At 30.7% G+C, this 130,462-nt stretch overlaps 14 protein-coding genes and 1 non-coding gene across 41 annotated transcripts; 7 read left to right on the top strand and 8 right to left on the bottom strand.

Moving 5' to 3' along the window:
- Nucleotides 1-5,581: 5,581 nt before the first annotated feature.
- Nucleotides 5,582-9,297, bottom strand: LOC137808537 (glutamate receptor 3.6-like). Of its 3 annotated transcripts, none has more exons than XM_090299809.1 (7): nucleotides 9,143-9,297; nucleotides 8,704-8,978; nucleotides 7,252-8,600; nucleotides 6,884-7,161; nucleotides 6,762-6,793; nucleotides 6,192-6,598; nucleotides 5,582-6,113 (listed from the first exon to the last, which is right to left on the bottom strand). In XM_090299809.1, exons 2-7 carry the CDS (start codon nucleotides 8,966-8,968, stop codon nucleotides 5,673-5,675), a joined length of 2,772 nt encoding a protein of 923 aa, XP_090155935.1. In that variant the 5' UTR covers nucleotides 8,969-8,978; nucleotides 9,143-9,297; the 3' UTR covers nucleotides 5,582-5,672. The 3 variants fall into 3 exon arrangements, with proteins under 3 accessions (XP_090155935.1, XP_090155934.1, XP_090155933.1); XM_090299808.1 differs by having other exon boundaries at nucleotides 9,062-9,171; XM_090299807.1 differs by having other exon boundaries at nucleotides 8,704-9,167.
- Nucleotides 9,298-11,427: 2,130 nt separating this feature from the next.
- On the bottom strand, nucleotides 11,428-16,161 carry LOC137808536 (uncharacterized). Of its 2 annotated transcripts, none has more exons than XM_068609699.2 (4): nucleotides 15,634-16,161; nucleotides 13,147-13,929; nucleotides 11,995-12,042; nucleotides 11,428-11,925 (listed from the first exon to the last, which is right to left on the bottom strand). In XM_068609699.2, the coding sequence occupies exons 1-4, from the start codon at nucleotides 15,814-15,816 to the stop codon at nucleotides 11,626-11,628; spliced, it is 1,314 nt and encodes a 437-aa protein (XP_068465800.1). In that variant the 5' UTR covers nucleotides 15,817-16,161; the 3' UTR covers nucleotides 11,428-11,625. The 2 variants fall into 2 exon arrangements, with proteins under 2 accessions (XP_068465800.1, XP_090155932.1); XM_090299806.1 differs by having other exon boundaries at nucleotides 15,678-16,137.
- A 3,626-nt stretch (nucleotides 16,162-19,787) lies between these two features.
- LOC137805987 (amino acid transporter AVT3B) lies at nucleotides 19,788-21,328 on the bottom strand. Its single transcript, XM_068605862.2, has one exon. The coding sequence runs from the start codon at nucleotides 21,131-21,133 to the stop codon at nucleotides 19,892-19,894; it is 1,242 nt and encodes a 413-aa protein (XP_068461963.2). The 5' UTR covers nucleotides 21,134-21,328; the 3' UTR covers nucleotides 19,788-19,891.
- A 5,453-nt stretch (nucleotides 21,329-26,781) lies between these two features.
- Nucleotides 26,782-29,183, bottom strand: LOC137808534 (uncharacterized). Of its 5 annotated transcripts, XM_090299804.1 has the most exons (4): nucleotides 28,918-29,045; nucleotides 28,433-28,468; nucleotides 28,231-28,337; nucleotides 26,782-28,104 (listed from the first exon to the last, which is right to left on the bottom strand). In XM_090299804.1, the coding sequence occupies exon 4, from the start codon at nucleotides 27,628-27,630 to the stop codon at nucleotides 27,034-27,036; it is 597 nt and encodes a 198-aa protein (XP_090155930.1). In that variant the 5' UTR covers nucleotides 27,631-28,104; nucleotides 28,231-28,337; nucleotides 28,433-28,468; nucleotides 28,918-29,045; the 3' UTR covers nucleotides 26,782-27,033. The 5 variants fall into 5 exon arrangements, with proteins under 5 accessions (XP_090155930.1, XP_068465796.2, XP_068465798.2 ...); XM_068609695.2 differs by having other exon boundaries at nucleotides 26,782-28,337; nucleotides 28,918-29,183; XM_068609697.2 differs by having other exon boundaries at nucleotides 26,782-28,337; nucleotides 28,923-29,042.
- A 2,460-nt stretch (nucleotides 29,184-31,643) lies between these two features.
- On the top strand, nucleotides 31,644-31,769 carry LOC137808894 (small nucleolar RNA snoR86). The gene has a single exon (XR_011080767.1). It is a non-coding gene; the product is annotated as a small nucleolar RNA snoR86 (small nucleolar RNA).
- Nucleotides 31,770-37,556: 5,787 nt separating this feature from the next.
- Nucleotides 37,557-42,828, bottom strand: LOC137808532 (uncharacterized). Of its 2 annotated transcripts, none has more exons than XM_068609694.2 (6): nucleotides 42,299-42,828; nucleotides 41,341-41,554; nucleotides 40,900-40,976; nucleotides 39,147-40,760; nucleotides 38,866-39,034; nucleotides 37,557-38,318 (listed from the first exon to the last, which is right to left on the bottom strand). In XM_068609694.2, exons 2-6 carry the CDS (start codon nucleotides 41,420-41,422, stop codon nucleotides 37,714-37,716), a joined length of 2,547 nt encoding a protein of 848 aa, XP_068465795.1. In that variant the 5' UTR covers nucleotides 41,423-41,554; nucleotides 42,299-42,828; the 3' UTR covers nucleotides 37,557-37,713. The 2 variants fall into 2 exon arrangements, with proteins under 2 accessions (XP_068465795.1, XP_090155929.1); XM_090299803.1 differs by having other exon boundaries at nucleotides 39,147-40,793; nucleotides 42,299-42,692.
- A 4,334-nt stretch (nucleotides 42,829-47,162) lies between these two features.
- LOC137808530 (uncharacterized) lies at nucleotides 47,163-57,098 on the top strand. 2 transcript variants are annotated; one of them, XM_068609692.2, is made up of 24 exons: nucleotides 47,163-47,427; nucleotides 49,093-49,226; nucleotides 49,479-49,563; nucleotides 49,698-49,751; nucleotides 49,947-50,038; nucleotides 50,118-50,224; nucleotides 50,365-50,434; nucleotides 50,554-50,944; nucleotides 51,299-51,631; nucleotides 51,742-51,945; nucleotides 52,449-52,544; nucleotides 52,631-52,691; nucleotides 52,800-52,927; nucleotides 53,504-53,750; nucleotides 53,913-54,067; nucleotides 54,153-54,277; nucleotides 54,585-54,708; nucleotides 54,784-54,842; nucleotides 55,033-55,129; nucleotides 55,208-55,394; nucleotides 55,624-55,725; nucleotides 56,463-56,584; nucleotides 56,668-56,727; nucleotides 56,837-57,098. In XM_068609692.2, the coding sequence occupies exons 1-24, from the start codon at nucleotides 47,386-47,388 to the stop codon at nucleotides 56,936-56,938; spliced, it is 3,177 nt and encodes a 1,058-aa protein (XP_068465793.1). In that variant the 5' UTR covers nucleotides 47,163-47,385; the 3' UTR covers nucleotides 56,939-57,098. The 2 variants fall into 2 exon arrangements, with proteins under 2 accessions (XP_068465793.1, XP_068465792.1); XM_068609691.2 differs by having other exon boundaries at nucleotides 51,296-51,631.
- Nucleotides 57,099-57,469: 371 nt separating this feature from the next.
- On the bottom strand, nucleotides 57,470-59,062 carry LOC137808531 (high mobility group B protein 2). Its single transcript, XM_068609693.2, has 7 exons — nucleotides 58,680-59,062; nucleotides 58,467-58,568; nucleotides 58,319-58,376; nucleotides 58,178-58,222; nucleotides 57,987-58,067; nucleotides 57,833-57,904; nucleotides 57,470-57,753 (listed from the first exon to the last, which is right to left on the bottom strand). Exons 1-7 carry the CDS (start codon nucleotides 58,718-58,720, stop codon nucleotides 57,730-57,732), a joined length of 423 nt encoding a protein of 140 aa, XP_068465794.1. The 5' UTR covers nucleotides 58,721-59,062; the 3' UTR covers nucleotides 57,470-57,729.
- A 5,390-nt stretch (nucleotides 59,063-64,452) lies between these two features.
- LOC137808529 (tail-anchored protein insertion receptor WRB-like protein) lies at nucleotides 64,453-76,434 on the top strand. 6 transcript variants are annotated; one of them, XM_068609685.2, is made up of 10 exons: nucleotides 64,489-64,620; nucleotides 64,920-65,000; nucleotides 67,122-67,158; nucleotides 67,639-67,859; nucleotides 68,888-68,967; nucleotides 69,777-69,847; nucleotides 71,659-71,717; nucleotides 71,803-71,884; nucleotides 73,849-73,898; nucleotides 76,075-76,434. In XM_068609685.2, the coding sequence occupies exons 4-10, from the start codon at nucleotides 67,743-67,745 to the stop codon at nucleotides 76,147-76,149; spliced, it is 534 nt and encodes a 177-aa protein (XP_068465786.1). In that variant the 5' UTR covers nucleotides 64,489-64,620; nucleotides 64,920-65,000; nucleotides 67,122-67,158; nucleotides 67,639-67,742; the 3' UTR covers nucleotides 76,150-76,434. The 6 variants fall into 6 exon arrangements, with proteins under 6 accessions (XP_068465790.1, XP_068465788.1, XP_068465791.1 ...); XM_068609686.2 differs by having other exon boundaries at nucleotides 64,526-64,625; XM_068609689.1 differs by lacking the exon at nucleotides 64,920-65,000 and having other exon boundaries at nucleotides 64,453-64,620.
- A 1,613-nt stretch (nucleotides 76,435-78,047) lies between these two features.
- Nucleotides 78,048-79,963, top strand: LOC137808528 (RNA-binding (RRM/RBD/RNP motifs) family protein). 2 transcript variants are annotated; one of them, XM_068609683.2, is made up of 2 exons: nucleotides 78,048-78,291; nucleotides 79,024-79,963. In XM_068609683.2, the coding sequence occupies exons 1-2, from the start codon at nucleotides 78,275-78,277 to the stop codon at nucleotides 79,799-79,801; spliced, it is 795 nt and encodes a 264-aa protein (XP_068465784.1). In that variant the 5' UTR covers nucleotides 78,048-78,274; the 3' UTR covers nucleotides 79,802-79,963. The 2 variants fall into 2 exon arrangements, with proteins under 2 accessions (XP_068465784.1, XP_068465785.1); XM_068609684.2 differs by having other exon boundaries at nucleotides 78,097-78,291; nucleotides 79,113-79,963.
- A 6,026-nt stretch (nucleotides 79,964-85,989) lies between these two features.
- On the top strand, nucleotides 85,990-90,680 carry LOC137808527 (putative serine/threonine-protein kinase CST). Of its 2 annotated transcripts, none has more exons than XR_016519324.1 (6): nucleotides 85,990-86,292; nucleotides 86,376-86,722; nucleotides 88,461-88,596; nucleotides 88,682-88,824; nucleotides 89,414-89,515; nucleotides 89,934-90,680. XR_016519324.1 is itself a non-coding variant. In XM_068609682.2 (6 exons), the coding sequence occupies exons 1-6, from the start codon at nucleotides 86,235-86,237 to the stop codon at nucleotides 90,320-90,322; spliced, it is 1,197 nt and encodes a 398-aa protein (XP_068465783.1). In that variant the 5' UTR covers nucleotides 85,990-86,234; the 3' UTR covers nucleotides 90,323-90,680. The 2 variants fall into 2 exon arrangements, 1 of the variants encoding a protein (XP_068465783.1); XM_068609682.2 differs by having other exon boundaries at nucleotides 89,392-89,515.
- A 1,491-nt stretch (nucleotides 90,681-92,171) lies between these two features.
- Nucleotides 92,172-96,656, top strand: CPT1 (Undecaprenyl pyrophosphate synthetase family protein). Its single transcript, XM_068609671.1, has 4 exons — nucleotides 92,172-92,443; nucleotides 93,776-93,869; nucleotides 94,613-95,778; nucleotides 96,294-96,656. Exon 3 carries the CDS (start codon nucleotides 94,658-94,660, stop codon nucleotides 95,735-95,737), a length of 1,080 nt encoding a protein of 359 aa, XP_068465772.1. The 5' UTR covers nucleotides 92,172-92,443; nucleotides 93,776-93,869; nucleotides 94,613-94,657; the 3' UTR covers nucleotides 95,738-95,778; nucleotides 96,294-96,656.
- Nucleotides 96,657-99,224: 2,568 nt separating this feature from the next.
- LOC137808520 (pterocarpan synthase 1) lies at nucleotides 99,225-99,977 on the top strand. The gene has a single exon (XM_068609670.2). The coding sequence runs from the start codon at nucleotides 99,297-99,299 to the stop codon at nucleotides 99,852-99,854; it is 558 nt and encodes a 185-aa protein (XP_068465771.1). The 5' UTR covers nucleotides 99,225-99,296; the 3' UTR covers nucleotides 99,855-99,977.
- A 961-nt stretch (nucleotides 99,978-100,938) lies between these two features.
- Nucleotides 100,939-116,922, bottom strand: LOC137808519 (phosphoinositide phosphatase SAC6). Its single transcript, XM_068609669.1, has 21 exons — nucleotides 116,775-116,922; nucleotides 116,362-116,528; nucleotides 116,164-116,247; nucleotides 115,698-115,828; nucleotides 115,523-115,614; nucleotides 113,031-113,088; nucleotides 112,750-112,806; nucleotides 112,618-112,651; nucleotides 112,385-112,465; nucleotides 110,182-110,288; nucleotides 108,551-108,637; nucleotides 108,384-108,461; nucleotides 108,044-108,114; nucleotides 107,863-107,961; nucleotides 107,450-107,549; nucleotides 107,054-107,162; nucleotides 106,829-106,901; nucleotides 105,809-105,902; nucleotides 104,920-105,009; nucleotides 102,293-102,359; nucleotides 100,939-101,374 (listed from the first exon to the last, which is right to left on the bottom strand). The coding sequence occupies exons 2-21, from the start codon at nucleotides 116,507-116,509 to the stop codon at nucleotides 101,244-101,246; spliced, it is 1,791 nt and encodes a 596-aa protein (XP_068465770.1). The 5' UTR covers nucleotides 116,510-116,528; nucleotides 116,775-116,922; the 3' UTR covers nucleotides 100,939-101,243.
- A 3,801-nt stretch (nucleotides 116,923-120,723) lies between these two features.
- LOC137808518 (ubiquitin domain-containing protein DSK2a) lies at nucleotides 120,724-128,276 on the bottom strand. Of its 11 annotated transcripts, none has more exons than XR_011080717.2 (8): nucleotides 127,852-128,269; nucleotides 124,387-125,133; nucleotides 123,808-124,028; nucleotides 123,627-123,737; nucleotides 123,200-123,297; nucleotides 122,197-122,228; nucleotides 121,562-121,651; nucleotides 120,724-121,035 (listed from the first exon to the last, which is right to left on the bottom strand). XR_011080717.2 is itself a non-coding variant. In XM_068609665.2 (8 exons), exons 1-8 carry the CDS (start codon nucleotides 128,069-128,071, stop codon nucleotides 120,887-120,889), a joined length of 1,611 nt encoding a protein of 536 aa, XP_068465766.1. In that variant the 5' UTR covers nucleotides 128,072-128,276; the 3' UTR covers nucleotides 120,724-120,886. The 11 variants fall into 11 exon arrangements, 8 of the variants coding, with proteins under 8 accessions (XP_068465766.1, XP_068465762.1, XP_068465763.1 ...); XR_011080716.2 differs by having other exon boundaries at nucleotides 122,197-122,225; XR_011080718.2 differs by having other exon boundaries at nucleotides 122,197-122,225; nucleotides 123,808-124,022.
- Nucleotides 128,277-130,462: the final 2,186 nt, after the last annotated feature.

Here is a 130,462-nt window from a genome sequence, read left to right as displayed (position 1 = left end):
TTTATAAATTTTTATTAATAATAAAAATTACTTTAAATATCAATAATTTTTTTAGTTTATTTAGTCAAATACTAACTAATTATTATAGTCTCTAAAATTAATTTTTACTTAATTATTTTTTTTTAGTGTTGGGTAGTTTGAGAGAGACTATTAACGGTACATAGTTTGCTCTTGAAACTGTTTTTTGTTAGTAGGATATTTTTATTGTGGATAATTATCTTTTCTTGTGGAATGAATATGCACATACATTCTTCATATCACCTATTTCTTATTACTTCACCATACTCTGTTTATTTAATGAAGTTTGTTATATTTTGTAAGGCCATTCTTTTAAATGAGTAAGATGTGATGTAAACAATAATAATAAAATAAAATTAAAAAAAAAGTTTGTTAGCAACGAGAAGAAAATTAACATTTTTTAGTTAAAAACTAAGGTATCATAGTCTTCAAGAAATATATTAAAATGGAGTATTTCTTTAAATAGTTTTATACGTATTTATAAGAAACCAAATATTTATCAAGAGTGTTTAAAGAACTCAACTATCTATTATCTTTATCTGTATTGGATTTTGTTAGTTGAAAAGATATATATATATATATATATATATATATATATATATATATATGAATGAGATACGAAACATGACTTATTTAAATAAAAGAATATTAATAAAGCAAATAAGTGACTTGTCAGAAATCTGTGCTTCTGACGAAATATTATAGGTATTGATTAGCATTTTTGGAAATAATATAGAAGAGATTACACTAGCCTCGTTTTTGTGTGTGTAGAAAATATCCTCCTTCAAAAAACAGTAATTCTTTGTTGTGACAAAACTAACACTATAATTGAAGTCAAATAGAAAAAGTAATGTAAAAGATTCAATATCGTATGATAGGTGTGTTACAATCTCATTATGTTGTTTGGTAATAAGTTTAATTAGTGGGAACTGTGTTTCACACCCAAAAGTGGGAACTATGTGTTACACCAAAGAGAGAGTGCTACTCGTAATGGTGGTTGACATTGAAAAGAAAACATATATGATATTAAGATACATGCTGGTTTAACAATAATTTTAAAATATTCTAGTGGGTTTTTAAATAGTGTAAAGGATAAAAGACAAACAAATAAAAAAATTTATTGATCTGATTCGCGCTTAATAGTCTATGTTTTTATCGGATAAAATTATGATGGAATTTCGAGTTTTAAAGCGGACAATATCTCAGATGTGATGATTAACCATAGTGATGTTATTTCAACCAACATGACATCCGAACATTGTGTCATATGTGAGAATGTAAAAGTGGTTTCAAAGATAAACTCTCGTTCTCTTAGTTCTCGACTTGGACGTTTGTTCCGATACATCCAATAGTCTCACATCGTTAGAAGTCGATACCAAAGACACTTTAATTATACCTTCTGCACTTAATCCTTCGAGACGCCTTTTAAGGACAAAACCGTGATGGAGCTCTGAGTTCCAAAATGGACAATACCTCAAATGTGGTCATTGACCCTAGTGATGCTATCTCAACATATTTGATGTAATGTTCAAAAAGTTATAGCCAAAGATACAAGCGCAAAAAATGAAACATCACCTTGGTCTAGGGCAACGTGTCCCATCGTGACAACTTTTGGGTGAAACTTTAGCCGCCAAATTGACGTGGCCCCTCAAAACCATATAACACATCATTAGAGAGAAAAAATCATCATTAAAGTAGTTGGAGTTTTGTTCCTCTCATTATGACATGTAGCTATAATTATCATTTAATGGTAATAATTACCGCCTTAATTTGCATATCTCATACCAACGAGTATATAAGCTCAAATCGGCGAGCTTAGTAAATAGTTGCAAAGTCCAAGCTATGACTAGTCATGAAAATACAATATATTTATAAAAGCTCGACAAAGATACGAATAGAGTTAAAATTTAGAAATAAAGCCCCCCTAAAATTGAGTTTGTGAGCTTGCAAGCTTCTTGTGTAGTACCAAATACACAAATCATGGAGCAGTTAATATCCACCCACAATAATGAAAATTAACCACCTACAAAGGTTGCGTATCTCAGAGGTACCGAAAAGTAATTGACTATGTTGCTAGTAGAATCGATCACATATCCAATAATGGGTATCAATTGCTAAGATAATATATCGACCCAAAAGCCTAAATACCACCAATCCAGGAAGTATTCTTGCAGACTTCACTTTTTTCTAACTATCACTCATATACGTTAATACTCTTTATTAACGTGAGCATCAGAAAGTCTTATAAAGATGAACTACCAATCAACTTTCACCATTAAGTTCGACAACCTTTCACAAAAGAAGTCAATTAGCTCACACAACTCAAACATCTATATAGAAAGACTTCACCTCATATCAATAAAAACATTTATTAATAAAAATTAAAAAAAAATACACTAACACTAAGAACCCTTCTCTTAAAAAAGAAAAAGGAGATAAGACAATAAGAATTTTTATAAAGAATTATAATAATAGCAAAATCTCAAACAAATACTTAAAATGTATACTTTTCTGAGTGATTGGAATGTAAAATATATATTACATGCTTATTAAATAAGTTTTATTTTTGTCCAAAAGTCGTTGCATCTCATCTGTTAATAAGATGATGTGATTATTTATAATCATGATCGATGTAGTGTGATTAGATATTTTTAGTATTTAATTTAAAAATATCTCAAATGGTGTAGTTTTTTTGGTAATAGTGCATTGACTTAATTGACTTAATATTTTGATGTGAAGGTTTTAAAAGTTTATGTTTCTGGATAATTTCCACTTACAACAACTAACAACTAAGGGATAGTTGTCGTTATCCCATCAGAAAAGTGATATCATAAAAGTGACCATTGCATCTCTTATTATCCAACATATTTTTAATAAAAATAATAAAAAATACTTATTATTTTACACTGATATATTAAATATAATTTTATATTTTTAATATATAAAAATAAGTAAAAATTAAATGACATAAACTCAATTGAAAAATTAGAAAAATTTTGAACACTCATTACACACAAAAATTAATGAAAACTTAAGTAAAGTACCTAAATTTATAAAGGGTTTAAAACTTATATAAACTTACATATGTTATTAGCCAATCAATTTATTTGTAGTACAAGACATTCCAAAATCTTAGTTACAGCTTCAAAAAAAAAATCCAATTTTTTTTTTGTAAACTAATTTATATTTTGTACCCTAATCATGTCGTAGGTGGTTTGTACCTGTCCTAACATTTTTTACAAATATAGTGGTATGTCCCTGTTAATGTGGGGTGCCCTTTGGAAATTTGTTGGCAATTCCATTTCAATCTCATAGCATATTAATAAAATGGAAAAAATTATAAACAATTGTTTTTGCACTCAATTTTTGTATAATAGTTTTACACGAGAGAAATAAGAAATGAGAGAAAAATGTAATTAAGATTACGAAAGTGATATGGTGAATAGTGATTAAAAAAAGTAAATTACGAAGCAAATTGAAGGAAATTAAATCTTAACAGCTAAAAAAATCAATACAATTAGAAGATTTTGTTTCGTTGGATCACAGCAGGTATGAAAAATTAAAGACAGCAATTCGTGTGATTTACCTAACAAAATTATTCTTTTTGGTCCTTCCTTTTTAGTTGATGAATTCAAGTGGTAAACGATAAAAATTGAGGCAAGTGAATAAACATTGACCAATATTTTCTTGCATTTAATCATGCCATAGTTTTAAATACAATTCATTAATAAGCCTGAGTATCTTGTCGTGATCATCTATTAATTACAATCATGAATGCTTTCTAATTTGAGTGGTAGATAGATTAATTAGAGTAAATAATCATGAGAGTGGCTTCTAATTAGATGCAAAATGTTTGTGAATTCTCAAATGCCATGGAATTAATTGTCTTAGTGCTTTGGCAACTTGCCTACTAAATGCTTGAAGCACTAAACACTATTGAATAATATTATCTACCACATGGATAATCTTAGACTAATCTTAGGTAATTAATATAAATGAGAGCATGTTTTGCAAGAGTGTGTGATATCGTGGCCTAGTATTAATCTTAGATCATCCATTGTTGGAGTTGTTTTGTTGAAAAGTAAAATTTTCAGGAGATCAATTTTTCTTTTTCTCCATTGTATATAAATTTAAAATAATAAAAATAAAAACTTTCAAAAGTTATTTTTCAAGAAATAGTATAATAAAATATTAAAGTTACACTCAACAAAGCATCTCAAATTTGATATACAAATATAATTTGAAAATTTTTAACTGGGAAAAATGAATAAGATGAGAGTGTATGGCAGAAAAAAAAATGAAATATTAATATAGTTTAGGGTTTAGGAATAATTGTTTTGTGGAATAATTGATGTTATTATTAGATTGTTATATTGATATTTATTACGGAAGAGTTTTATATTGTATTCTTGGTTAAAGAAAAACACGTAATTGAACTCCTAAAAAAATATGAAAAGAAAAATATGAAAAATGATAGGTATTATATACAACTCTGATATGATGGATTATGGGTTTAGGGTTTATATATATATAAAAAAAATAAAAGATAAATTTATAATTAAATAATATAAAAAGTATATTAAAATAATAATAGAGTGTATAAAAATTTAGGATTATATATATATCATTCCTAAAAAAACTCAAAAAAAATTGATGTGATGATAGTTAAAAGAGAGGATATTTAATGAGTAAATATGTAAATGGGTCGAATAAAACGGTGATTCGTGACTTTGATTGGACAGTTTTGATGAAAAGTGGAGAAATTTGTTCGAAAGATAGAATCACGGTGGAAGAAGAAATTTATTTTCATTTCGTTGTGAAGGTGAGTATAACAACGTTTTTGTTTCATTGTTTCTATCCATGTTTTTGTTTTTTTAAACCCATGCATGTGTGTTCATAAAACCCATGTCTCTCTCTTTTTTTTTTTATGTGTATATGTTTATTGGTGTGTTGTGTACATTTAAGTGATGAGCTGCACTTATGTTAAAAGTCTTACTCATGAAATGACTTATATGTGAACAAACGAATTATTCTGTTATATCAAAATTTTAATCAAAAAATCTATTGGTCTAACATTTTTTTTTCATAAATCAATTTAAATATATATTTTCTATTTGATATTTGAATGTGACATCACTCAAAAAAAAATACATTTTACATCAGTTATAAAAGATATTTTACACAGGTTATATAAGATATTTTACACTAGTTTTATCACTAATGTAGGTGTGAGTGTTGTAAAATGTCAATTACATATAACATATGTAATTCCATATTACATCAGTTACTAAGGTTAACTGATGTAATATACCATACTAAAAAAAATATAATATATCAAATTCATAATAAAAAAAAATATTTTAAAAATGTACTACACTGGTATATTAAATCGGTTAAGTTATCCAACCAATATAATATGTAATAAATATAAAATTATACCGGTTATTGTTTAACCGACCTAAAATGTTTGTTAGCGTTTCTTTCACTAGTGATACTTAAATTATAAATAAAAGATTAACATAGTAGTGTAAAGAAGATTACTCACTCATTCCTTTAAGATTAGATGAGACAAATATTAATCCCACGCTTTCATTCCTTAGCTTATATTTTCAAAAATTAATAACATATCTATCTAGTTTTCCTTAGCCTTGGGTCTAATTTTGAATATGGACACTAACACTAGAGCCATCCAATTCTTCTTCATGCGCCACCCTTCCACTAGATCCCTTTTCGGTTCGTTTTCTCTCTAACACACTTTTGTCTTCCCCTTCTCTTTCATTCACAAAGGAAAGGAACGATCGAAGACGAGAGGATTGAGATGAGTGCTCCAAGTTAGTATTGGAGTGTCTGCTAAATCGGTAGGCCATCCTTGCAGCATAGCAAAGGAGAGCAATGAAGCATGCTATGCCACTGAGTAGGAACAGACCCCAAAAGCTTTTTAGCTCTAGACGGTCTATGCCTTGTTTTGCACCCTCTGAGCTGCATGCACTTCTTGTTAGCCATTTGTCATGAATTCTCTGAAGACCACCATTCTCTGAAAGTTTTAAGATGGCAGTGGACATGTCAATTGCTAGGGGAGAGTCTCTTGGGAAGGCCTGCAACAATTTAAGCATGCTCAATCTCTTAATGGTTTGGAGTTTGAAGAATGAAAATAAAAGTATAAAAGCACTCACAAAGCCCCATCCCATCTTGGTGAACTCTTGGCCAACAATACTGTATTCACATCTGGTAGCCAGGAAGAGTTCCATGTATGCACGTTCATCTATTATGGCAGTCACACCTCCATTAGCAGGGCCATCTTTCAAAGCCTTTTCATATTCTGATGGGGAGTTCAGAGGAACAAGCCTTGATCTGTGTATGTTTAGCTCCTCTGTCAGATAATTTTCAGCAAAGGAGCCACTCGGGAAACCAATCCGGTCATCGCTTGTTGCTAAGCTTTCAATTCCCTTAACTGAGGAAGAGAGCTGTTCCACAGTTAGGATGGAGGTGAGGCTTGCAATGTAGCTTGAGTTGAGTATCAAAACCACAAACAGCCATATGATCAGCACTAAGCGACCAAGGGTGCTCACAGTTTTCTCTCCTGAAAATAAATACTCATCTTAGAGAGATTAAGTTAAGAACAAAACTCAAATGTAGAAACAATCACTTTTGATTGGCTTAATATTCTATCATTTACTATCCTTGAAATTTTGTCAGAAATGCAAAACTAATTGCTGTTTGATCAACAAATTTCAACCACTTACGATGAGAAAAAAACAGGGTTGAAAAGCTAAACCTGCATAGAGAAACAATTCAGATGTCAGCAGCTGTTGAAGTTTGTATTCAGTATAAAAGAAAGAGCTTATTTTGGTGAATAATTAATTACCATAAAATGGTCACAAACTGCCTTCTAGCTGGGCCTCTGAATTCATCATTTAAGCGACGTTCCAAAATCCATACAACAGCTCCCACAACTAAGAAAAACATTCCTGTCACAAACCACATCATTGGAGTGAATGGTCTGAGGAAAGCCCAAGCACTGGATTTCATCTTCCTTATAGGTGCCACAACCACTAGCCCCGACTCAACATATGGCTGTGTAAAATCCACTATCTTTGTTCGGTTTGTGGTAATGGTAATGTCCCCCACAACAGCATCAAACTCCTACAAGCATATTAGAAGGAATTTCAGTACAAAAGTTAGAATAAGCTCATAGAAACTGGATAACCAATGAAAATGAATTGTAATATTCACCCCAATAGAGATCAAGTTGAGAAGTTTTGAATTTGATGGGTTGGTTTTACCATCTCCAAATGGAACAAACGTGTAAGGAACAGGATAAGGCACCAAGTGGAGAGCAGCAGTAAACACATCTATGCAATAACCACCAAACATCTCATTTCCCTCATTTCCCTCAGTTCTTGACACAAACTCATGGTAACTAATTCTAAGTGGCACCCCAATTCTCAAGTTTCTTCCAGTGTTGGAAAAAATCCACCCACGTGGGGTTTGAGTAGTTTGACCAGGCCAGATGACACTATATAGTCCTTCACTAGAAATGGAATGATTAGTAGCCTCCCCAGTGTGGAGGCCAGAAGTTTCAGACCAATAACCAATCCTCCTTATTCCACTGCCTATCACGTTAATCACTTCATATGATGAATGCACTAAGTTTCCATCTTCACCAAACATCATTTGGCCTGTTAGACCAGTTCTGTTCACCTCTAAAATCTGTTGAAGCAGCTTCCCACCATGAAGAAACACTCCCATAGTGTCAAGGTGAAGACTGTCCCCTCTTAATATGTTTAGACTTGAATCATTTGAAAATGACAAGGTTCCCCCACTTCTGAAAAACGCATCGAGTGCAGAAGCAAGCACCCAAACGGTATCATAGGCGTAAAAGCCAAAGGTGTTCAATGCGAAAGGACCCTCAACAGGATCCTTTTCCTTGCTCAGTTTGTTCCAACTAGAACTAAATTTTCTTTTGATTTCTGACTCAGGGGTGTACATGCGCAAGGTGATAACACCTTGAATGTCATTCATTGACTGAGTGGTGAACAATGATGGGTTTGAATCTAACAATGTAGAAAGCCAATCTGTGGCTATCCACACATAGCCACTTTCCATCATGCCAAGTGACCGAGCCACATTCAATACATCTAGACCAAAAGAAGGGTATATGTGAAGGACTATTACTGTTGATTCCATTAAAGCTATCTTAACTAATGCATTGTTTATTTCCTCCCGAGTAATGTTACCAGGCTTAAATGGTGCTTTGTGTGATATTTTACCACGTTTCTCTGCTAGCTTATCCCCTAAAGCAGACACCCCATTTCTTCCATGATCATCATCAATGTAAATGGCAATGACATCTCTCCATTGAAAGTGATCAACAATTTCTGCCACAGCAGTCATCTGATACAGATCACTCTGTGTTGTCCTAACAAAATATGGGAACTGCAGCGAAGTCAGCGTAGGGTCCGTTGCTGCAAATGAAAGGAGAGGCACTTGCATCTCATTTGCAATATGTGAAATCACATGAGCCATCACAGAGAACTGGGGACCAATTATGGCCACAGTGTCATTCTCCATCAATCTTAATGCTGCACAAATAAATCAACAATGTCTTTTAAGAACATGCATATTTTTGCTTAAAAAATGCAAAAGTGTCAAAATAAAAAACAAACGTGTTTGAGAAGGACGTACAGTCAACTATTCCTAGGAACCCAGCGGATAATTTTGTGTCCAACGTTAAAATCTTTAGCTTGGTTCCATTAAGAATAGTTGGATCTGAGTTTACATCATCCACTGCAGCTTCTATAGCAACTTTAGCCACTCTCCCAACTGTTGAATTGAAGGACAGAAGTGCTCCTACGTTAACAATTCTTGGTCTTCCATAAACACTGCTGATTCCCATTGAAGGAAAGCCATGGTAGAACATCACGAGGACAAGAAACCAAATCTTTCTCATGGTGTCTTCCCTGCAAGAACATAACAAAGGCATAAGTAGTAATTGTTGATTAATCAAACAGCTTGTGTACTCTTTTTAACTAACTACACTAACAATACTATTTTGTAAGATGTATATAGCAGATGATTCTCTAGGCTTGGAGTGAAATAGAAGAACACAAAAAGTGGCCCTCACACTTGCAAAGCTTCTATCTGTGTATGCCATGACAGTGATATAAGCAGCAATTTATATCATCTTCGACAGTAATGTTGTTCTATAACCACCTAAATTAAGTGGCCACTTTCACCACAATGTTGATAAAGTAATAGTAAATTAAATTACACTGTGATAATGCTATATTGAAGATATTTTTTTATATTCTTTATTTAGTTATCTAAGACTAATTTCCATAAAATAAAACTATTACACATCTTATAAAATTTTAGTAACAAAAGAAAAAAAAAAGAATGAAAAGGATATTTTGTGAAAGTCTTGTCCTTTGTAATGAATTTATTGAACAGGCAGTGTACTATGCATTTAAGACTACATGTAATGTTCAACCCAACTACCACATTTAAGATGTATAATGGTAAATTAAAAAGCTAACAATAAGAAGTACGAGTTAAATAAATTCATAATAGAGAACAAAATAAAATAGGACCAACTTATCTTATCTATTGGTTATTATCACTTTGTTATATAATCTATTCATATAATAAATAACTTCAAAATCTAATAAGAATTTAGAAAGAATGTAGTTTTAGATAAATAAATTTTTTAATAAAATAAAAAATAAACATTTATAGATTTTTTAATTTATTTAAAATTTATCTCCAAAATCTAAGAATGACAACCCTAGATCTTAGAGGATGTCCTTTATATCAGAGGTACCACTTTTAATTAAGTCCTGTTTACAAAATTTAAAACAATAATGTTGGAATCCAACCTTGTAATTAAAGTCTTTCAATGTGTTGCACAGTCTCAATAGTGGGTCAAGCCAATTACACTTTTTTACAACTAGATCAGTGCTTCTTTAATATATTAAGATTTTTTTTAAATATCTTATAGCAGATATTTTTTAATATATATATCAATTATGTCACACTATATTTAATAAAGATATCTTTAGTTAATGCTGCTCAACATTCCACCCTTGTCTTCTGAACCACGAATTGATTTAAAGAAGGTATATGAGATGTGAATTAATTATATTGTCTACAAATATTACACATTAATGAAAATACATGAATGAAAAATATGAAATTTGAGATAATTTATAAACTACGGTTGAATTTTATATATTAAGTAAATAAAGCTATGTATAACAAATATTTCCTTGTATATAGTTTAACTCTAAGAAAATTCTTACACAAAATTATATTTATAGATGTGTCAATTTAGGTTGAAATGAGTTAATCCTAATCTTTTTACTCTTATATTCATTGATGATCTAAGTTTTTGAATTGGATGAGATATAATATTTGGTACAATATATTTTATATAAGTCTCCAAAAAAAAACTCTATTATTTATTGAATCGTTCATCATTCTATTTGTAACATAATTATAAATTTATTTTAATTTAATTAGCTCACCCATTGTATGATTTATTCTACTATGATTATATTGAATATATAAGCAAATAATTATATAGGAATTAATAAAAATTCTTGGTAACATTAAGGTTATTGTACTACTGAATATATATATATATATATGTAACATTAAGGTTATTTAATTAGGTTGTCATGTTATGGCAGTGTTTTATAAAATGAAGAATTAATATGAATTTTACTCTTTCTTAATCTTATAAAAACTTTGATGATGATATTTTAAATTTTAATTTGAAATTGTTTTGGAGATTATACGTGGCATGACTCAGTTTTGTTTTCTGTTAATGGAAACAGTAACAACTATGTAAATATTGAGACCTAATAGAGATAAGATTGATGACAACTTCATACTTTTGATGACAATGTCAAATAATTATGATGTTTTAAATGAACAGGTTCCTTAATCTAGTTTAAGATTAGGTCAGAGCACTAAGTTTGTTTTAGTAAGTTAACTTAAAAGACCCACGTGTTTCACTAATCCATTTTCATCCACCACTCAAATATTATACAATTCTAACAAACATTACCACTTCCTCAACCTAATTCAAATAAAATTTATTTTCTTAATTTTTGTATCTCGATGACAAATTATTAGAGAATAATTTACTTTCATTAATAATTTAAAATATTTTATGCCAAAATTATTTGAATAAATTTTTTAAAAACCCTCTATTTGCTTATTTGAATCATAAAACTGGTTGAGTTGAATGAGTCTACAAGTTGGTACTACTAAAACAAATCAAAAAATTGGTAAAAACCAGTTCATAATAGTTTAAAAGAAAACATTTTTTGATTATTATTTATATATAATTTTAAATTTTCCTTAAGAAAAAAAAAGTAATTGGGGAGAAAGACTTGAGAGCTGAGATTGGATGAAATGATGATGTTGTAAATATACACACAAATTGTGTCAGATATCTCTGAATAAACAAAATTCTTTACTAATTTACATCTGTGTAGTTAATCCAATAAAAAAATAAATCTTATTAAATTTGCACAAACCAAAATGAAATTACATTGAATAGTGATTGATGAGGAAGAAGATCACTGTGAAACTCATTTTCCTTCACTTTCCAGGCTCCATTTTAAGATTGCTCATCCCAACACCCACATTCTCCACACCAGATTCATTTTCCATTTTCTTCAGCCATGGATGTTCCAGACACTTCTGTGCTGTTGGCCTTTTCTCAGGGGTGAAATCCAGAAGTGGTAAAACAAACTCTGAAAATTCATGAGCATCACTCTCTGAAAATTTATATCTTTCAACCAACAATTTGCTAAGTGGCCAAAACTTTAGTCTTCGAATTCTTTTCAGATCCCCATGTCTGTCAAAGAAATCCTTGGATTTTGCTCCAGCAATAGCAACCTGGAACATGCCACATTAGACTTTCCAAAATACCTATTTCAATAACATGCAGAGACAGACAATTTCTACCTTCCGTGGCATCTTTCCAAGGAGTTCCATCATCAGGGCAAGGTGATCCTGAAACCAACCCACATAGTTTAGCTATTCTACTTCTATAGTTGTGCAAGTCAAGCCAAAGAATAAGTATTTTCCACTTTTTTGCTGAATCAAAGAATAATTCCAATACCAGTAGTTATAGTTATGAAATGCTTACAAATAAAACGAAACAACAGCAGGGTTCATAATGGTGGCTATGATTCAATAGCAGTATAGCTCAACTGTTTCCATACATCAGTGATGGACAAGCATGAAACTCAATTTCTTCCATTACCAATAGAAACTCATTTCTTGGAAACAAATATACTCGTACATGAATAATCCATTGCACATGTTACTTCTTCTCTTACCCGTTGTGAAAGGATCATAAATACATATAAAAATTGTATGGTCATCTACTCATCAGTCGATCACACATCATAATTCATTTTGCTTTCGGTCATCAGGAACCAGCAGCAAAAGAAACAAAAAATAGTCATGGAATTTTATATATATATACACACACATACACATATATATGTATTATACATCAGTATCAAAACTATGTTCTAAAGTCAAATGAAAAATGCTTACTGTCACGAAGAACGTAGAAGTATGAGTTAAGTGTCAACTTGATGTCAAATAAACCAGTAATACAGGTAGCTTCAATGAATTCTGTGATTGAAGATCTTGTATTCATTTCTCATTATCTGTTTAAATCTACTCACATACACTACAATAAAGAAATCACTAAAGTGAATGCATCTATGAATATTAAAGATAAAAATCAATGCATCAATGTCGTTCTTTTTAGAAAAAATAGTTATCTAATACCATCTATTATTTCATTTCATTCAAAATCCTACCAAAGTTTCCTTTAGTCTGAACCCCTGTATAAGGGTTTTAAATTCTTCCATAAGCTTTTCCTTTCAACATATGGCCATACATATTTTTAATGAAACTCTCAAGATTCATAGCCCAAATTATTAAACAACAATATATGTACATACATATCTATTCATTGCATTAGTAGAAAGGAAATATAAGGTATAAAGTCTATGGCATAGCAATTATCATAAATACTACCATCCATTGATAAAAGACACGAAACATAAATTATAATAGGGTACATCAAAATCATCATACCTCATTCTCACTAAAACCTTGTCCAACTTTGGGCGTAAATAACATATCACCAGTGGCAAGCTCAAAAGCAATGCAAGCGAAAGACCACATGTCAACAGAGAAGGAATAGCCAGCCTCCAGTATTACTTCAGGAGCTCTGTACTGTCTTGTCTGAATTTCTTCTGCAAACTGCTTATCAGCCCAACAAGCATTTCCAAAATCCACCACCTTGCATCTCACGTCAATCCCATCAAGATTTCTCCCAGACTTTGGATCTTCATTTCCTCCTAGTAAAGCGTTTCTTCCAGAGATTTTAGCAACTGCCCTCCTAGCTCTTCTTTTCAATTTTTTCTCAATAAGACTAGTAACTCCACCATTTATGTTTCCCTCTGGCCTCTCTAATATTGGGCTGAGTTCAGATCTAACAGGGTCTTTGGCAGGATCAATGGTAGAAATCAGAAGAACATTTTCTGGTTTTAGGTCAGTGTGGATAATACCATGTTCTCTATGCAAATAATCCAAACCCAACAAAATGCAGTGGCAAATCTCCCTAACTTTATTCAATGGAAGGCCTTTGTACCGGTTATACTTGATTAGACGAAGCAAGCTATCCCCAAGAAACTCAAGCACCATGCAAAGGTGCTGGCCATTAGGACCTGCGTGCTTAAAGTGGTCAATCAACTGGACCACACATTTTGAATTAACATCAACGTCATTAGAAATGGATGCAAGAACATCAATTTCATGAAGGGCAGCCTGAACAAATTGGGCCGCACTTTTCTGGATCTTAAGAGCAACATATGCCTGAAAATCCAAATTAAAAATTAGAAAATAATTTAAAAAGAAAATACTTCTGCACCAAAATAATAAAAAACTCATCACTATCTGAGACAAAAATCAGGTGGAAGTTGGAACACAAGCAGACCTTTGAGGAAGATTTTTGAATTAAACAAGAATACATGAAAATTTAGATGAATAAAGGATAATGCTTGGATCTAGTTCATAGCAAGTGCCAAAGGGATTGTGCAAATGTGGAAACACCCCTCCTGGATATACAAAACAGTGTATAATGCTACATGCATTAAGCTTCTTTCTGTTTCTTCTTTCTATGGGTTTCCAATTCAATTTAAGCATTTAGCCAGACCCCACCATAAATAAGTGATTTAATGGTAGCAGAAGTTCTGGTTCCATAAACTTGTGAGTGTATCTATGATAGACTCACAAGTTAGTCTCAAACTTAAGTATTGAACTCCTCTAAAGTGTGGAGTGTACTTTACAGAATAAAGTATGAAGTTATAATCATTGATTGGGAAAATCAACAGTAAAGATTGAGATACAATATAAGCATGCCGCGAGTATAACAAAATATGAAACTGTTAAAAACTACTACACTAATTTGCCCGTCAACTGTTACTTTAGAGAGATCAAATCCGTCATAGCATTCAGCTTTGTTCAATTAGAAATGAAATTCAGAATAAAAGTGTTTCTACATGCAGCTCACCCCAAACAACAAAATTAATACACACTAATACAAGACGCTAGGTATTAGTGTTAAAAAGGAGCTTAACACATTTCCCAAATCAGTAAGAACCTAAAAAAACAAAGAGATGCAGAGACACAATTACTGCCTCTCTGCGAGCAGAGAAATCTATGTGTTCCAGGTGGTCACATTGTACGATGACGATCATCTGACCATGTTTGTCATCCCAAACATGCGAGGTCTGTTAGGTATTTCTGACACAAGTTGAAAAATACAAATACTAACAGAAGAAGGTGACACCGACAAGACTCTTCAACATATATAAATATATATATATATATATATATATATATACCCAATTTGATCCATTAAATGAAACGTTACCCTTAAGATATATATCCCAATTTGATCCATTCATTGAAATGTTACCCTTAAGACAGAAACCGACAACACAGATATACAAATTAGGCCGAATAACCAATGTTTCTACAGCACAAAGAAAAAAAATATCGGGATACAGAAAAACACCAGATAAAACATTTCACAAAAACCTCAAATTACATATTTAAACTCTCTCTTTTACTCACTCACAAATACACATTCCGAACCACAATGAATCAGCAAAATGAAAACCTTTTAACTCCTACGTAATTCAAAACAGACAAACATGATTAGTGCAACACGCAAAACAAGCACAGAATCCAACAACCGCCCTGCAGATTCAAAACTGATTGCTTTAACAACAACAGCAACAAAATCTTATCTCGGTATCTGAGGTTGACTACATGGATCACCTGATGCTACTCAGTTCGCTTAAAAACTAATTGCTCATAACGATTAACTGGGAGGAGGTTTCAACAACTTTCCACCTCAAAACACAAATCACAGGGCAAATCAATCTCAAAAGACAAAACTTGGTGTAATTCAAAAGAAACAACCCCTTTGGAAGGAAGGAACCAGAAAATGAACACAAGAAAAAGAAAGAAAAAGAATGAAAAATTAAAGAATGAGGATCAAACATAACATACAGATGTTGAAGTATCATAGGCAAGCCAAACTGTAGAAAACTGACCCCAACCCAGCTTCCTCTGCGCTATGAACCTGCCGCCGGCGAACTGATCGCCTACTCTGACGGCGTGGTACCCTCCTTTCCGGTAGGAGTCGAACCCCTCATCGTCCTCTTCAGACCCAGATGAAGAAGAACACGACATCCCCTCTGATCTATGAAAAAAATTCACCTTTTCCTTCAAAACAACACTCCCAAATGAACGAACCTTCTTCTTTCTCTGTTTTGACACACCCAAGGTTTGTTCCGCTGTTCTTTCTTTTTAGTTTTTGAATAAATCCCTTTTCTTTAACCCGAAATTTAAAGCTTTTGTTTCGGAGATGGGAGGGTGTGTGTGGCGTTCTCAAATCACGAATCTCTCTCTTCAACAATCCTCCACTTTTTTCTCTCTGTTTTTCTCTTTCGCTTCTTGCAATGTTCACTCACGATGTGTGCTCTGTGTGGGTCTTACATTTTCATACGGTTCGATTTTTTTTCTTTTTTTTTTCCCAAATTAACTGTTTCTTGCTTCTTTACGTTTATACCCTTTGGATTCTGTTTTTCGTATGAAGGGTGCAAGGGGTTTTTGGGAAGATACGTATTTTGGATGTTATTTTAGGTGGCGAGGGGTAATCAGGGTCCTGAAAAAGGGTTGTGAGTTGCTGCGCTTTCCTGCGTCACCCATCTGCCTCCTATCTTTATACTTTTACCCTTTTCCCTGCTTTTTCTTTTTCCTTCACACTTCTTTTTCACCATGTGCTCTTCATTCTTCGTCAACACCTTCTTTTAGCCTATGCAAATTCAATATTATACCACCCATTTTCTCATTACAATACATTATATATTCTCTTCTTACTTCATCACAATTTTTTTATATGAAACTTGACTTCTCATTTATACTTTGTCAGCACATAAAAAAAATTATTAGAAAAAAAAATTACAAATATATATGGAAAGATTATACTAAAACTTATTGATCCGGTCGGTCATCACAGTCGGTGACATCAACAACAGATAGCCACGTGGACTGTTCTTAGTGAAACACGTGGGCCAGGGAAGCAGATGAGTCATTGACTGCCGATGACCGACCGGATCACTTATATATTAACAAAAACTGATACACTGGTAGTATATAAAGAACTTTAAGAAAATACTAGATGGAAACCTATTATACCAATGTGAAAAATCTTAAACTTGATTTTTTCACAGTCATTAATACAAATGTTTCACGTATTACAAATTGTCACAGAAACACAACTTTACTTACCTTAAAGTTATATAGTTAACACTAAATACACTATTTATCAAAAATTTATTTCTATTATTAACTATTAATGTTGTTGTTATTAATTTTTGTTTTGATAATCCTTTTTAATATAATAGTTGTGACTTTAAATATGTAAAGAAATTAAATTTTAAACAAAAATGTGTTCCCAATGTTTGCAAAGTGCACTAAATATGTGACATTGCCAAAACTTGCCAATTTTAATGTGAAATCTTAAAGGTAGTTTTAAAAGCTACACAGCAGCATTGTTCAAGTCTTTAGTGACTTTGCCGTGCTTGGGAATTAATGGCTTTAGCTTAAAAGTTGAGCATGGATATAGTTTTGGTAAAGAATCTATGTTCATAGGAGTCACTTGATTTTTGAAGGGACATGCGATCATGTTTGCCAAAGAATCTTTGCATTTAATTTGATCAAGTAACTTAAGACAAAATTTGTTCTCAACTTTAAGGATAAATTGCATTCGCATGATAAATTAGTACAATCTTTTTATACAACAAGTGACAAGATAAGTAAAAGAAGTGTGAGGAAAAATGGCTAATGGGATGGAAATATAAAAAAAAAAAATCAATGTAAAAGTAATAATAATAATAATAATAATGAGTATGTAAATGATCAATATAAATAAAATAATTTCTTTAAATTATTTAAACAATTTTTTCATTTACTATTGGTAAGGAATTTTAAACTATAAAATATATTAAAATTAAAATTAATTAGAGGACCTTCTTAACTACTTTTTTTTTTATGAATTATCCTTGTTAGGATTGAAACTCAAACCAGTGGTGAAACAAACTACTAATAGTTGATGATACCTTTCTCCATATACTATTTATCAAATATATATATCTTTACAATTTTTTTCCAAAAAGATTAAAAATCTTATGGGGAGGAAATTTTCCAACGGTTAGTCGAGTTCTCCATAAGTTCATATTAGTCGTAAAAGAATTATAGATGTGTGACATTTATTCTTTCTATTTTATTTTCTATCCACTTGGATGGATAATAAAAATATTAAATTATTATTATTATTATTTATTTATTTAAAACAACATTGTTAAATTTTTAATATATTCTCTATTATTATTATTTCATTTATAATACCATATATAATTATTCTTATTGAAATTGAACTATAATCGTTTGAGATGGATTGAAAAAGGTAATGAGAGAGACGAATTTTGGTCGAATTAATCTTAAGGTTGTTTAGTTTTTTATGAAACACTAAATAAAGATCCTCTCGCAAAAGATTTGTTAAGCTCAATTTAATAAAAGTTAGTGAAATATTTTAAAAGTGTTTAGTAAGTAAAAGAGACTGAATGAGTACTTTTTTGATAATCAAGTTATATTTATAAACTTTTGGGTCTAGGTTAATATAAAAAAAATAGTCATTATTAGGTATGCACCATTTAGTCGGTTACATCAAAATTAGTTTTCAAGTGAATTAAGTCCTTCAAATTTGTCAAATAGTTTTGAAAAATAAGTGATATTACAAAAATATTTCTTCACCCTTATGTAACATTGTCATTCCAAACTGATATCATTTCAAAAGTGTTGGAAAGTCACATTGATTGTCCTTAATAGTTCATTACGTATATATTCGTTACTATCACTTAATATAAAAACAACATTATTCTCTAGATATAAGTTGTATGAAACTTCCATTCATGATGAAACTTTCTTTAAGATTTTCCATGTTAATCGTGACATGATCACGGTAAAAAAATCATTAAATAAAAATTAATTTTAAAAATAAAAAATAATTAATTATTATATTAACTAAGTTAGATATTAATTTAGAGAAAAAAAATTATTGATTAAATAAAAATTAATTTTAAAAATAAAAAATAATTAATTATTATATTAACTTAGATATTAATTTAGAGAAAAAAAATTATTGATTTATTTTGTGTTTATATAAGGTAAGTTTCATATTGCCTATCATATTGTCACGTTGCATCTCCAACACTTTCGGATTCATAACAACATGAAATCTTACAAAGTAAAATCTTTAACCCCCTCCATTCAGACTACGAAAGATGAAAACATCTTCTAAAAATTTTCCACAATTCATACGAACCAAATTTCCAAAATTTGATGGGAAATGAGAGAATAATGTTTAAGAGGTAGATCTGGCTCTGTCACCTTTGTTCGTAGCTCTCATCGTGCCTAGCTTGCGGGAGCATAGAAAAATAATACTTCTCAGTATGAATTAATTCAAAACAACTAAATACTATCAAAACTCATAATCATGTCTTGTTATCCAAATTATTGATTAGTGTCTATTTTTAATTTGTTCACTATTGCAGGTCAATCAATGAATTTAATTATATTTATTTTAAACTATTGTGTGAAGTCTATGAGTACAATTATCATTTAATGGAATTTTAATTTGTTATAATTGACCAATATATTAAGTTTTTAACTATTTCTTGTTTATGGACTTATATTTTAAATAATGCAAATATGTTGGTGTTTTTTTAATGAAACATAACATTAGGTTCGAAAGTACTTGACTATGATAGAAACATGTGGACAAAGTATTATGTCAATTGGCTACAACACTATATATATAATATATAAAGTAATATAATTTTACAATATTTAACTTTTATACTTTTAATTTGTTTTTACACTCTAAGATGATTTTAGCGAACAACATCATTTTGTAGTATTTAGATATTAATAGTAGGAAACCATTTCTTTATAAGTGTGCGTGTAATTTGACTTATAGTAAAACCTAATTACTTGTTTACATGAATGATTTATTTGATATTTGGTTAAAAAAACTTTAAGCTATTACTCATACGAACAACAATAACACATAATTATCGTTGTGTTTCATTTTAATAATAATTATTGCCAAAAATTATCATAAAAATTGGTCATCGTCGTCATATAAAATGATGATTTGTGCATGCAAAAATATATACAACTATTTGATGAAGAAGAGGTTTGATCAATCATTGCCAAAAATGTTGAATAAGGAAGAGCAGGTTCCTTTGACTGCAACAACCAACCCAAAAACCATAACTGCGACATCGGAAACCATACACTTCCAATCCATCTCTTCTTTGAAGACCGAATAGTGAAACATAGCTGGCAACACAAAGCTGAGAATAACACAGACGCTGCTACCAACCAGGGATAAAAAATCTGCGAAGTTAGGCACCAAAAGTGCCACCAAACTCACCCCCAACACCAACAACCACCTCAACCACAGGCAGTACCTAGACTCACACAACCGTCTCTCAACCACCTCGTACACTGGATTCATCATCAATGGAAAAGTGAAGAACAGGTTGATGCAAAGACCCAACTGCACCAAACCACTCACCAAACCCGGTCCAAGATTGGTAGTGATGATCCCTTGAGTTTCTTCACCAAAAGCAAAGTAACTTAAAGCAGCAAATGCTGCATACAACAGAGAAATGAGAAACATCCCCACACCCAAAACCCCACCAAATTTCTCCTTATCTTTGGCCTCTGATTCCAAGGGCAAAACCATTCCTATCCCTTCAAACGCATACACTGCCACCCCTAAACCGTAGAAAAACACCGACCAACCACCAAAGGCCTCCAGAGGAGGTCTATTCTTCATATACACGAACACTTCGTCCACCATCACCACACTCTTGGCTGCAATATCAACAACATCAGCGAAAATGCTCAAAGGAGCCAAAAGGGTCAAACTTGGGATAGCATTAAGGCCCAACTGAAAGGGAAAGCAACCCCATAAGAACAAGACCTTTGGCGTGAAACCCAGAAAAAGAGACCATCTTGAGCCGTCGCCGGCAAGATTGGCCAACGTGGTGGAAATGAAAATAAGGTAGCTGACGCAGAAACCGCAATGGGAAAACCCTATCATGACATCAACGAACAATTTGCCAAGAGGGCCTCCAATGGCATACCCCAAATCGCCAAAAGAGTTGAGATTGGGGAAGCCCTCGTTGGATTGAAGCTTCCGGCGAGTGCGCACAAGGAGCATCATGCAGTGGTAAGTGAGGAAGGCGACGAGGAAGAGCATGAGCAAACCCGTGATCCAACCCGTTTTCTTGAAGCAGTAAGGGAGACCAAGCACGCCAGAACCTACAATGGATATGAAGATGTTGGCGAAGGTCTTGAAATTTGAGGAGAGAGGGGGTGCCTTGGAGAGAAGAGGCGCGTCCTCTGGTGGGGTTTCAGCCTTTTGAAACACCATTGGGAGAATGAATGAAGGTGGCGGTTTCTGGAAATGGAGGGAGATGGGTGGAGAAGAAGAAGAAGAAGAAGAAGAAGAAGAAGAAGGAAGAACATGCAGAGGGTACGTGATTATTGTTGTGTAGGAAGGAGGTGTGGTTGTGACCTTAAGTCAAGGTTTGCAAATGCTGATATAGTAAATATATATATAAAATGAATTGTGGAATACTAATTAAGGTCGGAAAATGGGCATTCTCTGGTGTGCTATTCTCAGCTTCAGATTTGTTGGGTATAGAACACAAACAAAACACGCGTCACTCACCATTTAGGTTAACAAAACCAAAAGATAAAAAATGATCGATAGACCCACAATATTAAAAAAAATAAAAATGATTTTTTTACCACACATACTCCAACCTACACTCCAATAAATATTAATATTTTAATCATTTATAATTTTTTTAATTTTAAAAATTATTTTAACATTTTGCATTTTGATTATATTTTCATTAAAAAAAAATTTAATTACAAATATTAATATTTTGTAGTAGGTGTAAAGTGGAGCAGAATATCAAAATATCATCACCAAAAAAATTATAATTTGACAAGAGTTGTAAACTATGTACAACACTTATAATTTCTAAAATGTAAACACGAGAATATGAATCAATATTATATAATTCATGACAATAAAAATAAAATTTTATTTACACAAGTATATTTCATATTTTTTTAGCACAAAGATGTTTTTATGGTTGGTTAAAAAAGATTTATTATTTATTTTTATAATTATAATAAAAATTTATACAGTAAGTTTGAATTTTTAGAAAATTAATGTCTTTTTTTTTTAAAATTGTGTTAGAACTGTGTTAGAATTTTCAAAAATCCAACAAATATTTTTTTTAATTTGACTTTTCACCGATACGTGTTCTACGGGTATTAGTGTTCGATACATGTATCCAACACAAACATGTCATTTAAAAGGAGTGTTTGAGTCTCATAGGTTAATGTGATTGTTTTAATAAATAAATATAGATTAATTTATAATTAAATAACGTGGAAATTATTAAAATAATAGTATTGTAAATGTATTATCATTCAAATATTAAATAATAAAATTTGACATGTGCACTTAAATTTCACTTTACTTTTTCAGTTGATTTATTTCAAAGTATTTTATATTTTAAAATAAAAATGTCATATATTGATAGGTGAGTGTTTAGTAGAAGATAGGGTGTGTGTATATATCATCGTGTAATTAAATAACTGTGTTATTTAGAAGGAGAAAAAAGTTATAAGTATTAAGATATTAAGAGATAAGGATAATTGATAGGTGTTGGTGGGATGTCTAAAATTAATTGATGTATACACCTATCATTACTATGTTAAACTTGTTGCATTGTGTAGCAGTTGGTAATTGGTATGATAGGTATATCACAATGAATTGTTTAATTATTTTGAGTAATTTTTTTCATTTGTTTTAATAAAAAAATTAATAGTTCATAGAAAAAATCTATGGGTTTCAGTGACTTTGTGTTTCTGAAAACATAAAAACAGGGTCATTTTCAAACAAAGATAGATGCTGAGGAAATTCTTACCATGGCATAAATCCAATCATGAGCATGAATGAAACACAAAGAAAGGAAAACTAAGTTTTCTTTCTCTGATTGGATTTTATCTCCCCTTATTTGCATTAACATGACAAAAAAATATTTTGTTTGGTATACAAACCTCACCTATAATATTTGTTTGATTTATTCACTATTTGTTATTGGTGGTTTTGAATTTAATCTTGCTGTATAGGTTATTATTGTCAATAGTTATGGTTTTGCTTTATTATGCGCTGGATTATATTTTATCTTGTGCTGACTAAAGTGATATGGAACACTCAAATTATATTATGTAGATGCTGCAAAACCATCTGGTTTGTTAAGGGTCTACAAGAGTTTGACAGCAGATTAACAAACCAAATCTGTTATATTTACTGCATAATTATGCAATAATTGAAGCATAACCTTGTAGGGAGTATTGGAGTTGATGTCACAAGGGTCTACAAACACAAAGTAATCAAACAACCAATAGAGGTTGGAAGCATACTAATCTTGTTTTTAGTGTTGCAATACACTCCATAATTAAGCAGTTTTGTCATTACAAATTGTTGTATTATAGTGTTGGGAGAAATTCTATGTTTTGGATGCTTGTAGTGATTATGTGGATGTTAGTTAGATAAAGAGGTTGAAGGCTTTTGTATAAAGGTTGAGACTCCTGAAATGTTTCCTTTTAATTTAATTAATTTATTCTTTATTAAAAAAAATAGTTGGGTATGAATTGAATTTTTATTATAAGATCGATTATTTTTGTAATCTAATATCCTTTAAGTGGTATATTTAATTTTCATAAAATTGAAATTACAGTACATATATCACTAATTATATTTTATTGATTCAAAATTAAATTGTATTTGAATTAATATAATTATTCTATTTTTCTATTACATAATTAAGATAATAGCATGATGATTCAATATGAGCATATGAAAGTGTTGGATAATTCTAATGGAAATATTAAAAAAATTATTAAATAAAAAAATAATTTTAAAAATAAAAAATAATTAATTATTATATTAAAAAATCAAAAATAAAATTTAATTAATACTATTTTAAAAATTAAAAATATTATTAATATTTAACATAATTTCTATTATTAATAAATAAATTTTCAATTAATATATAATTATTTATCATCTTTTATTTAATAAATTATATACCAATTTATTAGTATGAGAAATTTTTGTATCTAAATGACATGCAAATACAATTTTTTTGTGTTCTTCCTCTACCAGAAACCATAGAGAGCTGGCATGACACCTCATGTTACTGCAAATTCTTACAATCACCATTACCTAGTTCTCTCCATTTCAAAAATTCAAAGCTGCAAACTGATGTAGAGTTTATTGCTACTAGTATCAACATTGGTGATTTGATGAGTTTTTTATAACCTTTTTAGGTTTGTTTTTAGTTGTAAGTGTATATAAAGAAAATTCAATTAAACTTTCTTGATTGAACACCCTTTTTCAAATAACGTAGTGTTTGAAATAAAGTTGTTATAACTCAACTTGCACAAGCTCACATTATAATAATGAGTGACTTATTGATATTAGATAAATGATGATGTAGACTTTATTTGATGTATTTTATTATGACAAAACCTAAGTACTATGATAAACTATAATTAGAGTTTAATCATATTAACTCGTTTATCAATTTCTGGATAATGAAAAAAAAAATTAATTAATAATAAAAAATAATATAAATGGGAATATTGGAGATACTCAAACCCGTATACAAAAACTTTATCCCAGTACGAGAATATTGGTATCAAAAAATTATATTAACATGCTTCTATTCCTGCATCTATCTCTGCTAGAAACAACATATTATGTACATACCAATTAGAGTGTTTCTTTTCTCAAAGTTTATATGTTTACATGCAATTCACAAAAGTCCTGAGGGTTTTCTGTCAGCTCACTTTCATCAAAAGTAGAGATTTTTCAGTTTATGCCTTAGTCAGCCTTTTTCTCAAAGTCTATATGTTTACATGCAATTCACAAAAGTCCTCAAGGTTTTCTGTCAACCCACTTTCATCAAAAGTAGAGATTTTTCAGTTTATGCCTCAGTCAACCATTTTCTTAAAGTCTATATGTTTACATGCAATTCACAAAAGTACTCACAAAAGTACTGAGGGTTTTCTGTCAGTCCACTTTCATCAAAAGCAGAGTTTTCTAGTTTATGCTTCAGTCAGTCATTTTCTCAAAGTCTATATGTTTACATGCAATTCACAAAAGTTTGGAGGGTTTTCTGTCAGCCCACTTTCATCAAAAACTGAAATTTTTCAGTTTATGTCTCAGTCAGCCTTTTGCATGTTCTCACATCCACATGTCAGTCATTAAAATATAAGTAGATGATGAAAACAAGTTTGTCAGTGAATTGAATTTAGACAGGAAGACAAATTAATACACCAATCAGAATATGAGAAATTTGTCTTAAGGAATTTAAAACTCAACCCATGCACATGCCTTGATTTGAGCAACAGTGAATTTTTTTTATCGAGTCTACCACTGTCTCATTAAAGATTACTCTATTCCTATGATCTTAAATTCCCCAGATAACAACTACCCAGATACACTTCACATGTTATTCCCCAGACTATTAGTGCCCATAATACCTATCTGTTCAAAGTGTTGATCAGTCCTATCTGAGTGTACAAAAGACCTACCAAATCATGCATCATGCATGAGTCAAATACCATACTTTAAAAACCACTTTTCATGTAAAGAAAAAGTGATTCACACACAAGCTTGTTTATTATTTCTCCAATTGTGTGACTTTAAAAGAATTAACAGAAGGTTGATGCAAAGGTTTTCTACTAACAAAAAAAACAATCATGACATACAAATCTCTTTTTTTTTTTTTACTTTAATAAGCATTTTAGTATTACTTCAGTTACTAAATTATTTTTATAATAGTTACCATCAGTTCTCACAATAATATTCAATAATATTCAAATATACTTGTACCTACACATAATATGTTACACATTTGATCGCTTATAACTAAAAGAGGTAATTAACTCACTACAATTTTTTCTAATCTTTTAAATTCCAAATACTTCATTTTTTTTTCAAATTATGAATGTCTTTTGTGAGCCTCATTTTGAATTGTTGCTTTTATTCCTTTATATAAAACTATGCTTATAGGTCATGTTATTCTTCTCTAGTATGTTTTACAACAATTAGTTTTATAAGTTGCTCAAATTATTAGTAATAGATATTTGATCTTTGACAAAAATATCCCCTTAGCCCAAACCTAGATCAACTCCTAAAGAAGATAAAATGGACAAACATTAATCACAATATTATTAAAAATGAATTAAAATATTCATCATCATTTAATTAAAAAAAATGAGAAATAAGTTAATTTGCACGAAAATACACAAGTATGTATAAAATGTTATTCATACATTTATTTTTATTAGTACTCATTGTACATCTTTACTATAACAATATGATACATAATAACAAACAATATTTTCAGATGTATATTCATTAATAACAAACAGTATGGATATTCATTAATATTCACAAGTTTTTTACCAAATCTTTTTTTTTCACCTTAAATTTAAATAAAACAAAAATATAAACAATTATTACGTTATAAAAATTTAAATATAAAATTGAAAAGAAAAATAAAAACCAAAATCATATTATAAACACAATATTAATATAAATTACAATAAACTAACATTATTAGGGAGATTTGAAACACTTAGATAAAAATAACATTATTTCAGTTAAAGAAGACTATTTTATCATTGTCATGATATAATTAATGATTTTCTTAAAATATGTGCATTATCATCTTAAACAACAGATAGTTATTGAAAATGAAAGAATAGCATTTGTAACAACTTAGTCATAAGTTCCTTCATTTAATGTCAGGAAAGTAATAATTTACCTATTCAGTGAGTAACAATTAAACTTTGAATGTCAAGATAATCCATATTTCAATATTAAAGCCGAAAAATGAAAAAAAAACAAAAACAAAAACTGTCAGACATTTCATTCACATAATTTGAACATAGAAAAAATAAACAGCATGACAGACTTTGAACTTGTTCAATTCAATGGATCCTCCTTATTTTAAATTCAAGCTTTCCTGTCAGTTAAAGTAGCACAACTTTGAACTGAAAGAAGTATTGCAAGCAACTAAATCTACATTTACATTTAATGAGTACAAATCCATTACAAAACCAAAATGAACAAAAAGATAAATTCCATATTGTAAAAAAGAAGCATCATGGTTCCTACCTCAGCTATCAACATCTATCACAGTAGCACATGGTCATTCCATTAATGTATGAATTTTATGACTGCACAGCTTTATTTTGTTTGATACAAGCCGGTGCCTTGAAATCTTGGCATTTCCACATTGACGTAGCCTCAATAGGCAAGGCTCTGGTAGTGGATGACTCAACTGTAAACAAATGCATACTATCAACAGCATTATTGCCTGTGTTCATTCCAGTCAATGGAGAACTTCTGGTTCTTATTTCTTCTTTTGGCAGTGCCTTATCTTTTGAGGTGCAAATGCTTAAGGGTAATTTTTTTAGCTTCACCCTTCCTCTCTTTTTACCTATGGGAGATGAATCTTCAAAGTTCTTTCCTTTTGATTGACTCGACTCTGCTTCCCCATTATCTATCTCTAATTGGCTTGGTCTATAACATTTGACCCCTCTCTTATCTTTCTTACTTGAGCTTACCTCTTGGATGGATCCTTCAGAATCAATCTTGCCAGCTACTGCATGCTCGTTGTTCAAAGATAAGCAATCATGTCCAACTGCCACACCAGATTCAGATCCCTCTGTCATTTCAAAACTTGAAGAGCTTCTTGGCTGCTTATGTTTACTACCTTTGGAGTCTGAATTTGGAGAATTCTTAGAGATTCTCGGAGAACTGTTCATGGCTCGATGTAACTTGCGAGCTAATTCTTCATCTGTCCTACAGTTTTCAATTGGCTGTTTTTTTTTGTACAACAGCTGAACTGGAAGATGCTTTTTTGACTTGTTCTTTTTCAGATTTCTTTCCTTGCTAGCCGCCTCCTCAGAAAAAGACGCAACCAAATCTAGAGCCCTCTTGGCTGCAGCTATTGCCCTTGCAGCTATTGCAGCTTTTTCTTCTGCTGCTACTCTTGCAGCCTCTGCAACTTTAGTTGCAGCAATTGCTGCCACTTTTGAGGCCTCCACAACCTCCTCCGGTGTAAGGTTAGGGTTATCTGAATGACAGCTTAACAAATGCTTCAGCCGGGCCTCAAATTCAGTTGAAAAAGATGAGGATGAGGGGGAAGCAACATCGGTTACACAAGAAGCAGCAACTGGAGATGGGGAGGCAGTAGCATCACTATCCGAACCCTGTTTCTTCAGTCCAGCAAGAAGACGCTTCCGAGGTGGTAAAAGAACATCAGCATCCAACTGGTTAACATCAGATGATTTCTCCATGCTCCCCCAGTAAATTCAAATTTAGGACTCAGAAAACAATGAATAAATCTTACATGAATTAAATACCTACTCCATTGACAATCACATAATTGCAACAATGATCAAATCTTTTCCAATTCCACATCACTCATGATATCAGGATTTATACAACCCCACAAGATCCCTAATAAAACCTACATAAAACATGAAACAATTCAAAAACTATCCAAACTGGTACCAATTTTTATTGTTAAGAACCTTCCATGAGAAGAAGAAATTAGACTCATACCCAACATCAAATTCTTCCATTTCAACACTTTGATTCCTATATAGAAAGAAAGGAAACAACAAATCAAACTCAGAACTAAAAGTACTACAAACAATTTTATTTGTCACAATTAGTTTATTTATGAAAAACTTCAAATACAACAGCAGCAAAACTCAATTTTCAAACATCATCAATCCCAACTATTCTATACCGAGAAACTCACAAACGAAGCATAATTCAGTAACATAATCATTCGATCCAGGACCTGAATTCTATGCATGCAGCACAATACAAGTTTTTTTTCCAGCACCCCAATTGCCAAAACAATTTGAATCAATCCACAAAACAATGAATCAAGAACAAAAAGCAATCCAAATCTGGATTCAGCATAATCATGCAAATCAATAGAATTTTCATACCCCATGAGTCAAATTCAACACCACAAATAAGAAGAAAGAAACCAGATGACAGTTGGGACCATTTAGAATAAAGAGAGTCATGTGTACCTGACCCTTTTGCGGAAGTTAAAGGCAAAGAGAGAAAGAGGGGGCAAAGGAAGATCCAGGATTAGGGTTTCAGAGAGAGAGAGAGGAAGAAGAGGTTGTGATGGTGAAGAAGAAAAATCCAAGGTATGTATAAAACCCAAGATCTTTCTATTTATAATAATAATAAAATTAATAAAATTAATAATTTTTATGTAAGAAAAGATGTGAAAGTAGAAATTTTGTTCATTATGATTGGAGATCCAACAAAAACAACAGTTAAGTTCACTGCTTTTCAAGTAACCTCGTATATCTTTTCATTTATAGTTGTCAAGTTGTATCAATGACAGCATTATAGTTGTTTTAAATCAGTTCAGAAAAAAACATGTTCTAAGCAAAAATGTAATAAATATACAAAACTTTATCTATAATCTCACATTCAATTCAGACATTTGTTAGTTATTTAGACTCACCCCAAAATAACACAAACATGTTCAACAAATTTTCTATTCATTTAATTGTAATCCATTATTGGTATAAATTAAATTGGTTTATTTTGAACAAAATTATCTTCCACTGTAATTATTTACTTGACTCAATTTATTAAATAATAAATTATAATGTTTTGATAATGTTAAAATTAACCTAATTTTATATAAATATTTTAAAATTTCACATTTATTTTTGAAGCTGTATTAAAATTAACTCTTAAAAGTTGAAACATTTAAAAAAAAATTCAATATTGATTATTTTATATGAAAAACTGTATAAAAATTATATTTCATCTTGGACTTCAATAATAACACCATGATAATTCCAAAGCCCATAAACACTGTCTCTTTTTCGGCTTATGGATTAATTGTCCAAAAGTTTATTCTATTGTAACATAATAGATCACATCTGAAAAGTTATATTCTCTAAAATATATTTAAAAAATCTTCCATCTTATCTATTTTTTTTATTTTTCTCTTAGATTTATTTATCAGATGATAATAATAGTAATGGTAATAAGAATAATTTCTTCATAAATTATGAGATTTTGTATAAAAGAACTATTAAGAAATATTGTTCAAACAGTCATTTTTTAAAAATATTAATGAAAGAAGAAGTAGTTTTTGGCTTCATGAATTAATTCATAACATGTTAATAATTTTAAATTGGCCCTTATCAGTAATTAGTACATAGTATTTAGTGACAATGTGTTATAATTTAGACATGTTATGGTAATAATTATTTAATTTAATGTGAAGAGTGACTTATTACATTTAAATGCATGCATCAAGTTAAATGTAAAGTGTTAGAACAAGTTAATCAATCAGAAAAATCTACTTCATCCATGTACAATAAATCCAATTTGAGTATTTTAAGAAAAATAAATAAACGAATATATAGACAAATAAAAAAACCCAACAGAAATCAACAGTGTATTAATTCATAATAACATACTGAATAAAGAAAAAATAAAAAAATAATTTATACTCTATACAATACAAAAAATAGTAGAGAAGATCTCAATTTTAAAAAAATACCTATATTATTTTTTACTTGTTTTTTCTTTATAAAATGAAAAGAAAAAAAAAACATGGGCAACAGTTGTAACAAACAGGAAGAATGGTTATGTGTCAGCCTTTCGGAATTATATACACATGACATCACTATATGATTTTATTTTTTCTTTAGTTTTTATTTTACTTTTACTATAGTTTAAATCTTAAATAAAGTACTATTGTTTCATTTCATTTCTACTTTTATTTCTTATTTATTGTTATATTTAATTTTTTTATTTATTGTAGATGAACTTACGGTATTGTATTGTATACTTTATTTAATTTATTAATATTATAATAAATGTAATATTCTAATTTTTTATCATTATTTTTTTTTTATAAAATATCCGTGCACACGGCTACATGGCTAGTTATAATATATTATGAGGATGTAAAAAGATGAAAAAATTGTATGAAGAACTTCAGAAAAGAACACAATCTAAATAGAGTTTAGATTTTTGTTTTTTTATAAAAGAGAATATTTAGTAATAATAATAAAAATAAAGAAAAAGATAGTGTAAATAACTACTGGAGAGTATATTCTTGCACCCAATAACTTTGACAAAAATGTATTTTTTTAATTTTTAAATAGGACTGCATATGAGTATGTAATTCAGAATGTAATTCTGCATTTGGATTTTGGAATCACTTTTTGGAATATATTTTTGAATTTTTTTTCTAAAATATATTATTATATTTTAGAATTTTTAATTCTATTTCATAATTTTATTTTTAAATAAAAAAATAGATTACAGATTTAATTTCCTGGAATATATTTTTCAATTTTAGAATAAAGAGTAATTATAGAATTTCAAAAAACTGTTAGAATGCAAGTTAGAATTAGTTGGGTGCAGGAAGCAAAACCACATATAAATAACTAAAACTATTGATTATTGGTGTTTGGGCCCAATGGAATATTAATAAGAACTAAAGCCCAATGAGCCATGGTGGGCGTAACATGAAACCCAAATCCTATAACAACCCTGGCCGCGCCGCAGTAGGAAATTAGGGTTTACCGTTCCATTTAGGTATCTATAAAAGGGAGGCACCACAAATCTCAATCATATCTTACTTCTGTTCCGTCTTCGAAATTGGGTTAGAGGCTTCTGCTGTTTGATTTCCAATTCTCATCAGTATGTAAGTATTGTAGTGTTTCTTATTCTATTATTTTCAAGTTTTTCCTGAAAAGAAAGCCAATTTGCAGAGCAAGTGCGTGTATTTTCTGAAATTGACGCAACTTGCATTGAAGGTTGGCGAAAACAATTGCGATTCTCCGTGCCTTTCAGATTCACTTTGTTTTGATTATGGCCTCGAACAAGTCGTTACACTTTCTGTATTTTATTGTTTCTATCGAGTTTTGTCACTGATCTATTGCAGTGTTTTTATTTTAGGATTTCATCGAAGCTAAGGATTTTGAAATAGAGGGTTTGAATTGACGAATGAATGAATTACTGAAACTCTAGAATTTTTTAAAGTTTATATTATGATTGTTCTTTACAGTGGAAAATACCGTCATCTATAAAGCAAATTGGTTTTTCATTGCCAAGATTGTGTCGGAAGATGACTAAATTCATTTTTTGTCCTTTATGCCGTTAAAATACATGAACCATACGTGTTCTTGTAGTATCATCGGGGATACATGCTATGTTTTAATTTTTGACATAATAATTTTGAAAAATAAAATGTCATGCTTTGTCTGGTTGGAACATTTTTTTTTTTTAATTTGTGATCAAAATATTGTTTTTATGATCAGAAAAGGCTGAAGCCTTTGAAGATGGTCACTATTTATGATTCCTCTTTTTTTCTTTTGATTAGAGCATGCAGCAGCTGGTGGCGTCCCGTTTCCGACACTCTAGGCTTCACAAACCCTAAACCTTAGAACAAAGAGATTATTTTTTAATCTATTAAAAAAGAATATATTGATTACAAATTTATAATCACATTCATGAACAAAAAATATTTGAATAACTTTCAGGAACAAAAAATATTCAATATCTAGTTACAAATTCACGAACTCAAAATATTAAAATAACTAATAACAAATTCATCCACTAAAAATATTCTAATAACTAATCATAAATTCGTCAACACTGAAGACTCAAATAACTATTCATAAATTTGTGAACACAAAATATTCAAATTACTAATCACGAATTAATGAACACAATATTCAAATTACTAATTGCTATTCACGAATTAATGAACACAAAATATTCAAATTATTGATCATAAATACTAAGATTCTGTTAATTTTCAATTATATGAACATTTTGTTTAGTACTAGACTAAAGCCAATTATTACAATTCTAAGCTTGATCTGTAGTAGAAGAAAGTTTTTTTTTAAGATTAAAATAGTTACTCAAAAAAATATCCTAGTTACTTCTTCAAGCAACTCAACCTCAATAATAATTTTTTATTTTATTTTGTTGGTTCAAACATTAAGACTAAATTAAAATTAGGGATGGCAAAGCGGGCCAGCCCGCCCCGCATTGGCCCGCCCCGCACTTGGCCCGCAAAAATGCGGGATGGGTTGGCCCGCCCCGCAAAGTTATTGCGGGCTAGAATTCTCAACCCGTCCCGCATAAGAACTGGTCCGCAGATTTGCGGGCCAGCCCGTGTTCTTTTTTTTTAAAAATTAAATATTTATTTTTTTACATTTTGTTATTAAAAAATTGTCAAATTAAACCTATATATTTGTTATTATCAAACCTAATTTTTTTTCCTTCCTTTTCAAATATAGTCAAACATCAAAACATTAAGATAAATATCAAATATCACTATTCTTCCACTTCCAAAACATTAAAAATACCTAATTCCAAAACATTAAACATAAACATTAATTCAAAAACATTAAACATAAACATTATTTACATTCTTCCATTTCAATAACATTTTTTTCATAATTATAATCTTCATGGATAACTTCTAAAATACCCTCTGCTTACTTCTCCTCCTCTAAATGGTGTCTTGCTCCTTTATCATGTTTGAAATTGATTTAATTGGCAGGACCCAGTTTAGGTTGCCCTGCTGCAACTAAGTGTCAATATTTTTTTCTTGCGGGTTTGCGGGCCAGCCCGCCCTGCCCCGCAACTGGCCCGCGCGGGTTGCGAGCTAATGCGGGTTAGCGGGTTGAAAAGGTCATCCCGCCCCGCGTTTTTTATCTGCGGGCCGCGGGCCGGCCCGCACGGCCCGCCCCACTTTGCCATCCCTAATTAAAATATAAAATTATGAGTTGGTTCTTATAATTGTTTCATTGAAATGAAATTGAAGATAAGTTTAATGTATGAAACTTGCTTCTATTGGAAGAAGTTTAAATGAGAGACTAAGCTAATGTTCCTTTGATTAATTAGAAAGGTTTAAGAAAGTTTCTATCAATTGGTGTCTTTGAGTTTCTTATCACATTAGTATATGGGAAATTGTTGTGGTATTTGAAATCTTTTAAGTGTTTGTTTTATTATCTTATAAGAACTTTAGCCAAAGTTTACAATGGAAAGAGCAAATTCAAAAATATGTTATAATTGGTAAACTATATATGTTCCAATTTCATCATTATGTTCCTAAAAATGTGATATATATGTTCCCTATGAAAAACTTACTAACATATATATTTGTGGTTTGATTCAATTTGGATTCGAATAGTTTCACCTACGGAAAGAGTCAACAGAATCCAAAACAATTTATCTTATTAATTATCAGAGTTTATTTTGGTTTTTAATTATTATTTTTGAATCCAATTAGTTTTGAATATTTGTATATACAACTATATACTACAAAGTGCAAATAAAGATTTTATTAGTTATTTGATTTGGAATAGTCAAAATCAAATTACTAAACGAACCACCATGATTACCCATATACTACAAGTAAAAATTAAAAGTCGTGAGTGTAAAGGTGGAGGGAAAATAAGCCCATAATCAATAAATTGATTCAACTTTATAATTTGAACGGTTTTTTAAAATTCACATTTTTTAAAAAAAAATTCTATTTGAAAACATCTAAATTTAAAAATACCTATTATTTATGCAAGGGACATAAAAAGCCCATTTCAATAATATTATAAATACAGAAAAAAGATATGTGAATAACACCAGGATCAAGAGTGTTACATCCCATCTTCTATTGTTGAAGGTACTCTCTTTAATCAAAAATCACTTTACATTGTGCAATTGAAAAAATAAAAAATAAAATAAAAATAAAATAAAATAAAAATATATATATATATATATATATATATTATTTTATCACTTTGGAAATTCAATATTCTAAATTTTATACTCTTTCATATTCTTTTTCTTTTAGTACACTTTCTTGCATATGTAGAGAATGAGAGATAGAATGAGATTGTTAAATGAAGGTTGTTAAATGAAGGTTGGGTGCACATTTTGTATAAATTCTAATTTTTATTTTATTAATGATATTTTGATTTTTTTATTATGTATATTAAGTACAGTCCAAAAATTTACCATTTTTAAAATACACAAAACTTCCAATACAATATCAATATGTTCAATAAAAAATAAAAAATCTCAACAAAATAATATATATATATATATATATTCATAACTAAATTTTGAAGTCTAATTTCCGGCCCTCCAAATTCCAATGTAATTTTATATATTAATTCAATTTGTAATAAATAAATAAATTCTACTAATTTTAATTTAACTAAAACTTAATCAAATATAAAACATGAATTTTATCTTTACTTCACTATTAATATTAAATTTAAATCTTAATGTTCTAACCAAATTATAAATTTTAATTACAATATTAATACTCAGACCCAGAAAGATGGAGAAGATACAATTCCTGTAACTTGTTTGATGAAATAATACTCAGACCCTAGTCCAAATCAATTAATCCTTTATCCATAAAAAAATTTATTATAATCTATGATATGCTTCCTACTAGCATAATAACTAAAATATATATGGATATTGATGTGATTCAATTAAAAAAAAATATAGTTAATTTTAGAGAAGATTCATCAAGCATAATATTCTACATTGTACAATTACATCTCTTAGGATTTGATAGGTTTTTTTTTTTTTTTTGAAATGTAATAACTCATATTTCTTTTTATCAAATTATTGAAAATATCTTGTACATATAATGTTTCCATTTTTCAATTATTAATTTTTAATGTTTATTAGTTCGTCTATTTATTTAATTTAGTATCTATTTATAAAAAGAAAGCTAATTTTAGAGAAAAAGATTTTATTCTATATATTTTTTTTTCTTTTATAATATATAAGATAAGATGGCAACATTATTGTAGCAATAAAGATATAGAATTGAGAGTGAAGTGGGTTTGACATATAACCACTCATCTTCACGTTGTGATAACAGAACATGAATTGATTCAGAAGTCTATTTCCATCAGAACACGGTCCAGTCAACAGTTTCACACATCAACTCCAACCTTAGGACATGTCACCTACAAATTACTGCCTATTGCAGAGACGCACATGCAACACTTTCTTTTTCAGATTAACTCGTCTTTTTCAAAACCCAAATATATGATCGGAACATTTGTTATAAAATAAATTTTAAGCTTAACTCAACCCCATAAATTGGTTCATAAGATTGAGATTGCACACATTTATATAATGAAATGTTTTTATCTCTAGTCGATGTGAGATTTTTATCAATATTGATACAACATAAACACAGATATAAAGATATATAAAATCTTCAAATAGCACACAAGATATAAAATCTTCAAAATGTAGCACACAAGATATAGATCTATATATTATATAAATTTAAAATATATAAATTAATAATAAAAATTTATGTTCACAAATTTTAGTTTTTTGGTAGAAATATGTTTTTCATAGCCGGTTTAAAAGGATTTATTCATAATAAAAATTTATACAATAAATTTGAATTTTTAAAAAATTAATGTATTTTTTCTTTTTTTAAAATTTTGTTAAAATTATCATAAATATAACAAATATTATTTGAATTTGACACTTCACCGATATGTGTCTTACTAGTATCCTATAAGTGTTAGTGTCTGTGAAATGTTAGTGTCTGATACATGTGTTCGATACAGACAAATCATTTAAGAAGCGTAACTCATGTTCATAGTTCCTATCACATGCTTAAGAAACCTAAAACACTTTTAGGTACACATGCCTCTCAAAAATGTTTACAAGTCAATATACGTCATCTGTTCAACCTTATTTTAATAAAAAAATATATTATATATTTTGCTTTATTTTATAGAGAAAAACAAGAGGCATGTGCATATTAATTCTATGCACATGAATTTATTTGTTTTAGTATGATGATTGGCATTTTTGGTTCTGAACGTGATTGAGGTATCATGGTTTTAGTCATAAGACTTAAACTCGAGATCTGTTATACCGGAATGGAACCCAAATCATCTTTATAAACTTAATGTGTATTCATAATGTAGATAGACCCCACTCAAATTTCTATCATAACTGCATTACTACATTACAATAATACAACACTGATGTATAACACGACATGTATAAATATGATTCATCCCTTTCTGGTTTTGCTCATAATAGCATTCTTGATTATAACATTATATACACCACAAATAAAGACAAGGAATGTCATAAAGTATGTAGGGACTTAGAGAGTAACTCATCTTCCACTCTCCCTTCTTATATTTGTTCTTAACTTTTGATAATGCATCTACAATTTGGTGTTCGACCTTTGATTCTGAACGAGAAATGTATCTATAAAAAGTTCTTCGATGTTTAAATAAGTTATTGATGTTCGATACAATAAATATTATAAGAATGATATACATTTTCTTAGTTGTTATACCTATTTATAAAATTTTGGTAGACTCTATTACTATTAAGTCACAATTAACATGCATACAGAGATTATCCTTAAACATTACGTAATTTTTCATCTTTTTTATCTTACCTAAACTCGTATTATCTTAACACAATTTTTTCGGAGAAGGTCGGTCGGTGGTACCAGAATGTTCTGGAACAATCTTAGCAGACATAAATTGTTAAATTAAATTATGAAACCAATTGACTTTCTGTTTTGAAACAACAACCTGCGTACCACTAGTGTACACTATGTACTCCCCTTGTATCACAAACATTCGCACAAAAATAAATATGCATCACATTCTAGCAGTGTTCTTTCTCAAATGTCTTGGTAGAAAGTAATTGTTCACTTTGGTTACTATGGGATAATCATGTGCTTTCCTTGATCCAATGTGAAGAGTAAGTTATCTTAACAAAGGGAAAAATGATACTTCACACACACACAACACCTACGAGAGCATATCCTTTGTGAATTCTTCAACCAAATCATCAGCGATTGTACATGCTGTCTCTCTTTCCAATGTATCAATCTCATCATTTGTTAGCCAAGACCAGGAATTTGATCCTAGATCTTGTGCCACAAAACTATCAAGTGAATAAAGAGACGTGTTAGAAGTTGGATGTAAAGAAACACGAACAATGTCCCATACTAACTTCAGTAGTTCCTTTCCACATGGTGGAGGCTGCAAGGAGGAATTGCTTAGTTTCCTTCTGAATCTAGATAATGTCAAAGGTGGTCCAAGAACAATGGAAAGGGCCTCATTTAACAAATCAAGCAAAACCTTGTGCTCTACCTTATTCTTGTTATCATCTTTTGTGGATCTTTCATCCTCCTTCACCAATTTCCTATGAGATTCTTCCACTTCTTCAAAAACTGAGTTGCCAATATACTTATCCCATGAACCAAAGTACATACCAGAGGCAACAAGCAGATCTCTTACATAAGATTCTGCTGGATCATCCAATTCAACTAATTCAGACTCAGTTGGCTCCTGCTTCGTAGTGAAATCATCAAAGCCGTCAGAATCAAGTTGACCCAGTTGCCTCTTTAGCTCTGTCAAATAAACAGACAGAGAGAACTGTCAACAAGAATTTGACATCTAAAAAAGCAATTAGATTGTAAGATACATGGAACTATATATATACATATTTCAATTGTTTACAAGTTTGTATAATTAATATGAACAACTTTTTACTAAGAAAATGGTCACCAAACAGAAGAAGCAAAGGATCTGCACTCTCTTCTTAATCTCTTTCTGTAAATACCAACTTAATGAATATATCGAAATTATTGTGTTTTACAAAATTTGTGAAGCTATATAGAAATTGATCTAAGCAAAGAATGCATTAAACGAGGATAATAGAAGGTCCGCAATTTGTAAAAATATTAACACATGACTTAGGTTTCTTATACATTTTCCATGACAGAAATTGTGTAGCCCTTGACTTATAACATAAAAGTATCTTGCAAGCAGGGCCACACTATCCATTTGAAGAACAGACTAAATGTTGTTTGTACATTTAACTATATATGCACATGCAACAAACAACAATGACAATATATTGACATCATCAAATTGAAAGATAAAACTGTTTCTCACCATTCAAACCAGAGCTGATATCTCTAAAAACCTTGGGAACAAAAATATCATCCAATGAAGATGCATCTGGAGTTGATGTTAGACTTGAATACCCAATCTGTCTCCAGTGTTCTTCATCAGCACAGCTGCACACAGATGCAGGACTAGGAGGTACCTCGGTGGAGTTCTCCTAAGGATCATATATGACACAAACTGATGATTAGATAATGATCATTTATGCAACATAATTGAAAACAAAGGTCATTGAGGAGAATGCTGAAAAATGTATATTGCAAACTTACATGTTTGTCACCACATTTCATGAGAATAGTTGGTCCACTCCTGACATCTCTCAAAATTGAACCACATTCACTGCCATGTGATTCTACTTTTGACTGAACCCTTCTGCCAAACAGCTTCCCTCTTAGACCAAGAGTATATTTGAAATTGGAAAGTTTTTCTTTAATATTAAATCCATCTTTCTTCTGTTTCTTAACACCCACGGGTCTTGCTTCAACAGTTTCAAGCTTCCTCTGAATAAGGGCACCCGTTAAAATGTGGCGGTCCTCCAAAAGAAGCCTTCCAAATGATGTTCCTGATGCAGGAGCAGACAAGGATCTTTCAAGGTTCCTAGGAGACAACTCCTTGTGGAACAATACATTGTCATCTAATTTATGTCTATAGGAACACGATTGTAATTCTTTTTTCTCTTTTAGAACTCCCCACTGGCTCTTGTCATTTGCACCCTTTACAGTATCTTGCTTTAGTCTAACTTTTCCATTGTCTAAATAACAAGCCACTTCAGGAATGTCCAAATTCAATTCATTTTTTACAGTATTTCTTAGCCTCTCTGACAAGAATCTCCTAGTATCTATGTTGAAAAATTCTGGGGAACTCGGTCCATTGAGCTGCATTTTACTTTTGTATGATCTTGTTGATTCTGAGCGGAGTAAATTAGGTTCAGCATCTCTGGTCGTTCTTTCTCTGACCACTTTAGCATCAGATAGTTTATCATTGAAAGATGACTCAATTCCACTACCTCTAATCCCTTGGAGTTCACACTTCAAGCGCTCTCTCACTTCCTCAAGAAAATCTTCTATACCTTTTCCCCCATGTAAAGTGCCTGATAAACTGATGCAATTCTCTTCATGGTTGCAATTGCAAATTCTTTCAGAACCAGGCTTCAAGATAACTATCTGAGTGGGAGAAGCGCATATATCTAATAATCTGCTTCTGGATTTCATCATTAAGGACTCCTCAAAGTCCCTACTTTTTGTTTTACTTCTTGATGGAAAGGATTCTTTTTTCTTAGATAAGATTGACTCCATCAGGTCCCCATTAGGTAGCTTTGTCTTAAATGAGTGGCTATCTGTCTTTGAACTCGCAATATGTTGCATGTTCTCCTTGCTCAGGTTCTCTTCTTGAGAAAGATTTCTCATAGAACCACTTATGATGTCAACAGCCTTCGGCCACTCCTCAAACCTTGCTGCTTGATACGCTTCAAATTCTTTCTTGAATTTTTGGAGTTCCTCTTCTTGAGGATGTTCCCTTGGCCTCGGCTCTCCAAAACTATGTACCCCTTCATCATCATCAATGATTTGATAAAATGAATCAAATTCCAAATGGCTAGAAGAATTCAAGTTTGAAGAACCCCTACCAACCCAACCTTTATTCATTTTCTTCTTTGAAATCTTCCTCTCCATATTTTCATGTGTGCTCTCATCCAGTGGAACTACAGATTTAGTGTCTAATGGTAATGGCATGGTGTCCATCCCCATCAACCTTGCCACAAGGCTAGGGGCATTATTTATGGCTCCTGATTGTTTGGAAAAATCCTCTCTGTTCTGTTTTTTCACTGAATCCACATTTGAGTAACTGATTTTCTTTGACCAGCCATCTTCTACTTGACAGGAGTACTGAAATTCACCAGAGTTCATTCCATTTAAGAACTGTAAGAAAAATATGATGTATGCATTGTGAATGAAACATGTTATGAAATGATGGTGGCGTCTTGAAACCCTTAGCATATAAAAGTATGTGTGAAACGAAAATTACTGGTAATTCTCCTTCTGCACAGTGGACCTGAGAGGTTTCTACTTGCAGCTGCATGTCATTTCCAGATGTTTCCAGATCTGCATGACACACAGTATGATAACAAATCAGAATATACCTAACTAGCTGAGGAGGAATAAAATAGAACTTAATAATAATAACAACAACAATAGTGATCATAATTAATAACAATACAATAAATCGAGTCTCAGCAACATATCTAACAAAATGCAACAAACTAATGAGCCCTGCTTCATACCAATTAACACAATAAACTTTAAAACATGACAAGGAAATAGTAAGTTGATGATATCCATTCTGGGAAAAGGATCCTTCGAGATTAGGGAACAAATGCTCAATTTAGCTTCCTTGAAGCTTTTGTAAGCAGAAAAGGCATATCGTGCAAGAGTGAAGTCTCTGTTCAATTTGTAAAATAATACTTACCATCGTTATTGTTCTTATGGGCATGAATTTTCTTGGCCATCCTACCCTGATTGAACTCGAACATGTGCAATAGGCCTCCCATGTAATCAAAGGGTCGTCTAGAACAATCTCATGTCCTCAATTTCAGGGTTCATATCTCAAACAATAAAAATTCAGGTTCTTTCCTCTCCCTCTATACGATGTGAAATGAACCAGCACTCTTCCTTTTCACACCCTGGATTGCCAGAAGTTAATGGGGTGTCAATTGAAGACAGTTTATTGTAGAAAAATCAGATCTTAAAATAAAATAAAATCGTTTAGCTGTAAGATCCAAGTTACTGTTGTTTCACAGAAATAACCAATCAGCTCCTTCATAGCAAAGCATATACAAAAACTGCACTTTTTGCATTTTGTGATTGAATGAGTAACCTTGCTAACATAAGGTCAAAAGCTTTTTAGATAGTATTGTATTGCATTCGATGTAGAACATAATACTGAAATCTAATCGATAATAACATAGTAATAGCGAAAGGAAAAGAAAACTGACCAATGTTTTTCCAGTTTTAGATGAACGATAGAATTTGAATATTGATATAAAATTATGAATTGGCTTATTACAAAAATTAGAAAACTTTGACTTTCATGCACACCCTGAATAGAAAGAAGAACCTTGGTCTTCTAAGCACCCCATAAATCAACAACTTCAGAATCCATTGACGGAAAAGCAAATCAGAGCAAAGAGAAAACCCAACCACAGGTTTCAGAGAAAATGTAGGAAAAGCAAGAACTACCAAAAACTCTAAACCTCAAAATTCCAGCACCAGTTAGAGCTTACAGTAAACAAAAATAAGATTGTCCCATCTAGTTTTATCAGAACCATACACATCGTACAGTACAAGTGATTCCTTCACTAAACACTTGAATGCACGTTTGGAAAAAGGTGAGAAACAGAGAACATGTCACATAAAAATACACATACCAATGAGAAGAACCAAAACAAACACCGCATCCACCAACTGACTTCAGCTGAGAACCAATTCTCGCGTTACAGAAACAAGAAAGTGGGTGTTCTTGAAAAGTATCAAAGCTTCAAACTTGATAACAAAATTGTAAAAGGTGGAACAAAACTGGCAAATTGTGGAGGGAGGGGGAGAGAGAGAAGTGTGTATGTATGTGTGTCATTGAAAAGTGTAAAATTCTGAACTGGGATTTTGTATTAAGAAAGAAAGAGAGCCAAGGATGAAAACTTGATTGGAAAAGTATTGATAATGAGTTAATGATGATGACGACAAAGGAAAAAGCTACAATATTGATAGTGTAGGAAAAGGGAACAAGGCCTCTAATTCCATTGCTGGAAGTGAATGAATGAAAGCGAAGGTTCCCTCTGCCATTTTATTTACTTAATTGCTTAATCATTCTCATATTTTCATTCTTTTTCTTTCTTTTTTCATAAATCTGCTGTCACTCTTGCTGTACCATAGAACACCCTTTTTTTTGTTTTGGTCTAGTGACTAGACTCATGGGTTTGTGTTGTTCTTAATTCCCATCACTTTTCTTGTGAATGTTGTGATTTCCATGTGGGTGGAATTTTTTTACCAAGTCACATTACTGAATTCAACAGTTAGATACAATAAATACAGTTATTATTAGAAGGGAAATGAAACCTCAGAAAGTCGTTGATTGAGGAAGTGAAATCAGTAAAAAAATGAACCCCAAGGACTTGGTTCCAACCCAAATTCGTACACTTTAAATTCTATTTCCTGCAAAATGGAAGATAATGGTCTTCAATGCCTATGACATAGGACGGTTACTTGGTAATAGAAGCCAAGTTCAGTATCAAATAAGAGGAAGCAGAGAGGTTTGTTTATGATTAAGCAAATGATTTTGTAGTTAAGCAAAAACTCTGCATAATCTTGGGGTAATAGAATAGTTGAATCCTTGTGAGCTAAGTAAAGAATGCTTAATGAGAGAAGTAAAAGAGTTGAAAGTCAAAGGGTGAAAAAGGTGTTAATGATGAAATATTATTGAGGATAGTTTTTCACATGAATTATAGTATTTTATATTATTATGGAATAAAAATGGCATGATATGATTGCAGTTTGAGATCACGTAACAACCAGCTCAGAGGTCTGTGGTTTTGCAGTTGTACGCGCACGACGCCTCCATTTGGCGCTAGATATCATGCCACTTTGGAATTTTGGTTTTATTTATTTGTCTTCTTCTCCTCTTAGTTCTCTTTCCTTTATCGTATGTTAAGTTTCACAATAATAATAAAAAACAACAACTGAAAATGCAAGAGAGAAAAAAAAGTCACATGGTACTATGAAAAATTGGGAGGGAAAGTAAAAGAATATTGGTGTTTAACTTCACATCACCAATTATTATTTTGTGCAAGTATAACATAATTGATTTTTATATTATTTTGATGATATTTTAATCGCTTGATTGTTATTTAGAGGATGGTATCACATTTTCTTTCCATTGGCTTTGCGATAGGAGTATATCACTAAAAAAAATCATCAAATAGAAACTAATTTTTAAAGACTAAAATAATTAGTTGTAATAGTAACTAAATTAAAGATCATTTTAGAAACTAAAAAAAATTTATTTCTAAATTAGTTTCTATTATTATTAAATAGTTTCTAAATTTGTATCTAATTAACTACCAAAGTTTTAACTACAAATGTAGAAACCATTTAACAATAATAATAGAAACTAATTTAGAAACTAAAAATTTATTTAGTTCCTAAAATGGTCTCTAATTTAGTCACTATAACAACTAATTATTTTTTGTCTCTAAAATTGATTTATATTTCATGATTTTTTTGTTTTCTTGTAGTGTATTATCCAGCGGAGTTTTGTTTGGACTTCTAATATTTTGTACATAAATTATTTAAGATTTTAAAAAGCAAATTCTTCCTCCACATCTATATTATTTACTATTTTATTGAAAAAATTAAATAATTCAAGCAAATTATTAAATAATTTATTAAATCAATCAATTCAAATACTAAAACAAAATCGACATTGTTTTATTTTATATTTTAAACAATTCACACTATTTCTTTTCTTTTATTACCAACATGTTTCTCACTATTAATATATTATGATAAATGATTTATTAAATAATTTTTGAAATAAATAAAACCATTTATTAAAATAATTATTAAATCATTCAATGAAATTGTTATACAATTTATTCAATAAATAGTTATATCATTCAATCAAACTATTACACAATTTACTATAATTTTTATTATTATTTTTATCAAATTTTGTGTTGCATATTTTCCACTTTGTGTAAATAAAAAAAGATATCGAACACAAAGAAGTTGAAGTCTTCCTTGAATGACACAATTTTATGCAAAAATAATACAAAAGTCATCATACACATGCATGACTTCTATGCATTATTTTTCACTAAAAGTATGTCAATAAGCACATCATTGATTAACAAATGAAATTCTGCTCAATAAGCACAACTTATTTGGTTCCATTTTCCATAACTGAAATTGTGTTTTTGACTAATAACTTCTTATATATATTGAAAGTAAAATCATCTTTAACGATGATGAGTTCTTATGCATGAAGTTGTTTTGTTTGTGGATTAATCAATTTTTAGGCTACTCAAAATGCTTTTAATTCTTAATTATTTCATCAGAGCACAATAAAAACGAGTTTCCATTTTTTAAGAAACTCTCATACACAGTTTTTATTGCCTATTTCCTTCACGTACAACAATTGAAGTATGTTTCCGTTCTGAGCACCAATCAATGAAAACTTGTTTTTGTCAAGGGCCCTTTCGTAAAAAAAAAACATAAATGTGTAAGGGGGTTCGAATAGCAATCAAGGGATGCCAGTAAACAGGATGGACATCAATGAATGGGGATTTCTTCCTATACCGCCATAATTTCTTCCTGCACCCCCATAATTTCTTCCTGCACTCCCATAATTTCAAAAATAAAAAATATCAATTCCGGATTCTACAATTGTATTTTAAATTATACAATCTGAAATTAAAAAAATACAATTTTAATTTCTGCGTTCTATAATCCAAGAAGTCTTTGGATTTTATATTCTAAAATTTAAAAAAAAATCAATAAAAAATATTAAAGAATAATTTAAATATTTACTTACACAGGATGCAAGAAGAGACGTAGGTAGTATAGGAAGAAATCCCCCAATTAATGAGAATTTTATTTTTATTATTATTGTGTAGCATTATGAACTAAACTCGTGGGTAAATGGTTGTTACAATACACGTGATTAAAGGTATCAATGTCAAATAGTTGTCTCCTGGTACACGTGATTAAAATTATCAATGTCACCATAAATAAAAGAATATCTGATAATAGATCTTGAATAGGAGACAACATTTATTATTAAATTAGGTTAAAAATAAGACTAAATATAAAAGAGATATAATGAAGATTTGTAGTATTCACCAGAGAATATATAAAAAGAGAAAAATAAATTATACAAAGTACATTTATTCTTAACTATATTAAATATTATAGGTTTGGAATCACCAATACTCTCGTATTAAACAATTAGGTTAGAAAAAAAAAAGATAATAAGAATGTGCTTTTTGGGTGGTGAGTTATGAAGCTCATACACTCCTCTTAAATGGCGTATTCGTGTTGGACACACGAATCGGGTACTGACATTCGTACGACAATCGTAGGATACATTAACATGTCCAATTTAAAAAATATTTTTAGATTTCTGACAATTTTAATACGATTTTAAAAATTATAAATATATTAATTTCTAAAAACTAAAACTTATTATATAAATTTTTATTATAATTAAAAGAAATAATGAACAAATTCTTTTGAACCAGCAATAAAAAATATATTTATATTCTAAAAAAATTAAAAAATATTTATACACATAAATCTTTATTATCAATTTATATAATTTATAATTATATAATATATAAATTTGTGTTATTATATTTTACATTTTAATAATTATACATATTTATATATTATACGTATTCGCATGTCCGAGTGAGATGTTTTTTAATAAATTTGTATCTGTGTTTTCCTTAACTTTGGTAATGTTGGTATGAATGAAGTGATTGATAGGTGATATAAAATGAAAAGTAATAATTTAAAGAAAATAAAGTTGGTAAAGATGAAAGTGGAGAGGGTGTCATAAGCAAAGTGGTTTTTGTGGTGCCACCTATCCCTCAATAATAATCTTACACTATTTTATTCTCACACGTGTTACTATCCAACTTGTCCACCTTGTTACAACAAATTCTTTAATTCTTAATTTTAACTGTGATTTTACTCCTATTTTTCTAACTACGATGAATCTTAAACATATGCTAAAAAATATTCTCTTTTAAAAAACCCCATTATTTTAATAATGCTTTGTTTCTTTTTTTCCTTTTAAATATTAAATTGTTACAAATATATTTAAAAAATTGAGTCAAATTTAATCATGACAAGCATTTAATTTTGTCTTAATTGATGATATATTGAAAACTCAACAGTAAATCGTTTCAAATTATAATTTTAGAAAGAGAAACAATCTTTTACTTATACCAAGGTCGACGAAGAAATTTTAAAAAATTGTAAATTGATATTTTTTATTAAGTCAACAGATAATTTTTTTTAAGATTGTAAAATGGTGTTTTCCAAGAAAAACTTTGAGGAAGTTATATATGATCTTGATGTAACAGCTTTAAAAAATAATATAATAAAAGGTAAATTTATGATTAAATGATGTAACAGATAATTAAATAATAATACTAGAAGTTATAGATAGAGGTAGAAAAAAAAATGATTTTGAATGTATTATGACTGTTTATTTAAGTATGTGTGAAATAACATTTTTCTTCTTTGTTTTGTGTTTTTTTTGTGTATAAAAGTGAGTCACTTGGTTGTGTCTGAGAAGCAAATGATGATGAGAAAGAGAAGAAAGTGAGAAAGTGCAAGCAACTGCTCCTTCTGAAAATATCAGTTATTACAAACCAAACTTTTCTTCTCTCTTTGTTTTCATTTTCCTTACAAACTCAATCTCTGATTCAGAGCTTCTCATCCTTCAAAATAAGAAATGTTTGTGAAGAAATTAGTAGAGAAAGCTTCCATCAAGAAGGTAACTCCTTTTCATATTCTTCTTTTTCTCTTCCTATCATCATCATCATCCAAATTCTTCACACATTCCTTAGTACTGAAACATCCATCACTTCTTTCTGCCAAGCTAAACTATGAGTTATTCACTCAAAGTTTCAACCATCACTCAGCATCATCATCAATTTTCTTTCGAATCGAGATTTCCTTTTCTTTCTTTTGCTTTTGAACTTAGATATTCGGTTTATATTATATTTTGAATTTCAAAAATTGAAGACTTCGATTGTAGCAATACAATTTAAAACATAAATTCGAGGATGCTATGGTTGTCATGCTGATATATTTTATACACCCTGGATATTGCTGCTAAATTTCGTTTTTATCCTTACGCTAAGAGTATTTTAATTCGTATTAAAATTCTATATGATGAGCATATGGTATACAAAAACTGGGTTTCTTAAATGTTTTTTTTTCATCATGTGATTAGTTTTTTTCTATCCAAATTTTTACCATATTCTGTTTCTGGTTTAAAATTTTTTCTGCAGAATCTCAAAAAAAGGAAAACGTTCTGGGTCGGTTGAGTTGTGTGTTTCAAAACCTGTTCATACGTATGGAAACAGACACAAACGTTTCATAGGGTGTAAATGTTTTCTGTGCATTACGTTTCAAAATAATAAGTTCATTTTAAGGATCAAATTGGATTTACCATATGACGATGAAATGTGATAACTTCACTTCCAAATTAAGTCTCAATTCCTCCACAGTAATAACTACACACCACAAAACTGAAATGAGTAATTTTAATAGTGACACAAAAGAGGGGGAACAGAAAATAAAAAGAAAAAGAAAAAGAAAAAGAAATATACATATATATATATATATATATGGATAGGATTATGGTCGGTGGTAATTGATGAGTGGGCCCATGTTTGAATGCGTTAATGTTGGTCAAGATCTGTTAACCCACTGCCACTAGAATCCAAGGTCCCATGGAAGTACACCGATTTTATTTCTGAAAATATTAAAATTCGAAAAATAAATCTTCAGACAATAATCTGTTTTAGTTCTGTTTTAAATTCATTTTAGTATGTGAGCTTAATTAGTTCCTATCATTTTACTAAGCTGTTTTATTTATTGATGCCATTTGTAGTAGAACTTAAATAAGATTTCGAAAATACTTTCAAGAACTAGAATTTTCTGAGTTAAGTTTAGGTATTAAAGTCACCGCGAGTGATTAAATTGAAGTATGTTTGTACATAGGCACTGTTAAAGTGACATATATATATATATATATATATATATATATATATATATATATATATAAGTGAATTATACTTTCAGAGTCTAATGTAATTGTTAAAAGGTGAAAATGGAAACAATCAGGCCTAAGGTATTGTTAGTTGTGAATATGATGAAATAGAAGGTGTTCTTTCTTCCAAGTTTGAGTCTGAGTTTAAAATTTTGAAAACTGCACACACAAAAGAGTACATAAACTTGCATGGTGCTTACTTTTAGAAGATGTCACGATCAATTACAATGCTTAAATTTCTGAGCTGTTTTTATTATATTGTACTAAAATAGTATGCAAATAACATTACTCTGGTATACATGAATGAAAACCAGCCACAGCCACAGCCACAGAAGGCAGCACTAAAAATATAGGCATTGAATTTTGTGAATTTCTTTGCAGACTGGTGGAAATTCATCGGATGGATTGAAAGCTAGTGATGTAGATCCACGGTTGGTATTTCATCATGGGGTGCCATCTGGTGGTACCAATTTCGCCTATGACACCATTCAGAGGATACTGGCTCTTTCTACAAAGTATGTTCCCCTCAACTACATGCATAATGATTCAAACTATGGGGTCATTATAGTGCATATCATGAATATATACTCTCATAGTTTTTACTTTCTGATCGATTTTGTGTTGCACTCCTTCCTATGTAACCATCTAAGTGGCAGAGAGATTAGTGTAAAAATCCTGGGAAGGGGACATACTATATGAACTTATAAGGTTGTTGAAATGGGTGAGTTTTCATGTTTGAAACTGATTTTGTTGAGTTTTTCAAAAAGGGATGGCCAGATTAAACTCTATGGAAAAGATAATGCTCAAGCCATGCTTGAATCCAGTGAAGCCCAGCCTAGCAAGTTTCTACAGGTTATGTGACAATTCCCTCGTCCTGTTGTGAAAAACGGGACAATTCCCTCGTACTGTTGTGAAAAATGTCCCTTTCTTTAGGAATGTCAAGTATGCCTGTGTACTAACTATGCTATTATATTTAATTGATGCAGTTCATCCAGAACCAAGGTGTCCTTATAAATGTTACTTCCAATGACCATATTGAGGCGAGTATACATATGGGGACTTGCTCACTTTTGTTGTTTTTTTCCATGTTGCCTATGAATTTAAGCTTGTTCCACTAATATCATTCGGAATGCTATTATTTTCTTTTCATTGAATGTGTCAATATACTTTTATTATCATGTTTAAGATCTCAGTTTATTCGGAAAATTGATTGTCCTGAGAAATTTTACATTTAGGTTTGGGACATAGACAAGAAATCGCTGTCTGATGTGTATATTGCTAAAGAAGAAATCACATGCTTTGTAGTCATTCAACATAGCCTCTATATGTAAGTAGTAATTATAATTCAGAACAAGCTATGAAGCAAAGCTGCGTAAGTTATGAGCTTGTATGTATCTGTGTTACAGGTACATCGGACATTCTAATGGTGATATTTCAGTTTTGATGCTTGATCAAGAACCATCATGGCGTTTGGTTAAAATGAAATACGTCATACCTCTCTCAGCTTCATATGGTGAGAAATATTTTGTAGCATTGTTTCTTTTTCCTTCGCATGTTACATGTAAATCTTAAACCCACCCACTTCCCTGGTCCCTTATTCCTCTCTTAAAGCACCTGGTTGTCAATTTAAGTTCCTTAATTATTTTTGTTTAGGTAACTCTGAAGTGTCTGATGATACTGTTGTGACGCACGTACTGCCTCAACCAGCAGCTGAAAGTAAGAGGTGATCTTCACAAACACAGCCATCCTTAGGATGTTTTTGTACAAACATTTTGGTTCATGTTTTTACTTGATCATTTATTTGTACACTCAAACTTATGTCTCTTATGTGTTCCATTGCAGGGTTCTCATAATCTTTAGAAATGGTCAAATGATATTATGGGATGTTCAGGAAAGTAGATCTATCTTAAGAACTGGTGGAAGTAAGTTGCAGCCACTGCATAATGAAACAAAAAAAGTGACTTCGGCATGTTGGGTGTGTCCATTTGGAAGTAAAGTGGCTATAGGGTACAACAACGGAGAGCTCTTCATTTGGAGAATCCCTTCTCTAAATATAGGAAATGTCTCAGCATCTGAATGTATTAATCAAAACACTCCATTTCTCAAACTTAACTTAGGATACAAGTCAGAAAAAATCTCCATAGGATCAATAAAATGGGTTTATGCTGGAGGAAAGGCTAGTCGATTATATGTTATGGGAGCTTCTGACTATGCATCTTCAAACTTGTTGCAGGTATTTGAATGCTTGTTCAAAGCATTTATAACAAAATATCTTGTCCTAGGACAAATTATTTGAACATTTCATCTTTCTTTATAATGAGATATTCCTAAGTGATGGCCCTTTCTAAAACAAGTAAAACTAGAGTTTACTGTTACCAGTTACAGGAACTTTGATTTTCAGAAGGCATACTCTGCCCTTTGTTCAATGAATTAGAGCTAGGTACAATTTTCTAAATTAACACACATACCACTTTTCACTATGAAGTTTTCTCATTTAACTAAATGAGATGTATAAGGAATTTGCTTCATCCTTTCCACTCCCTCTAGGTATATTTTAGATCTTGATACCACTTACATCATGAAGCAGGTAGTGTTGCTGAATGAGAATACAGAATCTCGCACAATTAAACTTGGACTTCATCTGTCTGAATGTTGTACCGACATGGAGATCATATCATTAACTTCAACTGAGCAAAGCAAGCATAAACAAGATTCTTTTATTTTGCTTGGGAAGTCAGGCCATCTATATATGTATGACGATAGTTTGATTGAGAAGTATCTGCTACAATGCCAATCTAATAAGTCCACACCTTCACTTCCAAGGGAAGTAATTGTGAAGTTACCACTGGCAGAAGCAAGCATCACAACAGCAAAATTTATCTCCAACAATTCTACTAATGTGTTTAATTCTGAAGATGAGGTAATACGGTTCTGAAACTATAAATTTTTCTCTACCATGTTCATTCTGTTTGCAATCCACCTTTTTTGTAAATGGCATTGATTTCGACCTTGTTTGTCTTTATCGCATAGTATTACACACAGCTGTTCAAAAACTATCCATTGTTTGTGCCTGTTGAAACAAATCAGAAGGATGGAATCATCCTAAGTTCGGCCAAATTTACAGGATTTTCCAAAGTTCAAAACTTGTACATAACTGGACACAGCAATGGAGCCATAACCTTCTGGGATGCTTCATGCCCCATTTTCACTCCGATTTTGCAATTGAAGCAACAGGTAATACTTTTATCAGTCACACCTACTCACCAGTTGCATTGAGTGGAAAGAAACAATTAGTCTGTACAACAAAATAATTCATACAAAAATGTTAGCTTTACTAACAACCTCCAGTGCACGCCATTTGCTTGCATAATATGCAAAATGCTCTTTGTGTCTTCTTTTGGGATACATTTCACTCTTTCCAAAAGAAGCTACGTTCATGAATGCAAACCATCAGCCAACTTATTTGTCTAGATAAGTTATTGAATTGGCTAATCATGCCAATGTTTTGTGTTGAAGTATTGGATTGATAAGGAAATTTCTGAATGTTCTGATAAATCCAGATAACCAAGTAAATGTTGAATAGCCAAGTATGTTATACATCAAAATATTATTAACTTTAAGCTCAAACAAGCTCTAGGTAGGGCTAAAGGCAATTTATTTTCTTTTCCATGTATTTAAAAATTTTACTTATTTATTTTCTGTGTTTCTTATTATTTGTTTCCTCAATCTCAATCCAGAGTGAAAATGACTGTTCATTGAGTGGTATACCGTTGACAGCATTATACTTTGATATCAATTCTCCAGTTCTTGCTTCTGGTGACCAAAGTGGAATGGTGAGGTTCCTTGCTCTGATAATTTCCTTCTCTCTCGCATCATTCCCGCCTGCCTATAATGTGTCTGACACAAACATGATTTACAGATTTGCATCTTTAGATTCAAACCTGAACCATATGCCACCAACAGCTTCATGTCTCTTACTGGTATGTTACACAGCACATACCTTTTGCTTGGTTATCATTTATCAGAAGGCTTGTATGATTCATATACTAATCAATACGGAGTTCCCTTTTTCATTCCTTCTTTTACAGGGGGTACAAAGAAAGGGACTGATCATATAATCCAAAGTGTGAAACATGTAAAGAGTACTGGTGCCATTTTATCAATGAACATAGATCCCAGTTCAATGCATCTTGCTGTTGGTTCTGATCAAGGACATGTAAGATAATTTTCTACTTTTTTTGGGTTTGGAAATGTGGTTTTAGCTTGCTAGTCCAAAAGTATTCAAAGAAATGAGTTAAAGGCACAAATTCCAAAAGCATATTTTAAAAGAAAAGGCCAGTTTTGCAGTTGTATTAAAAGAAATAGAAGTCCTCAATTTATAGGTCTGTAGATGAATACATTGGTCCTCAGCAAGGATATTCCCACAAGCATAATTGCCAGACTAACCACTCTAGCACTAATGCAACTAGAAGGGCTCCAACAAATACCAAAGATCATAGGACTGCATAAACAACTTCATTAAACAAATTTACCAATAATGAGGACCATTTAGCATAACCAAAAAAGGAGCATATTGTCTCTCCTTTGCGGAACTTTCTAGCAGATTTCTGTTCCTTGATCATATGTTTGGGTGGTAATTTCTAAATGTTTTGTTACTTCAGCTTTGACAAGATCAACAGATATTGCATGGGACTACCTATTTTGTGTTCCTTGTGTTTTGAGATTATAGTTGTTTATTGACTTTGCTAAGTAACTTTTATGCTGTAACGTTTATTGATCCAATTTGGTGCAGGTTTCAGTTTTTAACCTAGATGGGCCAACTTTGTTATACCAGAAACATATTACGAGTGAAATTTCTGCTGGTATCATCTCTCTGCAGTTCCTAACCTGCAGTTTACATGGTTTTGAAAAGAACATTTTAGCAGTTGGAACAAAAGATTCATCTGTTATGGCACTAGATAAAGAAAATGGAAACACACTAGGCACAGGAACTATTTCTCCTAAGAAGCCCTCTAAAGCTTTATTTATGAAGGTTTTGGGTAAGAGTTTGTGTGGTTTACGTAATTATCAATTATAAAAAATTAGTGATGTATAATTTTACAGATGCTCATTCTTTTAAGGATCAAAATTTCAACACTGTTATTGATTGATGTGAAAGAAATTACTGAAAATGGTAAAAGAAATGTTGTTGTGGTACACAGATGGACAAGGTGAACAGGTCACAGGATCAATTACAAAAGATGGATTAGACTTGAGTGAAAAGAACCATATTGACGATGCAACAACGAAGCAGCAGTACATTCTGCTTTGTTCTGAGAAAGCTTTATATGTCTATTCATTGGTGCATGCGATTCAGGTGAGATGCATGAATTCCTTACATCCATAATCAGGAGTCATGAATAACAAAAACATCAGCTGATGCTTGCAATGATGTATTCCAGGGAGTTAAGAAGGTGCTATACAAGAAAAAGTTTCATTCCTCTTCATGTTGCTGGGCATCAACATTTTACAGTCATTCTGATGTTGGCCTTATACTTATTTTCACTAGTGGAAAAGTAGAATTAAGGTGGTGCTTTTTCCCAGTCTGAACTTTATATGAGAACATATTTTGATGGTATAGAACATATGAAAAAACGTCATTTGTTAAAGTAACAACTCCACCGATTTTGAAGATAGTTTTTCATTGACAAGTTAAGAAAAACATATCATTTATCCAAAAACCAACAAATATGTTTCTTAGAATTTGGACTATTTCTGTATTTTTTCCGGGAGATATAAAGAACTTCAGTTATTCCTTGTTTTAAGTGCATGTCAAGTACTCTTTTTTCTCTTCGCTATAATAATTTAATACATAGACATATTTTATATGATAGGTCTTTGCCAGAGTTATCCCTGGTTGTGGAGACTTCAATTAGAGGTTTCAGTTACACTCCTCCAAAATCAAAGCCATTTTCTGAGAGCCAGATATGTTGTTCATCCAAAGGAGATCTTGTTTTGGTATGAGCATTGTTTTCTAACGGTACAAATCTCTTTAGAAGATTTATATTAAATAAGCTCTAGTTCCATTTACAGGTGAATGGTGACCAGGAAATTTTTGTTGTCTCATTGTTGGTCCAAAGGAATATTTTCAGGTATATAACTATATACAATATATGGCTCAAAAGTCAAGATGCCATAGTAAATCTTGTTATCTATCTCTTGCTCCTATACATATAGTACAGAGAAATACTTGGTTATGGATATTGAAATAATATTCCTCACAGCGAAGATGAAAAGTGGTAGTAGTATTAACCCTCATTTTTACATTTTGTTGACTTTTAGGCTTTTGGACTCTATTAGCTGCATCTACAGGAAAGGAATGATGTTTTCACAAGAAGAGCTTGTCCCTAGCCCAGTCATAAATAAGGAAAAGAAAAGGGTAAATAGTATATCTTAATAACTTCTTAAAACATATATGTGATTAAAGGTGTTTCATCTTCATTTTTGGTCTTCTCAGGGTATATTCAGCTCTGTCATCAAAGATTTTACTGGCAGTAAAGAAAAGCATGCTCCCATCTTGGAAACAGAAGAATCTAAAGAAACTATCCAGAAACTCTCAGCTATCTTTTCAACTGAAAATTTTCCATGTGATGCTGTTAATAATGATAATCTGACTGTTGATGAAGAGCTTGAATTAAATATAGGTACGGAATTTCCTTAGGTCTGAGCTACTCAATATTACATAGCCTACAACCACGAAACAGAAATTGTCTAATCATATTATGAAATAAGGCCTTTTCAATCATTGACTGTGCTAGTCAGAAAATACAAATGGTATATAAATCGACTGCTTCCTAAGGCAGTTCTCGTTTTTGTATCATATGGATAAATAAATAAGTTTGAAACAACCATTTTTTGGTGCTTTCTGTACAGATGACATTGACCTAGATGATCATGAAGAAAAACGAAAAGATCAAGGTATAATGGGAAGTTTTAACAAGAAGAAATTGCCTGGAAAGTTTGAGGCTCTAAAAGGTTAGTAACTTTACTTCTGTGAGACAATTAATTAATCATAGTCAAGAAGTTATGAACTAGTGGGATTGGAATGAAATAAGATAATAGGTGCTCATGTGATCACTCATTTTATCATTTGATTTGAGATGAGTGAAAAATATGCAATACCCTTCATTTAGCGTACATACTGTCCAAGAGTGCTCAGAATCTATCTTCTAGGTTGTTCTAGCCCGTGTATGGACACTGCATTTTCCCTGCATAAAAGGAAAAATGTTCTGTTTAGTACAAATGTCAGTGCTGAGACTTGAACTTGTAAAGTTGTAACCTCCTCCTTCCAACTACCCAAAACTATTACCACCAGCCCATTGACCTGCATAAACGAATAACATAATGGTGGCTGGAGTTCAAAGTTGGAAGTATGGGGTATACCTAAAATCATGACAGAATTTTATCAAAAATCTTTGCGTAGGGAAAAACTGTAAATGATTGATAATGAGAATAGTATATTACAAAAGGATTACACAGGGCCTTTACACAAACAAATTAACTATTCTACTAACGAACCTCTAACTAACAGGACAGAGTAGTTATCTTATATTAGATACTGCTTCTGTTCAAGTCTTCTAGATTTCCTTTTTACAACCAATTAACTCTGGTAAGCAAAAACTGCATTTTAATTTTTAATTGGTTGAAAGATTATCAAAAGTGCTTGCCTTAAATAATGCTGCTAGCTAAATTAGTTGAAGTTGAATATGCAGGAAGGTTAAAAGAGATGAAGGGCAAAATTCAGAAAACATCGGGTAAAGAAGAACAAGATGAGCAAGCGGGTGCAGTCGATCAAATTAAGAAGAAATATGGGTTTTCATATTCCAATTCCAATGTAAGCACATTTAATCATGTATTGCATGAAATCGTTATTTGTTCATTGGAACCGGGCTTCAATCTTTGAATCTGGCACTGCAGGAAACAGGCGTAGTTAAATTGGCACAAAGCAAGTTGCAGGAGAACATGAAAAAGTTGCAGGTATCTTTGATGAAAAAAAATAATTTGAGTTTGTAAGATTTTAGCCTACACAGTTACTCAGAACACATGTCAAATTTGTTTAATACATGTTATCTTAAAAATTTGACAGGGAATCAATCTCAGAACAACAGAAATGCAAGATGAAGCAAAATCCTTTTCATTATTGGCAAACCATGTACTGCGGACTGCTGAACAGGATAGACAAAATTAAGAGCATCTACTCCCTCATTGGACCAGAAATTCGAAGCACTATGAATTTGTAATTTTGGTCAGCTTTGTTGTGTATTTATAATTTGTCCAACGCTGTAAGAGTAAAATACTGAAGTTTTGGATTTATACCAAGGGTTTTACATAAAGAACAATTTCTACCATTTTTTTACTCTTAAATCATGAATCGATTTGTCATTACTCCACCACATAGCGAAGGGTCAAGTTAATCATAATCACTCATAACTCGATGTTACAAGAGGATGTTACAAGAGGCAAGTACGCATTTAGAGTTCAATAGCTTAATCAATTGTTAAAGAGTCAACCTTTCTTTCGAAGTTTAATAACATAATAGTTAAAACAAGGTAATTTCTTCCAGGCAAAAAAGATTAAAAATCGTTCGGAACGATCAAAATAAGAAGTTCAAATGAATCCCACTGGTGGGGTTGGAGATTACAGGTGATATCTATAAAGTAAGGTCAAATGAAGTATAGATTCTTGTATACCACTGAAGAATCAAAACGGACAGCAAAAAGACAAAATATTCAGATTGAAATTTCTTAGAAAAATTAAATTGAAATGTATCATAGCATTGACTTTAAGTACATAATCATGATACTGAACCCTAATTTCGATTGTGCACTAATCTAAATCTAAAGAGAACAAAATAAAAATTCCGAAACTAATTATCAGAGTGATGTGGTTGGGAACCTTCCTATCAAATACTAAACCCAACATCTATTCAAAATATTTTTTTTCCCACATCAACCTAAGCTCCATCACATGTAACAAATTTCACTCGTCATCCTCCTCGTCCTCCTACAGAACAGAAAACAAGAAGGATTAAATAATGATTAACCATGATCGCAAATCATAATTAATGATTAAATTATTCTACCTCATCTTCCTCCTCATCGTTAACTTCAGATTTTGACTTGTCAGACTCTTCTTCCTCTGAATGTTTCCCTTCCTAAACACCAAAATCACAACCATCAATTAGTTTACGTTAAAAATAATGAACAAAACAACAAACAAGATAACAATGTATTCACCAATTTCTTATTATAGGCTGAGATACTCTTCTCGTACTCTTCTTTCTTCTTCTCAGCCCTAGCAATGAAGGGAGCTTTCTCCTGAACCATTAAATTAAATTAGCATCAAACATATCACAAACAAATACAACTAAGCACAGCTATTTAGCCAAAAAAAATCAACAAAATGATATTCAAAAGTAAATACTCACGGCATCGGACAAAGACTTCCATCTATCACCGCCAGCTTTACCAACCTAAAATTAGTTACACCATAAAATACACATAAGAATCCAAAAAGATCAAAAAATATTGATCCATCTCTCGTAGAAACAGAGAACAAGAAAACTCACAACAGCCACAGATTTGTTGGTTGGATGTTCCTTCTTAAACTGCTCTCTGAACTCAGACCTAGAACAATCGAACAGACTTAAATTAATATCACAAACAAAAATACAAAAACTCACAACTATAACAAAATCAACAAAAAAAAATCCGTACATAAAAACGAAGAAAGCACTTGGAGGTCTCTTAGGTTTGTTAGGATCCTTGGCAGCTTTCTTCGATTGCTTCCTTCCAGCACCAGCGCCCTTGCGCTTCAACCTACACGCATCATAGCAAACACAAAATCACGACAACAGTACCAAACCTAAAACTCCAGATCGAAAAAAACCAGATCTCAATCGCAAGAAGAAACAATCAATAACACGATACCTGTTATCGGAAGCAGCAGTATCAGCTTTAACCTTCGGCATGGCAAAAGTCGGTGAAGAGAAGAAGACTCTGGATAGAGTGAGCGAAGAGCAGAAGGGTTTGAAAGAGAGAAAGGGAAAAGTGAGAGTGCGCGTTGTGCTGTGAGGATTGGGCGCGATAGAAGGGGATAAGAAGGGTTGTGGGGAGGGGCAGTGTAGAGAAAACGCAAGTGAAAATCGAATCGCGAAAAAATTGAAGTTGGGATTTTACGCGGGATTTCGACGATCTTTCGCCACGTCAGCGATCCGTGTGCTGCGAAATCATTCGCTGTTACCAACGCCTTCAAATCAATGTGTTTCCTCTGTGTGTGTGATTTGGGGATGAGCCTGCTTCCTTTCGAGTTTTAGCACTGTGCACTGTGTTTTGAGAATTTATTGGCACGCATCACTAATTTATTGGTATGACTCTTTTATCCTTGCAGGGGTCTCCGATATTACCAAGATGCCACGAGAATGAGAGTAACGCGCCACGTGAAGTTTGGGATCAGATATTTTGGGCTTCATAGGGGTATCTTTGTAAAATCATGTTTCTTACTTTTTCTTTTTTACTAATAAATTAATTATTGGATGATTAATGACTAATAGTTTGTATATTCTTAATTAATTTCAACTAAAATAAAAAATATCAATATTTAAAATAAGTAGTGATTAAATTTCAATTGTTATTTTAAATTAATGATCTGGTAACAGAATTTTGAATTGTTTAAAAAAATTAATGAGACTTTTACAAGATTAATTTTTTTTTAAAATAAAAATTTAAAAAAAAATAGTAGAAATACATGCAGAAAACATGTAGATGATATTTTGGTATATATAATAATAAAAATAATTAAAAGTGAGAGGGAATAGTTATAGGTAGATAGAGGCTATACAATTGTGTGTGAGGGAAGCATTATACTTTAATGATCTACTATCGGTTAGATCAGGTACAATGATAAAAGTACATGTGCATTCAAATTTAATTATTTTTTCTTTATTTATTATCATAAATTATAAATAAATATTTTTAATTATATGTTTATTTTATGGTAAATATTTTATATTCTGATGTAGTGTTATCTTTAATTACTGATCATTCATCTCTTAAAATATAAAATTTTAATTTTTATAATTAAATATACTAAAATGATATATTATAACTAATAAGATAGTAAAATATCTGGAAATATTTTCATTTAAGAAAAATAAGTCATAAAAATAAGAAAATTGTAAAAACAAATTAAAATAAAATACAATTTGTACCTACTCTGATTTGTGACATGTAATATAATCTTTGTAACACAAACACCACCTATGAACACTAATACACGCATATGAAAATACATATTATTTTTAAAATATAGAATATGAGGATACAACAAAAAAAATATTTTTATAACTGATTAAAAATAATTTATTTTTTATTTTTATAATCATAATAAAAATTTATACAATAAATTTAAATTTTTATAAAATTAATGTATTTTTTTTAAATTATTGTAGAACTAAATTATAATTATAAAAATTTTAATAAATATTTTTTAAATTAGACATGATATATATATCTAACACCAACACGTTATTTGAAATGAGTGTCTCAGATTCTTAACGTATATGATAACTATATTTTATATATCATAACTATATTTGTTTGGATTCACTAGTAAGAGTGTACAATTTATTTACATTTACGACAATTCGTTTAAAAATATCCCTGTAAAAAGCTAATCAAAGGTACAGATAATTTTTCAATTAAAATATTTTTTTAAATTACATCTAAAATATAAAATCATAACAAGTATCACATAAAATATCAGTGAAAATAGGACAAATTTCTTACTCAAAAATATAATTTTTAGAAACAGTGTCATCTTCTTCTTCCTCTCTATAATTTTTTTATACAATAACAAATTATTATTTTTCCAATAAGAGTTCCTCACAACAAAATCAATCCTCATTTATTACTCTTTTCTATATAAAAACAATACACAAATGGAGATAACCATAATATACTTAACTTTTTTAGTTAGTTTCTAACTACCAAAACATTAGATATCTTGATATTATCTTAATATTTAAAGTTCAAATTATATCTTTATTAAATAACAGACAGATCAATAAGCAATTTAATATATGAGATCTCACAACAAATATTTGCATTAATAATTTCATACTCAAAGGAATCTCACCATTAATAAATTTACAGAAATATTATATACTAAATTATTGAATATTAATATTTTTTACCCTCTATGATAATAAATAACTTATCATATATTTAATATTATTGAAAATTTGAAGATTTTAATATCAATGAGATTTGTCATCTATAATAATAATAATATATAATTAGATTTTATATACCCAAATTATCTTCTTCTTGTTTTAATGAACGGTTAATTACAAAAATACAAAAACAATATAATAAAAAAAAGGAGAAAAAAAATAAACTAATATTGACATCTAAAAAAATGTAACTAACTACAAATAATTTATAAATATTTAAAATATGTTACTTTATATAATTAAATTTGTTTTATTGAAACACAATTTCAATATAATATGTAATTAGTTATCTTAATTTATATATTAAATAAAATTACATAAATATAAACAGCGATAAATCCAATATATTTTTTATTTATAAACAAGTATAATAAATATATGTTATTGTTTTTAAAGAAGTTTATAAGATTACATGATGTAAATGAAATTTATTATTGATTGCAAATGTTGTATAAATGTAATACAATACAAATGTAAGTTTACAATTTCCTAAGTTAAAATATCTTTTTATTTTGTAGAAACTCTTTTTATGCATCAACCACCTAAAGATAAAGTGTGTAGACTTCCTAAAGTCCTGTAAAACCTCAAGGAGCACATAGGTACTGAAATCTCTTGGGTGATTTTCAGTTAAGTGGGTTTTTAATTGATTAAATTATGGATAAGTTGTGTTTTGTTATGAATTTATTTTAAATAGGTTATTAAATTATGGATAAGTTGTGTGTTTATTAGCATGATTTTATTTTAAATAAGTTATTAAATTATAGATAAGTTGTGTTTTGTTGACAATATTTTATTTTAAACAGGTTATCATGGTGATGTTATTTTAGTGTGAACACATGTTAAATAAATAAGTCATACTAGTATAGAATAACTTTCACATAAATTTTGGATGATTAAAATTATATTGAATGGGCACTACTTTAATTAGCACAAGATTATGATGAATTAAAGGCATTTGTAACACAATCTCAATGTAAAATAGAAACAACTGAAGTTGTGTATGAGTGTGAAAATTTTAGTTATACGAACACGATAATAATTTAATATTTCAGTTTTAAAAGAAAAAAATTGTCATACATATATGTACGAGCAAGATAAGGATTTTATAATTTAGCTAATAAATAGAATAATCATTGGCGTGTGAGAAAGGACATAATATAATCAAGGTGTATGATGGAAGGATGAAAAAAAACACAATGTCTTTTTTGAGTCACTTTGAGGTTCACGACCACGTTCAAACATACAAATTGGATATTATGTTAGTGTCAATTATCTTTCATCATAAGGAAGTTCTATTAAATGGATCAATAATAACAAAAACATGGATGCACATAAGAGTAATTGCACTTTCTAACAAGGCATTTGATTTACTTGTAAGGGACAAATTTAAATTTCCAAGGCTCTGTACATTGTGAATTTGCACCAAGGTTGTGCTGAGTAATAAGATTTGTAAACTAAAATCGTGTAAGCGTAACACGACCTTGGTATGCAGGAAAAACAATTGAAATTGTCATGTGTATGGACAACTTTTAGTTATTTTTGTTTTGTATTGAAGTTGAACCAACACAACTTCAATTAAACCCTAATCTCATGTTAATCAAAGTCGTGTATACTCAAAATTGTCACGTGTATGCACGAGTTTTTATTGTTTTTATTTTGTATTAAAATTAAACTCACACAACTTCAATTAAACTTTAATCTAATGCTAATCAAGTCGTGTATACTCAACACAATTTTGACCATCCAATTATTGTGCCAAATTTTTTTATTATAGTACAATTTTTCATTTGACTTTCACTCACATTGAAGTCAAGTCGTCCATCACCATTATAACTTTTTCCAAGACAAAATTGTATCATCAAACACAACTTACTCATGTTGATAAATATTATTTTTGCTCATTCTTGTAGTATTAAATGAAAGTGTATATTTTTAGTGTGGAAAAATCCTGTTATTATAGATATGTGGTGAGTGCAATTCAAAGTGTAACTATTAGTATAACAATTTAGCCTAACTTACTAGTAAAGTTTGCAAATCAAACCCTATGACCAAAGATGAAAATTAGTAATACATAATCTACTTTATAAAAAAAACATTTACTATGACTTACAAATAAGTAAGTGTTAACAACTACAAGTAATTAACTTCTATAATATAAATTAAGGTTGCCATTATAAAGAATCCTTTATAGAGATTTTTTTTATATATTTTCGTTCCAATATCATATCAAGGTTTTAAAAAATATAGTAGACTTCTAGGAACATTATAGAAGTTAATACAAAAGTATTGTAACAACAACATATATGTATTTGGATTCCTTTCAATTAAGTTGAAAGTAACCACTTTTATCCTGAATATATAATATAATAGTTTTAGAGTCATCATATTAACAACTTATGTATAATTTTTTTTATCAGTAATAAACAATGAATAAATGTGAACCACTTCAGGGGTGATCAAACCCTTATACAAAATAAAAAAAACTTAAGTCACCCCATCCTAAAACGCACACCACGAGACACCTATGATTTAAAAACACTCATGACTTTACTCAAAATCAAACATCCTAAAAACAAGCACTTGAGCTCAAAAACATATAAAGAAACCATCCTCATATAGACTAAAGGTTCGATACACCAATCAGAAAAGGAGAAAAAAATTAGAGAGAGACTTAGACGTAATCCAAAACCAAACTTTTACTTGAACCAAGACAACCACTTAAAACTATCGACAACTTATCTATGATACATCTATCAACAAACTATTTGGAATGGTAGGTCTTTTAGTTTATGTAGAACACAATTATGAAGAAAAAAGTCCAACTTATTTCGTTTCCTTAATCTTATTAATTTTCTCACAAAATATTTATAGAGTTTACTTTATAAATCTCAAAACTAAATTTAGATTGAATTTAAAAAGAATGTTAAATAAGTAAGAGGAAAACTAATTATATTTTGATTAGATTTTTTATTTAGTTCTCTTATATTGGTTGATTTTCGCTAATGTTTCATGTTTCTCTAAGCAACCCTTTACCTAACACTTACAAAAGAATAAATTTAGTTTGGTGAGTTTTTTTTTTTTTTAATATTGCGAGATTTATATTAATAGGTGTCTAAATAAGATAATCAATAATTTTTTGTATATCTTATGTTTTTTTGGTGTAAAAAGCTTTTACCAGAATAACTGACTGAATTGTTAATATCTTCTTAATACTTCATGACAAAATCAAACTATAATTTTTGTTTTGTTTTTAAACTTAATTTGTTATTATAATTTTATGTTTTACAAATCCTTCAAAACCTAAAAATACAAAATTAAAAGTATTTAAAAAATATTTTTTATAAAAAAATTAAAAACCTGCATATTTTTTTATCGTAATAAAGTACTTTATGTATTATTTTGAAAATATATATTTTAAAATATATGTAAAAAAAGTCTTCTATACATAGTTTTCCATTATTTTTCATTGAAGTAAGAAAAAGAAAAAGAAAAAGAAAAAGAGAAAGGAAAAACTTCAGGCTAAGTCTTGAAACGGTGCGCATCGTTGGATACCTTCCCAAGATTTGCAGGTTGATCTAGGATTCACATTTTGTGTCTCTTTCCTCCATTGAAGCACCTTCAGCGATCTCAAAAAACATGTATGGTATATGTGAACCTAACTTCATCTTTCTCATTCCTTATTCCCCCAATTTCTGGCTCTCATTTCTGTGCGGTTCTGCTTGTGATTATAAATCGTGTGTGCATGTAAAACTAGTCTTGTTTAGCGTTTATAGGAGATGTTTGTGTTAAATTATATGGTGATTGAGGTTGATCATTGTATGAAATTATATTTTGATTTTAATGTGTGCGTTTGGCTAGGTTGGGTTTGGCAAACAAATATTATCAGGTCTGAGGCCAGCTACCGAAATACTTTCTGATTTCTCTCTTAATTTTGTAGCATGCCTAATTTTCTTTCAACCTTGTGGATGGGGTCAATACTGTATTCTTACACCCGGGGTAGCCTTTTGCTTATATTCAGGTTATATGATTCTTTCAGTAATTAACCTTGTAAGTTTGTTAGTGTAGCATTAGGTATATTGCTTCACTAGTATTAACTTTTAACCTTGAACCACTTTTCATTGTAATTTGTATGACTTTTCTAGCTTTGATGTTGTTTATACATGTCTGGCTTAAGAAAGTTATGGTCCTTGTTTGGTGCTCTGTTGCTTTAAGAAAGTTATCTAAGTTTTAGCCAAAACGACTCCAAAAAATAATTTCTCCCACTACATTAAAACTCCAAATACTCAAGAGATTAAACACATAATGATAATTCTCCCATAACTTATATTGGTGTTGAAGATATTCTTTAAAGGCATAGAGCCCGCTCAGCTTTGGGGCTTTTTAGCGCTGGATTGTTTAGTTAATATTGTTGTCAATGCTACTATCAGTTTATTTCATCTATGAAGGTAGAAGAAAGAAAAGGAAAGAGACTTCCACTCCCATTGCTACTGTTCTTAATTAGCAGTGTTATTTTTTAGATTCAATATTATACTTGAAAAAGGCTTTAATCAAGCTCGTGGCAACTACCAGGGAATCAGATTTTCTAAAATGAAATGCAGAAGACTTTAGTTTAGAGTACTATTTTAGTCTCAATACAACCAAATTTAGAGATAAACACAATATAAAAGTTTACAATAATTGAAGATGATATAACATTTGGAAGCAGTAGGTCGTTAGTTATTACTCCAATTAAATAAATAAACCAAACTAAAACTAAAACACTAATTAAGGTAAAATATCTAAATCACTATCTCTGTTTACCACAGACAAGATAAAAGCTAAAAGTAACTCCCACCTAAAATGAATTACACAGTGGACTCATCAAGTTTCCACATGTGTATGAGAAGAGGGGGATTTTTTGTTGGGTATGGAAATTTGAAGGGCAATATAGAAAAGAGGGGAGTTTTGAATGGGTATGAGGTTGGCTCAAATAGACCAAGAATGATGGAATCCAATTCATACTTCGGAGAGTGAACAATGAGACAGGTAGCTTACTTTATGGATATGGTAGTGGCTTCTAGGCCCCTCTCCCTTTCTCGCAGTTTGTCTCTGGGGGGTTTCCGCTCAACTGCATCAACATTGACATCATTAATTTTTTTGCTGGACTCACCATTGTCGAAGTGTTGTTGGTCAGAGAGGGGATGGTTCACAAACGAGCCATTTGTAGTCTTTGTGAAGGAGCAATGTACTTAAGAGACACTTCTAATATAACACCTCAAATTGGAATCTTTAACCAAAGTCAAAATGCACTTGAAATATGATTCTTCAAATAGGAATCACAATACCCTATAGCTAAGACAACTTGTGAACTTGCATCCAAAATTTCTTTGAGTCTTAATATGTACAACCTCACCCTACCTCCCACAAACACAATAAGTTACCCTTGTTGACCTCCTCCTTCTACTCATTGAAATTCCTTCCTCTTCAATTAAAGAAAAAATGTTTATGCTCCACTGATGTTTTTTTATTTTTAAAATTTCCTCCATATTAATCAGTCAAAAGTTAAGAGTTTATTTTAAAATTTAGTTAAGTTAATTTTGATAAATTTAATTTTAAGCCATCAAATATATGATTGAGATGCCAATTTAAATTAATTTTAACTATAAAGTTTGTATGATAACATGTAGTGAGAAGAACTAATTTTGTGTGTTTGTAAAAAATGTACCAAGTTAATCCATGACTCCATTTTCATTGACAGTAATATTAATAACACATTTTCTATTTAAATTAATGATAAAATTATATTTTTCATATTTTTATTTGTAATTCTATTGGTGAAAATTTATTGAAGTTACTGTGTATGAGACTTTTAAGAATGATAACTAACTACATAGTTTTATATGATATAAATCTTAGTTAACTATTAAATTAGGATCTTATATGATATGTGATACACATACAATAATTTATATAATATTTTTTTCTGTTTATATTTTTCTATCATTATGACATGTAATAAATTATGTCCAAGAGTGATTAGCACAAAAAATATTGTGTGCAAATTGTTCTATGAATTGATCTACAAATAACATTTGTCCCTTTTTATAACGTTTTTATGACTTTTTCCTCATTCTAACTTAAACACGTGCATTTGCCACAGCCCTAATCCTAATGCTCTTTGGTACCGCTGTTCCTAGGTATGATTTCTCCGTTTTTTTTTTCAATTCTCTCAATTACTATTTTCTCTCTTAAATTTTGATTTTCAGTTTTGTATTTGTAACTCATTTGGAGATTTTGTTCACTAGCGGCAATTTTTTTGTTTTCGATTTATTCTCTTACATTTCTTTTTCTGCATCGTTTTGGTGTGAATCGAGATGGCTATTATTTTCATCAGTGCTTGCTTCCTGGTTTTGATTTGATTGTTATTTATTTTTTCTGTATTTATATTGTACGTGTCACTATGTCATTCTGTAAATTCCTTTTTGTGCCCTCCCCTTCACTGTATTCTTAATCATTGCTTATGAATCGTGTGAGTTTTTTTTACGTGAATTTGTGATTGATAGGTACTTAATTTGATTTTTTTGTCTAAGTTTTTATGTGTGTGTGTGTGTATTCAGACCGTCATCTGGTTCAACCACTTGGATTAACTGGTTGAACCTTAATCTGAAACTTTACAGGTTTGTGGTTTGGTGTGTTTTCATAGCATCAATTTTTCCCTGGAGGAAAGAAAAGAAAGCAAAGTAACCTGTAGAATAGAGCTTTTTGAGCCTTTCAAATTGACATGATGATGGGAGACAAAACAAGTGAAGAAAATCAGAGGTCACTAGCAGCTCCTTTCATATTTTTCGTTGTTCTAGCTTTTCACTTTGCTTCTCAGAGGATTAATCAATCCAAGAAGGTGATCTCTCTCTTTCTTCTTTTCCTTTTTCATTATTCTAACAATTTAAAGGGATTCAGATAGTGATGCTAATATTGTTTGCTTTTAGATGTTTGGTTTGGCATATATCTTATTTGGCTCACATTTGCTTAATTGGAGTTTTGGTTATTTGATTTTTAAGCTATTTATGAGATGTTAATTGCTGTCCATTTCACACTTATAATAGGATTCTGGGAAACAGTTTGCTTATATGCACTCATTATGTTTAAATTTAACATTTTAAGAAGAATAGTTTACACTTTTCAAAACTCATTTAATTCCATGCTTTTTATGCAGTTGTTTCCTTGAAAAAAAATGTATAGGATGGGTAACTAGGTTCTGAATTTTCATGTTTGGTTTAGTGATTTATCTTGTTTAGTGAAAATGAATAGTATGTCACGAAAGTATACAGAAGATGAATAAGATGGTGTCAGAAACAGTGAACAGAAATACCTTCAGCCCCCACAGATCTTGGTCCCAAGTTTAGAGATGAAATATCTACAATTCCCTCTGTTTCCCTTGTCTATTTCATGCTCCCATTAATCATTTATTCGTTTCCTATTAACAAATGCCGCAATGTGTTTAACTGTCTGCTCCATTGACTGCTGCCACATTTCCCCTCCCCTTTTTTTAGAGGAAACCGTCCAAACTCTTTGGGTTGGGTCATTGTGATTTTAGTCTAGCATTTGCTAATGAAACCTATAGTGGATCAGGATGACCCTGTAGTTTTTTGACTTTTTTTAATCAAGCTTTGGAAATTTTCAATTTGAATTTTCTTCTTGAGTTCCCATGGTTGAGAATGAAGAAAGCTGTCATGAAACTCCAGTAGGACAATGTTTAGGCTGTTGTAGGATTGTTGCCTTTATTTGCAATATGCTATATCTTGCAATTTGTCTCTACCATAAATTTTATGTTTATTGACTTTTACTTTGATCTACAAGAAACATATCTAACACATTGACTGTTAGATTATGATATTAATTTCTTTTAGTTTTATGCTTTTGCTTCAGAGTGGATCCGACAAAGAAAAAGAAGCTGAGTTACATAGAGAAATAAAAGAACTTTTGAAGGAGGCGAGCTCACTGGCACAGTACGTTACTCATGCTTTGGCAATTTTTTCCTCCATGAAAAGAAATGGGTCTTATATAGAATTCCAACTCTTAATGATCAGAATTATCTTTGTCCTTCCCTATTTTAGTCTCAACTACTATTTACAAGGGTGGGCATACATTCTATATAAGCATGGAAGCTAGTAGCCTCACCCCTTCTATCAATTTATTTTTTTCTATACTTTTGGTTAGATCTATGATAAAAATATTATAGATATATTACATTGGTAATTGTTAGAATTTATGAAATATCTTATCATGTCTTAGTTTATCCTCTTGGATTCGTTTTCTTACTTCCTTATCCTATCTTAGGATTAGTTATCATATTTTATTACCATGATTGGTTTCCTAACAATGGTTTGTACTCTAAAGGTTTTTGAACATATCAACACATCAAGACATTGTAATTCATCTCAGTTATTACTAATTTAGTATTTTATTATCTTTTATCTCTCTTTCTTGTTCTATACCTAAAATCTCATAATGACAATATGTTTTCAATGAAAGAAAACATGTAAATTTTCATGTTCGAGCCAACTATGGGTTCTTTTACCTTCTCATTTATTGTATCTTGAATAAAATATTTTGTGAAACCCGAAAGGCCATTTATTTTATTTGTTTTTTCTATGCTTTTGTGTTTACTTCCAGTTTCTATTTTCTGAAAGTTTCATAGTAAATGAGATGCTTTATGGAAATTATGAAAAATAGAAATATCTTACATTTAAATCTAATATATTTGAATAATATATGTTTGTGAGAGTGTACATAAGTGATTTCATTCTTCTCTCAGGCCATCAACCTTTGCACAAGGTGCAAAACTCAAGAGGAAAGCCGCTGCAAAGGAGAAGGAACTTGCAAAGTGTAAGTTATTTACACGAGTCATTTCTTGTTGCATACTACATTTTTTATAATGTAGTGGGACATTTCAAATCTGCAATTTTGAGTTTGCTTTGAGTATAAATGTTTTGCCTGCCTACATTAAAAAGTGTAGATAGGTGGTACATATGCTCTTTTCAACTGTATTTAAAAAAAAACAACTATGATTTTAAACTCATTTGTGTTTTTCCCCTGTATTACATGATTCTGTGCCAGAGTAAGTAATAATATTGAAATCCAAGGGGGTAGAAGCTCTTTCAAGCTGTTATTCTTTGTGGTTTTGTCTGGAATGCTTCTCTATCAATCATGAAAAGGGAACAACAGAACTCTTGAGCTGACTTTTTTATGTTATTTGTCTTTTATCCTTTTGATGTCTTTTCTTTGTTTTGGGAGGATTTCAGATTATCAGTCTCTGATGTTGGATGAGCAGCACAATAGGGAAAGGGAAAAAGAATTGGGAAGAGGCAAATATATAGACAGGAGAATATAGATTTTTTTTAACTGAACTCAAGTTAGGCCAAATCAAAATTCTGAAGAAGCTACATTTGGATGAAAATACTAATCCTTTCTAGACCAAGCCAACTAGATAACCAAACAACTTAAATTTCTAGATTTTTTAAGATATTTAATAAATTTCAGAACGAAGAAACACTAAAATTCCAATTAACAATAATTTTGCTGGTGATTAAATGATATAGTTCTCCTGTAATCTTTATCCTTAATATCACTTCTTCATGTATTCTTAACCTAGTCATCATCACTTTGTATTTTCAATCCATCTCTATAAAGTCTTCTTATATGAACATGTTTACTGATCATATTACCATAATCATCAATTGATGGGATTAGGAGCAGATATGATAGTTATTGACAGAAAATAGGAGTGGTTACGTAATATTAATTGTGTATATTGTTTAAGTAGGTTCAGTAATGTAGTTTAGGAGCAGTTATTTTGTATAGAAAATGAGGAAGAAGTGGGCAGAGGAGGCGTTTTGAAGTTTTTTGGACAGAGTTATTCTCTGAAAGAGTTGTTACAAATATGGGACAGTTTCAGCTGTAATTTTCTAATTGATTAGTGTGCCTAAATACCAAAAAATGCTAAGAGGGCATGGTGGTTGCTGGAAAGAAAAAATGACCAGAGGACCATCCTTTGCTTACTCAAAACATAGGAAGATTACTCCCTCTCCAGACCCTCCTCCTCTGGTAAAAGACTTTAAGAAAACGTTTTAAATGACACTTGGCTTTTAGAACAATTAAGTTTCCATATTTTATGATAGTTAAGTTTACATTCGTGTCAGTTTTCTAAATGCTTGATTTAGGATTTTAATTTCCTATATCAAATTCAAAATACTAGGCATTGTGCATTTAATTTGCAAAATTATGGTGCTTGGCATCAAATGATGTATTGGTTAGAGTAACAAACTTTTACCCTCACTAAAGGATTATGGAATGCATAGCATAGGATGAGACAACCACTTGTAGATAAATTATTTTGTTACCTAATTTTTATGAATATAGAAATTAGGTAACAAAATTGTTTAATAAATTGTTTTATGAATATAATCTCATATGTACAATTACAACACTGGTGATTATTTATCAAAATATTGCAAGTGCTACTTAATCCATTTCTAAACAGATTAGATAAGACTGCTACTGAGTTAGCTATTTTTTTAAGTTGGATCCTTAAGTAGGTGGAACTAGATTTAGTCGCATAAGAATTTATATGCTATTTGTGCTGAGATCATGGTGAAAGTAGCATTACCGGAAAAGTTATACTTTAAACTAACATGCAGTTCAAAATTTACACGTCAAGGATACTGCTTTGTATTCAAAATTTCTGCTTATCTCAAAGGTATTTTCTGATCTAGAAATTGTTTCAGGTTTACTTATTTTCTTTGCAAAGGCCGATAAGATATTAACATGGTTGTGTGATGCAGGTTTTAACATATCTAATTTTCCTCATGTGGTTTTGGAGTGTTCCTGTGGCTAGCATATCTCAACAACTTGTGCAACCATTTGGTAATGCAATTATGATTAATACTTAATTTTACTAGATTATGATACAAACTCTCACTCATTTGTATTAAACTGTTGGGAGCTTAAAATAAGAAAATGTGCCTTTTTTGGATTCTAATATCTACGGACTTGCTGATTGAGAATATTTACTTATATTATTTAGTTTCCTTTCGTATTAGGTATAGGTTATGGTTGTAGATATATTTCTTGGCTATGATTATGGATATGTTAGGTTTACTTTTGGTTATATACATAGGCGCAAAATGAATTGTAGTTATAATATATTTATAGAGTTCTTGGTTGAATTTTTTTTGAGGTTTTTCCAATAAAACAAGTTTAGTTGCAAACTCTTCCCTTAACTACAAAACGCTTCATAGTGCTAAGATGTGACATTTATAGGCATAGTAATTGATATAATTGAAGTATTAGGGTTTGTTTGGATTAGATGAACTTCTTCATAAACATTTGTAGGGGAGAAGAACAAGAAGAAAAAAAATGCAATTAGTTTTTTTATAAATTAAAATTAGCTTACACACAAGTTTAAAACAAAATTTTAGGAAAATTGTATAAGAGTTTCTACAATTAGCTTGTGTAGAAGCTAATTTTTAGTTTATGGAGAAGTTGATTTCAATTTTTCTTATTTTTATTTCTAAGAATGTTTATGAAGAAGTTCGTCAAAATATGCTCATAATTCAAGAACTTTACTATATTTGGTCGTCCTATCTAACTTTTGGTCCCCTTATTATTTTATAATTTTAGAAATATGAATAAGAAGATAAGCTACGCATATTGTAAATACTTTTCTAACTGAGTAATTATTAAGTAGAATAGATGTATGTATTGCGGGGTGTATTGGTTTGAAATTTTAAAAGACTATTTTGACAAAAAGTCTTGTGGATTTTACTAGACATGTAGGAATCTTATGACTTCAAGATTGTTTAGAAGTCTTTTTGGATTTTAACCAATTTATATTGTAACAATCTAAAAGATTTAATGAATTTATAAAATTTGAAAGAATTTTATCCACACTTAGAAAACATTCAAAACTACAATGTTCCGACCTCAAGTTCGAGAGATAGTATCGCTAGGGTCAATCACCGCATCTGAGGTATTGTCCGCTTTGGAGGTCGGTGCTCCGTCACGGTTTTGTCCTTAAAAGACGCTTCGGTGGGTTAAGGGAGTGTATTTAAACTGTCATTGGCCTCAACTCCTAAGCGATGTGGAACTATAATGGCGGTACCGGAACAAGTAACAATAAAGTAATAAGTTTTGGATAAAAAAAGTAAACTCAGTACAATTTTTCATTAGTTAATTGGTTCTAACTTTATGTCCTACTCTATGCATTGGCATTTTTTTCATCCATGTTCTTGGATCTGAACAATACATTCCAGATTATGGTCCTTTTTGCATCCATGTTCTTGGATTTGAACAATATGTTTCAAACTATGATCTTTGTTATCTGAAAATACTATAGATGAAGATGTCTATTGGTTAAATTGTAATTCTTTTGTGAAAAAGGTTATCAAGTTCTGCACACCAACATCTATATTGGCTTCCGTAAAGAGAGAATACACATGTTATAAAAAATCTTAATTGAATACTATTGAAGTTCGTTGCCATCCTGAAAAAATCCTTCTTAACTCTAATTGAATGCCATGACTTTTTTCGTTCATTTAAAGTCTGAATTGAATACCATGAGAAAAACACTTTTAAAATCCTTGAAAATCCCTTGTTTTTATTTATATTATATAATAATACTTTTAATTTAAATTGATGCCATTTTTAATATAAATTTTTAATTTTAAACATTGTAATTTTTGTTTAAATTAAATGTGTTTAAAGTTAAAGTCGTTTGTTGCACCGAAAAAACATTTTTTTTGTCCAAATGTGGGCATAGGAGACAAATGCATTTCTTATTGCCTTTTTTTAATGGTTATGATCTGAAAATTATTTACATATTTTTGCAGGGAGATTATTATCTTGGAGGACTGGAGGGATTGAAAATAACAATATTATGGTAAGCAATTTCTAGTATCTTTCCTTCTTATATTTGAAACTTTGAATAAAAAAGAGATACCCAAAGCAAACCCTATTTAGGTTTTTATGAAAGAAAATTCGATGCAAGAATTGCTGAAAATTGTCTCTGGACTACACAATGTTGATCATAGTTATATGAAATTTTATGCTCATATACATGATGTGATATGCATATAAATCTGTTTCTAATAAAGTATTCCTATAATTATAAAAATTCTAGTTATATAAGGAAATAAATAATAAAATATAAAAGAAGAATAAATACTGAGATACTCTAAACTATTTTATGATATCATTAGATATTTCTTATATTTCTAAGACTTCTTAAGCTAAAGCTTTACTAAACTTTCAGCTTATTACAAGAAATTATTCATTTCCCAACAAATAAAAAACATAGAAAATGACCTTCACCAAAAAGTAGTTGGAAAAACAACTCAGGGCTATTGAAGAAGTTAGAGAGAATTGTTATAAAGATAGCATAGCTAGAATGGTCATCAATTTGACAGAATTTTCATGACATGGAAAGCAAGGTTTGTTCGGAGCAAAACCATATTAGGAAGTTTTAAACTGATAATATTTTTGGAAGGAAACAAGTTACCGCCGGAATGAATGTCGGTTTGAAAGAAGTTGCCATGATTTGTATGTGGGAAAAAATCACCAAAAAGAATGATCTTCGATGGGAAAGAAGTCACCGCTAATATGATTCATACAGGAGAAAAGACTCACCACTTGAATAATCATAGGTGTGAATGAAGTCACTACTAATAAGTAACTTAAAAATTGCCGAAAAAATCATTGTTAGTGAATAATGAGTACTAAGAAATCACCAGCGAAGAACAACTGTTGTCGGAAAAGTATGCAGCAGGGGGTGAACTGGAGTGGAAAATGGAATAAGGTACTGTGATGGAAATAATAGACAAAGAAAGGGATGATTGATTATATCTATATTACACAACTTGATAATTTTATACATGTTGATGATAATAAATACAAATAGCTATAATAATTTTTGTTTATATAATGCTTTGATATGCTATAAATAAGATTCTAAGAAATGTAACTCTAATTAGATATTCCTATATTTATAATGGTCCTAATTAAATAAGAAAATTGATCATATAATATAAAAGAATAAATTTTAAGAGAAAGTGTAAGGTACTCTAAAATATTAAGGCACTTCTCATATTTCTAATATATTTCAATCATTGAATGTATTGTTCGTTGCTCTTGCTTTTTGAATTTGGATGTATTTAGTAGTTTTTGACAGTGTCCTGAATTATGCCATGTTATGATGAATTCAAATACCCGTCATTTAACAAACTTCATTGGTCAGAGTTGAAAGATGGGAGCTTTTTATTAGAAAAAAAGGCTAGTGTCTCAGCATCTAATAAACTATTCATTCTTAGCTGAAATTCATATTTGGAATTTTGGATCAAAGTTTGCAAACATGAATTTGAAGAAAAAAGTATGTCTTAAAATGAGTTTACTGCAGTGCAGTTTATGTTTTAATATTTGTTGTTCAAAGTATGTCGATAAAATGAAATTTATTGTATAACATTATCAAGTACTTTTAGTATTGAAAATAATTTTCAAAAGCAACTAATTTGTTGCTTCTTATTCAAACTTTGTTTTGGGTGAAGCGATGATGAAAATGTGACTTTTAGAGGCAACAAACATAATAGAAAATTGAGTTTAGTGGTCCAAAAGTATGTTGGAGGAACCCAAAACGGTTATCCAAACATACCCTTAACGTATTCCAACTCGCAACTTTATTGTTTTCAATAAATTTTAACTAGTAGAGTATGTTAGAAAATGTGTTAAACTCCTCAAAAGAAATCACAATCTCCCGATTTTGAGATGTAATCATGAATTGGTGTTTCACTTGTGTATTTTGTGGATGGAATGTGCTTATCCAAAGCACTGGAAGTGAGTTTAACTTGCAATCAGACTACATTAAGTTTGGCTCCTCCACCTCTTAGTTTTACTTTTCATCTTTACGTGGAAGCTGGTAATTTTTCATGCTTTTATGCATTATACAATATACAGTGCAATCCACTGTTTTTCTACCCACTAAATAATGTAGTATAAATAAAAGAAGACGTGTGAAGCTTGTAATAGTTTATGAATGGCGTTCCAACTGTTTTATACTATTTCAGGTTGGGATAATACCTTGGCTGATAGCGTCTACCAGGGTTAGCAGATTTGTTTGTAGACTCGCCTATGGCAAATAGATGGTGATGTTCTTCATCTAGAATCACATAACATTGTTACCTCCTTCGACTGCTTGGTCTCCTGCATTTAAATGGAATGAACAAGGCTTCACTAGATTTGTTCCTTCTCTCCTTCTCTGGTTGATAACCATTATATTGTGTAAACTCCATTCTGCATATGCAAGCAAAATTTTCATATGCCTGTAATATGATAAGAGTTGCAGCCCCCACCCTACCCCTACTTTGGTCTTTTTTAAGGAATTGGTTTATATTCTTCTGGATTTCTAATTTTTTTTGAAACATGTATGCTGAGTGGTACCATCTTCTTCCCCTTTCTCTCTAGGTTCACTTTCACATCCAAAAACTTCTCTCCCTTACAAATGTTTTGCTTTGTAATAAATAATTTTTCATTCCAAACACATAACATGCACTTTTCTGGATTATTTTCTGCTTTTTAACACAGTCCCACTTCCCCCACAGTGCCCTAAAACATCACTCATCTCCTCTCTAATTGTCTCCCTTTTTGTTTCTTAAACACAAAGAATATACACTAAAATTTAAATATTTTATAAGAATTTAATAATGTAATTTCAGATTTCTAGAAAATGATTTTTTTTATAAGATCTAAAATTAAAATTGGTTAATTTTATAAAAAATAAAAGAAATTTTTTTGTTTAGTTTAAATATTAAGTATATATGTCTATCAATTTCTTAAACATGTTAAAAGTCTGATTGATCACCACTGCATAAATACTAGGTAATCCCTCGTTTAAAAAAAGTATTATTATAGAAACTGTTTTCCGTGATTTTAATTTCTTATATCTTACAAAAGTTATTTTCTCTAATGTAATTATTTATTTATTATTATAAAAGTTGGGGCTTCTTTTAAAAAAAGTATGTTTTGAAGATTTGTTTCTGATAATAATATTTTAATAAAATGATATACTTACAAACAGTACAAAGAAGAAAAATTGTTGCAAAAGAAGTAGAAGTTGTGGTTTCTATTCTCACTCCAAATGAACATTAAGAAAGAGAAAAAAAAAACTAGAGTAATACTTATATTAAAAATGGATGAAAAATTATTATTTAATTTAAAAATATCCGTAATTAATTATAAGTGAAAATATATATAAAATTGTCTAGTATCTTGTGCAAATGATTATATATATATATTTATTTATTTTTCAGACAATTTTTATACAGTTATTTACTACTTTTCACACAAATGGTTAGTTATGACTTTGAAAATTTTGTGCCTCTCTCCTTTTTTTTTTCTTTGATCCACTTTCACTGTCATAACAAAAAAAATTGTGTTCTTTTACCTCCCATCCCATGCTTTTTTGCATAGCATTGGATTACTTAACATCCTCAACTTTCTCTCATCTTGAAACTTTAAAATATTAAAAAAGTGACTTTTTTTTATCAATTCCATTTTTTTTTCTGCGAGTTTATATAATTAGTCTTTAATTAAAAAAAGTATTTTAAAAAATGAACATTTTGATCCTAATATAAGCAGATAATAGTATATGAAAGAACCAAAAATAATGTTTTTTATGCATAAAAAAATCTGACTTATTTATTAAATGTTTTAAAAAAAAGATCATTATTACATTTTATTTATAACTTAATAACAAACTATATTTGAAATTCAATCTTAGACACTACAATCAACTTGTAAAATAGTGTACTAAAAATTAACATCAGACAATAATGACTTTATTAATTCTTTTGAAAATTTAACTATTATGGGCTATCAAGCCAATAAAAAAACTACTTGTTAATAAAAAATATCATTAATTCTGAAAATAAATATATAAATTTTCTATATCACCCTTTCATCGGACGGTCATGTGAGGATCAACAAATCAGTGATTGAAGTCCAATTTAGCACTATATAGTATATTCTCTGGTATAGCACAGGATAAAAAAAACCATGAATAAATTAGATAAAGGAAAAAAAACATTAAACGCGAAGCCTTGAAAGGGGTGCGCAGTGTGTTGAAGAAGTAGAAGTCCGTGTAACCCTAGTTAGGGTTTGTATTTCGATTTGGGATTTCTTTTTCGTGTTATTGCAGCGCTGGATCCATATCGTCTTCCTCCATCTACGGAAGCGCCTTTCGCTCGATCCTTCGGCGATCTCGGAAACATGTACGGTCCCCGAGGGTATGTCAACCTAACTTCATTTTTCTTATTCTCTGTGTTTTTTTTCCTCCCATATCTTTTTCCTTTTTGTAATCTGTGGGGTTTTATTTCTGTGAGATGGTGCTTATGATTAGAAATCGTGTTTGTATTTAATCTGGTTTGATTTTATTGTTTACATAGATGTGTGCTTTGATTAGGGTGATTGAGGTTGTTTGTTGCATGAAATTATATTTTCTTCTTACATGTGGGTTTTCCTGGGTTGGTTTCGCCAAACAACATATCTATCAGGTCCCAGGCCACAAAAATGCTTTCTGATTTCTCTCTTAATTCTGTGTATTTTAATTTTGAATGATTTAATATATTCTATAATATGGGTGATATAACATGGAGTGTTTGTGAGTATGCCCGATTCTCTTTCAACCTGTTGGCTAGGGTCAATAATGTGTTGTTGCAATCAGTCACATTGTGCTTATTTTGGGTTTATATTATTCTTTAAATTAATTTGCCTTTTAAACCGTGTTAGTGTAACATTTGGTATATTGTTGTGATCCTTGTGTGGTCCCTCTGTTTCTTCTATAGGTGGTCTGGTAGATCTATTGTTTTTTTTTTTTTGTATGATGTTTGGCTGTGGGTTGTGATGAATATTATGAGAAATAGGAATTAAAATTAAGTGTCAGGGAAAAGAGGGTTGGGTTTGGCTTTATTAACATGTTGAGTGGGGGATTGTGTTTTTTTGGGTATGGAAATTTGAAGGGCAATGTTGGGAAGCGGGGGGGTTTCGGACGGGTACGAGGTTGGCTCAAAGAGACAAAGAATGATGGAATCAAATCCATACTTCGCAGTGAGCAGCGGGACAGGCAGCTTACCTTATGGATATGCCGGTGGCTTTCAGCCCCCTCCCTTTCCTGTGGTTCGTCTCAGGGGGCTTCCATTCAACTGTACCGACATTGACATCTTGAAGTTTTTTGCTGGACTGACCATTGTCGATGTGTTGCTGGTGAACAAGAGTGGACGATTCTCAGGAGAGGCCTTCGTGGTCTTTGCAGGAGCAATGCAGGTTGAGTTTGCTTTACAGAGAGATCGCCAGAACATGGGTCGCCGGTATGTGGAAGTGTTCAGGTGTAAGAAGCAGGATTATTATAATGCTGTTGCTGCTGAGATCAATTACGAAGGAATATATGATAATGATTACCATGGTAGTAGTCCTCCACCCTCCCGGTCAAAGAGGTTCAGTGATAAAGATCAAATGGAGTACACTGAGATATTGAAGATGCGTGGCCTTCCCTTCCAAGTGACAAAATCTCAAATTGTTGAATTCTTTAAAGATTTCAATCTGATAGAAGACAGGGTACACATTGCATGTCGCCCTGATGGGAAAGCTACTGGAGAGGCATACGTGGAGTTTGTTTCTGCTGAGGAGGCTAAGAGGGCAATGTCCAAGGATAAAATGACCATAGGATCAAGGTACGTGGAGCTGTTCCCTTCTACTCCAGATGAAGCTAGACGGGCAGAGTCAAGATCAAGGCAGTGATCGTGGTATTTTATCTTGTTTTAGGACTTTTACCTTGTTCCTTCTGGTGCTACTATAATGTTTTAAATTTTAGATGTACTTTACTATTAGTAGTTGAACTTGTTATAATTGCATGTCTAAAATGGATGCATTAATTGATTAATAGAAAGGGCCTTGGAATAATATATGGCTCTGGGATGTGAAAATGTGTAATATTTCAAAGTCCTTCCTATATCAGTCAGGGCAGATTGTGTCGATTTTAATATTGTTCAAGCATAGTTGGTAATTAATACTGGGCTGGGCTGGGCTGGGCTTTAATGACAAAGTGTCATTTCCAAAGTTCAATTAATTGGTATGGTTATTACATCAGAATGGGTGTAGTTTTGGATCCGACTGTCTTTTTGGATCAAAGTACTCTCTGTTTGGGTGGGTTAACTTCTGGGAATTGTTCCTTGTTGGTTTTCGTGTGTTTGGTTCAGCATTAGAGATCCAGGGTGAAGGCTACATCACGTGAAAACAATGCTAAGCATTTAATGATGTGTTGTTTAACGTAATATGTGAATATATGTAATTATGGAGTTTAATTTAAAGTTCATTAGCCATTTTATAACCTTAATGTTCAACTATTAGTTTGTGGGATTAGAGAAAGTCTTGTTATTTGAATATGAAACGCTTGAAAGTTTATACTTTACCTAAGTGTCTTCATCCGATAATGGTTTTTTAACATATTTTATCCCACGAAGTTGGAAGATAAAATAGTCATGCTTCCTTAATAGAGAGGGCATACATTGGATTTTTGAAATTTCAATTCATATTTAGTTTAAATTCAATCCAAATCCAAGAAAATAGATTAATTTAAAATTTATATCCATTTTTACAACTTAATTATTTTTTGTTTTAATTTTTTTTTCTTTTTCCTTTTTGACAATATGAGCATTTATGTATGCGTTTCTCTATTTTTAAAATAATGACTTATTGTTTGTTACTCTTTTTATTTCTTTTAATGTCAGTCCTTAAAAACCAAATAATTTTTGTAGTTGATAATGCCTCGGTTGAGGTTGAGCGTGGTTAAATCAAAGAAATAGTTAGTACATTAAATAGAAAAACGTTTCAACCATGATAAACATTTATTTTAGATTTACAAATCTAAAAAAAATATTGAATTCATATTTATTCTAAATCTAATTAGTTGTAAAAGAGTTTGGATATTAAAAAGTCTATTGAAATGGATTTAAAGTGATTTGGATCTGAATTAATATAATTATGAATTAAATTTGGATATTTTTTGTAATAGGGTACTTGATACAAAGTGGATTTATACTACTGAGATCCAACTCTTGACCAATACAGTCACTGTTTTGTGGAAGATGCAGTTTCTGCTTTGTGGAAAGTTGGGTAGATGGAGAAAAGGATAAAGAATAGTGTACTCTACTACTTTCATTACTTTGAATTGCCTCATTATTCAACAGCTGAGTGACTTCATAGGCAGAAAGGCTTCAGTATTCATACAATATGAATACTGAGATAAATAAAGTTTGAAATACAAACTTCACTTTAGTTTTGTATTCAATTACTTATACATGTATAGTATTTGAAGTTTCTTTTAAATTGACAAAAAACTAATGCTCAATTTTATGCTGGAATAATGTGCACTCTTTAAATTAAATCATTCATATTTTGTGTTCTCTATTTTTCATATTTGGCTCTTTGCTTTGCTTTTGTGTTTGTTTTGTTTAATAGTTTTTGCAAGGGGCATTGACTTGTATTGAAAGAATTTGAAGAGAAGGTTTGAGGATTTTGAATGAGAAAGAGAGTGAATAGGAAGATAGATAGAGAGGAAAAAACCCATTTGTCTTCATCATAGGTCAAAGAGTTACACCTAATTGCAATAATGGTCAGAACGACAAAACTACAATTTCAAATTAGTATTTTTGACATATTGCTTTGCTTCCAATTGTCTAACTTAGCATTTTTTAATGTTAGACTTTAACTACACCTAACATAGCATCACAATCTAACTCTTCTTTTACTTTTTTTTTTCCATTTTCATTATGCTTTCATTTTACAAGACTTTGTATTCATTCCATTTCCATCTTTGAACAAATCTAATTACAAAATACTAAGAAATATTTGTTGGTTATATGAAATTGTAGAAAGAAAAAATAAGTTACCATGTAATTTATTGGTTTTTTTAGTTTAAGTGTTTTTAAAAATTGTGTGTCTTGAGTGATGATATTAATATATGTTCAAAAATTAAAATGAATTCATTTGATATATTGGAAATTTATTTTGAAATTGCTTACTTTTCATATATTAACGTGTTGACATTTTATACTTGATAAAAAAATATGGTCAAAACCGAAACAAATCGGTATTGAACAATATGAAAGCGTTTCCCAAGTAAAGTGGCACCCCTTTTGTTTTGACTAAAGTCAAAAATACAAAATTATTAAAATTTGAAAATTTAATTGAAATGTATTTATAGTGTAAATATGTTTACGTTGTTATCCAATTGTGACATAATTAAAATTATTAACTTTTAAAAGTCATATTTAAAAGGTGATGATACTTTAACACCCACCAAATAAAAGTCACTCACTTAAAAAACCCTCACTTGAAATCTCTAATTAATAATATTTATTTTATTTTTTAATTTAAAATTATAATATATATTATTATTTTAATAAAGTGGGTTGTTAAGTGAATATAATATTTTGAAAAAGTATTAAAGAAAATTTTTAGTTTGAACATTTTTATTATAAGTGCGTTTTGTGTCCCCACCTTTGATTTTCTTTCTCAAAAAATAATAAGTGCTTCCCTTCTTCCATTTCACAATCAACTAGGTCGGGAACATTCATGGAAATTCTCCTTGCATATACTTTTCCTCAATATTCATTCTTGCTACACATATATTAAAAATACTTTGATTCGGATTCGTTCAATATACTAGTATGACGATTTATATATACTTTCTTTCTCCAATTCATCGTCTTTTAAAAACAAAACTTTTACAGATCTTTAAAGTGGATAATACCTCATATGTGATAATTGATCTTAATGATATTATTTATCGGATTTAAGATTAGATCATCAAAACATATTTAAAGTTATTTTTTAAAGTAAATCAAAGTCTAAACTTTTATTGTATCTATTATTTACAGTCAACTCTTTCTATCTTGATTATATCTTAGGTCAAGTAGAAATATATAATCATCTTATCTTATAATTTTTTTTTATGATTGAAATTAAACTTAAAATCTAATTTTAATATAAAATTTTATTTTAACAAAAATTGTTATATTTATTATGTCGTTCATTTATTAGACTTCAATCTCTAAAGCTTAAAATGTTAAATCTTTTTAAAAAGAAATAAGTATTGAAACTTTGACCTAAAGTATAAATATGACTAAATTATAATATGGATAATTCTATATCTAACTAGTTTATAAAATTGAAAAAAACTTACAAATTTATTTTGATCTATTGGATTTTAAACTCTAAAAATACTTATATATATATATAAAATAAATATTGATGAATAAAGATGTTTACATGGATAAAGATATTGAAAGTTACATTGTTATTTATTAGACCAAGTTTGTTGAAGTTGTCTCTGATTTATGAACATTGTTATTTTCTTGTGTTTGGTTTGAAGTGTTTGTAGTATATGGGAACACACCTATCAAACTGTTACATAGACTTTGAATGATAGGACTTTATATGTTACTTTTTGCCACCACTTGAGTAGTTACTATTAGTGTCAAATATGTCATATTTTTAAATGTTAAAAATAATTTCATAACTATTAAAATAATTCACAGCTAAATTAGTGAATAATGGTTGGTTCAGATTTATGATCCTTTAAGAACTCACAATTATTGTATTATGCTTTGCAAAAAAAGAAAGAAATAAAGTTTGTTATGATTGAGCATGAGAGGGACTCTCACCATGTCACTATTCCTAGGGTTCTTCCAAGCCTAATGATGAAAAATAACATAAAACATTAAAAATTCATCAAAATTAAACACTATATAACTTACTAATGGATATAAAAAGTTAAGATTATAAATATAATCATTATTATAAAAATTATAGTTAACCACTTTTTTACTATAAAACCATTAACAATTTATTTTTAATTTTTTTTAATAATTTTATACTAACCATTTTATATTACTATAAAACCATTATAGTTACTTTAAATTTTATACTGTGAAAATCGATCCAGCGAATTATTAAAAGTTTATTTGATTTATACTGTTTTTTTTTATCATTAATCTAAACAAAACTTAAAAAAAAGTTAGAGTTTTACTTGCTTGTCATAAATGGTCAGAAATCACTTCATTGAAGACATATATTAACCGTTTTAAATGTTTATTGAAGATTTTAAATTGTGAGAAATTAATAAACATAAAAAAAATTCAGGAATCATAATCATTTTTCAACTTCGAGAATCTATTTTAATTTCAACCATCAATTTATTATTATTTTTCTCATTTCTTTTTCTTTAAAAAATCAGCCCTAAATTTTCATTTATTATATATTTTTTCTATTTTCATATACCTTAATTATTTTCTTCTTCATAATTAAGAAACAAAGACACACGAATAGAACATTTTCTTCTATTTTCAGTTTATTTTTAGCATCATATATTATTATTAATTTTTATATACTTCTTTCAATTAAAATAACACAACGCACCTTAGTTAAAATCATATTTTTTTTTTATAAAAAACTTTTATATTAGACATCACTATGCTACTTGACATCTCAGCTAGGCTAACACTTCAAATAACAACATTATGCTATTTCATACACATCAAATAACAATAATCATATGAAAAAAAATATTATTAAAAAAAGAAAAAAAAAATATAAGTTAAAATCATATTTCACAAATACAATTTTTTTTACAAATAATACACATGTTCAATTTACACCAAATATTTACCGATATAATCTTTTTGAAAATTAAAAAATTGTGCATATTGACAATTTAAAAAATGTTAATTATAATATAAAAATCAATTACACGTTAATCAAATAATAATGTACACAGATTTCAGTCATTTAATGCTTGAAAAAAAAGTCATTCATCACAAACTCATAGTCTAAATGAAACACATTTTTAGTTTATAGGTCAATGCCTGAAATAATATTTGCAATATTCTTTTTAATTTTATGCAACTTTTCTTAATAATTGATAAAAATATTTAACGCACTAAAAGTCAATTGCTAAATGAAATGCTGTCAATAAAATACGTGGTTTAATTTTGTCTTCAATCGATTTTATTTTATTTTATAAATATATAATGTTTCTATGATATTATGCTTATGCTAAATATACCGTATTAATATTTTTTGAAATTACATGTATCGTAATGCATTTAAATATGCATTATATGTTTATAAAAACTATTTCTTTTGTCTTATTTCATTCATCGATTGTAATAATGCATGCATTTTAAAAAATCGATTAAATAGCTTTATTTCCTTCGTTTTTTTTTTCATTTCTTATTACTTTACTACAGTTTTTTAACAAATAAATTAAATAAATGTATATTACTTATAACAAAAAAAATATAATTTATTTTGTCAAAAGCAGGTTGATAGAATAAATTGAGAGATTTCCCGATACTATTTATTTTTTGGAATTATTATTGAAAATTGTAATCTACGATTTTTTAAAATGTGTTGGCTTTAATATTTTCTTAATATTTTAAAATGAATAAAACAAGGTGAAATGAAAATAAATTATAAAAATAATTTAGAACAGAGAAATTTATAAATACTTATATCAAATATGTATTATTTAAGAAGAATGATCGAGACTCTTAAACTAAGAAGCTCAAACACTTCTTTTAAATGGTGTGTCGGTATTGGATACTCATATTGGACACTGATACACGTATAACACTTGTAAGATACGTGAAGTGTCCAATTCAAAAAGTATTTATTGAATTTCTGACAATTATAGTACGGTTCTAACACAATTTAAAAAAAAAAAATACACTAATTTTATAAAAATTTAAACTTATTGTATAAATTTTTATTATGATTATAAAAATAAGAAACAAATCCTTTTAAACCGTCATGAAAACATTTTTTTACTTCAAAAATATAATATAAAGATCCGTGTTCTCGTGTTATATATTTTAAATAGTAAAAAAAATATACAAGTATTTGAATGCAGAAAACCACATCACAGCATACACATGTTTGAATGCAGAAAACCACATCATAGCCTATAATCAAGAGAACTCATAACATAACAGACAAAGACACTTCTCTCTCTCTCTTCCTCTGTAGTTTCTTATGAACCCACCAAAACAAAAGAAAACAAAAGAACAAGACCCAGTACTAATCGGAACACCAAGCCATAATTTTTTGTCTGAAATTGGTTGATAAAGTAAGTGGCAACCTCGCCAAACAGAAGAACAACCTTCCTCACCACATGGGTCTCTGCTTCTCCTCCTCTTCCTCCCCTTCCCCCAACCCTCCTAACTACTCAGGCAAGTCTTCAACTTTCCCATTGCTTCCCCTTTTTCTTCAATCAAATTTTCATTAAACCTCTTCCTTCGCTTCTAATTTTCAGGTTCAACCAGTAACGTGGGGTTCTCCGCCACCACCAGCAGCTTCGGGAAGAGCCAATTCTCGGAGATGGCCAGTGGGAGCATCGACGGCGAAGGCTCTCTTCCATTTTGTTCCCCTGACGGCCAGATTCTGGAACGGCCCAACTTGAAGGAGTTCAGTTTCGTGGACCTGAAATCCGCCGCCAAGAGTTTCAAAGGGGACACATTGCTGGGTGAAGGTGGCTTTGGCAGAGTCTACAAGGGTTGGTTGGACGAGAAGACCCTCGCCCCTGCCAAACCAGGCTTTGGCATGGTCGTCGCCATCAAAAAATTGAACCCCGAAAGCACGCAAGGCTTTCAAGAATGGAAGGTAACTTTCTTCCATCCCTTTACCTTACTTTTTAACATCTACACTAAGAAGAAGCCAACAAATATTATATGCACTCATGATTCAACACTTACATGATTATCCATTTGCAAACTGGTACACACTGTTAGTTTGGTAAATTTCATTAGACTTTTTCTTGTTGATGATTAATGGGTTTATCGTTATTGATGCAAGTGATAATGCAGAGTTAGTAATGCCATAGTTATCTTTTTCCTAGTTACCTATTTTGGTGAAAAGAATTTCCAATATTCACCAAAAGAAGAAGAATTTTCAAAGTAAAGTTTTTGTAGACAGTAATAAATGCTCTTCCGACCGGTTATAGTTAATAGTTAATATTGTGCAGTTTGTAACGCTATGTGCTTACACCATCATCTGGTGTTCTGTTTTTTGTTCTTGTTTTGACTGAAGACTTGAAAGATATTTAGATTGAAGTGTTAATCAACATGGTGATGGTGATCTTGATTAATGAGGAGTCACAGCTGTGTGTGGTTGATGCCAGGGTTTGATATTCCACAGGAAATATATTATTATTATCTAAAAAAATGGGAGTCTGCAAGGTGTTCGAGGAATGTGGTTGGAAATTTTGTTGAGGGCCCACTTTCCTGACCTGTTTTTCTTCCATTCATTGGTTATCCACGAGTGAAGATGGGTTATTAAAATACGGTGCCTTAAATTCCACACTATTGAACGTTTGACTCATCATATACTATTCAAAATGGGTGTTTACCTTCTTTCAGTTTTAAAATATTGATCCTTTTGGCTGTTTCTGCCATTTTCTTTGACTTTATCCTTCAAATAAGGGGAAAAAACTATTAATGTTCTGCCATTTTGTTTGAAAAGTATGATGCCATCTTGCCAGCTTAACAATTCCTTATGAAAAGTAGTTAATAATAGTAATGATAATGAATCTGAAATAGACTACTAAGGTGCATAGAGTAACATTACCTTATAAATGATGTTGGTGTTATTTATAGGAATTGAATTCTTTAATAATATAGGGTCTAAGATCTCTTAAGGGCAATATGCTTGTGTTTTCATCTCATTTTATTATTCTTAATCTTAGACAGTTGATTTATAATCCATTATGTGGATTGGGCCTTGGGCCGAATCTGGAGCAAAGATGCATTATAGAAATGGAAACTTTTGGTAATTACTTCGTGCACCTGATGAAATTTGAACCTGCACCCGATTTTTGTGTGAAATGACAAAAGTGTCCTTAGATAACTGAAAATTTATTTTTCTGGAACACGTTTCTGGATTTTGTTTCCTGGAGTTCTTTTCTGCAATGTATTTTTTATATTTCGAAATTTTTATTTTCCAATTCTACTACGGAATTCCTCTTCTGAAACACAAAAATCTATTATGGATTACTTTTCCAAATGTATTTTTTTTTTAATTTTGGAATGAATGGTAATTTTGGAAATTTCGAGATGTATCGGGTGCAGGTCACAATTTGTAAGGTGCAGAAAAAATTTGCCAAAACTTTTCTAGGCAATGTTGGTAAAATTAAGTGAACTTTTTCTGTTCTAAAGGAGATGCTAATTCTTAACAAGATATTCCTTTGGCTAAATGTTTTCCTTCTACCATGTTGTTATTTTCAGTTGTCATATTGCATTTAATCTTATAGTGTAATCACCAACATAAGGGTACCTCCCGTGTGATAAATTCAGTTTAGTTATCTGATTATCTAACACATTTTTCTGTTGATTTGAAAATGCAGTCAGAAGTGAACTTCTTAGGAAGGCTTTCACACCCCAACCTGGTCAAGTTATTGGGCTACTGTTGGGACGAGGATGAACTTCTTCTTGTGTACGAGTTCATGCCTAAGGGAAGCTTGGAGAATCATCTATTTAGAAGTATGGATTGAACATTAATACAATAATGAAAGCAAACTCCTCGTGAATTTGATTTTAATTCTTTTTCTGTCATTTTTCTGAGCAGGAAATCCTAACATAGAACCACTTTCTTGGAACACTCGGCTTAAAATAGCTATTGGTGCTGCTCGTGGACTAGCTTTCCTGCACGCCTCCGAAAAGCAAGTCATATACAGAGATTTCAAGGCCTCAAATATACTCCTCGATGGGGTCAGTAACTTTTTGTTAGTTGATTTTCTTATGTTGTTTTTTAGTCTACCATTTCCCTTATTTTTAGAGATGGAAGCTAAAGCATTTGTCGTGTCAAAATGTGATGAACACAGATTTTGCTATTATTAGTTTTACTAGCCAAACTAATGTTGAAAATATTAACTTAATCTGTTAATTTAATAGAAATATCATCTGAAAAACGCTGTCATTACTGGACCCATTTACTAATTAAAGAATATTTAAGGATGGATGTTATGAATGTGTTGTTAAGAATCTAAGTATGAGTTTGAGTTTCACACTAAGTAGAAATGAGAAAGTTTAGCAACATACAAGAAGACCCACAAACCTAAAACCTTAAGATTATGGATAGAAAGTGGTGTTGTATCTGATATGAGTTTGTTCACGGATCATTGGTGTCAATGTCCCCCTCAGAAGACCTAACAATGATATCTCAGTACATGGAGTGGTAACCTAACATGCATAATATTTTTTAAGTAAGAAAAGTGATGTTTACTTGGTGCTAAATTCTTCATATAATTTTTATAACCATTGTTGTGTATCTTACAGAATTACAATGCTAAAATATCAGATTTTGGCTTGGCTAAATTGGGACCATCTGGGGGACAATCACATGTAACTACGAGGGTCATGGGCACCTACGGTTATGCTGCTCCAGAATATATCGCAACAGGTGACTATATCTGCACATAATTGACAATTAACGCAGCTTTAAATCTATGTTTTAACTTTATTAATGTTTCACAAAGCATAATATGAACCAAAATTTACATGCTATGCCATGCAAGAAGGAAAAGGAAGCAGAATGTAGGGAGAATGAACGATTTTAAATGACACTTAACTTATTGATTTGAAAGACACTTAACAGGGAAAATAAGTCATTTTTGTGTGAAAATAAGCCAAAGACAAGAAAACAGAGAAAGTTTCCTTAAAACAAACAGACCTTAATGTTGTAGTAGTAGTATTAAAGCAATGAATGTTTTGTGGAAGATAAAGCTGGGAAGGTAGACTAAAAATAAGGAATAATGAAGTGCAATGCTTTGACCCAACACAAAGTAACATGTCTTTGAATTGTGTAAATATTTGAACAGGTCACTTGTATGTGAAGAGTGATGTGTATGGATTTGGTGTAGTTCTTCTTGAAATACTGACAGGCATGAGGGCATTTGACACAAGAAGGCCAACAGGGCAGCAGAATCTGGTTGAGTGGACCAAACCTTTTCTCTCTTCAAAAAAAAAGTTGAAAACCATTATGGATATTAGGATAAAGGGTCAATATTCATCCAAGGCTGCATCACAAGCAGCAGAACTTATTCTAAAATGCCTAGAGCATGACCCTAAACAACGTTCTTCAATGAAAGAAGTACTTGAGGGATTGGAAGCCATTGAAACCATCCATGAAAAATCCAAGGAATCCAAAACCCGCAATTCTCACAACATTTCTCATCAACATCTCCGGCAGAGAGCTGTGAAGGTATAACTAGATTTGTATACAGAAGACCCACTAGAAACTCAGATGAAATGCTCCTTCAATGGGGTGTTTTATCAGTCACTTAATACAAGCTTTTTTTTCCTCTCTTTTCTTCTGCTGGTTGGAAGGGGAGAAATTTTATAAGCCTTTTTACATGTATGATTTTTTTGTTGAATTATTTGTTTTTAGTGGGAAATTATTTTTTACGTGCGATAAGGGGAAGTAGCTTTGACTATTGTTGTTAATATGTCACATTTTCAAGACTTTTTCTTTCCATGGAAAGTTGATCAGCTTATGTACATCATGAATACTAATGATATGATTTTTGTGTTATTTTTTATATCAAATTATACCACCATTTATATCACTTTTTTTCTTTCTTTTCCCGTGTTAGAGGTTGATTTCACCCATCTTTATCATGTTCAAATTAATTTTGTTGAAAAAGGCTAAAAAAATTGAAAAAAAATCATTAAATGATGTCAACTAACAAGCGTGTTGAACAAGAAATATGTTTAATGTATTTAATGTTTTGTTCCAATGAAACAAAATACTTGAAAGCTATGTAGGAATGACATTCACATGGAATTATATAAATTAACAAATATTTATGTATGGAATTATATAAATTAACAAATATTTATGTGCACAATTATATTTTAGTTTTTTTAGAAAGTATCTTTGGTTAAGATAGAGTTTTTTTGAAAATTAATTTATTTATATTTTTAAAATTGTGTTAGAACCGTACTAAAATTGTAAAAAATTTAATAAATATTTTTAAATTGGACACTTCACCGATATGGATTTTACAAGTGTCATATGAGTGTCGGTATCCAATATGTGTGTCTGATACATTTAAAAGACGTGTCCGAGTTTTATATATATATTTTTTGTATTGAAAAATATTATTTTATTTATTATTTCACTAGTTTTAATCCAATTCAAATTCACACTCACATATGCCGCCAGGACTGGCCAGAAATAATTGTTCCTAGTGAATACCTAAATGTTGTGTATCTTAATTTTAAATTTAATTTTTAAAAATAAGAAAACTACTGGATATCAATTTAAGATTCTAATTAATTAATTTTGATATTTCTTTTTCAAAATTAAATCAAGTTAACCTTATTTGTCTGAAAACTAGCTCATAACAGTAGTAAAGTTTTGTTTTAGCCTTTTGGATGAATATATCCATTTCTACTAGATTTATTTAAAAGCTAGTTCTATTTACTAAATATTTTTAAAATAAAATTAGTTACCATATTATGTTAACATTCCTTACATTTAAAATTATTATTTTTCACTCAGAGAGTTTATGAAAGTTTATCTGAATTTAAATATTTTACTTAGAAAAAAGTTTCATACTGAGTTAAGTCATTTTCCATATCTAAGATCTTAAAGTTTAAGAGTTAACTCGAGATAAGAATTTATAGTTCTCTAAGAATGGTTAATACTCGAATTAGTTTTCTAAAGGTTCTACATTTTTATTGTCCAAGAAATATTTGTAATATAAAATTAAGAATAATCATGATAAAAATTAAAAAAAAAAACTTATCTTACATAATACTTTATCATTAAACTAAAAGCATAAAATTGATATATTATTTATTTTAAAAAAGATGCGAAATAAACACTAAATCTTGATTCCCAAGGGTTTTTTTTACTCCAAACTCAACCTTTTTCCTCCCTCCTCATTTTTTCTTTGATTAATTTCATTTTATTTCAGTGAGAAATGATGGTAGATTTTCTTCGTTTTAGATATTTTAAATTATTGGTGTTAGTGTATGAACATAACAATAGTAGAAATTTGTGATTCATTTAGGTTGTATTTTGTTGTGTGTTTTTAGTTTTTGTTGAAGGTAAGTGTTTAATTGCATGCAAGTGCATCTGCTACTTCTACTGTCAAATTTAACCTATGATATTCATTATTTATCAAACAAAGAATTCCACATTCAACGAATCATCAACCTTGTTCCTTGTCACCAAATAAGACTAACGTAAACACTTTGCCACGTCAGTTGTGAGGATTATTCACTTCGCTTTGGGAATGAAAACGTGTTTAGAATAAGATACTCTCAATTATTTGGGATTTTGCTTCAGTTCAGTCCACATGTAAATTTTCCCTCCTCCAAGGTGACACCGGAGACTATTTTTTTTAATTTTATTATTATAATAATAATTTTAATTTTAGTTGAGGGTTTTTTCTGTGCTCCTCCATGTTTCTATACTTCATGAGATGATTTATTTGTTACAGGGTTTTCATTTTGTCCCTTACTTTAATAAAAAGTTGTTTTCTTCCTTTTTAAGTATGACTTGTTCCTTAATTATTCGTATTTTGCTGTTTTGTTTTAATGTTTAATATTGGTCCCTGGCAGTTGCTGCAAGATAGATTTCCAGAGCTTGTGATATTGTTTTTTTGTCTTTGGATCAACTGGCTGTTAATTTTCGTGCACCTGCCAAGTGTTTGAAGGAATGCTTGAATGAAATTGAGAATTGATTGTTTTCCATAGTCTCCTTGACTTTAGATCTTTCTTTCAATAGTGTTTTATAGGTCTTTATTATAGCACTAGTACAGGTTTAACAGGTTTTACTATATCTTTATCAGCTTCTTAGATTGAATTGGTTATCAACCCAGTAGTATTGAAAGGAAAGTGATTGTTAGTTTTAAATTTTAATGACCAGGATTACCTTTTCGCAAACCTAAAACTTGTCAGTTTGTTAATGTAGTTGTAGCATGCTCTTTTTGTTGTATGTGTCGCTCTAACACATGATGATAATACATAGTCTTCATAACCCTCCTAGTGTTTGTTCCTACTGCTCCTCGTCCATACATATGCAAAGATGCAAGTATAATGGTTTTCATTTTATTTCAAGAGATGGGTTGAAAATTTAGTATAAAAACAGAGTCATTATAGCATAGGGATTTGGGTACAAAATGAATATAATGATTACTCCTTTCAGCTCGATCCATCAGCTTTGATCTTGCAAGAAAATGTGATTGCCTCAATAGACACAGGAAAGCAACAAAATTTACAAAAGGATTTAATCATAAGCAATAATTTCCAATGTTATCTTTCCAAACCTTATGAAATAGGTATTTGCTGCTGGACTAAGCTATGTTCAGAATATCAGAGCAAGCGCTTTACTAAATTAATTAGATTGGCTAAGGTGAAAATACTTAGTTAGCCAACAAAACATGTGAACATCTGAGGATTTTTTTTTTTTTTGTATTTTAGACAATTTATTTACCAATGGGAAATATTATACTGTTAAGTCATGATAGATCTGTAGTCGCAGCTAGTATGTATATCAGGCCTTTCATTAGGAAGTGAGAAAGTCCCAACTCCTCTGACTTATAGGTTGAATTGTAACTTGGAATTAAACAAGTTATGATCATTTTGCACATTATGGTTTTTCGTGCACTTTGTGCTTTTGTCTGACCATATTTGTGATATTTTCTTTCAGAATTACGGACGTTCAAGAAACCAAACCAAGCACGTTTAGTTGAAGAAACCATAGGGTTTCAAGAAGGCTCTGTTATCAGGCATTGGCATCAGAGGTTGACCATTTTTCTTCTATATGTATTTTATCTAGTTAAAAATGAGTTTTTCTCTTATGGAAATTTTGCATCTTTGTTGTTTGGGTTGATATTGTAGAATTTGAGGCATTAAAGTGGAGTAAAATGTCAAAATTCTGCATTTAAGTTTCTAAATATTGTAGTCCTGTCATACTAGAGTTTCATGCAGTTTTTTTTTCAAGTTTAACATACCAGGCTTTAAATGTGCTTTTTAGCATGAACTCCAGCCCCATTTTTGGTGGTGTTTAATTGCCTTCAACTCGAAAGGATAAAAATGAGACCAAAGTAGGATGAACACCTGAGTTCTGTGAGCGTAATAATTCAAATGTTAATCACGCAGGACCAAAATATCTGCAACTATATATGAAATTGTATTAGAAACAAAAACACATCGCTTGTAAAACGCAGCTTTATCTCCCTCCAGAACAAAATACTTTATTATTTATTGGACGTTGTGGTGATAATGGGGTTTGCTCTTATCAGATTATTGTATTGTACGAGTCTTTAGAAATTTTATCGTATCACTCCCCAGCCTTATACTCATGGTTCTGAATTGCAGTTGTCATTATTGTTGTAGTTAAAGCCCTAGCAGTTAATGTGATGTGGACTGTGGTTATTAAGATGAGGAATTATTATGTTTACATTGAACATATATTTATTCAATTATTCGACTGTTGTTGCTTTAACTCTTATTTCTACCTTATTATGAAATTATTTTTAAACAGGTTTGTTTATCTTGGACTCTTCAAGTTTCATAACTGAACAGTGCAATGCAGAAAAATACTGGAAATATTATAGGCCAATTCTTTGGTGGTTTAAATTGTTATCTAAGAAGATGTATGTTTGCGATTTTATCTGTGGGTCCTGTGCCAAGTCATATTGCTTTTATCATGGATGGGAATCGAAGGTATGCAAAGAAGAAAAACATGGAAGAAGGTGATGGCCACAAGGCTGGATTTAATGTTCTCACGTCCATCCTTAGATACTGCTATGAATTAGGAGTGAAGTATGTAACTGTCTATGCATTCAGCATTGATAACTTTAAAAGGAAGTCTGAAGAAGTTCAGTCCTTGATGGAATTGATGCGGAAAAAGATTGAGGAGTTGCTTCAACAAGAAAGTCTCATTAATGAATATGGTGTTAGATTACATTTCATCGGGGAGATGCAACTGTTGACAGAGCCAGTCAGGGCTGCTGTGGAAAGGGCAATGAGAGTTACTGCCCACAACAACCAGAGAGTTCTTTTGATTTGTGTAGCATATACTTCTCGTCAAGAGATTGTGCACGCGGTTCAAGAATGTTGCAAGGAAAAATTGAATGAAGTTCAAGCGTTAAAAGAAGTGAAAGTTACAAATGGTGCGTTTTCAAGAATTGATCAGGGCTTGAATGGAAATGATTTTGATTTGCTTTCTCAAGATTCATGTAAAGACTATCTAAAGGCAATCAAAGCTTGTAGTAGTGAAGTAGAAAGTGCTGCAAGGAAAGATGGTTTGTTTGAGAATAATGTCGAGAATCATATCGGTGACTACCCTGAAGCTGAAATGACATCATACAATGGGCTGGTTGAAATTACCGAAGATAGAAAGAATAAACAAGATGAGGTTCCTTTCATAAAACTGGCTGATATTGAGAAGAACATGTACATGGCAGTTGCACCTGATCCGGACATTTTGATCCGAACTTCTGGAGAAGCTCGCCTCAGTAATTTTCTACTTTGGCAGACTAGTGCATGCCCTTTATATGCACCAACTGCACTTTGGCCTGAAATTGGTCTAAGACACTTGATCTGGGCAGTATTGAACTTTCAGAGACACTATTTTTATTTGGAAAAGAAAAAGAAACAGTTTTAAGTGTATCCTTGTTGGCCAAAATTCAGAATGTGTCGCAACAGGTAAATTTATCTGCACACAATTGGCAATTACAGCAGTTTTTAATTAATGCTTTTTGACTGTACTAATGACTACTAGGCATAATATGAGCCGATAATATTTACGTGATATGCTATGTAATAAGGAAATGGAAGCAAAATGTGGTAAAAAATGAACAATGTCGATTTAGTTTCAGATTTTTTTATCTCGTTTTTATCTCCTCCTTTAACGTATATTTTGCTAAAATACCACTAGATTTCTTGGTTTCAGATATTTATACTGAAAAAAACCAAAAAGAAAGAGGGAATTGTATTGTTTTCACTATTTCTGAGGTGAAAAACAAGGCAGTATATAGTAGTCTACTGACATTTTATCTAATTCTGAATAGAACAAGAAATGAAAACAAAGTCTCCTTAAACAATCAATGGTATGTGGAAGATGAAGTTGGGGAAGGTAGTCTGAAATTAGGCATCTTGTGTGAATAATGCTTAGATCTCTCACAAACTAATTTTCCTATGAACTGTAATTATCTGAACAGGCTACTTGTGTGTGAAGAGTGATGTGTACGGGTTTGGTGGAGTGCTTCTGAAAATGGTAGCAGGCATGAGGGCGCTTAACACAACGTCCAGAAAGCAGAAGAACCTGGTTGATTGGACCAAGCCTTGTCTCTCTTCCAAAGAAAAGTTGAAAACCATAATTTATGGTAGGATAGAGGGTCAATATTCGTGAAAGAAAGCATTACAAGCAGCACAACACTTACACACTAAAGTGCCTAGTAGATGACCCTAAACAATGTCCTTCAATTTAATTTCACTAGATTTTGAATGTTATTATAACTTGTTTACAAAGGGGTTATCCTTTTTTGTGAAGATATTCATTAAGTTGCGTTATTTTGTAGACACCCCTATATGCTATACCACTCTCCACATGCCTAAATCATAAGAAACTGAGAAAATAGGTTTCGTTTGTATGGTAATGGATATGAGACGTTTATTCCTTTCGTTGAAAACTATGAAATAAAGGTATGATCTAAGCCCATATATTTTTTTCTCCACAAATGTATAAACTTCTCATATCTTAATATTTTTTATTAAAATAAATAAAACATCAGTTTCTTAATGTATACTTAAAATATTATTTCTTCGAGTATTTCATAAATATGCCAAAAATTCCTAATTTTCGTTTTTACTTTAGCTTCAGGGATTATATTTATTGAAAAATTGACTAGTAACGTTGACTTTCTTCTATTCATAAAGTATTACTTTAACTTTCTTTAATCCCATTTATTCAATTAAAATTTACTACATGTAACATTATTATAAAATTAGGAATTATTTAATTGCAAATTTTCTTTCTTCCCCACTCTGCTCACTTTTTCATTTAATTAATTTTATTTTATTAGAGTTTAGGATTTAATATTCTATAGCTATTTCTTTAAAGTGTAAAAAATATAATTTTCCTTTAACACATCTATGTTGTTCCTTATCACCAAATGCAATATATGTAAACACTTTGCCACGTCACTTTTGACAATTATTCACTTTGCTTTGGAAATAAACTGTGTTAGAATAAGATATTTTTTAAATTTATTATATTAATCAATTATTCAGAAACTTCTATTAATTTTCTCCTATTTTTTTCTTCACTTTCTATTATCCATCTAAAGAACCTCGCTTTCTACCTATTCTCCCTTTATTTACATTTATATTTTTTATACTATAATCTAATAATAAAATGAATTTATTAATTTTCAAAATAATTATTTCAAAAATTATATTTATCATCACATAATTTGCGAATATATTGATTTGCATTGTAGGTTATTGTATTGAATTGTGGGTATGAGAGAAAGGAGCAATTTATAGAGTCTAAGATGCATTTATGGAAAGTAAGTATGATTCTTATTGTAGTATGAACTAAGGTTTGCATTGGATTGGAAGGAAAAGTATTATAAACATTTGAATTATTAGTGTTAAGATTGGACAATTTAGACTTTTGTCATCTTCTTTTCTGTTTCACCACTAAACTGGTTTGATATTTTTATAAAGTAGATGTGGACAGGTTTTAAATGCAAGAATTTATAGTGGTTGTTCATCATTATTGCCACTTTTCTTCTTCACAATTCAACTTAACCTAAGTGGAAGACTGATGCACCATACCAACTCTACTTTTAACATTATATAAAACTCATACAACTTTCTATAACTATTTTTTTTATAATGTGAAACTTATTATTCACATTTGCACTCAACAATTTTTCTTTTCTCATGTGTGAAATTCATTCACTTTTTTATTTTTTTATTATATCTTTAACTTAATAACTTTACTTTTTATTCTTTTATAAAATATATAATTTATCAATTCCTTCTAATGTGAAACTTTATTATATTAACATTTGCACTCAACTATTTTTCTTCTCATGTGTGAAATCCATTCACATTGTCATATGTGGAACCATGACCACTATTACAACTTTGGAATTTGAAGGAGATAAACACCAAAGATTTTCACCAATGAGATATAAACAAATAAACTTAATCCAAATCTCAATAAATTATGTTTACATAACATTATCATTTTCTATGTTATTCAACTATTTTTTATTTTTATCTATGTGAAATTTCATATATTCATACTTATAGTAACATTTTTCTAATTTGTAAAAAAAAATAAATTCAAGGCAGATCAAAATCTACTCCCTTACACCCTAATTTTCTTCCTCTCAATTTAAGGTGCTTTTAATAAAAAGACCTTCTAATTTGTAAATTTACTATATTATATTTACTAATTCTATCTTAAATATAAATATTTGAGGTGATATCTCCCTTCCTTTTCTTCTTCAAAGATTCATAATGAACATCCTACAGATAAAAATAAAATAAAATAAGAATATAAGAAAGAAATATTTTAGTAACAACATCTTTTACAAGCAAGAATAACTCCTATCTATCAATTTTCAAATCAAGAAATGAAATATTTATTTCCTTCCATTATAAAATATTCAATCAACAATAGTTTAGTACATATCATTCTCTACTAGAATTTAATATTCAATAGATACTTGATAAGCTTACTTAAATATTATATCAAAATTTGTTATTAGAGTAATTATGAAAATAATTTCAATCAACCAAGTCGTGAAATAAAAAAAATAATATGTCAATAGTAAATGTCCAACTAAAAAGTTGTATTTTTTTTTATTTGGTTAGGACTCAGTTGTAAATATATTGAACTAATATTAGTTATAAGGAATTCTCATAGTGGTTAGACACACATTTTGAAATTCTGTGGGAACAATATATGTAATGAAGAGTTCATATTTGATCCTTCACCTATGAAAACGTTTTTGTTTAGCCAAATGTAGTCACATTACAACAAAACAATATTAGTTTGTGATCAATGAATAACAGCCCCACATGACTTGGCTCTTGTTTTCATTGACTTCATTGACTTGGCTATTTAGAAAAGAAGAAAATTAAGCATCTTTTCTTGTATATAATCAAATGAATATCACTTTTCTTTGCATTACAACAACTAAGTTATGGCTTCCTTACAGAACTATGTTCTTGCCATTTTAGTTTTGGCCACAATCCAATTGAAAGCCACATCTGCAGGCTCCCATGATCACCTCCAACACCTCAAATCCCTTCACTTCTCTCTGTTTCAGCATGAGACCATAAACAAAACCGGATATATCATAGTGGATGGTATAAAAGGAGGAGCAGGAGTGAGCCAAACCACAACCCCTTTTGGCACCTTATTTGCCTTTCAGGACCCTTTGACTGTTGCAGTGAATAGATCCTCCAAACTTGTTGGGATTGCAGAAGGAACTACAGTGACATCTAGTCTTGATGGCCTTCGAAGCATTTCAATTGCAAAGCTAACTCTTCGGCTGAAGAACCACAAAGGGTCCCTTTCTGTTGTTGGTGTCACAAATAATGTGAAGTCCTCAGATCTTCCAGTGGTTGGAGGCACTGAAGATTTCATGTTTGTGCAAGGAAAAGTTACCACTTCTCCTGTTGATCTTACTGGTCTCACTGTTGTCTACAAGATTCAATTTCATCTTTACTGGCCTCCCTATGCAACTCAAGCCTCATGAAGTAGGTTGCATGGTACAATACTTGGCTTTTATATATTTTCTTAGTTTCAATTTATTCCATCTACTCACTCATTTCTAATGTATTCCTAAGATGCTTGTTCAACTGGTTCATATTCAATTTTACTGTCTGCTTTATTTTTATTTTTAAGTTAAAGTTAAAAATAAAAACTGAAGTGAATATTTTCTTAAGCTTAAAAAATCCTTTTAAGCTAAAAATAGCTTGGTAAAATTATTGTTGTTTTTATTATAACTCAGTATATATATTGGGGGTAAATGTGTATGACCAAACCCAATCCATTATTTATTATTTTTAAATAAGAAATGTTTTATTTTATTATTATATTAAATTTTTAATTTGACAAGATTTATTATCATCATAAAATTATGGAAACGTGATTTTTTTTAATCTAAATTTATTATTAATCATAGAATTTTATAAATATGACATCGATCATTAGAAATTGTTTCTTCTAGTGTGGTATAAGTAAACCTTTAAAATACGTTTTGAAAAGAAGAAATGAAAAAAAATAGCCATTCTGACTCATTCACAAATACCAAATTTTAAGGACTGTTTATGATATCTTTGTTTCACTAATCAAAGAGTTAATAACCAAAAAATGGTCTCCGTATGAACCTACATAGTGCCTTCACATAATTGTTGGAGATAATCTTGAAACTTAAAAAATAAATATATGTTACAAAATTTCAATTTCTCAATTTATTCTTGTAGAATATTATAAATATAAAAATAGATCCTTTCTTTTTCATTGCTAGTGTTAGTAAAAATAATAAGTGTTAGAATACAAGGAAAAATTAGTTATGATATTTAGAATATTAATGAGTTAGTTAGGTGGATAGTTAGAAAAGATGGATAGAAGAGATTCAGATTTTTTGTGATTGTAAATTGAGGATTGACTCTTTTGAAAGGAAAAATCTTTTGTGAAAGAAATCTTGAAAGAGAGAGTTTTGTCATATTTCTTTTTTGTTTTTTTTGTTTTCAATTCTCTGTTCCTAACTAAGTGTCTGCAGAAGATACAGAAATGAAACAAAGCAGTTTTGAAAGGAATGAATTCTCTTGGAAGCATACAAAAAAGAATAAACTAAATATGGATTTCAAAGAACTTGAGGTGTTTCAATCTTATACAAGACACAAATAAAACGTGCATATACAAAGAGAAAGCCAGAGCAAGAACTGGCGAAAAAGCACCAACCACTGTAATGCGATATGAATCAATCTTGGAAGCTATAATAACTACAGAATTAGTATCATAATAGAATAAGTATCATACGAAGTGTGCTGGGAATCCTGTGCAAAGATTGAATTCATTGCAGTGCAAAGATTCCTGCATGAGATGAATGTTAATTGAAAAAGTAATCTGTATATTGAAGTCAACACCGCGGCTTATGTAGGCGAGGTCTGTTGCAGAAAACGCGACCATTGGCCTTCACAAATGCTGCTATACCGACACTAATGCTTGCCCACAAAAGTGAGAAGAACAAGTGCTTAAAATCATATCTAACTGCAGAAATTAATTAATGATTGTCACTTGAAAGCCATGTCAGACATATGCTACTAGTTTCATTAACATAGCACTTGGATTGCCACTACTTTACCCTAAGTGGTAACGAGTTCACCTTTTTATAACAAATTCTTAATTAGCACATATACCTGTAGAGACCGCACAGGAATTTTCATAAAATTTCAGATCATGTTTTTGCTTTAATTTACTAGAAACCTAGACAAGCAAATTTGCAGTTGAGGATCACATGACATCTAACTACTTTAAGTCATGTCATTAAACCTTCTGATTCGCCCGTGGATGTTTTTATTGAGGAAAGTTTTTTTATTCTTCTCAAAAGCTAACTCAAAAAGCTGCATACTAACTACGTGACTGGGTGATTTAGCTACAAACATACAAATTCATTTGATTAGCATGGTGCAAAATATTTCTCAAGTTTAATTACTTAATTAGTCTATAAAGTTAGAAATTTTACCTTTTAGTCTCTACTTAATAATCTACCCCACTTTGAAGGTACATGGCGTGTATTAGTATGTAATACTCACAATTCATAACAGAACATTGTAATGTATTGACCGGCTATGGATCAAGAGTAATGAACAATTAAGTAATTTTATGTTGAAGGAAAACAGTATGTGACATAGGAAAATTAGTTATTAGGATTATGGATTATGAAACTGCATGTTTAACAAATCACCAGGAGTATTTATCAGTAGTTTACCTTATGAATGTTTTAAATTTTTATTTACAGGCTAATGGATGTAACCTATGTGAGGGGATTCTAATTCCATTCTTGTGGCATAGTTCACTCATCTAAGGATGGAAAAACCATAAAATAAGAACATAAAAAGAATGGCAGTTAGAAGCCATAGGTTTCTCAACACTATGTGGGTGAGCAGGCGCATACAGTTAACTCACCTTGCGTCAACGACATGGTTGTGAAAAAGAACCCAGTCAAAACCAGACCCAAAGCCAGAGGAAATGACTGCAATGATAAACAAAGAGATGTTAAAATTTTAAAATGCAAAACACATTCTTCAAGCAATCCCAAAATGATTAGAAACATACCACTAAAATATGTACGGAATGAAAAATAATTATAATAACACTCCCAAATTAACATTTCATAATCCTTCTTCTATTTTTTCCTCCTCACAATTATCTTCTCCAGATTCTTCAACTAGAACCATTTTTTCCTTCCTAGTTGAAGAAGTTTCTCAAAACAAAGAATTTAAAATTTGAAATTTAAAATGAAAATCACATAACCGAAAGACATAGAACTAAACAGATAAACCGAAAAGAAAAAGAACTTCTCAAAATGGAGAAAAAGAGACTAAAAAGAAATAGATAACAGTAAAATACAGAACACGAAATAGAGAAGGAACATTTGAAAAAAAGGAAAAGAAAGAAAAAACTTCAGAGAATGTTAAAAATCAGAGAAGGGATAAACTAGAGTCCAAAAACGTCATTTAAAAAGAACGCCATGAACCGCCAAGGCGGAAATGGCGGACCGCGTTATTAGCGTATGGGAGATGGCGATGACTGCCAAAATCACCCGCCATACCGTTATGGCGGCACTATAACGGTTATTAACAGCACTCACAAGGATCAAAGAACTTTTGCAAAATGGAGAAAAAGAGACTAAAAAGAAATAGATAACAGTAAAATACAGAGCACCAAATAGAGAAGGAACATTTGAAAATAAAAGGAAAGGAAAGAAAAAACTTCAGAGAATATTGAGCAAAGAGTGCTAAACTAGAGTCCAAAAACGTCATTTAAAAGAAAAAACCGTTTTTCCACCATGGACGCCATTGAACCGCCACGGCGGAAATGACGGACAGCGTTATTAGCGGATGGGAGATGGCGACCACCCGCCATACCGTTATGGCGGCACTATAACGGTTATTAACAGCACTCACAAGAATCAGATAACTTTTGCAAAATGGAAAAAAAGACACTACAAAGGAATAGATAACAGTAAAATACAGAGCACCAAATAGAGAAAGAACATCAGAAAAAAAAGGAAAGGAAAGAAAAAACTTCAGAGAATGTTGAGCAAAGAGTGCTAAACTAGAGTCCAAAAACGTCATTTAAAAAGAAAAAGCCGTTTTTCCACCATGGAAGCCATGTACCGCCACGGCGGAAATGGCGGACAGCGTTATTAGCGGATGGGAGATGGCGATGACTGCCAAAACCACCACGCCATACCGTTATGGTGGCACCATAACGGTTATTTAACAGCACTCAAAAGAATCATTATCATCGGTTGTAGTATACATTGGAGATTCGTTGACTGGTTTCTCATTCTATTTTGGCAGGATCTTGTATTTTAAACTTGGTTCTTCTTTTCTCATTTCTGGTAACTAATCCTTATTAAAAAGAAAAAAACGTTTTTCCACCATGGACGCCATGAACCGCCACGGCGGAAATGGCGGACAGCGTTATTAGCGGATGGGAGATGGCTATGAATGCCAAAACCACCACGCCATACCGTTATGGCGGCACCGTAACGGTTATTTAACAGCACTCACAAGGATCATCATCGGTTGTTGTATACATTGGAGATTCGTTGACTGGTTTCTCACTCTATTTTGGCAGGATCTTGTATTTTAAACGTGGTTCTTCTTTTCTCATTTCTGGTAACTAATCCTTATTTTCTATCAAATTTTTCATTCACCAAATCTCATACCTCTTTGATATGCATCTTGAACTTTGAATTCTGTTCTTTTTATATTCCTTTTAATTTATTTTTCATTAATCAGCTTACTCCTACTCTTAGCTATTCCCTAAACTTTTTTTATTGAGTTAATTTGTAATTTGTAATAATCAAGTAGACTTCATGTCCAATCTTCCAAGGATGAATAAAGCATATAGAAATCAAGTGTCTTTTCATCAATGAAAAATATATTTACAGGAAAATCACTACTTCATTTATAAACTCTAGTGACCAAGTGGTAGATGTTCTTATGATAGCTTCAGCTAGTAACTAGTTTGAAGGAATAATTTTGGAACTTAATATTCTACGAAATCCTTCCTTGTATTTATTTATTCTCACAAATAACGGATTGCTAATACTTTTTTTATCCATATAATCTTAAGTGTGGTGAGGCAGGTTCAAGTTCTTAAATGAGGAAGTTTCAGTGCCGTGTAGAGGCTTGAGATGGTGAGAAGCCCTGCTAAAGTTTAAGCAGGGTAGACTAGGAACTGGATTTATGCAGAACTATTATTGAATATTAATAATTTTGATTTTTTTCTTATAAAATGAATTTATATAAAAATATGAATTATATTAAGAAATTAATTATTATTTAAATAGATGTAATTTTATGTAATGTTATTAATTCAAATAAATGCACTTTTTATTCTCTCTCTCTCTCCCCTTTTTTTTTTTTCCTTTTCTATTCCCACCCCAATCAAACAAATCATAAAAGTATAACTATAATGAATTTAGCCATATTTAAAAGACAAGTTAATTTTTATTTATATTATATTAAATTTCCAATAACTATTCTAAAACCAAAAAGCAGTGTAGAAATTGAACTCACAGCAATAGCTTCAATGCCTTGACTCTGAGAAGGAGTCTGTTCTCTGTTGGCAGAGACTATGAAATGCCCTTGTAAGAGATCAATGGAATCCTTTACACAAAGAAAGAAATCATGAACAAGATCAGTTAGTTACAAATACAATGTTGACTTCTTTTAAAACCCCAGAAATAACAAAATGTATTAGATCTAGAAAAGCTAAGAATTTCTTTCAACTAAGAACTGTTTAGTTTAGTTTAGATGGAGAAGAACTAATGGACAATGTTTCTTAATATGATCACAACAACGTGAAAAACAAGAATTGCCAACTAAGGGAGAGATTCATAACTAATGAACCATCACAAAATCATATCTGTAACTAACTCAAAACCTTAAGGCACCTTAAGGCTATGTGTTTATGAATTCTTTTTTTTTATACTACTGAACTTTCTTATCCCACGCAATATTAGACTTTCAAGTCATACTTAGACTTCGAAGAGTCTTTCCCTTAAGTATGAGTTGAATTTTTATCACAATAGGACATATTTGTCTCCATTTGAGCCGGTCACTTAAGTTTTTAACACAACGAGACATGCTTGCCTCCATCCATAAAAAATTCCTGTAAGAGATCATGCCTCCAACCTAAGATGTTATGGCTATTTGTTTATGTTTTTTTTTTTCTTATATAGTATTCAACTTTCTTATTTCTATTCAATATAGGACTTTTAACACATATTTCTATTCAATATAGGACTTTTAACACATACTTGGATTCTTAACATTGAAATGGGAATGTAAAAACAAATTCAAAACATACGAAGGACCAGACATACAAACGTACATGATAATAAGTAATGACAGCATGCACCTATGAATTCTACCCAATGTATATAATGAGATGAGATCGAGACACCTGCTTTGTTCCATCACAGAAGTTATTCAAATAATAGCGCATAAGAGCATTCACCCCATCATTTATTATCCCCTGCATTGTACGATGCCCAAATCTGAATCCAAACAAAGCTTAATGAGGAGGAGGCACAAGGTTAAATTTTAAACTTGCGAGCGTCATTATTGAAAATGATTAGAAATTGTTACATCATATTAGCTAGCATTTTTGCCTATAAACTTTATGTGATAGATACATGGGGAAGTTATTAAATATCGAAGTATAAAACAATTGCATGTGTTGTACATAATTTATAAGAATTTGGTTCTAATTAATTGAATATACTGATAATGTAATTAAAAATAGGAAGCTCATGTGATTAAAATACTATACAAATAATATGAGAAAAATGCTATGAGAATTTCGTAAACAAGGCTGTGGTAAAAAAGAGAAAACATGAATCAATTAGGAGAGATTAATTCACACAGAGTTAAGTAAAGAGCATTATATAGATTGTTTTTGTAAAAACTGAATATCAATAAAATGTGAATAAACAGTTTTATTTCGCATGTATGTCTAAGGTGGTTTTTTGCTTGAGCATCACTAGTCCAGGTTTATTAAAATATATGTAGGACTTGAGTCAGTTTCCTATAGTGAATCTAACATAACCAATGAAGTATTATATAAACATTGACGTGAAATTTTACAAACATGTTCTATGTGATCAGAATTTTCAATCCACAGTGGATTTTGTGAAAAAACAAAATAAAGTTATTGAAAGATATAAAAACACTTTTGGCTTATATTGATATGAATTGATCCCAAGTCTGCATCAATAGATTTCCTAGCACTACTTAATGTCGTACACTTCTCCTTTACACAATGCAATTAGAGCTAATTAATATACAATTTATCTGATTTTGAAATTATCCCTATGCTAATGTAATTTCAACATAAAATAATATTTTGAGGATGCATAACTTCTCTTAAGTTTTTTACATGTAATGAACACGGAAGCTGATGGAAAAATTCATGGGAAAATACCGGACAAAGTCTCCTTTGAGAGCAGGAGTGCCTGTATATTGAGTACTTATATCATCCCCGTGATTGGCCCACACTGATAATAGAGTCAGTCAGAATAGAATCTAGGTTTGAAATCCTACGAAACAATCTAAAAAGGAGAAAAATTTATCAAATGAAAATAACTAGATAAGCAGCATATATTAATACTGCAAAGATGTGTAACTCGAGAATTAGCAATACACGTACAGATCTTAAAGTTGTCATCTAGATTTGGATGTGAACTAATGGTTTCCTCAGCACCAAAGATCCCAATTCTTCTAAGCTGGAATTCTAGCATATTTCGGCCTATCATGCTCTGCATGAGTAAAAACATTATTAAGTGGGAACATGATACTATAAATGCACAAGTATGGGTTTGTAGTCAAATTGAATAAAGAAAAAAAGTAAGCAATTACAGATGTTGAGTGCATATACACACATACGCAAATATATATTATGCTGAGCTTTCTATTTCATACTAAGCAGCAAGTCCAAACTGATAATACAGAAGGAATGAAGCGGTAAAAAAAAGCGGGAATGAAAATTGAAATTTATTCATCTAGTAAGGCTTAAAAAACTTGCTTAGTATAAACCAACACCAACCTGAGTAACATTTGTACGGTCTAGACAATCAATACAATTGGTTCTAACAACCCCAAGTTGCTCCTTCATTTTCTCTCCCTTTTCATTCAATAGAAGGTATCTACAATTTCAAAACAGAATCGTGACGAAGGGATCAAAATTCTGGAACCCTTTAACTAATGCTCAGTGAAAAAAAATTATTACAAATATAGAAAAGAAAGACAGTTTTGAAACTAGAGACAACAAATTACATTATGCTTGACAATTATCCAAAATCTTATAACAAACCGCTCCATAATATGCAACATAATAAAACTATTAAGTTTGTTGAAGCCTACTTGGGCAAAAGCAAGCAATGAATGCAAATCAAATTATTGAATATGAGAAAATTTTATATCTAGATGATTAAAAACTTAAATAATAAAACATCATACCCATTTCTCTCAAGAAAATCAGATATTTGATCATAAAGGATTGAAAGACGATCAAAATGAATGTGCCCGCAAATGTGATGGAAATCGAAATGCAGATATCTACAAAAAAAAGGGTATGCACCAATATCAAATAACAGATATATACGTATATTATTTAGAGTCAATTGAAAGAGACTCTTACCTCACATCATTACCAGATACATGTTGCATTGTCTTTCCAAATTTTTCGCAAAGCCGACCTTCTCCACCATGCTTTTAAGAAACCACGTAGATAAAAAAATGAACTCAAATAGATGCATGGTGATACATAAATCCATCCTTATTAAAAAAATATATTCTTAGGATATGCACAACATTATGTAATGATAGTATTTGGTTGGTACCCTATTATTGACAGCATGTAATTTCTTTAGTTACTTTTAAGATTCAGTAACCAATTATAGACACAAGAATCATCTGAGACAATTGTCCCTCATCAGATAAGCCTTTTAAGTTTTTTGCAATGGAATAATAATATTCACCTCGTTAACTAGGTCAATAGCTAACACAGACCCATACTTTTTTCTTAAATCTAAGAAATGCCTCTCCAAGACTCGGGGCTGCATAATAAGGAAAGAAACAATAGTCAAATAAATATAGTTTATTAGATGAAAAATTCAAGAAATACAACAATAAAACAATCACTTACAGCTTCGTCATGTTTCAATAATTCATACTTCGGTTTATATGTTAAGTCAACAATTTGCTGCCAAGGCACCGGAATTGAACCACGAACCTGCTAATTATAAACAATGACGCTTACGTAAATGAAAATGCATGATGCCAGCTCATCTTAGCTTTTCAAAATTTCACCATGGAATATGGAGTATGACATTACATCAAATGGAATATGCTTGGTAGCGAAAGTGTAAAATATACAAGACTTGGATAATATAAACAATGAAAATCTAACTTATATCAGGAATAATATAATCCAACTCTTTTCTAGTATACAAAGTAAAGAGTATCACAAACTCAAATAAAAATGAAATAATAAGGAAACGTGCATAAATACGACTACAAAAATATAATTAAGGATTTCAAGGCATCATGTATTTGTGAGGGTTAATGGCTGGCTGGGTTAAGAAAAATGAAAAGAAAAAGACTTGAAAATGAGACACCAGGAGAGAGGATTTCAAGCCAAGGGTGACTCAGTGGATATTGTAAGCCATGAATAGGATTCGGTGGGCTATTTATCCTGAAGAGAATGTGGGCTGTTAGGGAACCCCATTGCTTCTTGATGTTTTATCAAAAGAATAGGAGCGTCAAGGGTTGAACTCCTAAATCTTGATCACTTGGTTCAGTCTTTGGCTCGTTCAAGAAGATTCATTGAATTGCATTTAACTAAGTTGCAAAAGTACCAGTCCTGTTATGAAAATGCTTCAGGACTGAAACATGTAATATTTCTGGTTTTTTAAATTAAAGACTTTCATCTTTCTCCTTCAATATATGTTCCTGTTCTCTGTAACGCAGATTCAGCCTTTCTTTTCTCTTGAAATTTTTTACCAAGTCCAATCGATTATGAAAATTTCCCCAAAGATAATTTACTATGAAACATAGATGTGATTTATTGTGACTCCGCTTTTGCATAATAGTATTACTATTACACTTCGTTATTACACTTCGTAAGAAAAGGTTACTGTTAAAACAAAGGAAACACAAACATGTTAGACTGAAACCATATATATTCCAATATACCACGAAAACTTGTTTACAGTAGACATTATTACATTGATTGAATATATAGAGAATATTTTGATTTTTTAAAAATCAGATATTACTTACCAGTAAACCACTTTACAGTAAATATATATTATTTTATTATGATTTTCTGCAGTTACCAATACTTACTTTTCAAAATTAGACAATTTATTTTCTTTTTACAGATAACAATTGTTTATTTGATAGTGGGGAGGAAGACCTAACTTCTGAATACTAGTTTACTATCAATAACTTGAAATGAAACATCATGAACTAATTCATAAGTTGAATGCAGTTCGACCAAAAAACAAAGGGAATGAAGAATTTTCTAAAACATATAGTACCTAAAAAATGGTAATTTTCTTATCTAATACAAGGTAAAGGAACAATTTTGTAAGAAAAGTTCAATTTATTAATTAAGCTAACGTTAACTGTCTTGTAAGTTGAGAGGGTAATGTTAATCAAAGAGTTATTTCAAAAATTGCTATAGCTCCTAATGATTTGAAATATAATCAATAAATTAAATAAAATCAAGAAAACCATTATCTTGCATTCCAGTATGATAATACAAAACATTACCTGAACAATTGATCCTGTATACCCATTGATCTGCATAATTTGCTCGGTTTCCACAAAATTAGCCACATATCCATCAGGATCAGCTCCTCTTCTCCACATTCGGGTTCCTTTCAGGAAATTAATTGTGTTTGTGTCATTAGCAAATCAATCAATGACACTACTTCAGCACAATCTATTGGAAATTTTTGTACTCTACAAGACGATCAAATAACATAATAATAGTTATCTTTAATATGGTAGCCTAGTAACTACTATCAATGACACATGCTTCATTAAGCAGCCACAAATGACAATCTCACATTTTTTAAATTCATAGATTATGTTAGAATATAGAGATTGTTTATCTTTAGCATTAAATGTATGATAACTTTGGGATTTTTTATGGTTTTGGGTAAAGGGTTGTTTGTTTGGTAAAGACTGTCAACTGAAGGATAATGATTGTTTTCTGTTTGCTTAGCCATTATTACTTTTCTTCTCCTATGCCCGATGTGGTGCTTCGTAACAATGCCTATATATGCTCTCATTGTATCACTGTAAATGTTACAATACTGAAATAAACAAAGTCACTATGCTATACATTTTTGCCTTTTCTTCTTCCATCGTCTGGAAGTATCATCAGGGTTGTGTATGATATGCATATAGCGATAGATATTGTCTATAACGCATCACATATAACCTGATGAACCGGACAAGTGTTTGGTTAATTCTTTTTGTAATTAGGTGGTTAACCCTGCAACACTTGTCTTTAGTATGGCCAAGAACTCCACAATGGCCACACACTGGACAGTCTTTCTTGGCCCCAAACTTAGCCTTCGAATCTCATGTAACTTTAACAACAAAAGCATAAGAATTGTCTTCAGTAGAAATAAAAATATAAGATGCACCAACCTCCTTCGGTTTTTCATCTTGGATCACAAGAGAGAAAACATTAGTGATGGGAGGGAACGAGTCACAGAAGGGATTTGTCCACAGATTGAAGAGAAAGAATCATTCAACCCATTAAGAAATGGATTCCATATTCCATTTCGCTAAAGTAACACCAAAAGGCTAAATTCCGCCACAATGACATGAATGAGCAAATTTTAATTTTCATAGAGACTCCCGTAAGGGTGAGAAATGAATTCACTGATTTTATTGATCTAACAAGAGGTTTTATATACAACTGTGACAACAAAAAAACTAACTCAATTAATTGTTACAACGAAATGGTTACTGAACTAGCCCCACTAATTATTACAATAGAATAGAACTGAACTAAAAGCATAGTGAGTTGACGTAGGGGTTCGGCTTACGTTTTGGAGATGATCTACGTAATGGAATCCGTGTTTTATTATCCTGTACAGAATTAGTCTGTGACTTGGTGGATTTAGAGAGACCCTAGGACAAAAAGATATAGTAACTCAACTATGTATCTGTAATGGGAAATAAGGTTCGTAAAGGGTAGTTAAGTGAACTTGGCAATGGTGCAAGAGGATGGCGATACTAAGGGATGGATAGCGTTTCCCTATGGTGCACCTAAGAAGCCTTGACGCAGAAGTAAGCAGGAGACTTCGTGGTAAACCCCAAAATTAAAACTGAAATTAGACAACAAAATGAAATCAAGGAGGACGGGCTCAGGCCCGTATGACACGAGTAGTTTCTTCACGGAGTAGCTTTTCAAATCCCCCATAGAATTTAGCACAAGAAATTAAGAAACTGAAGGACTTATTGGGTACTTTGACAAGACACACCGACCTAGGTTGTTGCTCCTAGCATTCGATATCTTGAACTCACCTAGGTTGTTGATTTTGGAGCTACGACCTACATGAATGACACTTTATATTCTAACCATGTATACTATGAATGAATGAAATCCCTATTCTAGCTATACAATCCTACAATATTTTCCTATTTATATAGAATCAAACCATTCCACCGCGTTTCCTATTTTCTAGAAAGAACTAATACCAAATCTGACTTCTTACAACTAGGAGGTTCATAAGCCCTATAAAACATATCTATAATGTAATGCAAAGTGCAAACCATCCTAACAATCTTTCAGAATTATTTTTTGTTATCACCACCAAATTAACGACTTTATTAATTTAATGGGACAAAAGGTTGACTTTTAAATGGTAAACAAAGCACATGCAAAAGCTTCGCAAGTGCATAGATAATAATCAAGAAACAAATACAAATTTATTTTTAAAAAAATATTAAATACCATTTCTTCTCGTGCATCTCCTAGCAATTATAGTGATTTCAATAATATCTTTCCCAATAGCAGCTTCAAAGTGATGAAAGCCTAATGATTTGTTAAGGATAATCCTAAAAAGAAATAATTAATTGATTGACATATAATACTATAATTAGTCAAATTAAACAAATTACCCAAACAAAAATTACTTGTCAAAAAATGAGAAAAGGAATGCATATATAATTGTGGGAAAAGGATACTGCCTTGGACGATAGGGAGTAAGTATGGATCAAGCTGCATGCACAGAATTAAAACATTAACTACTTAGTAATATACGAATGCATAATCAATCAAGGAACCAAAAACTATGAACAAATTTAAAACAAACCTACCTTGTTCTCTATAAGCACTTCCAACAGATAATTATTCCATAGAAATCGAGGCTCTGCCTGTGTTAAAGCATTTGTAACATAAGCAAAAAATAGAAAACATGTAAACAAAATAGAAAGTCAGATTGAATCACCAGAGTGGACATTGTTTGCATATATAAAGTGAGAGACCTAAGGGTAGTAATAATAACAAACTTCAAAAGAGTAATTTTTTAATTATGGGATCCACACTCCGGTTGTAAAATTCTTCTATTACAGATTACTAGACAAAGGCAGTATATTACCTGTCTCCAAAGGGGAAGCAACCTAGACTCATCACCAAGGTCATTTAGTCTTTGGGTACTGCAGGACATAATATTAAAATCATATCAATAAATGCAAGATTTTGCAAATACTTTTTTTCTTTCAATCACAAACTAACAAGTTCTTTTCAATCATGTAATTTTTTTACTATATTATAGATGTATATTGATTTTGTAAATGATTAATCTCGATAGAAAAACTTAATTAACCACTTTTCTAGGACCTTCACTTCCAATTATATATCTTTTTTAATTCACTAAATTCAGACTTGAGAGTTTGTTTAAGAGATTTATTATACTTCCATTGAAACCAATATTAAGAGCATCTTGCGGGATTACACATAGTCAAAAGATTAAGATTTAGATTTTATAAGACTTTTTTGTTAGAATATGTTGACTTAGACGTAAAAAAAGATTCTAGGTTATAAAAATATTTTTTTAATTTGTGAAAATATATATTTCTGCTAACAATTAAATAAAATATTAATAAAAATGTAATCTCATAAAATCCTTTCATTGGAATAAGAATTAAAAAATATATTAAAAGTGATATAACAATGAAACTCACAAAAAATAGATTAAGATGTAAAAAAATTCTCCAGACATGAAGTTGCTATAGTTTTATATTTTAATCATGCATTTGTAAACATTTCTCACCTTCAAGATTTATTATTCATCAAAGTCAATTTACTTTTAATGCATTCGTTATCTTATTATTTCACCCAATAGTTATTTACTATATACCCTCCCTTCTTAATATTCAAATAATTTATTTCACTAAATGATTTAATTTCTTTATTTTTAGATTTTATTTTATTAATTACTTTAAAATCTATCTATATTATACAGATTTTAAAAACTATAGGACCACACTATCCTTTTGAACTAAAATTTCTCTTTCAACTACTTTCAACAAATCATTTAGTCTTCTCATTTCATATGTTCTATACATTATTAAATACCATATATAATTACAATTGAATGTATATATAGATACTAACATTTTGTTGGTTGATCCAAGTCAAATTGCATACACACCTTTAAATAAAATTCTAAATTCAAATTTTATAAATAAGAATGGTTGTAATTGAGAGAAAATATATCATTAAAAGGGGTGAATTAAGTTTTGCAATAAAGATTATTCATTTCCAAAACTAGTGAATACTAATTTGTTTCAAAATTTTATGAAAACTGTGGTCAAAATTTAAAATAAAATTTATGTATTTCTTAGGATACTTTAGCTATTATTATAAGCTTATTTAATTAAGAAATTAAATTATATTTCTGTACTTTTCAGATTTTAATTTTAATTAATTTCATATAATGAAATTTTATGTCTTATAGATATACATATTTATATGTATTATAATATACAGAGACGAAAACATCATAACAAGGCCTTTTAATTTAAAATTTATTAAAGAAAATAAATTGATATCTCAATTGCAATATTAAGTATTTTCCCTGAAGCTAAAAAATTTAAATAAAGGTGTCAATATTTAAACTACATGGATACATTTTTATATAGCATGACGATAAATACTTTATATTAAAATGTAGCGTTAGATAATTTAAAAGAGTGAATATAATAGTCAATAAATTAATCAAAGTAATTTAAATATTAATAAGTTCAATTAATAAATATATTTTTCCCCGTTTAAGTATGAATGCATTAATTAATAATTGAAGGTAATATTTGAATTTGTTAGTACATTTTTGTATCAATAAAAATTATGATAAATTACGGTATGGATTATAATGAAGCCTTTTAGTGAAGATTACCAATGATATGAGGTTTCAATTGATTACGTTCAAATATAGACTATCAGTCTAAGCAAAATACAATTTTTTTAAAATTACACTTACTTCAATTCCTTCTCATTAGTCATTTTACTTCATCTTCTTCTCATCTCCCTCTTTGTTCTTTATCACATCACTAGCTATCACATTTTCTCTCGTTTTCATATTATCTAATTTCTATCTTCTTTTCCTTCTCTCCCAAAACAGAGTGGGCGTTTAATTAGTATTTTCCCTATTAAAATAAGTTGCTACTCTATGCAGTAGGTGGAATGCAGGTTCCTTACCCTGAAATACAGAAGATCTAATACTGTACTTCATTCGTAATACCCAAGACTCATTCTTACTCTATGCTGAAAACTTTCAAACTTAGCGTGAATGTCACTAACGCAAGCTGAAGTTCTCAAGCATGCACGAAGACACACTTTAGCCATCAAACAACAAATTCTGATGTGATTATCCTTAATTCCATGATAAAAAAATTGTAATACACTAATTAGTGTTAGAAAAAAAATGTTTTTTAAATTTTAATACGTTAAAAGGTTGCATGGTTCAAACCCGCTTGCTAATCGAAGATTATTTTCCCTACGGATTTATATACTTGTGTGAATAAATAAGCTTCATGTCTGAATCCCTGAGAATTTGGATGCTTACTAAAAATATGCAAAAAAGTTCACCTGAGAGTTAAATTGGCGTCGTACGAGAAGAACAGACCCGTAGTCTTCTCAGCAACTTTTAATATCCCAGAAAAATCCATCTCTGTCTTCTTCTGACACATTGCACAACGATTATGAGTTTCAAATTGTTTATTAACATAAAATTAACGAAACAAGTGGAACTCTAGCAGCTTACCTGTTGTTCAGAAGGGGTATTATCGAGGGAACAATCACATGGAAAAACCTTTAGAGACGAAACTTTGAAAATTGGATGTCCCAAGTAGGATCCAACACATTCACGCCCAGTTATAGCCAGCAAATACGATCCTAAGGCATATAAAGTTGAACACCAAAGTAAATGGTCAAATGGATGTCTACTATTGAAAAGGAATACATCCATGCAAGAAAGAACCTCAAGTTTATAAAGTAGATATGCAAAACAAATATCACGATCAAAATCAAAAGCACTGGCAAATAAAAAAACCAGACACTTCGAGCACTAACTCTAGTAGAAGTAAATGAACCAAAGGCAACTAATCACACTCGGTCATCAACTCCACTACATATACACTAATTATTTAAAACAATACTAGCAAAGAAAAGAGCGAAAAATGCACAATTCACCTTGGCTCTGCTATGGCTAAGGCTAACACGTCACTTACCCTCCAAAAGCCTCAACATCCCAGCCACACCATAAATTGTAAAAATCTTAGGAACTCGAACGGTGCTGCATTCACGAATCTCATCTGTAGAAAAAAAAAAAAACCGAAAACACAGAAAGCAAACTCTCATTTACACTGAAAGCACATGACAAACAAAAACAGGAGCAAAATATCAATGAAAACAGATTAACAACGAACCAATGAGCTTGATGGAGCCATCTTTTCGACTAACTGCCAAATAAGAACCAGAAGATCCATCTGTTGGTTCAATCACATACTGATCCGGAAATTCCCAAAGCCGCATTCGCGTATATAGCTTCTGTACAGAATCTGCTTTCTCCATCATTATTGAAATTCCCACCACACTGAACACAACACACACACAATTGTTCAAAAATCAAGGAGCTATAAAAATTTAACGTCAATTTCAAATTCAAATAAACTTCAGGAGTTTTACAGATTCAAAGAGGCAACAATCCAATCAAAAATACTCAAACTAGTCCATTCGAATCGAAGAGCAAGGTTCCCGCGAAAAAAATGAATTGAAATTAGAGTTTCTGAATTTTGTCGCACTGTACCAAACGCAGAAAGAGGGAAGAGAAAATGTTTACCTGATTGAAGAGTGAAGATTAAGAATGCAAATCGGATTTAACCAGCTCTTAATGATTTGAATGCGACGAAGAGTTACGACGAGGGAGTATTGTGCTTCGTTTGTTTTGAAACTAAGGACGTGTTTGGAAGGTTTGCATATGACCACATGTTAGTGAGAAAAAGATGGGAAATGCTAAAGGTTTGTATTCGTAATGTCCAAACGCGATTGCGGCACTGAAGCGGAAACTTCGATTGGCCATGCTATAATGGTGCCGAATGATCGTAACTTGGGACGCGTGGAGGGTGATTACAGGTCCGTGAGAGCTACTAGGCTACCACTATGGAGAACCCTATGAAGTAGTCAATTTAAATTTAAAATACCACTACGATTGTTTTTGTTTTTTTAGTTTCTTTTTATTTTTAAAATACCACTTTTCTCTTTCTTGATATAAAATATTATTTTTTATTGATAAGAAAGGTTGTTTATTGAAGTAATTTCTAATTTTTTAAACAATTATAAAATTAACTCATATTTCTTTTATTAATAATTCTTCAAGCAACTAATATTTTATTGAGCAGTATATTCGAACACCTGAAAAATTATTTCGGTTGAAATATGTTGTTTGAGCAAAAGCAATTTTATAAGAAATTAAATTTATAAGAGTAATTGAATTGTTTAAAATTAAAGAATTTCAAATTTTACTTAAAAAAAAGTATGAATTTGATATTTTTATATATCAAATTCATATTTTGTTTTTTGTGATTTTCTCTTGACTTGATTTTGATTGAGGTATTATTGACTTAATTAAATAAATCTCTTAAGCTTAGGTATCAGTGTAAAGAAATGTTGAGGTGATCTAAACCAAAGAAAGGAAATTTTCTTTTTGTACCTTAGATTCTAAGTTCTGATAAAACTTTGAGTTTAGGAAACAATATTGTTCCATTCCCAAGATAATGTTAGTCATCAAACATATCCTTATTTTGATTAGGTAATATAACTTATATTATACCCTATTACTAATTTGAACAATTAATCTAGATTCATTAAAGTAAAGACGCATTAAAATATTATAAATAAATAAAAATTTAATGTATGCACAATTAATTTATTATTTTATCAATATTATTTACTAACTTGAGCAGTGTATTCATCACTAAAAATAAAATTTCGATCATCACTTTTGAGAAATGAGATATAACAATAATATTTTTTTATTAGTTTTTATATGGTAAGATATAGGAGAACAAGTAACCTAGTCAATAATAAATTTTGGTTTCTACCATTAAAAAAATCCAAAATACCTTCTAGAATCTAGATGTATAAAAAAAAAAACTAAACTAGATTGAGTAATCTATAAATTTACCGATTGTACAATTAAAAACATAAAATAGAAAACAACAAAACGAATCTCTATTAATGATACAACTGACAATTATTCTCCAATATAAATGAGATATCCAACGTAAGGGATTGATGAGAGGCAAATTCTTGCACCATATAAATTATTAAAAATAACGAAAATATCTTTATAAAAATGACGAAAATAACCTTAAATAAAAAGAGGATGTGGATAAAAATTACTTTCAGAGCCATTTTTTTGGAAATATTCTGGATTTAGATTTCCATTACACATTTTTTAATTTTGGAAATTCTTACGTGGAATGCATTTTCAATTTTGTGTTTTGGAATGTATTTTGTTACTTTAAATTATATTTATTAAATTCCGAATTTTCAAATCTGAAATAAAAATAATTGTGATTTTCATAGGATGTAGGTTAAAATTGATATGTTAGAGAAAGAAATTGTCTTGATGAAAATGGTGTACACTACAACCAAAAAACTCGAAAGAGGAAAGGAGGTATTGCGGAAGGGATGCTTGGAAGATGAAGAAATGAAGATAATAAAGAAATAGAGTTATTTAACTTTTTAATTAAGGGTATAATAGTCTTTCCTTACCCCGTTGGGGGTGTAGGTGGAAACCATGGGGTTCAGGAAAAAATATTTCACAAAACAGACTGGTTCTATCACTTCTTCAGCCACCCTATACTAAAATTGATTTGACCATTATATCTTTCAATAAAAAATATTAAAAAGTTAAAATCTATTCTAATTTTTACTTTAACCTAAGTTCTATCTTTTCACACTCACATTCATTCACTATGCAGCATTCACGCACAACCATGCCCACTCCCCTCCAAAACTCCCACCTTACTCAAAGTTCTCCTCTCTCCAAAGCTCTTCTCCAAATCTCTCTTCCAAACATTGTCCTCTATCATTCATCATTCACCATAGTTGCTTTCTTCATCCACCCACCACAAAGTTAGCAATTTCGATGTTTTGAATTTTTAAATTTTTTAAATTTGAATTTGTAATGCAGTAATTTTAGTTTGTTAAATAGATTTAGGATTACATAATCTATATTTAGTTAGTTTCTAGATTACGTAACCAGTAGGTTTATTTTCTTAAATAATCTAGTATTGTAAGTTGTTAAATAGTTCTGGATTACTAAATATGAAAGTTGTAATTTTTGAGTTTAGATAGAAAATTCATAGTGTGAAATATTGTTTCTATTTTTATTCTTTTAGTGAAGAATAATGTTGGGAATTTTAAAATTTTAAAATTTATGGAGGTGGAGGAGGAGTTGAAGTTGAAGGAAGAAGCAGTCCACAAAACGCTACCCCAATTGTGTTCACCTATCCTAAAACCAACTTACAATACTAAAATCTCTCTCTCTCTCTCTCTCTCTCTCTCTCTCTATATATATATATATATATATATATATATATATATATATATATATATATATATATATATATATATATATACTTGTATCTATCCGAGTAGATGCAAATAATTTATTTTTGAAACAATAATAAAAATAGATAATGAGGATCTATTTGATTGAAGAGAACATGACCAGCACAATAAAATTAAAAAAAGAAACATTTTCCTTATTTAATGAAAAATATAATTTTTAATTGACTATCAGATATTTTCTTTTCAACACAAATATGAAAAGGAAAAAATGAAAAATATAAAAGAAATTAATATTTATAATTAAGAATAACAAATATAAAGAAAAACCAATATTTTCTAAAGCTACTCCTCTCATTTGTCACTAAGAGAGTTTTCGAAGTGATACTATTTTATTAGTTCCAACAATTCTAGAAATGTTGGACTAAAAAAATCCGAACTTAAATTATTTCATTCATAAAACATCATGAAAATAACTTTCTAAAACAGTTACTTAATTTTAATTAATTATTTTATTATTCCTAGAAATGTTAATTTTCATTTATTTTCACAGTACTTTATTCTTAAGCCAGTCAGTAAAATTTTCCCCTTTATTTCATCTCACCCTTTCTCATTTTCTTTTTATTTTTCTTGCTTACAACCAAACATATCCGTAATTTCTTATGGATAGCAACTTATCAGTCAAACATCTCTCATTTTCTTGGATTTATTACAGGTTCAAGGTTAGACTTTATACTCTGAATTGAAGATAGTATATACGCACTAACAGAAAATTTCAAAACAGTGATCATCATCTCAGAATGTCAATCTCTGCACGATGTAACTAATATGAATAACCAAGCTTTGGAAGAAAAGGGTCCCATAAACATGTTCCCTCATTCACAGTAATAAAGGTAGATGTAGCTTTTTTGTTGAGTGAATGGAAAATAAAAGTATGAATGTAACACTAAGCTCACCTAGACAACAACCTCTAGACAAATTTATGAGATTGACTGACACAAAATAAACATGACCAAAGTAGAAGGTAAATAAATCGGTTTCTCATCACATTTTATCATTTGGTAGTCTTAACGGATAGACTCGTGTCCCTTCCCTCACTTATCAAATCAGTAGTTATGGAGTTATCAAGCATTAATAATCAAGTGTAAAAATCAATTCATGTGAAATATTTAAGATCTCCTGCTGCGTCTAAAACTAGTTTTAATATAAGTATGTACATGAAGAAAATTGGATCATATTAGAAAGAACAATCGTAGTTTCACTATAATTTGGACAGATTTCTGATTTTATTTGAATACCCAACAAGGCGGTTGAAAACTTATGATTCAAACTCACCAACCTCATAAAAAGACCGAAGAGAACTAGCAAACATTATTGCTATTGACCAGAGTTCCCCAATAGTCGTTCAACTGCTGCATGAACATTACCCGAAGTAGCAATAAGAGCTCTTATGTTCTCTTGTGTGTCAAAGAATCCCATCTCTTGAAGCTGTGAAAGTTGGGAGGCATACAATTGCTCTGGTGGCTCTGACAAGACAACAAAGTGAAAGGCTGAGCAGTATAAAATTAGGTAAATAATACCTAGGTCCCTATAAATTTGGGGCATTTTTAGTACAACCCCTTATTTTGAATGGCTTATAAAGCAGTAAGGTTCAAAAATTTCAAACTGGGTCCTTACTGTTAAATTGGACTAAATAACAATATTTGGGACTCCTTAACATAAATATTTAATAGAGTCCTTCGGTTCAGCTTACTGTAGAAGCTCAAATTGCTCCTCCAGTGGCAGGAACTTAATTGGAAATTGGAACTTCTTAAAAATAGGGGCCCAGTTATGAACTTATAAAACATAGGGGCCTAATTAAAAATTCCCAAATAGTATAGGGAGCTACAGATTAATATAATCTAGCCCATGTTTGGGACAAGTTTTCTCTGGTATTTTTATTTTCTGGAAGCTCTCGAGAAGCTGAACAAAAAACAGAAAAAAAGAGAATTCTCCAAAAAAAGTTGAACCAAACACAATTATTTACAAAAAATACAAGACAACAAAGCTAACCATTTGATCTATTTGGAACAGCTAGGCTACCAGCTCCAAGTCCACCAAACATGCTCGATAACATCTCCAATCCCAAGTTGTTCATTGGTCCTACCAATAAAATCATTCCATAGATCAATTAACTATTACGGAGTGTATGTTTGTAATCAAATGGCAGTTACATAATCCAAAACAGCCACCACCTAGTTTGACTCCCCCTTTCCTTACTAGGGATACAATCAGGCCAAAAGATTTTTAATGCATCTGGGTCTTCTAATGGTAGCTCATGAACTAAAGGGTCATAGGATTTTAACAGAAAGGTAATTTTAGGCAGTGCCCTCTGCCACCCACACCTAATTTTGTGATTTATGAACCACCTAAAAATCTGAGCAAAGGTGGTCATTAAAATAAAACCGATGATCAAATTCAAATTCTTATTTTAAGAACAGAAAATAAAAAAGAAGACCCTGCTAACCAAATTACCATCTCAATTATGCTGTTGGATGTTTAACCAATTCACTAAATTATAATTCATAACTAAGCATGATGGATCATCTTCAGAGATGATTCCACAATTTTAATAGAGAATGCAATACCATAGCAGTAAATAGTTTATATTAACAGAAACCGACAGAATAGAGGGAGGTCTTGCATACCAGTGCCTTGGCCAGTTTGACCAGATTCCCTGCTGAAACTTAACACGTTAATAGAAAATCAAACCAAAAAATGATAGGAAATAAACTCAACAAGCACATGGATGTTGTATTTTAACAAATTATGCGAGACCAAACAAAAATTACCACCAAATCAGTCCAATTAATGACACCCAAACATTAACTATGTCATCCACCACACCAAATCAGGTTATTATCAAGTCAAAGTGAAAAATCACATTAAAAGTGGCAGTGTTGAATGCAGATTTTGTTAGATTCTTGTAATAACCATGTGGTTTAGTAAGAGGAATATCCAATTTCAAAGCTCACAAGGCAACTTCACTTTTAATTTTAATAATTTAATAGAAATAAAAGCCTTCAATTTTTTTACTTCCAAAAATCTATGATGTGATGCATAATGATGGACATACAAATTTCCGATTATAAATGACATTCTACACAATAATCAGCTATCTCTATTTCTGGACTTCCTTAAAAATATAAATGGAATGTATAACTTTACACCAGGCACAATGGTGAAGTTGCACCTTAGTGACCAGTTGTTCATGGGTTCGAATATGGAAACAACCTCTTTGCATATGCAATGGTGAAGTTGTGTACAATGTTAGATATTCATATTTCTCCTTCAGTTATATTTATAAGATGTTACAAAATCTTGGTTTTCAAGCATAGCATTTCACAAGCATGACCAGAAAAAAGACGTCATAAATGAATAGCTTTTGGAAAAGTAATCATAAAAAAGACAATGCCAAAATGCTCATACAATACAACCACTTGTTTTTGGGATGTTAAATGACACATCTAGACCAAAGAGATCAGCAGCAATGGTTGCGCTAGTTACTTGGAATTTTATTACTCAGGCATAGCAAATAGCTAAATTTTGAGCTAAAGGATAGACCTCAACAATTCAAAGTTTATTTCTTTTCATTTCATTAATGAGCACAACACCAGGGGAGCATGGAAAGGCCAGTATAGCAACACTAACCGTGTTGATTGCTGCTGACCAAGCTGAGACAGAAGAGCTTGCTGAAATGACAAGAGTTGCTGTCATTGTGCAATAAGGTATAGCTATGAGAATATTATCTGAAAGCAAGGAATTATAGAAAATAGTGGGCAATATAACCTCTTTATCATATTAGATCACAATTTATAGAATAAAATATTCTACTGCAAGCCTGCAAATAAATAATTAAAAAAAAAAACAATTTCCAAATGCTTAGGTCTGAGAGTTTTCATTCACAACCATTTTGATCTACGATGCCCTTGGTCCAATTATGTCTTGGTGCTGATTATTTCTTTCATACTAAGAACCAGTAGAGTTCATCAAAGAGGAACTGTAAGCAAAGATATGTGGCAAAAGATACTCTTGAAATGAAACCCATTAAAGGCTATAGAACTTTAAATTCGCCTACCTGCAATGTCTCAGGTGAAGAAAACAAGCGAAGGAATTCCGGATTTTGCATTACTTCTCTAAGAGAATTTGAATCAGGCATGCCACGCTGCTCAGTATTAGCACCAAGAATCTAAAAGGTAAATTAAATATCAGTAGGATAAGTTCAAATAGCATTTGTACTAGGTATGGTTTGTAAATACCTGGTTCAAAGTTTGTGGGTTGGAAAGCATACTTTGCATCATTTGTGAGATAGCTGGATTTTGCATTAACTGGGTCAATAAAGAAGCATCTGGCATGGCATTGCCACCCAGCATGTTTTCAAGGTCTGGCAGACCAAGCCCTCCTAAGCCAGTAGGTCCTTGCTGCCTGGCACCCACACCAGTGGCTGACGACCTACTAGTGTTATTTTGAGCACCTGCAGCTACAAATACAATGCTCACACAGTCAATAATGGCAATGAGTCATATTAGTCACAAGCTGAGGCACAAATATGATACATGTATCAAATATGATAGTTGTATTGGATTATCATAAAAAGATTTTGAAGGTTTCTATACTTCAATATGTATTAATGAAGTGTCTAAGAGAACCGGTATTGGATATAGATACATGAAAGTAAATGGTGCTTGATAGGTCACAAGCAACAAAAAATTGTGGTCAGTATCCTTTAACACAGACAAAAATATATCAGCAAAAGGAATAATGCTTTTGAAACCAACTAGTGAAAACATGCACTCAGTCACTGGATTCCAAGAAGAAAAATTTAGTATCGAACATACCACCAGAAGAGGACCAAGGATTTGGAAGTGGGTTAGTATTAGGTAAGTGAGAACCAGCAGTTGCTTCAGAACTAGTAATTGAGGGATTAGTTGATTGGTCCGTTGCATGGCCACCATGAGTCCCTGAAATTGCTGCATTATTATTTCCTGTATTACCAGCCATTGTAGTGGCATTCAAAAATGGTTCTTGAATATTTTCATACATGCGCCTCAGCATGTTGAATCCCTCAGGAGAAGATTCAATATTGCTCATTGCTCTATCTGTATTTCTCATCATTTCACGCATGATCTCAGGGTTCCTTGTAGCTTCAAGGGTCTGACGGAGAGTACTGGGATCATTAAGTATGTGTGCTAACTCAGGGTTTCGATCCATGAGCTCTTGCATCTGTGGATTATTCATTATAAGATTCCGCACTATCTCAGGATTATTTATTAGATTCTGCATGGCAGGCGAATTCATTATTTCTCTCACTAAATTGGGATTTGAAAGAAATGGCTGCTGCATCTGTTCTAGATCAGGAAATCCCTCACCAAATAAAGCATTTCCCCCAGTCCCATTGGTACCTAGTCCAGGGAACAGCGAAGCTCCAAAGCCAACTCCTCCTAAACTCCCACCTTCATTCGCACCAGCACCTCTAGCATTATTTGTTGTGGTATTGGTATCGGTGCTGCTAGTACTGGTCCCGCCAGTTGGATTAGTAGGTGCAGAACCACTAACCAAATGGACAGTGTGATCTGCCTCCAATCCTATAAAGATAAATAGAAATTAGAGTTATGTTCATTCATTAAAGAAATACATTCTTAAGAACCTTAGTTCAGTGTGAACAGATGTGGGTTGTTTTTTAAGAACACAATATAAAACTATATTTCTGCCTAATACAAGCCATGCTAGCAAAACATTCTGAGAATTGTCAGCAAATTAATCCTACATTATTCTACACCATACAGATGCAAAGAGACATGATTAAAAAATATTAACAATTTTCAAGAAAATTATGAGTATGGTAGTGATGAACTATTACTTAAGGATCCTTCAATGAATAACCTAAGAGCAATGGTTAAATAATTAATAAATAAGAACGTTTTTATCAAAAATTCAGAGTGACACTTTCCATTAAGCCATCCCACTTTGATCCCCCAGCCAATGTCCTAAGGGACCTTATTAGCATTCTCCTTGATGATATGCATGTAACATCATTATCCTACAGCCAGTTTACCTAAACCTCCCTTATTAATAAACTTCATAAACATAAAAATACTCCGTCAAACACAAATTCAAACGTTCAGATTTCAAGCCCTCAAAGAAAAAACACCAGTGTTTTCAATGGAGGATAGTGGAATATGGAGGAAGGCCAAAATTCCAACATATAAACACCTCCCCATAAATGCCTATGGCCGTTGGCAAAAGTCCATCACACCATAGCACCACCATTGAACAACACTGAATAAGATATAGTGATAGCAAAACGTATTATGATGTGCAGATACAATGTGTATCGATGTGTACCTAAGACAACATTATGTTTGTTTTGAAAATAACAAGATATGATATGATATGATACATGACAAATTTGTATTTAAAATGTATACAAATTCTTAAAACATAATAAATATATAATTTCAATTATCAGGATCCAAATCAAATTCACATTTCTTAGACATTGTCAAAATAAAAAATTATAAATTATTGTCAACATAAAAGTATTAGTGCTTCATAGATTGGATACTTCATCAATAAGTATCGGTAAAGTATTCTATAGTATCGGATATGAACCAGATACAGGACACAAATTGAAATGTCAGTTGATTATCATATGGCACGCATGATACAAAATTCTTCTGAATGGACTTAATAATTAGCTTAACCTAGATACTTTATCAAACATTTGGGCATGTCAATTTCACTAAACAAGTAAGGATACTTCACTAGCCCACCGTTTTTTTCTTAAACAATTGTTTTGTTTAATCCTTAAACAGACCTAACTAAATTAGACAATCCATCTCCTGCTTTCTTCATTAACAATGAGATCATGAAAAAATGCACAATGTGAGCAAAGTATCATAATACTGAGATGCAGAACAAAAAAACTCACCACCAGAATATAGGTTGAAGAAAAAACAAATCAAAGGCTAGGTGATTTATCCAAAAATATCACCTGATATAGCTTTAACATATTACTTAATAACTTCCCAGAAAGAAATCAATCACTGTGGTAAGGCATAAAATACATATGATTATTTAAATATGTAATCCTAACATAAGGAATTATTGGTCCAATACTATTTTGGCTTCAAATCTACTCTATAATTCAAATGAAATCTTTAAAAGTAAAGTATAGGTTGTTTGACAATTTTCATTTATTTTAATTTAGAAGAGAGGACTCGAGGGTGAGCAGCAAGAAGACAGAAAGAAAGCAGGAAGAGAGGAAGGAGGGAGTGGGAGAACACAAAGATAGAGCCGGCTCTTTTTAAAATGTTAATTACTTCCCTTTTATTTAAAAAAATTATGTTGCATATGTCCTTCTCAAACAATCTTTGACTAAACTATTTTAAGGAACAAAAGAACAACACCAACAAAGCTTTGTCCAGTACGTGACTAACCACAGATCACATGACGTCATTTAGCATAGTTAAAGACTAAATCTTCAGAGATGTTATGTTATTACTATGAATCCTTCCTAACAACTTCCTCCAGTCTCTTTCATGGTCTCCCTCTACCCCTTGGTTTATCTCTCCCCTTTTTCATGAGACAAAAATCATGTCATCAACTCTCCTCATTGGTATGTCCAGAGGATTTCTTTATAAATACAAAAACCAACTTAAACAATTCCCTCATCTTATCAGTGCCACACCCATAGCTTGTTAGGATTCAATTCCAAGGAATTGGACTTGAGTCCACATTGTCGGCAATGAAATTCTAGTGAGCGCATAGGGTTTGATTTGAGTTCTTATCACCACTGCCTATATTTTCATTTTCATAGCTAATGTCCAGGAAACATAAACCCCGTTGATACGCCGAACATGGATCACTCACGACAACCTTTTCAAGGAAAAAGCAAACTCAAAAAGAACTGGACAAAACACCACGATAATTGAAACCTGCGACTAACTGAACCTGTTTTTCTTTTATCCTTTTCATTCTTCATTCTCTTCTGAGTAAAAAGGCATTGAAAAAAATAGACCCTCAATCTCCCTCAGGCCAAGAGAATAACACCCTTCACTTCCACCTCAAACACCCCCTCTAACCTTAAACTTGACGTCATATTCCCTTTTGAAATCCTATCCACCGTAACGTAACCCATATCCGCTGCCACTATATCTGACTAATCAGCCATGTAAATACAATCAGAATCGCACAAACACCTCCGCGAACTAAACAGAATCTATAACACCGACTCAAACACCATCAATTCATAAAAAATCATACGCATTAAAAAAAACACCGGCATATGGGTTAGGAAATACCGTAGCTTCGGAGGGTTTGATCGTCCTTCAAAATGCGACCCTTGTAAATGAGGCGTTGTTGTTCGACGGGCATGTCGCAGTTGCGAGCAACGAGATCCTTGAAGGAACTAACGATGGAATCAAGGGAAGTCTGAACGGAAAACTTAGAGCCGTTAGAACAGCGAACATTGATGTTGACATTGACCCCTTCGGATTCCTCAACGGCACTGTCACCACCCATGACGTGGTTCGGGAAGGCGCGTGACTCGGACAATCTCGCAGCGATTGAATAGAAGGGAAGAGGAAAGCGAGCCCTAACCCTAGAACATGGAAGACTGGCGCGTAAACCAGAACAGAGAAGAGACTCCACCAGCTACCAACAAGAGACAAAGATCAACGTAAGGGAAGAAATAATTAATGAAAAAAAAAAATTTCGAATAACCAATAGAATATACTATACACCATATAACATTTAATTAATTTATATTATTAATAATATTTAAATTAATATTTTTTTTATGAGAACTCTATTTTCAACCAGTAACTCTCATCTGTGATGCACAGATTTTTTTTTAAATATTTTCATTATTTTAAATCTTTGTTTTTTTATAAAAGATTTCACCTGCTTAGTAGTTCAATTTTGTGAGATATTACTTTTAGTTTTTTAATTAAATAATATGTGACATTGATAATGTGGGGGATAGTTTATTTAAAAAAAATTATGTTTGTAATTGACATATTTGATTTACAATTTTCTATGTCAAAAGTCCTGGAACAAAAATTAGTTATCATGATCATTTTAAACTCATTCCGAATAAATTCAGATTTCTTTGCACAAATTTATTAGTGACCAAATATAATATTATCACCATAAATTTGCATAATAATAAAATATTTTCTAGAATCCTTTATAACATAGTTGTGACTAATTTTTTTTTTACAAAGCCATTTTTCATAATAAAATTTCTTAATTTATTGTATCAAGTTCAATGAATGAGTTTGTTTTAGACAATAAAAAATATTTTTAAATTTAAAAATATGGTGTGTAAAAATGTATATCTCATAATCGAGAGATTGTTTAAGATAAACTTCTTTCTCAATTACTTTATTACTTTGTGTTAAGAGGGTGTTTTTTCCCGTCCATTTAAATCAGCTTTATTTTTGTGAGCAATAAAACAAGCATAGTTATGATATTATCTAATCTAGTTACAAAGATCAAAATTATACCTTCTTGCTAGTTATAGTCTTTAGCCATTAATCTAGATTTGTTTCTTATCACTTTCCTTCTTCATCTAGTTTGAGCACTCATTTGGTTCTAATGATGCTTTTTCTTATGCATTTGGTTACCAACATCCAATCATCATTAGCTAGAGCTTCTTTTATGTTATTTGGTTTAATCTCGGAAACCAATGTACATACTCCTTAATCTTTTATGCTCTGTTTGTATCCAACGACGGATTATGAGAAGCGAAAAAAGACGAGTAAAGCTCATAAATCAAGAAATAAAAAATTAATAAAACACAAAATTCGCAGCAAAAGTATTGCACTATTCTTTCTTTGCAAATTTGTGAAGATTTGCGAAAACTTACGAAGAATATGATTAAAATAATGTAAATAATAATAATAATTATTAAAATATTAATAAATATATAAAATGATAATTAAAATAAAAATATTAATTATAAACTTATTAAATAATAACTATTATTAAAAATTAAAAATAATAATTAATAATGATAAAAAATAAATAATAGTAAAACTAAATTAATTTATAATATATTTTATAATTATTAAAAATTTACATAATATTATTAAAATGTCAAAAATACTCTTAATTTATTTGTATCAAATATTTAATAATATTATTAATAAAAATAAATAATAATAATAATAATAATAATAACAAAATATATTTATTTATATAATAATAATATTATTATTAATTATAAAAATAACTATATAAATTAATTAATTATTTTTTATTATTCATATATTTTTAAAAGTAAGGGTAAATTTGTAAACTTGTATTTTACATATGTTAAAAAAATTAAAAAATTTCACACAACTATCACATCATTCACAAAATTCAATAAACATTCCTCGCAAATCTACTCTAATATACTCCAATCCAAACAACCTTACTTTCCTCCAGAATCACTCCAAATTTACTCCCTCAAATCTTCTCCCTCAAATCTTCTCCCCAATCCAAACACACCCTTAATGAAGATCTAACATCTATCATTTGATCTCCAATGTTCAAAATGATTGATATGTTAGTGTCCTTCATATTATCCATTGAGTAATATTTATCCTTGATATGCCTACTTTTTTTGCTTCTACTTTTTTTTCTTCTTATACTCTTATTGTGTATGGTTTTGTTCTATACACTCCTACTTAATATATTTTTCTTATTGGTCTACTTTTGTTGCTTTGTCTATCATTGTTTCGTCTACTTCTAATTTGTTTACTTCTATTATAAATAAACCTTCAAACTACAAAGTCATCCCTATATCTCTTTTTGATGAAACATTATCCTTATAGATTATTGGTGACTATTTTACGATAAGTGTACCGTGTCAGAAATAATAATTTGTTATAAAAAACGGATATTGAACTCACAAGTTGAATTCTC

This window comes from Phaseolus vulgaris, chromosome 3 (assembly GCF_051622355.1).
Source record: "Phaseolus vulgaris cultivar YP4 chromosome 3, ASM5162235v1, whole genome shotgun sequence".
Taxonomy (NCBI): domain Eukaryota; kingdom Viridiplantae; phylum Streptophyta; class Magnoliopsida; order Fabales; family Fabaceae; genus Phaseolus; species Phaseolus vulgaris.
Note: the sequence above shows the minus strand (reverse complement) of the source record. Positions and strands in the feature narration are given on the sequence as shown.

What these genes read in the sequence shown, in the direction of transcription:
- LOC137808537 (XM_090299807.1), bottom strand. Translation starts at nt 9,001, where the DNA reads ATGCCTTTGTTATGTTCTTGCAGGGAAGACACCATGAGAAAGATTTGG. An exon ending in AACCCTGTTTTTTTCTCATC is followed by an intron (nt 6,599 to 6,761) that starts GTAAGTGGTTGA and finishes ATTTATTTTCAG; the next exon opens with GAGAGAAAACTGTGAGCACC. An exon ending in CCAAGATGGGATGGGGCTTT is followed by an intron (nt 6,114 to 6,191) that starts GTGAGTGCTTTT and finishes AAATTGTTGCAG; the next exon opens with GCCTTCCCAAGAGACTCTCC.
- LOC137808536 (XM_068609699.2), bottom strand. Translation starts at nt 15,816, where the DNA reads ATGTCGTGTTCTTCTTCATCTGGGTCTGAAGAGGACGATGAGGGGTTC. An exon ending in CCTATGATACTTCAACATCT is followed by an intron (nt 13,930 to 15,633) that starts GTATGTTATGTT and finishes TTGGATTTTCAG; the next exon opens with GCATATGTTGCTCTTAAGAT. An exon ending in TTGGAAAGATGCCACGGAAG is followed by an intron (nt 11,926 to 11,994) that starts GTAGAAATTGTC and finishes GGCATGTTCCAG; the next exon opens with GTTGCTATTGCTGGAGCAAA.
- LOC137805987 (XM_068605862.2), bottom strand. Translation starts at nt 21,133, where the DNA reads ATGGTGTTTCAAAAGGCTGAAACCCCACCAGAGGACGCGCCTCTTCTC.
- LOC137808534 (XM_068609695.2), bottom strand. Translation starts at nt 28,164, where the DNA reads ATGGAGAAATCATCTGATGTTAACCAGTTGGATGCTGATGTTCTTTTA.
- LOC137808532 (XM_090299803.1), bottom strand. Translation starts at nt 41,422, where the DNA reads ATGGGAGGCCTATTGCACATGTTCGAGTTCAATCAGGGTAGGATGGCC. An exon ending in CCATAAGAACAATAACGATG is followed by an intron (nt 40,977 to 41,340) that starts GTAAGTATTATT and finishes TGTGTCATGCAG; the next exon opens with ATCTGGAAACATCTGGAAAT. An exon ending in TATCAGCTCTGGTTTGAATG is followed by an intron (nt 38,319 to 38,865) that starts GTGAGAAACAGT and finishes TTTATTTGACAG; the next exon opens with AGCTAAAGAGGCAACTGGGT.
- LOC137808530 (XM_068609691.2), top strand. Translation starts at nt 47,386, where the DNA reads ATGTTTGTGAAGAAATTAGTAGAGAAAGCTTCCATCAAGAAG. An exon ending in AGAAAGCTTCCATCAAGAAG is followed by an intron (nt 47,428 to 49,092) that starts GTAACTCCTTTT and finishes ATTTCTTTGCAG; the next exon opens with ACTGGTGGAAATTCATCGGA. An exon ending in CCAAAGGAGATCTTGTTTTG is followed by an intron (nt 54,709 to 54,783) that starts GTATGAGCATTG and finishes TTCCATTTACAG; the next exon opens with GTGAATGGTGACCAGGAAAT.
- LOC137808531 (XM_068609693.2), bottom strand. Translation starts at nt 58,720, where the DNA reads ATGCCGAAGGTTAAAGCTGATACTGCTGCTTCCGATAACAG. An exon ending in ACTGCTGCTTCCGATAACAG is followed by an intron (nt 58,569 to 58,679) that starts GTATCGTGTTAT and finishes TGATGCGTGTAG; the next exon opens with GTTGAAGCGCAAGGGCGCTG. An exon ending in CCAACAAATCTGTGGCTGTT is followed by an intron (nt 58,223 to 58,318) that starts GTGAGTTTTCTT and finishes AACTAATTTTAG; the next exon opens with GTTGGTAAAGCTGGCGGTGA.
- LOC137808529 (XM_068609689.1), top strand. Translation starts at nt 67,743, where the DNA reads ATGATGATGGGAGACAAAACAAGTGAAGAAAATCAGAGGTCACTAGCA. An exon ending in AATTTCTGCTTATCTCAAAG is followed by an intron (nt 71,718 to 71,802) that starts GTATTTTCTGAT and finishes TGTGTGATGCAG; the next exon opens with GTTTTAACATATCTAATTTT. An exon ending in ACAACTTGTGCAACCATTTG is followed by an intron (nt 71,885 to 73,848) that starts GTAATGCAATTA and finishes ATATTTTTGCAG; the next exon opens with GGAGATTATTATCTTGGAGG.
- LOC137808527 (XM_068609682.2), top strand. Translation starts at nt 86,235, where the DNA reads ATGGGTCTCTGCTTCTCCTCCTCTTCCTCCCCTTCCCCCAACCCTCCT. An exon ending in AAGGCTTTCAAGAATGGAAG is followed by an intron (nt 86,723 to 88,460) that starts GTAACTTTCTTC and finishes TTGAAAATGCAG; the next exon opens with TCAGAAGTGAACTTCTTAGG. An exon ending in GGAGAATCATCTATTTAGAA is followed by an intron (nt 88,597 to 88,681) that starts GTATGGATTGAA and finishes TTTTCTGAGCAG; the next exon opens with GAAATCCTAACATAGAACCA.
- CPT1 (XM_068609671.1), top strand. Translation starts at nt 94,658, where the DNA reads ATGCAGAAAAATACTGGAAATATTATAGGCCAATTCTTTGGTGGTTTA.
- LOC137808520 (XM_068609670.2), top strand. Translation starts at nt 99,297, where the DNA reads ATGGCTTCCTTACAGAACTATGTTCTTGCCATTTTAGTTTTGGCCACA.
- LOC137808519 (XM_068609669.1), bottom strand. Translation starts at nt 116,509, where the DNA reads ATGATGGAGAAAGCAGATTCTGTACAGAAGCTATATACGCGAATGCGG. An exon ending in ATACAGGATCAATTGTTCAG is followed by an intron (nt 108,638 to 110,181) that starts GTAATGTTTTGT and finishes TATAATTAGCAG; the next exon opens with GTTCGTGGTTCAATTCCGGT. An exon ending in AGATGACAACTTTAAGATCT is followed by an intron (nt 106,902 to 107,053) that starts GTACGTGTATTG and finishes CTCTATTATCAG; the next exon opens with TGTGGGCCAATCACGGGGAT.
- LOC137808518 (XM_068609661.2), bottom strand. Translation starts at nt 128,071, where the DNA reads ATGGGTGGTGACAGTGCCGTTGAGGAATCCGAAGGGGTCAATGTCAAC. An exon ending in CTTCACCTGAGACATTGCAG is followed by an intron (nt 123,259 to 123,626) that starts GTAGGCGAATTT and finishes GCACAATGACAG; the next exon opens with CAACTCTTGTCATTTCAGCA. An exon ending in TGTTCCAAATAGATCAAATG is followed by an intron (nt 121,036 to 121,561) that starts GTTAGCTTTGTT and finishes TTGTCTTGTCAG; the next exon opens with AGCCACCAGAGCAATTGTAT.